Here is a 144,179-nt window from a genome sequence, read left to right on the forward strand (position 1 = left end):
CTAGTCTCCATTTGGTTTTGTTTTTTTCTAATTTCTGAAAAATGACTTTGCAGCCAGTTTCTGAGAAGCGACTTTTTCATTTTACTTGGGTTGCTTTACTATCTTAATATTATTGTTGTTTGCAATCATCCCTTGAATACTGGAAATGAAATCTTTACAGAACCAAAAAAGCTTGCTTTCTCTGCCGTGTGGGACTACTGATTCTCCTCAGAAGAATGAAGTGGAACTGGGGAGAATTTGGCGTAGAGAGGGGAAAAAACAGCAAGTGGCCCTTGAAGCCGGAGCATTCAGGTTCTAGTCCCAGCAGAGCTAACACGGACTTAGGGCTCAGCTGTGTGACCTTGGGCAAGTCCCTTCACTTCCCTGGGTGTCAGTGTCTCCGTTCGTCAAAGAGAGGGTTGAATTAAGTCATCTCTAAGATGTCTTCTGATTCTAATATTCCACAACCGTGAGCTTATTGTGTGTGTGCAGGATCCATAAACGCACGATTTAAAAACTCAGGACTGCTGGTGAGATCAGGCTTGGGGTGCTGGGTCTGGGGCTTATCGGGGGTGGGGCTCTCCTTCATGATGGCAACCTTAGATGATCCGTGCTCCCCACAGCTCTGGCTCCTCTGCCATACCTTGCAAAGACCGTGCAGCACAACCGTTACGAGGTTTTTACATCTCAGCTTGGCCCCTTTGCTAAGCTGAGGCTCCCACGGGGCCTGCCTGTTGGGCTGGTCACTTGGCAGGGACAGGGTTCCGGTTTCCCCAGTGGGCTCCCGTTCCACGACCTCATTGTCTGCGATGGGAGTTCTGGAAGGCAGGTTTTCTTCAAGACAGAACAAAGTGTTTCCTCTTTATTATAAAAGTGATCCATACTTACAACTGAAACTCTGGAAAATAGGGAAAGAAGAAAAAAAAAATGAAATCTTCATGAGTCTAAAATTAAGAAGCCACGTGCAGAGACCGAAGCCCTAGGTCATATTTTCCTGCATCTTTTTTGTCTATACAAAATGTGTTTGGATATAATTGGGATCCTAGAATACAAATACTCGTGTATCCTGATTTCTCCCATAACAAGCACTTAAGATACTGTCACAAACTCTTTAAGATCTTATTTATTTATTTAGAAAGTACGTGAGCAGTGGGAGAGATGGGGGGAGGGGGAGCAGGGGGAGAGAGAATCTCAAGCAGATTCTGCACTAAGCACAGATCCCAATGCGGGATTCGGCGTGGGGCTCAACGACCCTGAGCTCATGACCTGAGTTGAAATCAAGAGTCGGACGTTTAACCGACTGAGCCACCCAGGCGCCCCATCACAACCTCTTCTTAAGGTACCTGGTGAAGGGTATCGAATACTCCATCAAGACTGGTGACTCATAATTTAACTATTTTCTTTTCGTTCATCTGAAAGAGGGTTGTCGAGGGCCCAGGCTGGGCCAGGCACTATATGACCTGTTAGACACTTAGGTTGTGTCCATTTCTGAAACAGTTTACATAGACCTGGGATGAACATTTTTATACATAATAGTTTTTTTTTCCAAGTTTGAGATTATCTTCTTAGGCTAGTTTCCCAGAAATTAGAGACAGCTGCTTATGTTAGTGGGAAAATCACAGGCCCTTGAGTCAGAGAGCCGTGGCCCGTATCCTAGCTCTGTCTGTCCGCAGCGGGATGACCCTGGACAAGTCACAGACCATCTCAGAGCTTCGGTTTCTCATCTCTAAGCTATGGATAGAAAGCCTCCCTGTCAAGAGAATGTAAGGATCCCGTGGTAAGTGCTGAAATGAGGCCTGGTGCATAGGATTGAGCCACCACCACAATATATTTTCCATTATTGAGTTGGAGTCTATGAACATTTCAGACATTCTCTAGCTTTTCATCAATAATAGGTCAAGGCCTCCTCCTGATTATTCTTCCCAGCTGTCACCTCTTTTCAGCTCACTCTGGGCCTGGGAATGTCTTTTTTTTTTTTTTTTAAAGGTTTTATTTATTTATTTGACAGAGAGAGATCACAAGCAGGCAGAGAGGCAGGCAGAGAGAGAGAGAGAGGAGGAAGCAGGCTCCTTGCTGAGCAGAGAGCCCGATGCGGGGCTTGATCCCAGGACCCTGAGATCATGACCTGTTCCAAAGGCAGAGGCTCAACCCACTGAGCCACCCAGTCGCCCCCTGGGAATGTCTTAATTAGCCTCTTTACTCTCTTCATTTACCCAGGCACACCTCTCTATGAGGCCACAGGGCAGGAAGTGGGTCTGGGGGTACAGTCTAAAGAGAACCAGCTTATCTGTTCCCCTGAACTTCTCCCTGACTGGCCTCTCTTGGTGCCCAGTATCTTCTCCATTGATTCCTCCTGCCTAGAGAAGGGCTCTGGCTGGAGAACTGGGGGCCAGGGCTCTGGACATACGATCGGGAAGTGCGGTTTGGAATTCTGTTTCTGGAGATCCTGGAAGGGAGTCTCTCTGAATCAAGTCTCTCCGTGGAGGAGCCAAGGTGGCCTTTCTTTCAAAGTTGTGAGAATCCAAAGCGGCATGTGAAGGCCCCCGTGCAGACAGTGTGTGCCTGTCTGACTCTCACATATGTCCCTGAGTTACTGGAGCGGGGGCCGCCCGGCCCTACTCATTCACTTTCCTGGAGCCCAGCACGGGGCCAGGGGCGAAGAGGTGCAGGACAGACAGACATCCGGAAGGAATCCAGTGAGTGAGGATGAACTAGAGCAGGAACACGGTATGTTATGACGCAGAACTTGCAAACTTAAGGACCAGGCTCGTAAAAACAACATCAAAACTCCTTGAGGCGGCCTGCCCTGGAGACCGTAGGTACCAGAACAATCAGGTTTTCAGGTGTCATCAGCACAATCAGGTTTGTGCCCTTTTATGTGTGTTAAGCAAACTGCTCAACGAAACCGCCCCCCACCCCGACACCCCCGGGAGGCTACTCTGCCATCCTTGCAGACCCCTAAGTGGAAATGGATTATACACTGTGCTCTGTAAAATATCTAAACAGCACCAGGATATAAATGACATCAATTGTTAGGGTAGCCAGGATGCTGATGAAGTTCTCTGCACTAGAAATCTATCGCAGTTAATGGATCATTTGTTTAGCTGGAAATGATTTTTGAGAGTGGAAAATACAGAAAGGTACCAAAAAATACTATAACAAACATCTGTGTACCCACCACCCTGCATTACTACTGTTAACATTTGATCTTATTTACTTTAAATATTTTTATATGAGTGAAATTTTAAAAATTACAGATCAAATTGAGGTTCTCTTTTCCCTTCTTTCTCAGTCCACTTCTCCTGCCTCCTCCTCCTCCTCCCCACCTTTCCTGCCCCACGCATTTACAGGTGCTAGTATCGTGTGGGTTAGTGGGTTTCCTCCGCATCTTCCTTTCATAGGTGGCAATTTTTTTTTTTTTAAGATTTTATTTGTTGATTTGAGAGAGAGTGAGGGAGAGGGAGAGGGAGAAAGAATCTGAAGCAGACTCCGAACTGAGCACAGAGCCCAACGTGGGGCTCGATCCCACAACCTCAAGGAGGTCATGACCTGAGCTGAAAACCAAGAGTCAGGACGCTTAACCGACTGAGCCACCCAGGTGCCCCAATGTTGTTTTGAACAATAAAAATGAGAAAACGAATTTACCTTTCTATACCCAATCCCTGTTCTATTAGATACTAGGATGAGAGACTTAAAATCTCAGTTTTGAGGACTAGAATATTCTAGTAACCGCCAGTAGGAAGAGCATGGTCTTTAGACCTGGGAGGTATCATACAGGGGACTGTTGCATGCTCAATGGGATTATACACCTCGGGAACCTCTAGAGAAATAGTGAAATATTCAGAGTTTACAACATGGTGAGTACTTTAAATATGTAACCTCATTTAATCGTTCCAGAAGCCTGTGAAGGAAGTACTTCATCCCCATTTTAGAGATGAGGACACCAAGGCTTCGGGCAGTGAAGAGCTCTCCCGGGCTACTCAGCTAACAGCAAGCACAGCTGGATTTGAACCCAGGTCTGTCTGACTTCCACGCTCCTGCCGATGAGAGAAAGCTGACTGACACACGCTGCGAATGGACTCAGCCCTGCTTAGCAAGGCTCTCGCTCTCAGGAAACAGGGCTTCTATTTGGTGCTGTTTTCTTTTACTCAGAATTTTTCTGAAAAGCTCTCTCCTTAGGGCAACATTTTCCATCACAAAAGGTGATTTGCTTTGGAAAAGTTTGAGTACAAACAGCTCTATATTTCTTGCTTTCCAGAGAATGGAAAAACACATGCTACTCAGTTGTGTTTTTAATAGCTACTTGAAGAAACAACACACAGAAACTCACATAAATTATTTTCTTCTTTCTTAATCACCCCAAATGCCATCCACAGTGTTTCCAAAGAACAGCTGGGAACATGAGTTATGACACTGAGTAATTTCTTAACATATTTATTTTCCTTACGAAATCTGTATCCTCTACGTCAGGAAAATAAATGTGTTTGCTATTCTTCACCTTGGAGTTATTTAACATTTTCCGAGGGCCGGCTGGCTTCCAAGTGCTTCGGGGGAGCCTTCAAGTAGATAGGGCTCCTATCTCAAATCTAGTCTAATAAGGCAGGCAACGATATATAGAAAGATCTATGAAGGGATAATGGCTAGGATGTGTACAGTCCTTTGTCATCTACGAGTGAATTCATGTATGGTATTTCATCCATAATCCTGGAGGGGAGGAGGGGAGGACACATTGTGATTCCCATTTTGCAAAACAGGCAGGCAGGAGGCTCAGTGGCTGGGCAACCAGACTGGGTCTGGTAGCTGGTGAGTGGCAGCACCACCCCTCCACCCCCAGGGCTTCTGACCCCTGGATCCATGTTCATTCGTCAGGGAGACAGACTGATGGAGGGATGTTTACCAGACGTGCACCCTTGACAAGACACTGGAGTTTTCTACATCTCATGTCATCTGCAGAGGGAAGAACCAGGATGCCCATAACCAGAGGGAAGGGAGAGGAATCAGCGAGCTGAGGGAAGATGGGAAGGAAAGGACGTCTTAGATTGGGCTCAGCAAGTCACTTGAGCACAAAGGAGACTCAGTGGGAGGATCCTCGCGGGTCTCATAAAAAGCAAATATGTGCTCCCTCTCTCCTCCTTCTTTCCTTCTTCCCAATTGTCACTCCCCTGGCAATGGCTTCTCATCTCTGCTTCTCACTCTGCCTCTCTGTTTTCTTCTTGCCCTCCTCCCACAGGCTTTCTATGATTCTTGGGACACAGGATACAGAATGACCCCCTCCGCTCTTACCTGCCATCTTGGTTCAGGCCCTGATAGAGAAGAACCAGAATTTCTTGTTCCTGTTATACATTCGAGATGGATGAAACCCATTTGGCCCAACGTGGGTCAGGATTCTGGGAGAGGGGCCATGGGGATATGTGCCAAGGGGCCAACAAGCATTTAATAGGCCTTTAAGTCCAAGGCAGTGTGCTTATCGCCAAGACCTGATCGAATTTTTTAAATTAGTTAGTCCAGTGTTTCTGTAAGTGAGGCACTATGCCTTGATCCCTGATTTCATTTCGTCCTTACAGAAACCCTTTGAAGGAGGCATTCCTACCCCCATTTTGTTTAATTAAAGATTTTTATTTATTTATTTGACAGAGAGAGACACAGCTAAGTAGGGGACAGAAGTAGGGGGAGTGAGAGAGGGAGAAACAGGCTTCCCATGGAGCAGGGAGCCTGATGTGAGGCTCGATCCCAGGACCCTAGGATCATGAACTGAACTGAAGGCAGACGCTTAATGACTGAGCCACACAGGCACCCCCATTTTTTTTTTAACATATGAAGAAACTGAGACTCCAAAGATTATACCATTCACCCAAGACACATAGGTAATAAGAGCCAGAGCCAGTGTCCAAACTGAGGTCTCTTTGAATGCAAAGAGGGGACAGCGTTACCACCAGGGAGCATTGCTGTGAGGCATTTGTGGCCCCTGGGGATGTTATGGAATGAGTGACTCAATCACCATTATCTGAAAGAAGCATGAGAACAGAGAAAGGTCATGTTTCTTTCCCCAGCTTCCGTGGAGGCTTGTGTGTTCTGATCACACATAAGTCCTCCCCGGATCCTGGTTAAAGTATGTTTTGAGCCTGTCATGGTACTTTGTTGGCTCCCCTACCCCCTCCTACTTCAATGACAGTGACAGCCAGACCCCCCACCAAAGCTACCCTCACCACCAGCCTGCACTGAATTTCCAGCTGGTTCCTTTGCTCCCCTCAACACAAGGTAAGGACTTTATCCAAACAGAGCTGTGCCTTTGTCAGACCCTTATAGGATGGGAAGTCGTAGAGTTGAGAAGAGATGTGTGTTTACTGACCACAGCATAATACAAACTGGCCATGATGTTCACGATTTCGGCCGCTGAACCATTTCCAGATCCCTTTAAAGAGCTTTGCTCGAGGCAGTGGAGGTTACCTGGGTGAAGCAGTAGTAAAACCCTGGAGAAAAGGGAGAGCTGGTATAGGAATTCCATGTAGGGAGAGAACTACTGTGAAAGCATTGATGAAACTGACTGGGGTGGACCCCTTGGGATGCACACCAATAGTATTAAGAACTCACCAAAATCCAGGCTGTTTTCCTTATCTAGGCTGGGCACAACTTTGGAATCATTTAAAATAAGAAAAAAGCAGAAGCTTCTGGACACTGGGAGATGTAGCAACCACTCAAAGATTGCTCTCCTACCCTTTCATATCAACTTGGACCTACATTTGGCTATCGTCATGCCACTGTTGGTCCTCTGCTTGAGACATGAGTTCCTTTTTGATCTGACTGATAAGAGAACTCATAGCTGTGGACAGACCACAAATGGATACCTGCTTTGAAGGGGGAGGTGACATTTTTACAAAGTGCCCTGGGCAAACTTATTAGAGAGATGATATTAGATCATAACTCCAAAATGTCAATTGAGGTGGCTTTAATGGGTCCCTCTTAGCAATTTAAAATTAAAATTAAACGACAAGAACAGCCCAGTTATTGAATGACTATTATTTGTAGTAATATTCCAAGTACTATATGTTCCAGTTGTTAATAACCCCAAAAATATATTTCTGACAAACGTGCACACAGTTCTTAGTGTGACTTACTGGAAGCATAGGGAAACAGTCTAATATAATTTTCATCTTTTTCACAAAAACCAGAGGAAAAAAAAATCTTGACATGTATGTTGAGTTTGAAGACACTGCATCAGGAAATAAAAACATGCTAGGTGTTTCTAACATAGGGTATTTAATTCAGGGTATTGTTATAAAGATGTCAGAAGGGCTGGAAAAACAAAAATGAGGAGGAGGTGGGGGGCTGGAAGAACAAAAGGGAAGATGTTTTGGCACCAGAGCTTAGCCCCCTGACAGGAGCTGCTGCCCTGTTGGGGGTGTTGTTGCTGTGAGGTCTGTGTCAGTTGAAGAGAGACCTCCTCAGCCCCAGCTGCTGAAATGAGTCTGCTTCTGTCAGGGTGGCTGACATCAAGCATCACCCAACTGCTGTTGTCACTCGTGAGTCCCCATGGTCACAACCCCTCCCCCACAACCCCTCAGAGGGCCAGTAGGGTCAGGTGGAGGAAACTTCTCAATTCCTTCTACCTGCCCCCCCATCTCCCACTAGCACCTCCCATTGATGGAACTAACCAGGAACCCCTGGCAAGGGAGCCTGGGAAATGTAGTTTGCAGACACCTACCCCCAGGGACAGAACAGAAAGGAGCACAGAAAGGTAGCTGCAGGGCTGAGCATCAGTAAGTAAATTATGGGCCGGGACTATCAATGGGGGATTTGAACAAGGGGTTCCTGGATCACCAGGGCTTCAAAGAAAGTGGTGGAACTTGAAAGAGAGTTGGGTGAGGAGGGTATGGGGGAAAGACACAGGGAGCTGGGAGGTCAGAGTCAGGAAGTTGTCATGCGGGAGAGCTGTGACCCTTCCTCACTACTTCTGCCAGCTAAACATTTTACTTACTTATTTAGGAAACAGGAGAAGGGTTTAAATCCAGTGTGATGCCAAAATGGGCCAAGATAGCTGTGAAAGCCCAGAACTTCAAAGGCAGAGATGGAAGTCATGGGTGAATGAGTCCCTGGGAATGTGCCCACAGATGGGACAGGATTTATGTCCTTAACTGTGTCTGTGCCTCCTGACAGCAGTCCTCTATAGAGCTCAAGGATGGGGGCCTCCAATTCATATATATTTTTTTAAAGGATTTTATTTATTTATTCAACAGACAGAGATCACAAGTAGGCAGAGAGGCAGGCAGAGAGAGGGAGAAGCAGGCTCCCTGCTGAACAGAGAGCCTGATGCGGGGTTCGATCCCAGGACCCTGAGATCATGACCCGAGCTGAAGGCAGAGGCTTAACCCTCTGAGCCACCCAGGCGCCCCTCCGATTCATATCTTGATTACAAATAGAACCTCTGTTTGGAATTAGAAGACCTCATTTGTGCCTTTGCTCTGCCTCTTAGTAGTCCTGTGCCCCTTAACAAGAAACCTGTCAAGGTAACTGAATCTCTACTTAGCTCAAATTCCTCCTCTGTGAGATGGAGATAAGAATGACTAATTTGCAGGGTTGTTCTGAAGACGAAATGAGATCATGGATGTATAGCTCCTTGTCTACTGTCCACCGAACATGCTTTGGGAATGTCTTCTCTGTCCCACCAGGACTAACTCCTGGGTCACCTCCGCCTGGAAGCCTCTCCCACTCTCAGGCAGAATGAGACTGAATTTCTTTTCTGCTCTCACTATCCCTTATGCTTTCTTGGTTGGAGAGCTCCTGGCAAGATACTAAGTGAAGTGTTTGTTTTTATGTCTACCTTCTCTCCTCCCCCCTCTGCCCCCCGCCCCGCCCCCCACCGCCCCGTTTGCTTGAGCTCCCTGAAGGGATTCACTTCATTTTATTCATGGTCTCATTCCTCTTTAGTAATAGAATTTTTACTTGGTCACATGGATGTGCAGGAAAAAGACTCCACTTCCCAGCCTCCCTGGCAGCAAATGTGGCCTTGTGATTAGGTTGTGTGACCAGAGGGATGTGGCTGGAGGTGAGGAAGGCAGTCTGTCTGCCTTCCCACTTTTCTTTCTCCTTTATTCTGGCTGGAATGCAGACATGGAGGTGAGCCCTTTTGGACCATGTGGTTGAAAGCCACATCTCCGTGTTAGTTTCCCGGGGGCTGCTATAACAAAATAGCATAGACTTAGTGGCCTGAATAACAGAATTTATCATCTCACAGTTCTGGAGGCCAGAAACCCAAGATCAAGGTGTTGGTGGAGGTCAGAAACCCAAGATCAAGGTGTTGGTGGAATTAGTTCCTTCCAGGGCTGTGAGACGGAAGCGGTTCTGTGCCTCCTCCCTAGCGGTGGGTGGTTTGCTGGCAATCTTTGTCATACCTTGGCTTGTGGAAGCATCACCCCAATCTTTGTTCTGCATGCAGTTCTCCCTGCATGCACTTCCATGTCTAAATTCCCCCTTTGGTAATGTGATACCAGTCATATTGGATTAGGGGCCCACCCTATTCCACTATTACCTCATCTAAACTTAACTAATTACATCTGTAATGACCCTATTTCCAAATAAGTTTACTTTCTGAGGTATTGGGGGTTAGGACTTCAACATATGGGTTTTCTTGGTGGGGGCACAACTTAACACATAACAACCTCATAGTGGGGGGGTGTTGTGCTACTCAGATCACTTTCAGGACCAAAGGGCTTATTCTCACAGATGCCCGCCTTTGGCCATCAGCTCATGTTGAGAATTGCTCTCAGCTGAAGAGAGCCTTCTGGCCCAAGGTCACAGCTCTTCCCCAGGGTCAGCCAGTATCCAATGGCTAGTCTCTGTGTGTATAAAGGCCTGGCTCCCTCCCTAAATTTGGACAACCTTGAAGGGACATCACAGTTTCAGGGATCCCCAAGAGGTTGGCTGAGGCTTGGCTATGACTATGTCACAGCCCAACTCCTCCCTCCGCTCAGTCCTGCCCTTTTCCATAGGTGTGGATCCTGCCCGATAACCTCCAGCGTGGAGTCTGCTTCCCAGGGACCCCAAACCACAATATGCCCTAAAAATTCAAGCAGAGGAGTCCTGTGTCTAGAACCGTAAGGAGCAGCCCTATCAGCCCTGGAGCATTATGGGAGGAAGAAGCAGCTCCTTCATTTGAGCCTTGATTACAGTTGGTCTCTGTCACTGTGTCAGAACCTACGTCCTCAGCAGTTGTGGACACTGCAGAGGAAGGATCTGCCCTAAGCAGGTGGTTGCACTCCGTGAGCTCGGCTGGTCCTTCTAGCCTGCAGTTTCCAGGATGCCCAGATTCTGTGCACGTGGCATAATGGGCAGTGGTCTGCGCCTCACTAGGGAAACTGAAGAATACAGATTTGGGGTAACATTCAAGACCTCTAACATCATCACTTGCCATTTGCAAGTGGCATTGGGCATGCCCTGGTGTGGGGAAACACATTGAACTTCGCTTAGGGGACTGCGTTCCTACCCTGGATGTCTTTCTTTTCACCTCTGTTACTTTCTGAGCTCCATTTTCCGCATTTCTTTATTTTTTTAAAAAGATTTTATTTATTTATTTGACAGAGATCACAAGTAGGCAGAGAGGCAGGCAGAGAGAGGGGGTTGGGGGAAACAGGCTCCCCACTGAGCAGAGAGCCCAATGCAGGGCTCGATTCCAGGATCCTAGGATCATGACCTGAGCTGAAGGCAGAGGCTTTAACCCACTGAGCCACCCAGATGCCCCCGTTCCCCTCATTTCTAGCAGAGGACTAAGTTATTTGAAAGTCCCTTGCTTTGCCTACTTCGGAGAGTTTGCATGAGGCCAAATTGAGCCCAGATGAAGGGCTTTGAAGGGTCAGTACCACTGTCTAAATACACAAGATGCGATGATTGTGATTGGTATTGACGCTGAAAGGCTGTTGTGGTCACAGGTTGAGCAAGTGATGCTTGACAGATGGTGTTCCCAGAATGCTCCCGGGGGCCTTGTTACTGGGGTATTTTCCACTGAATGTGGTTCTCTTTCGAGTTTTGTTTTGAAATCGGAGAGTCAGTGAGGAGACTTGGTTAATCCTGGGCGCGGGCTTCGCAGCTCAACTAGCTGGTGTGGGGCAGGTCTTTTATCTGGGCCAGGACCTTTGGTTGACCTGGGGAGAGAAGCTCTTTCAGTCCCTAAGACAGCTGGCCACGGTTGACCTAATGTGGGCTGCCGGCTTATGGCAGTTCCCAGAAGCCTGTGGACTAAACTAACCCAAACTCTGCCTTTGTCTTGGTATGTGTTCTTTGGAACTGGTGTGTGTGCGTGTGTGTGTGTGTGTGTGTGTGTGTGTGTGTGTGAGGGAGCAGGAGGGGGAGGAAGAGGGAAGGGCAGGGGACATCATAGCACATTGGAGCTGGAGGAGACCCTAGAGCCCCCTAATCCAATCTCTTCATATTGCTAGCCATGACACAAGGCTCAGAGAGGTTTAGTATTTTGCCTAAGCTCACATGGCAGGTTGGGAGCTGGCTAGGGGCAGAATCCGGGATGTTTAAACATCTGGGCTTGGGTCTGTTGACCACCCTCAGAGGCTGTTAACTACAGCTCCCTCAGAGGGTCCACAGGGCCGGGGAGTAGGGCAGAAGGGTTTGACACACTTGAATCCAGTTTCCCGTCTCAATAACCCGTTCCTCCCTCCGGGGCTGCTAGATCCTTGTTAGATCAGCTTCTCCTCTGAGGCAACCGTGGGCAGTGACCTGGGGGACCCGGGTTGAGCCTACTTTGAAATGCAGAGGAAAGTTGGTTCTGATCTGGTGCAAGGCCAGGGTGGCCCCCCCCGGTTCTCAGCCAGCTGCCCCAACCACTGCCTGAAATCCCTCCATGAAAGGCCTTCTTGAGCTTGTCTTTCTAGAATTCCCCTATTTTTTTTTTTTTAAGATTGTATTTATTTATTTGACAGACAGAGATCACAAGTAGGCAGAGAGGCAGGCAGAGAGAGAGGAGAAAGCAGGCTCTCCACGGAGCGGAGAGCCCGATGCGGGGCTCGATCCCAGGACCCCGGGATCATGACCTGAGCTGAAGGCAGAGGCTTTAACCCACTGAGCCTCCCAGGCACCCCTAGAATTCCCCTATTTAAAATGTTCGTAACACCGCTGCCCTCCTGGGAGCGGCAGCTCGTGTCCATCTGAGCTGCTCTTGTTGCCTGAGCGTGTCTTGGATCTCGGACAGGACCTGAGAGAGGACTGAAAGAAACTCCCGTGGGGATGGCGGTGGGGTGATGGGGAGAATAGGGGAATTGAGGACCTGGTCCCTGGGACACACATTTTTCTCACTGCACGACTCCCGTGAGGGCTTGTGGGTGCTGAGGGCTTGGCCTCTGCCTATGGAAGGGGTATTTGCCCTTCCTGTCCTGACTTGTGACTTCGTCTGTCTGGGATGTCCAGGGTCTCCTCCCACAGATGGAAAGCAGGGGGCTGGGAAGGCTCCTGGGGGACAGGGGTCCGGGCAGAGGGCTAACTGACACTTCCGGTCATTTTGGAGACATGGAAGGGCTCTTAAGGGCCTTTCCGAAGCCCAAGGCCTCGGGGCAGGCAGGAGACCCTTTCCCCCAGAACCCGCTCCTGGGTTTGTGCCATTCAGAGGAAGGGCCCAACCCCCGCCAGATTCCAGGGCTGTTTCTTCAGAGGTGGGCTCAGAGCTCCATGATGGCCGTAAGAGGGTTGGGGTGGGGGGTCTTTGCAGAGGCAGTGGAGGCCTCCCTCCCTGGTATGATTTCAGGGAAACAAGTACTCTGCCCCCTATTATATTCACAACTACCTGCCCCACCTTTGGTTCTGCCTTCCCACCCATGGACCAGCATTTCTTTGAAAACAGAAAGAATGCTAAAAAAATCTTGAAATCGTGAATATCACAGAATATCTAGAAAAGCATTACTAAAATAATTCCCTATAATCCTGTTGCCCAGAGAAAACCAGTATGAACATTTTGGCTGTGTTCTCCCAGTGTTTGAGGGTGTGTGTGCATGTGCATGCATGTACATATGTACGTACATGTGTTTATGTGTGTGTGTAGACATGCACCTGTGTGCACACATGTACATATGTGTATATGTGTGTGTGTGCGTATGTGTGTCATGTATATATCTGTGCCCATGTTTGGAGGGGCCAACAGATACAGCAGAGGGATCCGATTTGGAAAAGCTAGAGCCTTGGAGGGGGCTATAGAGCAGGATCCATGGGCATAGAAGGATGTAGAAACTGCCAGCAATAGGGGCTCCTCTGGCCCTTGCTGGTCCTTCCATTGCTTATGTCCTCAGAGAGCCAGAGGTCAAGGGCACCCTGGGTGGTATAGCCTGCAGGGGTCAGCCCTGGGGCTCCCTTTCCTGGAGAAAGAGCACAATGGATTGGTGATGGTGAGGGATGCAAACAAACAGACAATGGAAACTTCCTTTCCAGGGGAGAGGCTGATGAGGAGCTGGAGGAAGCTGATTTTGAAGGTATAGCTACTCTATGATTAAATGAGAGTCAGGAATGGAGGAAAAGCCTCTCCCCTGCCCTGTCCAATTCCCTGTCCATCCATCTAGCCATCTGTCCATCCATCCATCCATCCATCCATCCATTCATGTATCCATCATGTACATCTGTCTCTAAGTTCTTGTAAGAGAGTACAGTAGGCGAGGTGACGTAGCAGCTAAGTGCAGGCTTAGGATGCAGAGCATGTGAGCTGGAACGCTGGCTGGCCCACCGCCCGGTGCCGAGAGTCTGAGCTGGTTATTCCACCTCTCTGAGGCTCAGTTTCCCCATCTCTCAATGGGTCCAGTGGTGGTTGGGAGGCTTAGATGAATATGAATCTGTGTAAGGTGTTTGGAACAGTGCCAGGCACATAGTAGGTGCTTAGTTTGTAGCTCTGCTATCAACTCATTGTATAATGAACTAGGAGCAGTTGGATCATATCTTCTTGTGGGAAAAGAAACCAGCCACAGGGTTATGGGGTGGGGGGGCTGGAGTCAGCTGGCCCTCCTTCTCTGGTTGGCTCACCCCAGGTTAGATTCTACTTTCCTAATCAGGTCCCCAGGGGTGAGTCTCCAGAGGGTCTGTCCGGGCTCTTTTCTTCTAACTTTATGCCTTTGAACATGAAAATCCTCCTGGGAAGGAAGCTATTCTCACCGAGGTGCTAAGAATTTATCAGATCTTGGCTGGCAGGCAGGAGACATTTAGTGGCTCCAAATCAGAGAAGAGAGACAGGAGAGAGGAAGGAAGTGAGAGGAGGAGGGAAGTGTGACAAAGAGGCACAGGGACTGTGTGAGAGGCAAAGACCAGCGCTCCCAGGGCCAGGTGGGCACCGCTCCCCTCCCCCCACCTTCCCACAGAAATGCAGAAATGCAGCTGTAGCTCAGTGAGGTCAACCAGGCCTCCCCTGGCTTTGCTCTCTGGCACTTTGTAGACGGTAGGTCTTAAAGGGAACCTGTTTCCTCTCCCAGAAAATGGGAATAATATTTCCAAATTTGCTTGTGTGAGGTTAAATGCAATACAATAAGACACCTGTGGAGCTTTCTAGAATGCCTGGCACAAAACATATGGTCATGGAAGTAGCCTACAGTCACGAAAAATAAAGCCAAGGGTCTTGAGCAGACATTTCTCCAAAGAAGATCCACGAACGGCCAGTAAGCACACGAGAAGACGTTCAACAGCACTCGTCGTTGGGAAAATGCAGCCCGAGACCACGGTGAGCTACCACCTCACGCCCAGTTATTAAAACAAACAAGCAAACCAAAAAATCAGTGTTGTTGAGGATGTGGGGAAAAGGGAACCCTCGTGCTGTGCTGTGGGAATGTACCATGATGCACTTGGTGTGGTTCTTCGAAAAATTCAACATAGAGGGACGCCTGGGTGAATCAGTCATTATGCATCAGATGCCTTAGGCTCAGGTCGTGATCCCTGGGTCCTGGGATGAAGCCCTGATTCGGCTCCATGCTCAGCAGGGAGACTGCTTGGGATTCTCCCTCTCTCTCTCTGCCCTTCACCCTGCTTGTGTGTACTCTCTCTCTCAAATAAATAAGTAAATCTTTAAAAAATAGTAAATTTTATATTATATATATTTTGTTACCCAAAAGTGATAAAACCAAACCAAGGAAGTTATAATAATTGTTAACAGCAATCACTCTTAGTTTTATGTCCTCAACACTCTTGTCTTCCTTAGCCAGCACAATGCTGGGCCCTCCGTACATGAAAGCCTCAGACGAAACAAACCAAAAATCGCTGGTCGTTGTAAGATCTTCTCTCTCTGTCTGTCTTCCTTCTGCATCTCCTTCTTTTTCTGGAAGGCAGGTCCTCCGTCTTTTCACTGGTTTATTGCCCCCCCACCCCGCCTGCCGTGCTAGCATGCAAGGATTTTTTTTTTTTTTCAATGAACAAATGACAAGTTATTCCTAGGAAAGGCTTGTCTCTGTCCTACTACTTACGCTCCTAGAAATGCACCTTCAGGTGACTGGCGGGTTACATGAATTCAGCAGAGCGATGATGGAGCTAATAAAAAAGACAGCTCCTCTTTGCCTGCGTGGTCAGAGCTATCTGAGTTTTTCGAGATAGGACCCAGCAGGTGAAAAATCAAAAGCGTTGGGGCAGAGGAGCCAGGACTTAAGAGAGAACTGCAAAGATCTCATCCCTTTTTACAGACGCTGAGTCCTTTGTCGCTAACCAGAAAAACAGAGAAGTGTCCTCTCCAAGATCCAAGCCCTTCCAGAGGGACTGGCTTCACTCCCTTTGAATTACATAAGAGGCGTTCCTGGCACTTTGGTTTATTCATTGAACATTCCTTTGAGATGCTCTAATTCTGGGAGACACAATAATCGCTTCTTGGTAGATTTGGATTTATCGTAGGGTTTGAGAGCTAGTACGTTAAAATCCTGGGAGCCTGGAGTGAAAGACCTGTTTTGTTGCTGGACATCTTTTCACAGAGCATTTGGAACCCTTGTGGTCCTTTCTTACCTTGAAGACCTTGTGACTATCTTTGGATTGAGAAAAAGGAAGGAAGAGGCGGAACTGGGGTCTTGGACCAACCGACAATGGGTCATTGCCCCATTTTGTCCTTAACCAGGGTCTGTGTGCAGTTACTGCACCTTTCACTACCCATCCTGTGCACACCAGGGTTGCCCACTGTCTTAGTGTATCGTGACTTTAGAACTGAGCGGCTAAGAACAACGGCCATTTATTTAGCCCACGAGACTACATGTGACTGGTGGTTTTACTTCTCTGGGCAGGTGGGACTTAGGGCTGTTGGCTCATGCATCTGTGGTTAGCTGCAAGATGGTCTGGGGGTTGACTGGTCTAAAATGGCATCAGTTGGATTGGCTTGTGTCTGTTCCATGCGGCATCCCATCCTCCAACAGGCTGGCCCAGTCCAGGCTTGTTCCCGTGGCAATGGCCCAAGGCCTTGAGAGAATTAAAGTGGACAAGGTCCCTTGAGGTCCAAGCTTGGAACTAGCTGCCATCAGTTCCATTGCATTTTATTGGCCAAAGCAAGTCTTGAGGCCAGCCCAGATTCAATGAAGGGAATGACCGAGGCTTTTTTTCCCCCTAAATAACTACCATTCTAAGTGTACAAGTTTGCTATTATCTGGGCTATCATGTGAGTGGGAGAAATAATGAAATAGCACTCAGCACAGTGTTTGCCATTGGCCATGCTCAGGATATACTGAATAAATACATAGAAGCATCTTATTAAGCAGAGAATATAGTAGCAAGAATAAGATACTGTTCTTGCCCTGGAGAATCTCAGAGCCAAGAGGGAAGACAGGTTCATAAATGGCTCATTCTAATGCCATGTGGTCAGTGTGGTGATAACAGTTTGTGGAGGGTGTTGCAAACACCAATAAGACAAGGGCTCCCCTCATCCAGCTGGGGAGCAGGGTGTGGTATAATGGAACTGAAGGCATTAAAGTGGAATGGTCAAGGTCATGGTTTCCAGCCATTTCGCCCAAGTTGAAATCCAGTGCTGATCTAGCTGTGTGACCTTGGGTAAGTCACTTGACCTCTCTGTGCCTCAGTTTCTTCATCTCTAACATGTGGATGTTAAAAGTAGTACCTACCTCATAGTGTTTGCATGGCTTTTAAATGAACTGATGTTTAAAAAGCACTTATAACAGGGACTAGCACATAATAGACATTATATGAGTGTGAGCTATGATTATTAATTATTTCTCATAATTAGTAGCTGTTAGTCAGATGGGGGCCTGGGAGAAGTCAGAGCATTGTCAGTGTTGGGGGCTTGGTGAGATCCTACCCAGTTCTCCCCTTCATATCATGTGCCAACTGAGAAATGAACACAGCAGTCAGAGAGAGGTGAGATCAGTTTCATATCACGAAAGTCATGTTGGAAATCTCAGCTTGGGCTTGTGGCTGGTGTGACGGTCCTGCCCCTCTGCTCCCCTAATAGACTGGCTTCCTCCCCCTTTTGCTGGGGCTGAGTCCTCCTCTGGTGAGTTTATCACAGGGCGGGAGGAGAGGAGAAAATCATCTTGGGTAGTGTGCGGGTAGACAGGTTTCCTGGGCGGGACCCCACATGGGACAGTCCCTATCTTCCTACCTCCCCACTCAGGCAGCTAGGGAGTGCGGAGGGAAGACGTGATTTTTTCAATGCCCTTCTTTCCCAAAGGATGAGGGAAAGCCCCCTTGATTGCATGCAGACATGATAAGTGGTACGGACTGTATCTTCATCAATCAGATTTTCACTGTCCCCCTACTTCTCCATGGGAGGAGGGCACACTCTTGCCTCATGGATGTTTGCTCCCCGGTGTGACTTGCACCGGCCAGCGGAAGGGAGCGGAGTGATGTATATCACATCTGGTCTGAGGCTTGAAATGCGCTTCTGTTTGGCTTGGCCCCCTGAGCGTCTGTCTCCGCCTTGAGATCAACATACCCCCTTGTACTTCTCTTTCAGCCTGGGGCCTGCGATGAGGAGACGCGTGGGACAGACTTGCACCTGGCCCGCGGCCTGGGGCTGAGCCCAGCTGGGCTCAGCAGAGCCACAGAAGACAGGGAAGCCCAGACACAAGAAATAAACATGTCTTGTCGTAAGTCCTTGAGATTTTGGGGGGTGGTTTGTGACTGCAGGAAAAGCTGACTAGTCAAAGTATGTAATTGGCCAACGTCCCTCAATCTCGAAATGGGAGGAAGAGCGTGAGCAAGGATGAAAAGCCACAAACAGCTCAGGGATGCTGGAGCTCCACGACGGGATTCATGGCTGGAAAGCAGGCAGGGGACAGTCTAAGGAGGATAGGCCTCAGCGGTCAAGGTCTTTGGGGTTAAACTGTGGGAAGTGGGAGTTATGGATGGGTTATTTAGGACAGTGATGTGAGTAAAATTTGAACTTTAATTCATCTGTCTATAGAATTAGAAAAGTTCCTAAAATGCATTGGAGCTTCTGAAGCTCCTCCTTTAAGTAGTGGGGGAACTTAGAGGGACTGTGATCAGACTGGAATTTTGGTCCTGAACCCTGTCTTACCTGGATGTGTCCATCGGAAAGGAAAAGGGAGAAGTGAGAGCAGGTTTTCAAGTCAAACTATGAAATAGGTTTGCTGAAGGAAGACCACTGGACACAGAATTAGAGAAGGGGAGTCTGTTCTGTCACTTGCTTAATGTTACTGGTCTCATGGCATTCTTTTTTTTTTTTCTTTAAGATTTATTTGAGAGAGAGAGTGCTGGAGGAGGGGCAGAGGGAGAGGGAGAGAGAGAAACCTCAAGCAGACTCCCCGCTGAGCATAGAGCCTGGCCGGGGGCTTGATCCCAGGGCCCTGAGATAATGACTTGAGCAAAAATCAAGAGTTGGATGCTTGACTGCACCCCCCAGGCACCCCAGGTCTCGTGGCATTCTTTTGAATACTGTTGGCAAGTAGCAAAAACCCATTTGAACTATGGAAGCAAAAAGAAGAATTATTGTAAGGATCTGGAGATGCTCTACAGAACTTGAGAAAGATCTCTAGCTGGGCCTTAGGAAGAGACTAAACTAGGAGTGTGGAATTCACCTGGGACCATACAGCTTGTCTCCGCTCATCTCCTTCATTCTTTTTCTACCGACTGACTTTCTGTGCTTTGGTCCTTCTAACTTGTGGAAGATGGATACCCCACAGCTCTTGAGTTTACATCTTCTCTGTTCAAGTAAACAGCCCAGACTGATCTAAAATCACTTAACTCTCATTTCAGATAACTAGAAGAGAGATTTGATTGGCCCTCTTGGGTTTGTTGTCCACTCCCATGGCCATGAAGTCAGGGTCATTGAGCATAAACACTATGTTCTTATTTTTTATTTTTAAGTTTTTATTTTAATTCCACTCAGTTAGCATACAGTGTTATATTAACTTCAGGTATATAATATAGTGATTCATTACTTCCATATATCACCCTGTAAGAGCCCGTGTGTGGGATGGGCTAGGGGGTGATGGGTATTAAGGAGGGCACTTGTGATATGCACTGGGTGTTGTATGTCACTGATGAACCCCTGAATTCTACTCCCAAAACTAATGTTGCACTGTATGTTAACTAACTAGAATTTAAATAAAAATTTGAAAAAAAAAAAAAAGAAAGAAAGAAAAGGAGACCCAGATCCTGCCTTCGAAGAACTCACAGTCTAGGGAGAAGAACAAATAGATAAACAGGTGATTTCACAAAATGGGAAGGGCAGTGATGGTATCGAATTACAAAGGAGGGGAATGAGCCACATGGTTGGGGTGGGGGAGAGGGGAGGAAATCAAACCGGGAAAGAGTATACTTACTGGACCCCTACTACGGGGTGTGTAGAGTATATGAGTATATATGCTTTTAATTGGGAGTCCCAATTCTGGGTCCAACACCGGCACATGGGGGCTGCTCCCTCTCAGCAAGGACCAGCATCTTTTCAGCATCAGCAAATTAATGCAGCCTAATTTATACAAGACAGAGAGATGGGTAAGGAAAGAAGAGTCAGCATGAGCACTGTTAATCAAGGTAACTAGGATCAACATATTAGAGTTTGCTTATTTGCATATAGCCAATTAGAGTGAACAGCAATACCCCAGGGAAACCAATCACAGAAAAGGAGCCCCTCACTACCAGGAACTGAGCTTTCATAGTTCAATGGTGTTTGGTGGCCCTGCAGGGGCTCTGCTGGGCATGTCTGCACCCCTTCCCCACTGTCCTAAATAACTCTGAAGGTCTGTGGCTAGGGGCTCTGGGCTCGTGCCCTGACGAGAACTCTTGTCTCAGATCCAACCCACAGCGATGGCTGAGACAGCTGCTGAGGTGGGAGAGAGGACATCCATTCCTACAAGTGAGCAGTTCTGACAGGTACCGTCCTGGACGTTAAGGCACTGATTAGGTCCTTTATTCCAAAGGAACAAATGTATGCACCTTAATAGGAAGGTTTAGTCTAGGCAGTTTAGATAAGTTTATATTGGAAGATCTTTTTTTTTTTTTTTTTAAAGATTTTATTTATTTGACAGAGATCACAAGTAGGTAGAGAGGTAGGCAGAGAGAGAGAGGGTGAAGCAGTCTCCCTGCGGAGCAGAAAGCCCAATGAGGGGCTCAATCCCAGAACCCTGGGATCATGACCTGAGCCGAAGAAAGAGGCTTAACCCACTGAGCCACCTAGGCGCCCCGGAAGATCTTTTAAGGTTAAATAATCTGAATTGTGTGTGTGTGTGTGTGTGTGTGTGTGTGTGTGTGTGTGTGTATAATCTGAAAAGCAGCCTCTGATAGATTTCTACTTATGCCAAGGCCAGTGGAGTGAATAAAACACAATTCACGGTAGCCTTAGACCCCTGTGGCTCTGACAAATGCTTGTAAATGGAGACTATGCCACATGCTTCTGTTAGAGGAAGGAGTGTGGATCTCGTGGAGACCACTGTCTCTGCAATTCTGTCATCTGGAGGTTTTGCTCAAGAGACCACTGTCGGGGCGCCTGGGTGGCTCAGTGGGTTAAAACCTCTGCCTTCGGCTCAGGTCATGATCTCAGGGTCCTGGGATTGAGGCCCGCATTGGGCTTTCTGCTCAGCAGGGAGCCTGCTTCCCTTCCTTTCTCTCTCTGCCTGCCTCTCTACCTGCTTGTGATCTCTGTCAAATAAATAAAATCTTTAAAAAAAAAAAAAAAAAGAGAGAGACCACTGTCAACGTTGGACTCTACGAATCCAGGAAAACACCCTCAGAGGACAAGGTCATCCTTGTCCTGGCCATCATTGCCACAGGCCTCTTATTGGCACAAGTAATGGGCAGCTCTCCTTTACCTGTGCGGATACTTCTCAAGCTTCTCTGATTCTATAATTAGAGTTTTACCCTTCTGGCTAAATTGTGTTTTATTAAAGTACATTCCTTGGAGAGTGAACCTTTACACTTAATAACCACAAAAAGGAAGTTTTCCCATTGCCTCCTGTCTTTGGATGCCCTTGACAATCCGGTAAGATAGGCTCGACAATGACACCTGTTTAACTGATGAGGAAACAGAGGCCCTAACAGAAGCCAAAATTTAAAACCGTGGCTTGGATTACAAATTTCTATGGAATATGTAAGCCCTTGGGCCCCACATTGTTCATCAGTAATTTGGACACAATCATGCAATAGCACAACTCTCCTGGATGTTATCAAGAAGACAGAATGAAGCATCCGACTTTTTCCTTGTCAGTTCCTTCATTCATATTTAGCAAGTGGGTCCCTGTATCCTGATCTGAGGGACAAAGGGCTACCAAGATGTCTGAGGGGAAATTGGGGCCAAATAAAAATGACAATGACAGTAAAAATGACAATGCTCCCCTTCATTGGATCCGTTATTGTGTGCCAGACATACTTTAATATGATCCTCTTTAAATTATATTTGTTAGGTATTATTCCAATTTTGTAGATACAGAGGAGACTGAGGCTCAGAGAAGTTAAGCAGTTTGCCCAAGGCCACACAGCTAGCAATGGAGGGGCCTGAGACATGACCCATGTCTGACTGAGGGGCTTTCGTTCTCCATATACGTATCTGCTCCTGCAGATACAGGACTTTCTCTGTAGTTTATTCCCTTCAGCTTTGTCTGGGCCTGTTTTAAAGAGATGCTGCTGGGTGCTAGGGAGCCACACAGTCCAGTGGAGAGCTGAGCCAGCAGGTGGGCCCATGCCCCAAGCAACTTGGTGAGAGCTGCTGGGACATTTTAGGTAAAGGTCTTGGGGCCCAAACTCTGGGCAATTGCTGTATTCTTGCCTGGGCCAGGTGTGGACGGAGTGGGCTGGTCACCATCTCCTCCCTCAGCAGCAAGTCCTTGCTTCCCTTCCCCAGCTACCCAGGTGGCGGCCGAGGCCTGCTCTGTCCGTGTTGGGATCTGGTCCCTTGGGCCGGAGTCCACACATTAGCTGGGGTATGCCTGCCCTGAGAGGCTGGTCCCACAGCTGAGGAGAAAGCCTGCTGGTAGCCTGAGAAGGCCAAGGGTTAGAAGCAGAATGTAAGGCTGGAGACGACTGCGACTGCGGGGTGGAAATACCCCAAGGCCGCATTCTTTCCCCTAAACGCCCTCCCGGCACAACAAAGGTGCTGAGAATCCAATCAGCTCCCCTTTCCAAAGCACGCGGAGGTGGCTGCTCTTGTGGAAAGGGCACGAGGCCGAGCTGAAGCCAGGCTGGATTTTCTTGTCTTGTCCTTTTCTCGGTTCCTCCTTTTGGCTTCCAGTACTCTCATCTGGATGCTGAAAACTCACGGCATTATGTTTCATTCTAAACAGGAGATGGAGATGCGGCCAACCATATACAAAGTATTTTATGAGTAGCTTTCACAAACATTCTCTTTAAAAAAAAATTTTGACTCTGTCTATACGACAAAAGGTATCATTTAGCCCATTTAATAGAAGGGGAAACCAAGGCCCCGGGAGGCTATGTGACGTAGTGGAAAGTATAGAGGACCAGGAGTTGGAAGATTGGGGCCCTAAACCGACTCTAATCTCATAAACAACAGTGGACACACACGTGGAGCCTTTGGCACTGTGGGAAGTTTTTGCATCTAGTCTTTTAGCTCATGCACACAACAAACCAAACAAATATTATTATTGTTGTTGTTGTTGCTGCTTGAGAATAAGTAATACATAATTTTATTTAATGCTTTTCTTTTGCAGGAACAGATTAATTAGAGACATTGAGAAGCACACCATCTTAGGGGAAAGGAATTACAGGGAGTTTTATTATTAACTCCCATTTTGCAGATCATACAGTGACAGACCTGGTCCTCTAGCTTCATATTTCATTTTTTCCCTATCATATTACTTTTTTTTTTAAAAGATTTTATTTATTTATTTGAGAGAGGGGGGACAGCAAGAGAAAGAGAGAGAGCACGGAGAGAGCATGAGCAGGGGGAGAGGCAGGCAGAGGGAGAAACAGGCTCCCTGCCGACCAAGGACCCCGATGCAGAACTCGATCCCAGGATCCTGGGATCATGACCTGAGCCAAAGGGAGACACTTAACTGAATGAGCCATTCACGCACCTCTCCTTGGGTTCCTCAAGTTCTTTGAGTCTTTATCCCAGGAGCTGGTCATTTTTTATAAAATGCCGGGTAGTAAATATTTTAGCTTTTGAATCATACAGTCTCTGCCAAGACACTCACTTCTGTTCTTATAGCTTGAAAGCAGCCATAGATAGACATAGATACATGGGAGGGGCTGTGTTCCAATAACCCTTTATTCATGGCACTGAAATCTGAATTTCACATAATTTTCAGATATCATAAAATATTGTTCTTATTTGATTTTTTTTTCCTGTTCTATCTTTATCCATGAAACTGGGAGCAGTAATTCCTCTCTCTTAGACTTGCAGGGATGAAATAAGACTGTAACGAGTTTTGCACAGAGTATAACATCGCCCTTATGTCACCCTGTAAGAGCACGAACTTCCCTGGGCCTTAGTTTCCCCATCTATAAAAAGGGAAGGGTTGGCCACTTGCAGCCATAATTTCTGAATTTCTGCCCGGTTGCTTCTTGATGAAGGGGTTTGGCTGCTTGCCTTCTTCCTGTCATGAGGGCATCCTTGTCTCCTGGATTTCCACTGAATTTTTCCACCCCACTTCGGTTTTGCCAATTTCTTTTTCTCGCTTCTGGTTCTTAGATATTTTGTGCCTTGGCTCACTGGAGCGAGCCGCTGTTGGATGGAGTTTTTAATGGGCAGAGACTCAGCCACTTGGTGGTGCTGTGGGGAGTTTTTTTGTTTTGTTTTGTTTTTTGTTTTTTTTTTTTTTTTTCCCCTCGTAAAGGCACCTGGATGTTTCTCCCAGAAGACTCCAGGAATAAAGGTTAGGGGTGCCAGAGATGGTGCTGGGAGGGGGGAAGCAGGTGTGGTTTATATCTACGCATGGGTTTCCAGCATTTGTCCATACCATGTTAATTTGGGCAGTCGGGGTTCTTTGGTCAGAGGTTTTAGGAATCCTGAGCCGTGGACTTGTCTTGGAGGAGCAAAGGACAGACAAATCTGGGGAGACTCCTGATCCATCCAAATTCCTGGTGTCCCCTTCTGTCGTGCTGGGGGGAGGGAGCCTGTCTCCTTCAGCCCCATGTATAACATGGAATTCCTCTTTGGAGCTATTAAATATATAATTAATTGGCCTTTGTCTTTTAGTGAGCTGTTTGTGACTTTTTTCTTTCTTAAGATTTATTTGACAGAGAGAAAGAGAGCATGAGCAGGGGCGAGCAGCAGAGGGAGGGGGATAGGAAGAGGCGGATTCTCCACTGAGCAGGGAGTCTGATGTGGGGCTCGATCCCAGGACCCAGGGATCATGACCAGGGCTAGAGGCAGACGCTGAACCGACTGGGCAGCCCAGGCGCCCCTTTCTGTGACTTTTCTAGAACTGCTGTTTGTGAGCTGCGATGCCACTTGGCTACTCCCTATGGTGTAAGCGGAAGACCTGAGTGTGAGTCCTGGCTCCTCGTTCGTGGATTGTGAGACCTTAGGGAAGGCCCTCTACCTCTTAGTACATCCAGTGAAATGTGTGTATTGTGGTGGTGGTGGGCAGATAAAATTATCTAATCCCAAGCAAAATACCATTATGAGATTTAGGAGAGACTGCGCGCGTGTGAGTGTTTTGTAAACTGTAAAGCACCACATCAGTGGCCGGTGTTAGATGCATCCCGAGGGCAGAGGACCATCCACTATTACCCTTTATCCCCAGCCCAGACGCAGTGACGGCATCGTCAGGGACGCTCCAATACCACGTGCCGGCTGAATGAATGAACAGGTAGACGCCGAGAGTCATGAAGGGTGGGCAGATTGGAGATGTGCCTGTTAAATTCAGGATTTCAGAGGATGAGGCTGGAAAGGGAGCAGGAGAAGCAGACTCTTGAGAGGAATCTGGGGCTTGTGGCTCCTCTGCCGGGAAGGTGGCTAATGGATCCCTCACCAGCTGGCCGCCTGGGCCCAGCTGCCAGGTCCCGGGCCATCTAAGGCCTGGATGACTGCCCCCGAGCTGGTGGAACAAGAGTGCCTGTCGTCACAGGCCGGCTGGTGACTCGCGTGGAATGCCTGGACTCTCGTGCCTGCTTGTCGAGCCTAAGTCCCTGGTGACAGCAAACAGAGCGCCTACGGACCTGACACGGAGCGGCCCCGGGTCTTGGCAGGGCAGGGCCGAGGGACCGGTATCCCAGCATTAGAAATACAAATACAAACAGGACAGGTAAATATGGCAATTGTGCCGGAAATCTAGATCCCAAGACTATTTTTTCCTGACCTAGTTTTTTTGTTTGGGACAGAATTACCTGGGGCATTGAAATTGCTTTACCTGGTTGGCACAGGCCTGAGAGAATGAATCTAATGTTTTTATTTAAACAGAAGAAGAGCAGCTACGTTCTGTCAGGGCCAATGTAGGTACTATGCTAAATGCTTCAGAGACATTGTCTTCGTCCTAGAAGATAAAGCATTAATCCTGTAGAATCATATCAGACGGCTCTGTAAGGTGAATATTACTATATGTCTCTTTTATAGACGAGGGAACTGAGGTTTGATTATGTAATTACTTACCGGGATCATAGAGCTAGCAGATGAAACAGCTGGAACTCAAAAATTATTCATGTATCCATTTATTCATTCCATGCATAATTATTGAGCACCTGTTATGTGCCAGGTACTGGGGATTTATGAGAGAATCATGTAGATAAAAATCCCTGCTTTGTCCAGGCAAACACAACAAAGAACCGGATTGTGTAACGTATTACGTGCTGGCAAATATGACGGTGAAGAGGAAGACAGGTAAAGGTGGATAAGGAGGCCGAGTGTCGCGATGGAGGAAGAAAGGATAGGCTGCAGTTTTAAACAGGATGGTCAGTAAAGACCCCATTTTGCTTTGATACCTAAGCAAAAGGTTGAATGAGCTGCATGGATCAGAGAGCAAAGGCACTTTGATGCCTTGGAACTTTGTCCCCTGGGACAACTGAAAAAAATTGGAGACCAAGGAAGATTTTGATGGATTCAACTTTCCCTGGGTTCATTTCCAGAGTAAGAAATAGGAAAGTAAACTAGGGAGGGTGTATAGTTAGTAAAATCCATCCCTCTGTCCGTCTGTCCATCCATCCATCCATCCATCCATCCATTTATCTGTCCTTTCAGTGTTGATATGTTACAAGCCACATCTATACTTCTATGAGAATAAGGAATAAGATCTAGATCTATACTGTTGGAAACAGTAGCCACTAGTCACACATGGCTATTGGGCACCAGGAATGAGGCTCTGTAACTGGGGAACTAAAAATTTTATGCAGTTAACTGAAATTTAAGTTAAAAAACCCTGGAGCCGTGTAACATTTTTCTGCGAAATGTAATTTCACTGTTTCGCTAGGGTATATTTCAGTTTCACCATTGAAAATTCAGCTCTGAGTTGAGGTTTCCTATAAATGTAAAATATGGCAATGGATTTCAAAGATTTTGTGCAGAAGGAAGAATGTAAACTATCTTGTCAATGGGTTTTTCTATTGATGACATATTGAAATGATCATATTTGGGGCATATTTGGTTAAATAAAATACATGAACAAGATTAATTTCTCTCTCCTTTTTTAAAACTTGTTTTGAATGTGGCTGCTAGAAAAGTTAAAAATGCCATACGGGGTTCACATTATATTTCTGTCGGACAGTGCTGTTCTCACGCTGACCATCCTGGAGTTCCGGGGCAGCTGGGCAGAGCCGGACATATAACTGAGTCATTGTAATACCATGAGGTATGTGCTGTAAGACACCCAGGGGACTGAGTGTCCTGGGGACAGAGAACTGAGCCTTTAGTTCTTTCTAGCACCGCATTAGAGGGGAGGTGACGTCTTAAGCTAGGTCTCTGAGACGAGTGGCAGTTTGTTCTCCGGAGGGCAGGAAAGGGGGCATCCCAGGTATCGGGCACAGTGTGGGCAAAGGTGGAACAGTGTGAAATGGAGGTGTCCCCAGAACACACATTGCTTGGCGGGAGGAGGTGGCACAGATACGGATCAGGAGGGTACCCTTAGGGTCAGACCACTTGGGGAGAGGACAATGAGCAGGAATCAGCAGGACCAAGACACCATTGCTGGCACCAGCCCTTCTGCCAGATGCTCTCTCCTACATGAGCCCATTCGCTGACTCCATTGACATTTCTTGAGTGCCTGCCGGGTGCTAGGCATTGTTCTGGGTGTTGCATATACAGCAAGGAACAAGACAGACAGAGTCCCAGCCCTCGTGGAGCTGACAGGCAGGTCGGGAGGAAAGACAAAGAGGACAGAACAAGGAGGAAAGAGAACAAACAAGTCAGAGATCTCCAGCGACTTGGGCACCTCACACAGTTGGTGAGCGCTCGGGCCAGGATTCTAATCCGGGTCTTTTTGATGCCAAGGACAATGCTCTGCATACCCTGTGATGCTTTCCCCAGTGAATCTCAGGCTGAGAGTTTGGACTTTGCCTTCAAGGGCACAGGTGATCAGCAGAATCTTAGGAAGGGGAGACACAAAGTCAGAAAGATTCGTGTTTTAGGAACGAGCCACGGTGAGCACGAGGGGAGGCACTGAGGAGGCTGTGGTGTCCTTGTAGGCACCTCTCCTTAGCCTTTTTCAGAACCCCGGCCCCGTCACTTCCCTCCCTCTCCAAGTCTATTTTTAATACAATGGCTGGAGGGAGACTTTTCAAATCCAAGTCTGAGGATGTCACTGTTCTAATCAGAATCGACCGATGGCTTCCTGCCTGCCTCAGTATAAAACCCAGAGTTCTGCCATCATTCCACAGAGCCTACAGGTTCTGGTCTTCAGGTAACTCTCTGGCCTCAGTGCCTACTATTCTCCCCTGTTTCACTAACATGCCAAGGATATTCCTGCCTCAGGACCTTTGCGCTTGCTTATGAGACTCTATGTTGGGGAGGCTCTTCCCTGAGATGTGCATATTAGCCCTCAGATACCCAGACTGTACACATGCTCGCTTCCTTAGGGCCTCTGCTCACATGTCACCTTGTCAGAAAGTCTTCTCCTTACCACCTTCAACATGTTCTGCCCTTTTAACTTGATTTGTTCTCACCAGCCCTTACCATCACCCGACAGGCAATACATTTATTTGTCCATGGCTCACTGTTTATCTGTAAACCTGATGAAGGTGGGGACTTCATTTTTGTTCACTTCTGTATCCCCAGGACCTAAAATTGTGATGGGCCCACGTTAAGTACTTAGCTAATACAGTCAAGTGCATTCGCCCCTCCAGGGAGCAACATATAGAAATGAGCCCTTTATATCCCCCCACCCCTGCCTTGAAATCCCCACCCCCATTTAACCTCAATGAAATCCAAAGTCTCTTCCACTGTAGCCAATTAGAGTTATTCTCTGCAATGACCCCAGTGCGTCCCTGCATGGGACATGTTTATTCTCGATTTCCTGGCAGTCACCCTTTCCAGGGATGGGAAGGTGGTGTTTCCTGCTCTGGAGTCTTACTGGGGCTTCTGCTGTGGATGGGGAATTTATCACATTTTGGCTTCTTTTCTCCATAAGAGAACCTTCCGATGTCTCCCCACTGTTTTATTCCCCCAGGGAAAAGATCATTTTTCAGTATGATGTTTAAGACAGAGAACGTGAAGCAAATGAAACTGCTAGAAGTCGTCTGCTTGCCCACATGGGCAATGCAGGGAGAAAAGGGCATGTGCAAGGAGTGTGAAACTGCCGTGTCCGAAGGGAATCAAGAATTGTCAGTCCGGAGGGTCATCAGAGGGCACCTCGCCTGGTGATGTCATTCCACAGAGACGAAGATATCTGCCCAAGTTGGCATCCCCTGGGGGACAGCTGGGGCTAGAAACCCTGTCCTGACCTGTTGGTTGTCCCCATACTGTGGTGGATGCCCAGACTGATGCTCTTCCTTCCCAACGGGGTCTTCTGCCCTTGCAGTCACCAAGTAGATGAGACAGGGTGCAAGGGAACTCTCAGTCTGGATTATTTTGGTGGAACCCTTGTCATAGCAACTGATTCTATTCATGATTCTGTGCCTGGCCTTCCCTTGTATCCTTGCACGCACAAAGTACAATATAATATAGAATAGGGAAGGTGGCAAATCATATTAACAGCTAACATTTATGGGGTGCCACCCCTACCTCCTGCTGACCTTAGTGCTTTTTATTGCATTAACTCAATCAATCCTCAACAAAACCCCTTTGAGTGGGGGTATTACTAATGTCCCTATCTGAAAGGTGAGACAGTGGAGAAATAAAGACCAAGTTGCCCAAGATCGCACACCTGGAACGTGATAGAACCAGGATTCGGACAGAGCTGGTTTTGATTCTGGAAATTAGGCTCTTAACTACCCTGCTAACTGTTTCTCTAGCTACTCAGCAGGGGAAGAAACATAGCTTTCTGTTTGGATCTCCGATACATGTAATCCAGGAAAAACTAAACGAAAAATTCTGGCCCCAAATAATCTGCTTTCTCCTGAAGTCAGCGAGTAGACAGAACACACACACGCGGCATCTTTGGTTCCAACTCTTCAGATAGTTGTGATCGTCTTCCATTTTGCTTTTCCTGCATAAATACAGACTTCGTGTAAGCTGTATGTATTAGGGCGGTATTAGCTGTTGTAACAAATCAACCCTCTAATTTCAGGGACATAATAGAAGGTTATTTCTCACTCTCGGACTGGTCCAATGTCCTGCCGTGAGGGTGGCTTTATTCCTCAAGGTGATTCAGGGACACAAGCTTCTTCTTCTTCTTTTTCAATATTTTATTTATTTATTTGACAGAGATCACAAGTAGGCAGAGAGGCAGGCAGAGAGAGAAGGGAAGCAGGTTCCCCAGTGAGCAGGGAGCCCGATGTGGGGCTCGACCCCAGGACCCTGAGATCATGACGTGAGCTGAAGGCAGGGGCTTTAACCCACTGAACCACCCAGGCGCCCCAACAGGCTTCTTTTATCTAGTGACTCCACCACCCTCTGGTGTCTTGGAGTCCTTGGCTTCTGTCTAGGCACTTTTTAAACACCCCGGCCTAGAAAGACATGAACATCACTTGGCTCGTATTCCATTGGACAGAACTAGTCACATGGCCAGGCTTGGAGGCAAGGGAGGCTGGGAGATGTATCCCCAGCTGAGCAGCTGTCTGTCAGCACCCTGTGGAAGGACAAGCGTGACTATTTGGTGGTTAGTTAGCAGTCTTCTGCCACAGGGAAGAATATGTAGCTTCTTGGGTTGTACCTTAGTGTAAGATGTCTAGCAGACAATATACTTACATTAGAAATGACACGATCTGGGGCATCTAGGTGGCTCAGTCTGTTCAGCTTCTGACTCTTAGTTTCGGCTCAAGTCATGATCTCAGGGTCGTGGGATCGAGCCCCACACTGGGCTCTGCACTGGACACAGAGCCTGCTTAAGAGTCTCTCCTCTGCTCCCTCTGCCTCTCCCCCACCACTCACATGCATGCATGCACATGCCCTCTCTCTTAAAAAAAAATAGTCACAATCTTAGGTAGCCTTTTAGAACCTCATCTAGACAAATGGAAGATGAGTGTCAGCCAAAGTACAGCCATTCACTGATATGAACTAGGATGTAGGGGAGCTTGGAATAGGAGTCAGAGCAAAACCTGAGTCAGAGACTTGGGTTCCAATTCTGACCCAGGCAGTTACCACCAGGTCATAGGCACCTTAACCTCTTGAGGCTCCCTATTCTTAACAGCCAAATGGGGCTCACAATGTCCACCTTCCAGTTTTATGATGGTGATTATAAACAATACATATAAAGGTCCTGGCAGACAGTAGATGGCAGGATAACTGGTATTGCGATGTTTTCTGAACAAATATTCTTCAAGAAAGCAAACATACTTTCTCTTAAATTAGTTTGAAAATATAAAAGTATAATAAAGAACAAGTAATGAGCCTTAAGTAAATATGAGTTGAAGAGCAGGGCAGATGTCATGCTTCCAACTTTGTATGTTATTACCTCTGTCCCATAATGAGAAGGAAGCCAGGAATCAGAGTCTAATCAAGTAAGTAATATGATTAAATGGCTTTTAATTGCCTCAATGCCAGTAGCAGTCATGCAAGATGAAGAATAAGTATAACAAAAACAAGTATGATATCAATAGCCATGATTTATTGAGTATATATATTATATCCCTTAATCCTCACACAAGCCCTCACGCATACTATTGTTAGCACCCTTAATACCACCTGCCGTTTTGAAGAAGAGAGAAGGGAGGCATAGAGAGCGAAAAGAATTGTCCAAGATGGTCAATTACTAGTGGCAGAACAGGGATTTGAACTCGGGCAGTCTGACTCTAGATCTCAAGCTCTTAATCAAGCAGTCTGGGATCTTGTCAAAGGAAATGCGTTATCTCTGTGAAAACACTTGAGCACAATGCACGATAACATTGTGCTGAAGTGTGGCTCAGATTATAAATGCTATAGGAATTCAGTCTGGAGAGGAACTCCCAGTGCCTGGTTAGGACTGTGTGCCAGGCATTGTACTGGGTGTTTCCATCCTTCCCATTTAAGGAGACATGGCATGGCATGTGTAAAAAGAAGAAGAGCGTGAGCTTTGGAAATGCACAGGTAGGATTTAAATCCTGGCCTTGTGATTCCAGGCAAATTACTTAATTGAAAATAGGGACTATCACAGCCACCTTGCAGTGGAGGGTTTACTATTATCAAATAGTATCAAATACTATGATAAAACAGTATCAGAATAATATCTTAATCGTATAATATCGTAATTGTATCAGAATGCTATTCATTCAACAAATACCAATGAAGTCCCAAGCATTTGGGAGCAATGCTGTTAGCCAGAATAAGCTACGTTATGCTGTTGTAACAAACAAACCCCAAATCTCACTGGTTGAACACAACCCAAGTTTAAAATCTGCTCACACTACTTTTCTAATGCAGGCTAGCTAGGCCTGCTCGGCCATCTTTGCAGAGCCCCACACTGGCCGGGGAAGGCTCTGTCATTGCGCTTCCATGGCTGAGTAAGGGTGCCAAGATTGAATTTTTGGGATTGCCCACTGGCCCTTAACAGTTTCTACCTGAAAGCAATGCATAGCACTTCTGCTCTCATTCTACTGGCCTAAGTGAGTCATATAGGGTAGTGGATTCCTACCACATCTCTCAGGAGGGAAAGAACCAGGAAATATTTGGTGAAGAGTTTCAATTCCCACTATAGACACAGTCTGTTTACCTGTAAAACAGTTCTGCTAATCCATATATTAAGGATAAGAAACAGAGGCTCTGAGAGGTTGAGTCCTTTGACCAAGGTCACACAGCTTACCCACGGGGAAGCCAGCATCATGCACACTTTGCTCACCCGGACTCTTTAATTTACACACACAATGTCGAACAATGCCCACACAATGTGGACACACAATGTCCATAGACTTTATAGAAGAAACAATACGCTTTCAGAATGGGGTCAGAGAGGCCCTGCAATTGTGGAGAACAGCGTAGTAAGGAACAGACATGGCCTTTGTCTTTGTATCATGCAATAACCAGTGTGCTCTTGGGGAAGGCAGGAAGGGGCCGAGAGGGGTTAATGTCAGCATCCCTAGGAGAGAAGCTTGGACAGATAAGGACAGATAAGGACTGGACTGGGGCAGAGGCACAGGTATGGGGGATACGATGACGGAGCATTTTAGGCCGCTTCTCTTGCAGCAGGGAGGGGGCCCAAGGGCAGGACGGGCTGTTGCAGGAGTCCAGAGTAAGGTGATAAGCGAGAGACAGGTGTGAAAACAGAAGGAATGCAGAAGGGATGGACCAGAGAGTTGCAGAGGAAGGTCGAGAGGGGCACCCTGGTGAAAAAGTAAAGACCAACCAGGCAGACAGTCTTCCTACCTCACTCTCCCTATCCCAGTCTACTGCACCATTATAAAAAAATTCCCTAAAGCCTCTTTTTCTCTGGCCTTGCAGCTTCTGAGGAGAAGGTGCCTGTGTGTTGGCGGGGGAGGGGGTGGTTCATGGATGTCTGAAGTCCTTCCGGCCTGAGCCTCAACTTGTGGGGTACAAGCGCCGTTACCAACTTCAGGATCTGGTCCTTTCGGTTCAAGGAAAACTCCCAAGGCCCAAGGGGGCCAAGAGGCCTGCAAGTCGCCTCTCGCTCAGAAGGCTCCCGGCCCTGCTCCCTCTGAGGTCCCCGCTTCGCCCATCGCCCACCTCCCACCTCCCACCTCCGAAGGCAGCAGTCGAGGACAGGGTGGGCGCCCGGCTCAGTCCCGGCGCCCCTAGCGCCCCACGTCTTCCACGCCCCCAACTCTGTCCTCTCCTCCAAGGCGACCGGAGTCCTGGCTGATTGTCGGCGGCCCGCGGGCCGGCGGCGGGCCCCAGGTTCAGCCTCCGGGCCTCCCTTCTTCCCCGCCTCTGCCTTTCCTCCGCGAGGGAGCGGGGCCGAGGTCGAGGCGCCCCTCTTGGAGTCCTCCGCGGAGCACAGCCGGTCCGGCCGGAGGAGGGGGCCTCGGAGGCGGGGTGCCAGCCCCGGCTAGGCGGGAGGGGTGCGCACTGCGGCGGAGGGGCCGTGACTCACCGCCTGTAACCCAACACCCGCCCTGCTCCCCTCCCCCAGCCTCTCCTCCGTCTCCGGCCTGGCGGCCGCGGCGACACCTAAAACAAAATGAAGGGGCGCCCGGGCCCCTGGCGACCCCGGCCGGATCGCGAGCGAGCCCCGGCGGCCTCTGGCTCGGAGCGCTCCCGCTTCTCCCGCCCCGGGGCTCGGCCAGCCGCCGCCGCCGCCACCGCCGCCGCCGCCCGGGCGCCAGCAGGCGGGGAGGCCGAGCGGCCCGAGCAGGAGACGGCGGCGGCGGGCCCGCGGTAGCTGCGGCGGGCGAGCCCGGGGAGGGGGCGCCCGGGCTTGGAAGCCTCCAGTCCAGGTCCCAGCCGAGCGAGGACAAAGCCCCCTGGCCGCCGCTGCGGCCTACCCCGCGCGGCACAAAGGGCGAGTCGCGACACGCACCCATCCCCCTCCCAGCTCGGGTGGCCCCGGGCCCCGGGTGGCGGCGGGGAGGTGGGGAAGCCCCGGCCACACCGCCCCTAGCTCCCCTCCCCCGGGGGCCGGCCGAGCGCGCGCCGCCCCCGCCCCCGCCCCGTCTGCGCGTCCTCCCGGGGAGGGGTCGGGGGGCGCGGCGCCCCACATAACACTCCCCCGCTTGCGCTCGGAGCCACCCCTCTCCCCTCCCTCCTGCAAACACCGCCGCCTCCCCTGCCACCGCCGCCACCTCGCCCGACGCTCCGCAGCTCGCCGCGGCCGGGGGGCGGTGCGCGGACCGTGCGCGCAGGGGGCGCCAGATGTGCAGTCCGCGCCGCCGCCAGTGACCGAGCCGCAGCCCGAGCGGGATCGGGCCGCCTCTCCGATGCTGCGGGGGCGACCTTGAGTGCACCCCGGGTTCCTCGGCGGGGACCCCGACACCGCGAACGCTGTGCCCGGTCCAGCCCTCTCCAACCCGGCTCGCCCTGCTTTCCGACATGGAGGGGGCCGCTGCTCCCGCGGCCGCGGACGGCCCCGACTTGCGGCCGGGGGCTCCGGGCTCTCCCCCGGAGGTGGTGGCGGGGGCGACTGCAGCCCCCGCGGCGGCGGCGGCGGCCCCGGAGCCCAGGAAACCGCACGGGGTGAAGCGGCATCACCACAAGCACAACTTGAAGCACCGCTACGAGCTGCAGGAGACCCTGGGCAAAGGCACCTACGGCAAAGTCAAGAGGGCCACCGAGAGGTTTTCGGGCCGAGTGGTGAGTGGGGAACCCCCACCCCCTCCCCGGAGCGAGGGCCAGACGCGGCTGCGGACCGAGGGCGCCCGGGCCGGGGGATGGGGGGGGGCTGGAGCACTGAGACTCTTGTCCGAGAGGGGCTTCCCAGGAACCCCCAGACAAACTCCTCACTCTCTCCCCAGCTCCCCGTGACTCAGGCGTGTTTCTCTCTTGAAACACTTGTTACATCCTGTCTGCGCATATTTTGGGGGTTTTTCTCCCAGCAGCAAAGTGGTGTTTATGATTTGCAAACACTTTGCAGCGTTGGGACCATGGAGGTCTCCCTCCCGGGCACGCATACAGACCAAGCCCTGGAATGCCTTATTGCTCTAACTCTGAACAGACCCGCATTCTCATCGGGGAGCAGGTCCCCGGAGTCCCGTGTCCTGTACGTGAGGGCGACCCCCCACTCTCCCACTCCTACTCTCCATCACCCGGGTGCTGCTGTGAGCTGCAAGGGAGGGTGGACTCCTGCCTGTTTTTTAAGAGAGGGTTAGGGAGCAAAAGTGAAGGCTGCTGCACGCCTGAGGGTGGTGACAGTTCGAAATGCCCAGGGCATGGGTAGCCGCACAGATGCTGGATTGCAGCAGACCCCACTGCATTTCAGGTCCTGGTTGGAGGGCTGCTGAATTGCTTTAGGGGACTGGGCCAGCCTCCCTACTCTTTGTGACAGCTGAATCCCTGCCAGGGTCCCAGCCCCATTTGGAAGCCATTGGAGTACCTTGGGGTCTCTGCCTCGTTCCTAACTTGGCGCGCTGTCCTTTTCCTTTCTGTGGAACAGGCCCTTGAACTGCACACTGCCTGTGGCCAGAGGGTTGGGTTCAAAGTGACTGACTGTTGCAGAAAGATTTTTGTGTGGTGTGTGGCAGAAAATTAACATGGTTCTTGGATTTGAAGCATATCAGATGTATTTTAATCGATTTAGGGCCCAAGTCAGGAACTAATTATGGTACGCCTCGTGTGCACTTTTGGGGGGGGTGTTTTGGGGCCCAGGGTTGCTTATAAACTTAACGAATGACCCCGGGGTAAAAGCAAAATGAACTGTTGAATGAAGTGGTGGGTGGGTTGATGTTGATATTTTTCTTTTCAGTCTGTACAGGGACCGTTCTGTGGAGAAAATGGGGCCCCATTCAGAAGGTTTAGCCCCCGAATTCTCAAACACTTGGGTCCCTGGATAACTCCCTCATCTAAGCTCCATTGTTTGGGTTGATCCAGATGTATTCTATAGCTTTAAAAAAAATGTCTGCGATAGGTTAATTGGAAACTTGAGACATTGTACATTGTAGTTTTAAAGCTGTCTCCAATAAACAAATCCGATAGCCAGCAAGTAGTTAAAAATTCACTCTGGGCAGGTGCCGTTTTTCCCCCAGAGGTTGAACACGTTAAAGAGGGAGATGATTGTAGAGATGTCCTCTGAGGAACACACTTTCAGGTCTGCGGAAGAACAGACCGAGAAACGTGCACTTCATTCATGCTTTCCTTCTGAGGTGATATTCCCCAGGCTGGATGTTGAATAAGCAAGGACTAAGCCTGGCTCCTTGCTCGGGTTGTCTTAATAGCTGTTGAAGAATCGCGCTGGGAAGTTGGAAAGCGGAATAATGAAAAACAGACCCGGTCGGAGCTGCAGGTTGAGGGTGTGAGCTCGCGAGGGGCTGAGTGGTAAGGGTGTGTCTGGGATCTGCCAGGGGACCCGGAAGCCTGAATGCTGGGGACCTGCTGTCAACTGTTTGAAAGAGTGAAATCTTGTCTTAGGGCCGACTCCTTTGTGAGCTTCACTGAGGCTTCCTGTCGGGCCTTCGGCTCGCCGTCTGATCCACAGACGAGGTTAGAGTGGAAGGGATTGCATCAGTAGCCGGGCGCCTGCCTTTCCCTTTTGGTGGGTGTCTTTCCCTTTATTTGCAGAAACTCTGAACATTCCGGCGGGATTTAGTCGAATGGCCACTAGGAGGCGCCCTGAGAACGGGAGAGGCTCGTTTCTCCGTCTGGAGACTGGAGTCCTGCTCCGTTATTGTCCAGCCCTGGTCGGTTCCCATTGTGCTATTAATTTCAGCTAAATCTCTTGTTTTGCTCAAACATTTTGTAAAGATTTTGAATCTGGTAGCAGATCCAGGCTCAGAAACTTGCAGTCCTCAAACTGCTTTCTATTCGATAGATAAACTGAGAACGTTAGCAGAATCATCCGGTGAAAGGCTTGCATTAACCAGATGGGAAAACTGAGGTTTGGGGATGGGAAGTCCTCCTTGGCCTTGAGTCCTCCCCCTGCGGAGCACAGTGCTCACAGATGGCGTAAGAACTTAAGTGAGAAACAAGAATTGTCAGGTGGAAAATTCCCTGTGCCTGGCTGAATGGAAAATAAAACAAACACACAAAAAAATTGGTTAGTGAGTCCTTGTCGCCTGCACAGTGCTTGGTGACTCAGATTCTGTCAAGAGCAGCAAGACATTCTCATTTGAAGTATGAACTTGGAGTTTGCTTCTGGTTCTAGGGATGGACTGAATAGCTACAACTTGCTTTTGGGGTACGGTGGAAGAGATTCGAGACAGGGCTGTCTCAGGTCTGCCTTTTCGGGCTTCGCGTAGAATTCCGAAGTGATGTTTTCATGTCATTCGTACCCCTGTCTTTTATGGCACTTCTCAAGAGGACAGTGGCTTTAAGCCGCGTTGCCAGCGCGGGTGGCTGGCGTCCCAGGCATGAGACGCCGTGGGATCAGCACTCCTACTGAAAGCAGCTCAGAGACAGAGAAGTGTTTAAAAATGAAAATGTTGTGGCTTTTAATTGCACATCTGGAAGGGCCTTCTGAATCAAACAGAGCACCACGCAGCATCATCGTCTGTGTTCTGGGAAAGCCACTTCTGAAAAGGGCTGCAGGACCGGGAGCTTGGAGTGGCCCTCGGCCTGGCCTCGTCCAGGCACGCTCCCTTCTGAACTCCCAGATGTGGTTTGTGGCCACGGCCGGAGGGTGTCCATGACACAAGGACTCCAAGTGGCTTGTTCTAGAGATTAACACACCCCACAAGGATGCACTCTTGCAGAAGGGCTAAGAGCCCTGGTGGACATTCGGATCCCGGTTTTCCGGTAGCTTCGTGAGCTTGTGCGAGCTCTGTAACTTTTTGAAACCTCAGCTTCCTCATCTGTAAAATGGGCTACCAATAGTACCACATTCGTGGACTTGTGTAATAATTGAGTCAAATAATCTATGGAAAGCCTCAAAAGGTGAAATTAGCCAGTTTAGTTCCTTCCGTGGACTTTTCCTTAGATTTTAAGAACACCAGAGAGACCTGGTAGATCAGACGAATCACTCAGAGAGTGGCAGGGGAAAGAATCCACTTTTCAGATTAATTAGGGAAGGTGAGATTCACAGAAAAGTGCGCCCATAAGAAGCCAAGACCATCAGCCAGCTTCTGATAGGATCTGAATGCATTTCTAAAGCCTTGAATTTGGGCTTTGTTTCTTGCACAACTTTTGTTTTGCTACAGTTCTGGGCAGGGCTGTTGAGTGGAGCCCCTGTGGCATAACACGGCATGCATTTTCTTTGAGCCAAACTGCCTGGACCTTCAGGCTGCGCAAACTATTGCCAAAACACCCAAACCCAAAAACAAACACCATTTTGAGGAGAGGTGTCATGTGATCACCTCCCCACCAAGGGCCAAGTTCAGCTTTCCCTCTGCACCAGGTTGTCTCTCGTGAGCAGTACGCTGTGTGGGGTGGGCAGGAGGCGAGGTCTCTGGGAGGGGTCTGGCATGGGAGCGGCAGGCCCAGTGGGCAGAGTGTGCCCCCGTTTGCCGTTGGTGTCCCTGTCCTAGAACTCTAGTGTGGTTGATGGGGGGTCCTCACTCAGCAAAGGAACTGAGTTGACCAAAAATCGGTGTTTGAAGCACTGGCCCAAAGTTACTGCTTGTCGGTGCTAGAAAACTGCAGATGAGGGCTGCTGTCATATGGTAAGCTGGCCTGCTGGGCCAGATGGCTGTCATCTGTGGTGGCTCAGGTGCCATGTAGCAACGAAGGACCAAACCCAGTTTCAGTGAGTAAGGCTCGTTGGCCAACACCTGGGCCAAATTCCTCATCCTGGAGATGGGAAAAATAAAGCATGGAAGCATTAAGGGACTTCTCTGGGGTTGCACAGCTGGTAAGTGACCGAGCTGGATCCAAGCAACCTGATTCTCAGTTTGGTATTTTTTGCATCACTCTTTTAATAAATCTTTACTAGATGGGGACGTGATGCTCACTCTTAAGGGGCTCGTAGTCTAGTAGCCAAGATAAAACATACTTACAGATATTGAACTAGTTCTGTGTAGTTGCGAGATTTATTATTGTCTCCCGAATGCTGCTTTCCATGTTAAAATGCTGGGACCCAGGTGTGACCAAAGCCCACAAAACTACCCATCTGGTGGAAGAGGTTCTCAGCAGTTACCAGGTCTGAGTGCCTCTGCTTTACGGGACTGGGTTGTGTCAGGTGATTTTCCAGTTGGAATGCAGCTCACTGAAGCTTAGTTTGTTCAATCGAGTTCCATTCTGGACAGGAACACCCCCTCCCCATATAGCCACGGGTGCTGTGATTATTACCAGCTGACATTTTTGAAAGCTTGGTGTGTGTCACGCTGGGCTAACCACTTTCCAGACATCTTCTCTCATTTAACACTCAAAACAACCCTGAGAGATGTGCGGTAAAGTTAGACCCATTTAACAGATGGGCAAAAGGATGCATAGGGAAGTTAAGTAACTTGCCCGGGGTCATACAGCTGGGGGGGTGAGGTGGTCTGTTTCAAAACTCACTGCTGCTAGAGAAATGGAGAACCTTCCTTATGTTGCACAACGGGTGACCTCTGATTTGGGCGTGGTGCCCTGCTCATGGTGTCGGAAGACTAGCCGTGGGGTGATTCTTCTCCTGGGGGTGGGGGGGTTCCGTGCAGTATTCAGGAAAGGGATAGAGAGAAGGGACTCTGACATTCTGCAGGATTAGGGAAGACAGTTGTTGTTGAAGATGATCCTTGATTTGGGTTTCAGAAGATTGAGATACGGGGCATTTCAGGCAAAGGGGGAGTCTAGAGTGAGCAGGTCAGATTACTTAGAATGGAGGGTTTGTGCTGGGATGCAGTGGGAGACAAGATTGACAAGGTAGGATGGGGTCGTAATAATAATATTTAGTAATAGTAATAGCAGCTAATGAGTGCTTATAACGTGGGCCAGGTGCATCACCAGGTACCTGTTAACTGATTTAATTCTCATAATACGCCTGTTATTATCCCATTTTCCAGATGAAGAAACTGAGTCACAGACCACAAAGGTCACGTGCAGCAGCAGGGGCCGGGAGTTGGACCCGGGCAGTGTGAATGCAGAGACCTGGACCATATCTCTTCCTCTAGGGGGGCTGAGCTGGGTTCTGGTCTCCACAGGGCTCCGAGCCCAGGAGTCTGGTGTGCTGTCTTGGAGCAGGGAGGGGAGCCTAGAGGTTTTCGCAAGAGTTGAGGTATGAGAAGATAAGGATCAGAACCGCAGTAATATGTCTGCTTCTGGAGAGCTGTCTGCTTCTTGGGCCATGAGTCTGTTTTAATGAATCAAATCAGGGAGCTCTCCACTTGGACACACACTGAGTTCTTTGTTCCTTGAGTAGCCTCAAATTCTGGAATCCCTAGCAGGCCTGGAGAGGTCAGCTGGTTCACTTCCCTGCCTGCAGATATAAATGCACCCACAGCTTGCAGGACATCTCACTTCCTCCTGGGAAGCAGCAGCAGGTGAGGCTTGAGGCCAGTGTCTTGTCGGGTGGTAACCCCTGTCTTGCTGTCTCAAACCTCCTGTCCCCGCCTAGCAGCCTGCCTAGCACATAGTAGGTCCTCAACAAAGGCTTGTGGGAAGGACACTGATGTGAATACACTGAACAAGGGACTATCTTGGGTCATCGTCTCTGACCCCAAAGAGCTCTGTTTGGCTGGGATTGGAAAACGAGGGCTGGGGATGAATGGCGGCTTACACGGCAAAGTCTGCAAAGTCAGGCGGACCGTTCCGAGCACGGATTCCCCATCTGTTACATGCACTCATGCACTCGTGAGGGAGAGCGATGTCCATCCAGGGCCTGTCGGCTTCCTGGCCATGGCTTCCTGTCCTCAGTGGCTCCGGAGTCAGATGGCCTAAGTCTCATTTGTGTTTCCCACATGAAAGTCCCGGAGCATCTGTAAGTTATGATTTGTGAAGTATCTGTTTTAAAGCAGAACGCATTTATCATCGCGCTGGCCCAGATGACACTGTACAGTGCAGGAATGAGAGGATCCCAGGCCCCAGAAGAGGAGGGGCTCGGCCAGATGACCCACCCGTGAGTGGAGTCTGGCCGTATTGATAAAATTCTCTGGAAACAGCCCAGGAGCAGGCAGATGTTGACTTCACGGCGGGGCTCTTCGGTAAACTTGTAACTGCCTTTAAAGATGGGGATGGGCGGTTCCCCTCCCAGGCCTGCCCAGGAGAAATGCAAACACACATCCGCACCGAGACGGGAACACAGATGTTCCTAGTGGCGTTCCTCCTAAGAGCCCTCAGTAGGAGCAACCCCAATGTCCATCAGCTGATGAACGGATAAAGAAAATGTGGCATGCTCAGTTTATTTGTGGAACATGGCATATGATCCTTTCCATAATTTTATTTAGGGAATATTTAGGGATCATTGTTCCGCAGTCAAAAGGAAAAAGGTGCTACGGACACGCTACAACACGGATGAATCTCGAAAACATGCCACTAAGGGAATGAAGCCAGGTACAGGAGATCACATATCGTACACTCCCATTTCTGTGAAATGTCCACATTCGGCAAAGCTGGAGAGACAGAACGTAGATGAGTGGTTGCGTAGGGCTCGAGTGGGTTGGAAGGAAATGGGGAGTAGCTGCTAATGGGGGTGGGGTTTCTTTTGGAGAGATGGAAATGTTCTAAAATCGATTGTGGTGATGGTTGCACAGCTCTGTGAATATACCAAAAGTCCCCGAATTGTACATTTTGCATGGGTGGATTTTGTGATATGTAAATTAGATCACAATAAAGCTGTTATTAAAAAAAGACAAACAAAAAAACCAAGGCGGGGCTCAGGGGAGTGGGTAGGGAGTGGGGATGGGAATGGAAGCCCGTATCAGTCAGGCCTTCAAGATTCCAGTCCGTGGGTCCCCAGACTCTCATGTTCATTTTGTGTCGGGAATGGAAGGCAGTGTCCTGTGTGCCACGGTCAACCAGTGCTGCTAGTGGCCTTTATCATTCTAGTATTAGCCACCACTCATCCCTGCTCTATGGCTGAGTAGTAACGTTCAGACACAACATACTAAAAGCACACAATAAACACCCAACATATGTAGAGGGTTGGCGTCCCTTTTCCTTCTAATCCAGTGGTCAACCAGGTGTATGGAATGAGTGTTTCCTATGTGCTCAGGACTGTTGGCCGTTTCAGAGAACATGACGAGTCCTGTACTGAGATACGGAGACTTTAGTTGGGGCATGGGCGTCATACATCTGGAATAATCTGGGAACAATGCAAGGTAGTATCTAAACGAGGTGCAGGGGAAGAGATCATGGTTGTAGGACCAGACGGACTTGGGTTCAAATTCATCCCTGCTGCTCGGCAGCTAGGTGGTTCTGAGCAAGCTACACGTTTTCTCTGAACTTCTGTTTTCTCACCTAGAAAGTGCAACTCCCTCCCAGCATCCTACCAAGTGGAACCGCCCCAAGAAATAGGATTTGGGAGCTTCCGACACCGAGCCTGGTTGCCTAGCAGGCTTTTGAAAACCAGGGTTGGTGTTATTAGTTATTTTGGTGAGAAGTACCAGCAGCTCCTACCTGGTGGTCTTTTATCCTAGAACATGAGTTTCCCTGCTTGAAACCCCACCATGGGTTGTGTGGGGAATTTGCCACGTCCTTCAAGGCTCCTTCCAGTGTCCAAACTCCCACTTCTTCGTTCTTCTATTTTGGCTCTTTGTCCGTTTACTTCAGAACATGTGAACTATGCGGCTTTGATGATTGGTCTGTGGATCCCCTCCCCTTCCTCCCATGTTAGAAGGGCAGAAAGGGTGCTGTCTTATTCCTGACTGCTTTCTGACCTGTGGCCCGGTGCCCTGCCTATAGTAGGTGCTCAGTAAGTATGAATGAATGAATGAATGAATGAATGAATGGATGAATGAGAAGTGCAGGAGCAAGCGTGAGAAGGGGAGCTCTGTGACCATGGAGGCAGCAGGAAAGGAAGGTCCCTTGAGTCCACACCCTCTGCCCTTTCTGGCTAAACCCCCTCATCAGCACTGTGTGGACAGGTGTGGAGAGCCTAGCATTGTTCGTTTGTTTTAAAGATTTTATTTATTTATTTGAGAGAGAGAGAGCATGAGCAGGAGGAAGAAGGAGAGAGAGAATCCGAAGCAGACTCCGTGCTGAGCCCAGAGCCTGATGCAGGGCTCAATTCCACCATCTCGGGATCATGACCTGAGGCAAAACTGAGACGAGAGTTGGACGCTTAACCAACTGAGCCACCCAGGTGCCCTAAGAGCCCAGTGTTGGGAGTTGCAGCTCTGCACCCCTGCCAGAGAGGAGGAGGGAGCCTGTTTCCCACCCTGGGCGGCTGCTCCCACACTTTCATATCTTCCCGGGAGACCCTAGACCCCATCTGAGAAGCCCTGGTGATCGGCTCTGCAGGAGTAGGCAAGCTTTAGATGCAAAGTAGGTCTGCAAAGATTTTCAAAACATTTTCTCCCTGGGTTGTAAATCAAGCACTTTAAGAATTGTAAACCAGCTGGAGTTCAGAGTTAATGTATGTCTGGAAAAAACACCATCATGATTTGCCTTTTAAACTCAAGAAAAGAATTCCACGTCGCTTACTTTCGTGAGAGATCCTGAGACAGCAAGGGGTTTCTGGGTGGAGGTGCTGGGAGCAGCTGTGGTAGGGTCCCCCTTCCCTGGGAGGGGAGGGGAGTGGCAATCAAGCGGCTCAGGGCCTGAGGGCAATTTCCCAGGGAAGTAAAGGGGAGTTGCTTGTTTGTCTTTGTATGTCCTGAGGGCCTCATCCCCTCCCCGTTGTCCCCTTCCCAACCCCTCTGCTTGCCTCAAGCCTCCTATTGCTGCGGCTCCAAAGCCACAAAGGCAGAGGATTGCTGTGGGTTTGGGAGTCCTTGTTGGCTCTTGTCATTTCATCGGGAATTGGGCTCCGCTCGAGTATGGTTCGCAGGGATGCTCTCGTGTCTTCTACAGGACAGAGGTGGAAGGGAAGTGGGTGATCCCACCTGTGGATCTGAAAGGGAGTGTGAGGGTGGATGCTGAGCGTGGCCTCTGAGCCAGGCTGCCTGGGTTTGAGAGCCTGCCTGAGCCTTCTGGGTAACCTTAAGATGGTCCGCCTGACTCAGTTTCTTCATCTGTGAAATGGGAGTGGCTGTGAGGATACATGCCCTGGGTGTCAAGGTCTTAGAAACGTGTGTGGTCCACAGCGAATGCTCTTTAAGTGTTACTCTTAGAAGGAACCCTCCTGGGAAAAGCAGGACATCCGTCGGCTGACATCATGTGTCGTAGGTACCCCGGTGTTGAACCCCCTTTCCTCACCTGTAAATCGAGGGGCGGAGACAGACGGGTCTCTGGGCTCACAGGAAGAGAATCCTGGGATTCATGAATGAAACGGGTGAAATGTAGATTTCATTTCCTGTTGCCTGGTTTTTGGCAGAAGGATGCGTGTTGCGGGGGAGGGGAAGTATCTTTATTTCTCAAAACTCTTTTCAGGTTGTCTGGTGCAGGCTTTGACAAGTGTGAGGAGAGTCTCCCCATGTGGAGTGTCGGCCCGCCCGGGGGAGGCCGTCTTACTCTCCGGTTCCTGGTCCTGTCGGATGCCCTTCAGCTCAAGGCAGGCGGTGCTTTTTTAAGCACGTTTGTGAGGTGGGTTCTGTGCTAGATTCTGCGTGAGAGAAGACTCTCCCCTTCCAAGGACCTGTCCGTTTTCTCCTGTGTGAGATGGGATGGTGAGAGTAGTACATGCCCCCTAGGTGGTCCTGTGGATTCAGGGACGGTGCCGAGAGCAGTGTCTGACACGTAGCCAGTCCTTGACAAGTGCTAGCTGTGACCATTCGAGGTTTGGAGGTGGACTAGCTCATGTTTTGTGTGGTTGCTTGGAGGGAATCTTTGCTTATTCCTAAGATATCTGGCGTTTCTAGGGCTTTCCATGGGTCCCCGTGAGGCCAGAGCCCATGGCTGCCTCTGCTTTTGGTTGTGCTTTTGGCTCTCCCTGGAGACAACATTTTTTTTCCCCCCATGGCTCTAGCAGTGATGGGGGCCTTTGGCATCCTGGGGGGCAGGGGAGGGGGTGCGGCTCAGCTCCTTCATCCTGGAGGGAAGACTCCAGGGTTGAGGAAAAGACGAAGGAGGGTCTCTTCCCAGGGCAAGAGATGTTTTTTGGCAGCTTCATTTAAAAGGAAGACCGACTCATGGGTTTGCTACTTTTTTATCCTTAAAGAGGAAGACAATTGATCAATCGATCAAACCAGTCTTTAGGGAGCACTTCATTCTGGCCAGGCCTTGGGGTAAGTGCGTCACCTGCTCACCTCGCTGACGTCTTTGTCGTCCTTAGAGCCATTCTGTGGGAGAGATGCTACAGCTATTCCCACCAACCGTGGAGGGAACTGAGGCCCAGGGCCCCACGCTTCGTCACCTGGGGATGATGGTAGGAATTTAACTCATGTCTGTCTCAGCTCTCAGCTATGAGCCTAGACAGCTTCCCAAGAAGGAATGGAAACATCTGCTGTCATTTTTCCCTTGTGGCAGGTGTTCCTTCTGCCTCTCCCACATGGCATTTAAATATGTATTCAGATAGTTGATGAACGTGTGTGTCAGGCACTGTGCTGGGCACTGGGGAGAGGATAAGGAGCGAGACACAACCTCTGCCCCAAGGGGGCCCAACCACCTCTTGGCTCTAGAACTTGCAGCTCCCCCTGGTTATTTCAGATCCCGATTTTTGTGGCCTACAGTTACCCGTCTTAGCTGGTCTATTTAAGGAGACTGATTCCCTGGGGTGTGTGTGTGTGTGTGTGTGTGTGTGTGTGTGTGTGTGTTGCTTTAGTCTGTTGGAATTTCATCCCTTGGCCTCATGCACCCTTGACTTTCTCAGGTTCGATTAAAAAAAGTGCCAAAAAACTTAGAGAAACTCTCAGTGGTCCTAGACACCAAGGAATTACCTTGTAATAATGGTTCTTGGTAGAGCTGAAAGTGAACTTTTCCTTCAACTAGCAGAAGCGGCAGGAGGGAATGGGCTAGCCCTCCATTGATCGGATGAGCTCCAAGCCCAGCGTGTGAATGTGTCTGGACGGAAAGGCAGGGCAAGGATGTGCTCATTCTAGGGAGAACCCTACCTTGTGTCTTCCTCATGGTCAAATGGTATCTGTTTCCCAGGAAGAATCAAATGGGATGTTCAGGGAGGGAAGCGGTCGGTGTGCAATGGGTATGCAAGTAGCTGGGAACAGAAATCCTGGAGAGGAGAGGAATTAAGGGGAAATCTCCCCTGAGTCCTGTGCATCTCCTTGAGTGTGTCATCCAGAGCGGATGGAGGGTCCTTTCCCTAACAGTGTTAGTAGCAGGAAACCTTTATTGAGTGACCAGTGGATGCCAGCTGCTGTTCTGAGCACTTGACAGGCCTTCTCTCCTTCTCTCCTGTATCATTAGGATGTTCATTTTGAACACGAGGAAGAGGAGATTTAGAAAGCTCAGGTGACTTGCCCAAAGTCTCAGAGCTGGGATTTTGGGGCTGGGCTATCTGATGTCAGGGTCATGGTCATAACCACTGGGTTCCTTTAGCCTTTCATGGGTCTGGGACCTTGGAAGCTTAGGCAACCCTCCTTCTTGGCTTTTTACTTGCACGCTGGATGGTACGTACCCATTGAACCCAGACTTAAGGCTCAGAGAAGTTGTCTCCAAGCTTGTGAAAACAGTAATTAGAGGAACTCTGTCCCAAAGTCTCAATTATCCTGTGTCTTAGTCATTTACGTCCTCCCAGTGCCTGGTTCAGGGCCTGGCCCACAATAAGAACGCCGTCAATACTTGCTGAGTGGCTATGGGGCATCTTGAGTCTGGGGGTGGTGTCAGGAGACTTGGGGTCAGTCCCCTCATGGCCACAACTTGAGCTGCACGAGCTGGGGCAGGATCCATCCCTTCTATAGCGTCGCCTAACTCATCTGTGAGATGAGAGTTCTGGGACCGATTTTGGTGTCAGGCTTCATTATTCACTCAACAAATATTTGTTGAGGGCCAGCTGTGTGTCAGACGTTGCTCTGCTCTGGGTGAAAGGGGAGAGTGACAGTCAGACGACGGGGTTCCTGCTCTCCTGGAGCCCCCTTTCCCGCCTGTTCGAGAGTCTGTACTTGGCGAGTCTTCATGTCCTGTCCCCGCATGACTCCGATGCAGCAGTCACCGAATCCTCCCTTGCTTGTCTTCTGGCACTAGAATGCACGCTGCCCCCGGGCAGGGGTTTTTATTGCTTTCACTTGCCGATGTATCCCAAGTGCCTAGTCCAGTGTCTGGTGAATCCGTGTTGGCGACACATATGCACGCATGCCTGGGTGAATGCTTTGGAGATCCCTCTTGCTCACGAAATCTCTGGATGTGAACGTTTTGGGGCTAAAGCCCAAGAAGAGGAAGGAGCAAAAGTCCCCCCTTTTCCAGGAAAAACACCGTCTTTCAAAAGCCAGATGCAGCCAGGACTGGGAAGGAAGGTTTATTATCTCCGCTAGCTGCGGGATGAGGGAGTGCAGCAGGATTCCCCCCATTTGTCATCTGATGCTTTTTGCAAACCACAGAGAAAACAAAACAAAAACAAAAACTCTCCCCTTCCTCCCCCCGCGGCTCCCCCCCCCATGCTTGCTTTATTTCAAGCAGAAAGGGCACTTGCTTCTTAAAACAGCTCATGAAGGAAAAAATTATAACAAATATCTTCCATTTCTCTGGTGGCGGCACAGCCTGAATTCCTTTCAGCCCCACAATGAGTTCTAATTTTATGAAATGTTTGGATTAGCCACCAATTTTCCGGTGGAATTTAGGAGGCTTGTATTCGTACTTAGGCTTGAAGCGGAGAAATCTCATAAAATCCATGCCGTGTCTTGGGCTCAGTGGGACGTTCTAGCCAAGGACAGAATGACCGACCATCCGCAGAGCGGCGGAGCCGAAAGAGATCTCTCTGGCAGCTGTGGGCAGGCTTTGCGGGCGGCAGTGTGTTCCCGAACCACGGTCCCTGGGGCTTGGCCGGGCTGCATACCTCTTCCAACTGATCATGGGCTATAAAAATTCCAGCCCAAGTACAATGCCTTGTACCTGACCTTGTTCTTTCAATTCTTGGAGCCAGAGAACATTAGGGCATCTGGTAATTGGGTGAGAGGCATTTGATAACACATGGTGCTCTAAGCACACCGCTCCCCACCCCCCCCGCCACCCGTAGGACATAACGCCTGTGTTCTCATTTCCCATTTCCATGTGTTCTTCTGCCTCTAGACCTGCGCTAACAAGGACATGACTGGCTGTTAAAATTAATTACAATTAAAATGAAAACTTCAGTTCCTTGTTTACAGTAGCCACATTTTAAGTGCCTGATAACTCTTTGTGGCCAGTGTCTTCCTACCATCGGGCAGGGCTGAAGAGGTCTTTTCCATCTTCACAGAAATTCTGATTCGAGCTGCTCCAGGTGCTGAGTTTAATGAGAGGAGCCTGCTGCCCTCTACTTCGCTTTATTAGTTCCGTACGCAGCACTTGTCACTATCTGTGATTAGCAACCCCATCCATCATCTTTTCTGTATCTGGTGTCTAGAACACTGCCTGGCGTGTTGTAAGCACCCAGTAACGATGTTTAGAGTGAATGAATGAAGTCTGACTCAGCATTGCTTTGCACGGGCCTTACACAGAGTGGGGCTTCAAAACACTGATCGAACGCTTCGAGAGTCACCTAGTGTTTGTCGAGCACCTGCTGTGTGTCAGGCATGGTGCGAGGCTCTGGGGGATACAGACACGGATCCTCTAGCTTAGCCAATCCAATGGTTCTTAAATTTGAGGGGACTTGTGGGTCTCCTGGGTGTGCCAGTCAAAATGTACCATCTTTGGCATCTGCCTCAGAGAGTCTGAGCCCACAGGGCTGGGGTGGGATGTAGGGAGACCTGGGAATCTGCAGCATTTGAAGCAGGCAACTCCAGTGAACGTGATGGGGTTGGTCCAGGGTCTGCCCTTTGGGAAACACAGCTGTGGCTGTGGGCACCTGGGAGACGCAGTAGGGTAAGCTTCCGACCTTGGTTCTGGCTCAGGTCGGATCTCTAGAGCTCTTGTGAGATCGAGCCCTGCGTTGGGCTCTGTGTTCAGCAGGGAGGCTGCTTAAGATTCTGTCTCCTTCTCCCCCTGTCTTCCCTCCTCCCCCACTTCTTTCTCAAATAAATAAATGAATCTTAAAAAAACAAAAAACAAAAATCAAAAAACTCAGCTCTGGACAACGGGAAGCTCGTTGCTGTATTTTATCTGGGGATAGAGCACCCCACTTTCTTTAGTCCACACCTTCTTTCGTGATAACCAGAGGGCCCTCAGACCTTCTTGGAGTGGGCTGAAGTTCGTAGAGTGGTTCGTAGAGTGGGCCCGAAGCGTGAGGTGTCTTTGCCTGCTGTCTCTTCCATGGAGTGATCAGAATAGCAAACAATTGCATAGCAGTGATTGTACCTGGCTGTAGCTTATGGGTGTTAAATCACTGACCTAAACTCATCCTCACGGTAACCCTGAGATGTGCACACCATGACTATCCCCATTTTACAGTAAATACACTGAGGCATAGAAAATTAAATCACTTGCCCACACCTGCTGTGCTCATAGGCAGGATCCAAACCCTGAAATTGCACCCAGTTGCTGCTCACGGTCACTGGGCGTTGGGCAGCTGCCTCCTGTGAGTGTTGGATGGAACTTCATATCCTTTCCTGCCAGTTCCTTGGAATCAGAGTTCAGGTGTGTTTATGCAGTGCCTGTTCAGGGAATTAACACGGATGGACATTATGAGCTCTTGTTGATCTACACATGTCCATCCCTGGCCTTAAGGAGCAGAATTAACTCATTCATTTGGCAGATATTCCCTTGGGCCCACTACGTGCCAGCTCTGTACAGAGGGACTTGCCCTTGGCCTGATCTGCCCACAGGGTCAAGGCTGCACCTGCGTTGACTCCGGTCCGTCCGACCCCGCTGAGGGCAATTCCCACTACACTGCTGGTTCTCGGTACCGGCTGAGCATTAGAATAACCTTTTAAAAGCTCTCTGGGGATGGGGCCCGGGCACTCGCATTTTAAACCATCCCGTAGGTCACTGGCTGGCGCACGCTGAGTGTAGAGGTCCGAGGTCTGCACTCCTGAAGATGCCTCATTGATGCCTGGCCAAGTGGGGAACCTCACCCACGGGGAGGCAAGGCCCCCCCTCGCCAGCCCCCAGCCTTGCCCCCGGTATGCTTGCTTTCTCTGGGGAGGACTGGTGTGTCCAAAGCCTTCCGCCTGGGTCTGGGCCGGGACCTTTTGCTTCTGTTGCATCAGAGGCTGCCCGTAAATGCGGCAGCTGGCTTGTTTTCTTTTTAGGCCCCAGTTGTAGCGACCTTTGTGTGTCTGTTTATTTCAGTGAAATAATTCCATCCTCCAAAACCAATTCCCTGGGGGCTACAGAAGTACATATGGAGGGACTTCTTTTGGTGGGGTGACCTGAAATGTCCTCTCGAAAGCGGCCCCAGCTGCTCCCCTTCTCCCATCCCCTTCTCACGCTGCCCCTGACACTGTCCTCTCGACCTCTCAAGATTTGGAAGGTCTCACTGGAGTCGTTTTCTTACTTATGTATCTCTCTGCATAAGGGCTCTTTGTTAACTACAATCATAAAAGCATTTTGGAGCACGTAGCGTTGTCGGGACCGCTGTGGGGTATTTTCTGTGTTATCTTCTTGCATTTTACCTTTTCTTGGCAGTGAGAGATGAAAGAAAAGTCTGAAATCTGGGGCTTTTTATCCTTTGGATGAAGGGGCTTACAATCCTGTCATGATTTGCTAGCCTTGCTGGAGGTTGAGGAGTTCCGTGGGCCGTAGAGGCCGCCATATTGGGGCAGTTGACTTGGCTGGGATGACGGTGGGTGGACAGTCGGCTGACTGGACAAGAAGGCTGTAGGGAAAGCAGAGTAGCCGAGCAGCCCCTAGGGTTCAAACTGCCATGAGTCTCAGTCAAAGAAATGGATTTATTTTGGGACTCTTTTTCAAGTGTACGTACACTTTCTTTCCTTCTTAAAACAAAATACATGATCATTAGACTCTCCTTGATGTCTTTGGGGAACTTCTCCTAACTGGTCCTCAGAACTTTATTTTGGGGTTCTCATGTCTGCTCTAGTCTGTCTGTCTTCTCCCTCATCAACTTTCATTCCTTTCTGTGACCCTTTTCAAGGATAGAATCCTTCTTTCCCGATAGCAAAAATAATGACTGCCCAATACTGAAAACCCACAAGACAAGGAAGTTAAAGATGGAAGGTAAAAATCAGCTGTCCAGCCTTGGTTTTGTGAGTGAGGCCCCCCTCTGACGGCTTTCTTCTTCCATTTTTCCACTTCCCCAAAGATTTGCTGTGACCAAGCTTATTATAAATATTAGTAAGAAAAATTGTGGGTTGTTGTCTGTGGGGACTCGGGGCATGGATTCAATGACATTTCTTGGGTGGCTTTTCTAACAGTTTATTTCCTTTCCTCTTATAATCTTCACAGCTGAACGGGCCCTGACCGTGAGTCTCGTGAACTTCCGTTTTTCTCATGTGACAGGATGAGCCGTTGTGGGGGGAGTAGGGCTGGCCAGGGTCACTTGGGGAGTACATTTTCCATTTCCCCATCTCTTACCTGTGTTTTGGAGTGTGGCTTAGAGGGTAAGTGGCGTTGGAACACAGGGGACACCACTGCATCTGAATGATGAAAACCAGGAAAAACCTACCTTTACCTCAAGGTGGCTCAGATGACCGATTTTTTAAAAACTTCTTTCCTGTGGGAGTGAGAAGCAGAATGTGGCCTCCTGTTCAGCATGCCAGACCCACTCTCTGTTGGAACATCGGTCTTCGATTAATTTGGAGATGGACTCAGAAACACACTTGAAAGCAACTTGCATTATTAGCCATACATAGCTTACATTTTATGACCTGCTTAAAGATGCAGGGAGCATAAATCTTGGGGAAGACTGTCTTATTTACTTGTTCGTCTTTTCTGCAGATGGGATGCTTACATCAGAGCCGGGCTGGCCTCAGATGTCTGATCCAGGACATTTTAGCTGAACTGTATGAGTCCATTAAACAAATGTAAGGGTTTTTGGGAAAGAAGGGCTGCGTCTCAAACCAAATGTTTTACATAGAGAACATCTGGGGAATATTGGTATTTGTGTGTACAGTACATCAGAAAGCAGCTTGGTGGGGGCTCAGCTGGGATGTTTCTGGCCTGTGGTTGCTGGGTTTGACAGTTTTGTTGTAGGGGAATGGTTCTTATGAAGTGTTGCCATAAAGGCGGTGCTCGATCCAGGAAGGGGTGTCCTTGTTTAGCCGCACACCCAAATTGTTCTGATTAGCTCCCTGGCTGGGTCGTCCACGAAATTTGAACAGTCTGATATCTGAGCTAGTTTCCCCCCAGGCCTAACCTCCCGAGAAAGGAAGCATCCCAGTGCCGGGACGCAGGGTGTTCCTTCCTTATCCTGCCGTTCTGGGGATTTGATGGACTCGTGGGAACGGGTGTGGCCCCGCGGAGGCAGCATTGGCCACAAAATCCAAGTACCCCCTTGACCGTTGGGTGTGGCCTTTATGACCTGTGATGTGGGGAGTCCCTTTTTCTCGGTTTCTGTTTTCCTTTGCTGCAACACGAGGAGCCTGTCTTCGGCGCTGGTGGGGCGAGTACAGTGAAGTGGGACGGAATTGTATGTATAGTGCCTGGGGGTCATTTACCCATCCTGGTCTCGCATGCCTGGGTTTGCTGTCTTCCCCGCAAGGACAGAGGTGACGTGGACTAGAGTGGAATCCGGGGTGTCATCTGGGTAGGTCGTCTGACTTCAACAACTTGCAGGTGCTGGGCCAGGCTGGTGGCCTGAGTGGATGGGTGTTTTCATTCTTACAAAAGTTAAGACTTGGTTATTATTATTCACTTGGTTCCATTCAACTCAACAACTATTTATTGAATGTCTCCTGTGGTGCCAGACTCTTTTCTAGATATTGGGGACACAGGGATGAACAAGGCACTGTAGGCTCTGCTTGTTATGCTTGGTATTGACTGTGAACGACCCTCCCTTTGGTTGGATTATATATTGACTGTGATTTAGGTCAATTGGACAGGACTAGGGTATTAGTGTGCTCAAGCCGGATACCAGAATACCACACACCGAGTGGTTAAATAACAGAAATTAATTTCCTCACAGGTCTGGAGGCTAGAAGTTCAAGATCAGGGTGCTGGCAGGTTTGGTGTCTGGTGAGGGCTCTCTTCCCAGCCTGTAGACTGCCACCTTCTGGCTGTGTCCTCACATGTTCTGTCATGGGTATGTGAATGCTCCTGGTGTCTTTTCATCTTCTTCTTATAAGGTCACTGGGCCTGTTGGATCAGGGTCCCACCCTTATGACCTCATTTACCCTTAATTACCTCCTTAAAGGCTCTGCCTTCAAATATAGTCACATTGGGGGTTAAGGTCTCAACATATGAATTTGGGGGGACACAATTCAGCCTATAAGAACTGGTAAATATAGATATGAACATTATTTGGCAAAGAATATGGCTAGACTTTCTCTACTTTTCTGCAAGATAGGTAAAAAATAACCCTACCGAACCCCCAACCAGCCAGAAAAAAACCCCCCAAAACCAAAAAAACCCCACAAAAGGCAAAACTCCATAACAATTTACAATGGCTTTATTTTGGTGCAAGAGGAAATTATTGTAAAAATTACATCTGGATGGTCCCTGAAGATTGGCATTTTGACTTGTTCCAGTCAAGTGAGACACAGCCCATTTCGTGGAGGAGGTGACTGAGTGTAGGCGTGCAGTATGTGTGTGCAAAGGGGACAGTGCAGATATGTCCTTTTTAGGGATGGAAAAATGAATGAGCAAAGTGAGACTCAATTTAGGTCTTATTTAGGAGTGTGAGTGAAACACAGAGGTAGAAATGGTAGGGGGTGATGCACGGAAGGTCTTCTTAAGAGGCCCCAACTCTTCTAAGAAGGCCCTATCTCTGCATACCTAAAACAGTTCACAATCTACCAAAAAGACACTTTGCTGGAAAGGGTCTTACAGTCCTAGAAAAAGCATCATCTTGGTCAAACTCTAGGCTTATGTGTTTGCCTGTTGGCTTGAGGAGGGTGAGATGTCTTGATTGGTAGTCTCCTTGTCTGTGCCAAAGACTGTGTATCTTCTGGTCCAGTCCCATCCAATCCCACCTGCTCCCAGGAGCCTGCCCTGACTTCTCTAACCCCAAACATAGCAGGTGCTTCCCTGCTCAGTAGTCTTGTTCTGTCTTCCCACGCTGACCCATTGATGTCTCTCGGTAGAAGTTAGGGGTCTTTGTTGCTAGTGACAGAAATGGAATCTGTGACTCATGAAGGAGAAAGTGAACTTGGAATGTCTGGTGTATCCCAGAGGACGAGGCTGGGGAAAAGACAAAACCCAAGGAAGCCCCAGGGAACTAGTTCTTTTCAGAGATTTTTGTGGGATGAATGGCCCAGCCATTCTCAGACCACTCAAAACTCAATTCTGGGGAAACAGCCTCTTCTTAGCCCAATCCTAGGATCATGGGCCCACCTGTTGGCATTGGGAGAGTGCTTTAACTTGACTGACATTCTCTTTAAAAACTGCATGTGGTGGGATCTCCAGAGCAACGTCAGAGTGTTCCTATCAGTAGAAGGGTGAACGGGTGCAGGGCAGGGAGAAGCTTTGATGTCCACCGCCCTTTCCAGTAGGATCGTAATCCCCTTGAAGGGAATGTCTGGATCATGTCCTACAGGACCTAGATCAGTGCCTTGTCCAGAGCGGATTTGCCTGGATTGCTTGCTGGAGAATTGACTCATGATCGCATCATTTTTAAGGACACACCTCTCAGACCCCTCTCCAGCTCCGCCTTTTGTCCAGTTGCGTGGGCTGGCCTCACAGAGAAAAGCAAGGAACACCAATGGAGGTGCTTTTGAAGATGGAAGCAGTTTAAAAACTAGCTTAAAACAAGACTCCGGGCGGAGACAAGGTGTTATCTCCAGAGACTCGGATTCAGCCCCTTTTTATCAAATCCCCGCACTGTGCCACGTGCTGTGGTACCTGCTTTGTGGGTGTGGTCCAGAGTTTAAGAATACGGTTATTGGGTTTTGTGTGACCCCGCTTCCCTACTTGTGAGTCGTGTACCCTAGGGCAAGTTACATCACCTGCCTCAGACTCAGTTTGTATTCATTGAGAAGCAGAAATAATAATGTTTCTGCAAGAATTTAACGAGGGAAAGGTTGAGCAACAGAATGGTGCCCAGTGCCTGGCTCACAGTCAGGGCCTGATAGCCTGTAATTATTAGCATCACTGTTAGCTGTTGTTGTGAATTATCTCCCAGCCTTCCGCAGTGGGTGCTGTTCTTATGTCCGCTTTATTTTTTTAGGAGCTTATAAATAATGGAAATTTATTTTTTATAGTTTCGAAGCGTGGAAGTCCAAGATCAAGCACCCAGAGGTTCTGTGTCTGGAGATGGCCCCCTTCCCGGTTCATAGACGACAATCTTCTCACATGTCCTCACTTGGCAGATGGGACAAGGGAGCTCTCTGGGGTCTGTCTACGAAGGCCACTGATCCCGTTCATGAGCGCTCCACCCTCAGGACCTAATCCACCCCTGAAGGCCCCATTTCTAAACACCATCGTATTTTCTCCATTTTAGAGAGGAGCAAGTTCGGGCTCAGTGATTTCAGGGTAAGTAGGGATTTAACACTTGAGAGATGAGTGAGTAAAAAAAGACCCAGTGGCAGGTGGCTATGGAGTGATAAGATGTTCTCCTGTGGTTTTCCATTTTTTTAAGGGTCCTTCCTCCCTAGCCCCAGCTTTATTGAGATATTATTGACATAAGACGTATGTCAGTTTAAGGTGTATGATGCAATGATTTGATATGTTTCCATATATTTGCAATTTGATATTTTGCAAAATAATTACCACTATCAGGTTAGTTACCACTTCTATTCTTTCACCTAATCGTCATTGTGTGTGTGTGCGTGTGTGTGTGTGCGTGCACGCATATGCGTGGTGATAACATTTAAGATCTACTTTCTTAACTTTCAAGAAGCTAAGACAGTGTTGTTAACTGTAGTCACTGTGCTGCACCTGAGGTCCTCACAACTTAGCTTAGAGCTGGGGGGTGTAGTGCCCTTGGACCCACATCTCCTATTTCCCCCACCCCGCAGGCCCTGGCACCCACCGGTGCGCTCTCTACCTCTATGAGGTTGGCTGTCTTAGATTCCACAGGTACGTGAGATCACACAGGATTTGCCTTCCCCATCTGATTTATTTCACTTCGCAAAATGTTAAGGGTCCTTTGTAACACTTGGAGTCGATTTGAGCCACAGCTTTTCGGCGTCTACTACGTGCCAGGCACCTGTGAGGCGCTGGAGATGTGGAGACAGAAATGGTCCCTGTGTGAATGGTGACTGAGGTTAGGGAAGCAGACCTGTACGTGCGTCATGGGGGCTCCTGGCAGGGGACAGATACGGAGGAGCCGGCGGTCGGTTGAAGACAGTTGCAGATGATTGGGCGTGAAGGGGTCCCGGCAGAGAAAATGACAAGCACGAATGTCCGGGAGCGCCTCACTCTCCATTCAGGCTGTTCTTAGGGGTCCCCGTAAGAGCCACAGACCCCTGCCCTGAACTCCATGAGGCTAGGAACTGAGTGGTGGGTGTTGGATGAAGGTCACAGAGCTAACCTGCCTCATGGGGTGGCCGGAAATGCCCGCTGGGGGCTGCGCATGCTCCTTGGGGGGTCCGGCTGGCATCGCCTGGGGCTGTGCCTGCAAAGCTGGAGGAGCTGCTGTGACAAGCCTCCCAGGGCAGGTTTGCAGAGGGGCTCATTAGCCTGCTGATAAGCATCAGGGGTGGGGGGGTTGCGGGATTTTGCCCTAGGGCTCTGGAGCCGGGCCCAGCCTGTTAACTCTCTGGGCAATGGACAGTGAGAGCTTCGTTTGGAAGGAAAAGAAACTCTGGTTCGTGATGAGATGCTGAAGGAGGCCTCCAGGGGACAGATCACAGCCAGACAGTTGCTCCTTACCTGTCCTGTGTGTCTTCGCACACTCTCATTGCCACGAATCAGCTTTCCCAACAGGAGCTTCGTCGGGGTAAAAATAACATCTGAAGAATCTTCCCTTTCACTTATGTATAAAATCATCCACAGTTAAAATATGCAATATAATTTAAAGCCACACTTTTTTTTTTGGCATGTTCCTATATATTTTACCATCTTAAGAAATTAAAAAAAACTTTTTTTCTTTGTTTTGCTCACCTGGACCAGCTAAATTCAATGGACTAATTTTTTTCCCTCTTTGGAAAACTAATTTTGGTTCTTAGGTCTTCTGTGTCCCTTGTTCATTGTTCCCGAGGTCAGTGACTTAGTAGCAACCCGAAGTTAATATTTAAAAGCAGTGTTTTCGGTGAATTAAGAAATAAGGGGATAAAAACTCTGCAAGTATGCCTACTCACGTGTGATATCAAATAAGACTTCAGAAATTGGAACATGGTTTGGGCTGAATTGGAGTGAACACCATGTCTCTGGCATGTCTGTGGGAGGACGGCCCCTGGCATGACAGGGAGGTGCCGTGCCGTGAAACGAGTCATAATTTGCCAGCACGCCTAGGAGTATCTGTCATTCTCCATGTCGGCTTGTTCACAGTGCGGCAGTCCCGGCCCCTGGCTGTGCCGGGGCTGGGCCTCCCAGCTGCATGGTAAACCTTCTGGTGACAGTTTTGGTCCTGCTCTTAGATGTGGCTTGGGAGTTGGTGAGCACCCCTAGCCCGGAGTATTAGTCCCAGACTGGGGCTCCAGTACTGCTATTAACTCCGTGAACACGGGCCTGTGCTTTAACCTCCCTGGGACTCAGTTTCCCCACCTATAAAATGAGGGGTTTGGGATAGAACATCCCGAGGTCCTTGCAGCTCTAACATCTGCTGATTATCACATCTTGTGCCATAAGACTGTTTGCTTTCTCCGCCCTCCATGCTGCAAGCAATCTGTGATCCGCGCCTCCATCCACCTCGTGGGGCTGGCTCTGTTGGCATCCTCATTTGCAGAGGAGGGCACTGAGCCTTTGGTGTGCTGGCCTGGGTACCTCCGCGCAGGGGCACCTGGCCAAGTTGTTGTGAGCGAGGACAAGGCCAAGGTGCTGATGTGGTCTCTCAGCCGTTCTGGCCGGGGCTCAGCTGGGCTCGGGGGTTGATAAATAAAAATTGCACAATTCTCTGCTTATCCAGGCCGGGTTATGAACCGCGTCAGAGCAATCAGATGCTACCAGTCGAGGCTGTCCAGTGTTGGCCCTCGGGTCTGGCCCTTCCCCTCCCTCTCCAGGACAGTTGGAACCTGGAAGAAAAGCAGCTGCACTGTAGATTTCTGAGTTGGGGTTGCATTTGGCTTTCGGAAATGTGAAAGTCCAAAAATAAACAGCTGCTTGGCCGTTTGGGTTCCAGCTAAACAGCCTTATGGATTGAGTCCCTCTGTAGGCGCTGCTGTTGCCTGGGTCCCATCTCTTGTACTTCCAGAGGACTTGGCGTGCCACGGGCCTTGGGGTCATTTATTGGGGGGAGCCTGGAGAGACTTCTGGAGGATCCTGGTAAGAGGAAGCTCCTTGAGGTCCCAGCCAGATAGATCTTCTGTCACAAAGCTGGCTGGACAGGAGGCTCCAGGGCTCACTTGCTCTCTCTTCCTTTGGAGATATTGACATTTCTTCCTTTGGAGACATTGATGTGGGAGCCCCGGGTTGAGTGCAGAGCATGGGGAGGAGACCATTATCAGCCAGCTTCTGGGGCCTCACAGCAGCCACAGGTCCACACGAGCAAACTGTCCCCAGGGATCAAACCTCCCATTTGCCAGGGTTAAATTAAAAAAATAAAATAAAAATAAATAAATAAATAAAAATAATAAAATAAAATAATAAAAATAATTGAATTAAATTAATTAATTAATTTTCACAGAGTCCCCTCAGGGAATCAGCTTATTTTTAATTCCCCTCTATATGAATGGACAGTTCATCAATTTTCATTAATCATCTCATATTTAATATGACTGCGCAGTGTTTAAGTTATGGAATAAGAAGTGCCATCATGGCTGCGTTTTCTCCGACGGTTCACAAACATCAGAGTGCAGCAGAGTTCCCTGGGAAGCTTGTAAAAAATGCTGTTGCTGGAATTCATTAGATTATTGGGGGGGGTCGGAAGCCGCATTTTGACAATCAGCCTCCCAACCCACAGATCTGATGCGGGCGGTGTGCTCAGCGCTCTTTGAGGGAAGGACTGCTCTCCCAGAGAATCAGATCATGTGCTTTGAGCCGGCTCACTGCTTGCTTTTGGCATTGACACTGTTGTGAAGTTTTCATGGGCCTTTTTTTTTTTCCTGCCGCTCCTTTGATTCCTGCCTGGTCAGCCGTGGCCACTGTCTGGTGTTTACAAACCCCGGCTTCGTACAGGGAGTGTAAATGTGCCCACAGTTTTGGAGCCATGAATTCCACTTCCCTTGTGGCATCACCCCATGCAATAATGACGTGCTTAGCCCAGGCCTTGAAGAGGGACTGTGGGAATAAAGATAAAGACGTCCCGGCCTCTCTGAGGTCCTCCTGAGCAGTCCCGTCAGATAAAAATCTGATTTGCTACTCAGTTCTGGAAATAGAACACATTAAAAAAAAAAAGATTGATTTATTTATTTTCGAGAGAGAGAGAGTGAGCAGGCAGAGGAGAAGGGCAGGGGTGGGGGAGAGGGAGAGAGAGAATCTCAAGCAGACTCCCCGCTGAGCGTGGAGCCTGATGCAGGGCTCGATCTCCAGACCCTGAGAACATGACCTGAGCTGAAACCAAGAGTAGGACGCTTAACTGACTGAGCCACCCAGGCGCCCTGGAAATAGAACACATTTTTCACGGCGGGAGAAAAACCAGCCTCACCTGAGGCCACATCACCTCTGATGGGGAGTTTTGGGAAATCGAGGCTGGAGAACCACCTCCAACAGAGGACTCTATTTTCAGAACCTTTGATAAGGTTCAAGGGCTGCTGGTGGTGGACGGCGAATGCCGTTCTTCGAAGAAAAAGCTCTTTCTTCCACACGCCGCACTTCCTGGCGTCGGGGTGCATCTGCGCCTGTTGCTACAACTCTTGGCTCCCAGTCTGCTTCTGTCTGAAAAAACATCCATGTAATGACATGAATCAACAGGCCGGAGAGGAAGAGGCCCCTGGGCCCCATGGAGGAGTTGGCTTGGGTCCCTGTGGGGTCGGTTGCATCATGGCAACTTGCTCGAGTGTTGTCCCGAGTTGGCCAGGCTCCTCGCAAAGAGCCGGAGGTCATTTAATTAATTAGGGGCTTTGGCTGCAGGCTGGCCTCCTGGGTGGCATTGCCGCGGTCATGGCCGTGCACAGCCTTTCTTGTGTGACTGGTGTGGAGCTGTGTCCTGCCCTGAACTCTGACCGTCAACCAGACGCGAGCAGGGACCCCTCCACTGGCCTCCAACCTCATTTGGCAGCTCACCTCCGCTGCAAGTGGCCTCCGGGCCCCTCGGTGAGCAAAGATCCCCAAGCTGCCTCTGACTCTGTGCCCCGCAGCTCCCGTGGAACGTGGCCGGGGGTGAGATCACACCTTGTGAATGGCAGGGAAGCTGCCAGCTCCCGTTGCCGGGATTAGAATGCAGACTTGTTCCTACTAAGTGACGCTAATGCTGTGTTTCTGGCTGCATTTCTTCGCTGCTACTCAGACCCCAAATGCTGCTTCCTCGTACCTCACATCTGACCCTATAAAACTTCACCTGCTTGGAGGGGGTCCCATCACAGGGAGTTTTGGAGACTCTTTAAGATCCATGGAGAGATTCTGTCACTTACCCTGTTGCCGTCCATGCCAGCTTCACCCAGAGCCGCTAGAATCAGCAGCCTCTGTGGAAGTCTTAGCTCTTTCACAATCTGTATGAGTTTGGGCAATATTTGTCTTTTCTGTATCTCAGTTTCCTCCCCTGTAAAATGGGGTTGCAGTTAGGATTAAATGAGATAAGCTCACTGATGTGTAGTTGACGCTTAAGAAATGCTCGTTATGTTAAGAATCTTGCCACTGATTTTTTTTTTTAGGATTTTTTAAAAAATTTTTTTTATTTTAATAAACATATAATGTATTTTTATCCCCAGGGGTACAGGTCTGTGAATCGTCAGGTTTACACATTTCACAGCACTCATCATAGCCCATACCCTCCCCAATGTCCATTTCCCCACCACCCTCTCACATCCCCCCTCCCCCCCGCAACCCTCAGTCTGTTTCTTGAGATTGAGTCTTTTATGGTTTGTCTCCCTCCCAATCCCATCTGATTTTTAAAAGGTGGCTATGTCCCGGCCAGAGACAGAGCACTATGATCCCGCCCCTCAGACCGGCTTCACTGTTGTCACAGGAAACTTGCTAGGAATGCAGAATCCCAGGCCCCCTGTTAGACCTTTGGACTCAAAATCTGCATTTTAGGGGCACCTGGGTGGCTCAGTGGGTTAAAGCCTCTGCCTTCGGCTCAGGTCATGATCCCAGGGTTCTGGGATCGAGCCCCACATCAGGCTCTCTGCTCAGCAAGGAGCCTGCTTCCTCCTCTCTCTCTGCCTGCCTCACTGCCTACTTGCAATCTCTAGCTGTCAAATAAATGGATAAAATCTTAAAAAAAAAAAAATCTGCATTTTAACAAGGTGTCCATGACCCCTGTGTGAGAGTCACGGTTCTAGGAGGCTCCCCGAAGGCTGAGAGATGGCAGTGACTGAGCATCCGTGGGAGGGGCTCTGGAGGGAAGAGGACAGTGATGCTTTTGCTTAGAGGCTGTCAAACACACAGCCTGTCCAGAGCTACCCCCAGGCCCCAGAGCAGGTCAGGAGGACCGCTGGCTGCCCCATTCTCTGCGGGCAGGCAGGTAGGCAGAATTTTAACCTGCTCTGGCCTCAGTACAAATGTGGGGAAGGGGAGGATGTGTGTGGGGCATGGTGGGGGGGAGGCCTATAAGATGATTTGCTGGGGTCATCACTCCTGAAATGCGGTCCAGGACCCCATATCTTCCAGGCCTCATCTATCGTCACCACCATTCAGTAAACACCTACTGTGTGCTACTTTACTTACATCATTCCCACTCCTTATAACAGTCCCAAGAGGGGGTGGGGTGGAGGTGGGGGTTAGGAGAGGGTGGGGGGCGCTGCTTCCTAGCCCCCTTTTGCAGATGAGAACAGATCTGTGATGCTCCGGCTTCCCTGAGGTCAGCTAGCCACTGCCTCCCAGATCCCTGCCCAGCCACCAAGCCCTTAACATTCCTGGCAGCCACTGTGGCAAAGGACGCCCGGCAGGGTGCAGAACAGGTGATTCTTCTAAAAAGGAAAAAGTGCCCTGTAGGGAAGAGGAGGCAGGGCCTGCTCCCTTTCAGGAGGGCTGAGGGCTGGCTGGGCTGAGAGCACCGCTTAAAGAGGCAGTGCAGAATTCACAGGTCCCCCGCCAGACCTGCTGCTGCATACGGTTTAGACATTAAACTCTAGGGTGGCCTTATTTAAAGGCAGACCATTTTATAAGGCGCGCGGTGCTGTCTAGACTTGGGAACATTTATGAATGCGGCTGTACTGCACGTGAGTTCCCGTTGCTTTGCAGGCAGGGTGACATCTCTTTGGCTCCTGCGGCAACAAATTGGATTTTTTTTTTTTTTTTTTGGAAGGTGTATGATTTCAGACATTTGGTAATCTCTTCCTCCTGGGCCCTTCTTTCCTTACCTCTATCTTTCTTTGTCGACGTGGGTGAGGACTGAGGAAAACTGAAGAGGACATTTTCTCCAGAATGCCCACACCTCTCTGTGTCTGTTTGGTGGCCTTTGGCCATGAGGAAAATTACGTAATTATTTGTGCAATTTTTTGCCACCACCCCTCCTCCTCCTCCCAACCTTGAGGGCTGGGACGGAATCTAGTTGGTTCTCTTCTGGGTCGTGCCAGCGCTGTGCTCGGTACCTGGTTGGTGTTCCAAAGAAAGAAGTGAACAAGCAGCCCAAATCCAGAGATGCTGAAGGGGGTATCTTGAGACAGACTTTTGATTCGAGTGGGAATCTCTTATTCCCCTCTTCACTTAATCCTCACAGGAGTACCTCCTTGATGGATGAGGAAACTGGAGCACCGAAAGGTTAGGCAACCTGCCCGAGGTCACACAGCGGCTAGTGGGCTAGTGAGTGGTTTCAGCCAGGACTCAAAGCCGTGCCCCTGTGCCCCTGACTGTTAGGCAACCCTGCTTTCCTGCGTGCTGGCTCCGTTTTTCCCTCAAACTCATGAAGCAGGCGCTACCTTACGTTATAGTAGCTACATTTATAGATCTCTGTCTCCTTTTATAAAGGACTTTTTAAAAATATGACAACTGTTCTTAGCTTTCTGGGTCCTCCAGAAACAGGCCATAAGCTGGATTGGGTCGCAGGCTGAATATACAGCAAACAGAGAAGCCAGAGAATTTCATGTGGTATGACAGGCCCCCAAGAAGATAAAGTGGGGGACGGTGTGGCAAGAGGGGTCAGGGAGGTCCGCATAAGGCATCCTGGAGCTGGCGCCTGAGCGAGGATATGGAGATCTGGGGTGTGAAGGGCTGGGCTGCTGCTCTTACCGGTGGTGTTACAGTGTCCGAGGTTTGCCACTGACTGGCTCTGCAGCCTTGGGGGTGTCAGGTCCCTGCTCCTGGGAGTCGAGCTGAGGGTCTCGCCCTGGCCTTGACAGTTACATGGCTCTAAGTGATTTCTAGCATTTGTCTCCGACTGACTTCCTCCAACCCTTTGAAAGAGGGGGCAGAATGAGCCCTCTTTTACATTGTCAATAGAAGATTCATTGCAGGAAGAGGGAAGCTTTTGTGGCGGGGCAACGACCATGGTTATTAACATTTATGGAGCCCTTTTAGTTCCTCAGCGCCGAGTGGGGTTTTATTAGAATGTGAACACTTTCCTTTTCATACTGGGCTGGAAGCATCCCCCTGGCAAACGTGCCCCTGCTCCACTGTTGGGGGGAGCCCACTGACAAGTGGGCTTCTTTTCTTACCCACCCTGTCACCAGCCTCCCCTGACCCTGGAAGGGGAAAGAATTTATGCCTATTGTTATTTGACAATAGGGCCTCCTGGAGGCCAAGTTCAGCCTGCTGCATAATCCAAGGGGTGGTTTCTCCCCTAGCCCGGCTTTAGTTCCTGGAGGAATGCAGGAGTCGATCCAACAGCCACCCACATCCTCCAAGGCCTGTGTGTGTTCACTGTCTGCTTCCTTCGAGAGCAAGCTCCCAGGATCACAGTCCCAGCTCAGACAAAATAAAGCCCGCCAGTCATATCTTTACATTCCACTTCAGCACAGGGAGGCTTTTCTTGCTGCATACAGAATGGGGTTCCGGGAGGGGCTGGGGTGGCTTTGAGCCCGGCACCCTGGTGAAAAGGGCCTTGAAGCTGGAAGCTCATTCATCTCTGGGCAGCCTCCTTTTATGCAGCTTCGAGAGGCTGAGGGAGAACGGTGCTGGCCCCTGGGTTTACAGCCCAGAGTCCCGTGTTTCCGCTCTGCTTTGTCCATTCCTCGATTCCCCTTGCAGTAGGATGCCAGAGAAAAACTAAGCAGTTTCCCAGGGTGCCTGTCTCAGGGGTGGTGTCTGATTAGGGTGGTCCTTCCTTTTTTGCTCCGGTTCCACTATCACTTCGGCCATCTGGGCTCTCATAACCTAATGACAGACATCACCCCAGCTTCCCCCTCCCCTCCCTCCTCCCTCGTCCTCCCCTTTCTGTCTACCTAACACCTGCCCACCTGCTCACACTAAGGCTTTTCTCAGGCCTACCTTGTGCCAACCCAGAGTTACACACTGGAGATCAATGTGTGAATTAGATCCCCAATTAAATCCCTGTAGAGCCAAGTGACGATGTGAATACTGATTTCAGTACAGCTGGGGAGGGTTCTGCAGAGGAGACGTATGGGGACCTGCCCATCCATTCCCCCCATTTGTTGGGAGGTCAGCAAGCAGCAAAAACAATAATAATAATGATGATGATGATAATAGCTAGCCAGTTCTTACTGAATTTTAGATGGACCGACTGTATTTTAGAAATGTTTCCACATATTGTGCTTGGCAGTGACCTGGTCTAAGCCAGAAGATGCTAACGATCACAGATGGGAGTGCGTTCCCTGGGAGGCTGATAGGAACCTGTCTTAACCCAGGTGTGACGGTGGCCTGGTGGTAACAAGGAGCACTTCATGGCTTTGTGGTCTGGGGGATGGGCTAAGAGCCTTTCGTCTAGGAGAGGGTGGTCCAGGTGGGAGCTGACATCACAGGAGGACCACTTTGGAGGGGACTAAGCGGGCTTTTGGACCTGGGCACACACTGATTGGCAGGCTTCCTTGTTATCCATGGACACCTTCCCCCTCCAGAGTACTTTTTGCCTCCCTTAGAGCCCAGGGTGGATGAAATTACGAAGCAACTTGTTTATGAGCGAAGATGAATCCATTGGCAAACCCGTTCTTCCTTATTAGATTCTCATTGTCATTTAATGCTTTTTTGTGTATGTGTTTCTTTTGAGTAAATGCTCTGTGCATTGGCCCAGGCAGCTCTTTGCAGTTCAGCTTTGCAGACACTGGCATGGGAATCAGCTGGGGCTGGGCAGGGAGTCTGTGTCCCTCCTTTTGTTTTATCCTGGTTTTTCTACAGCAGAGACTTTTGGTCTCGTCATGTGTATCAAAGGTCCTTGGGCAAGAGGAAGGGTGAAGGAAGGATTTGGCCGCTGAGCAATTGCACAAACACAGTGTAGGCTGGAGTCTTAAAACTGAACGTTTGAGCAGAACTGGCCTCGAGAAGCCCCATGCAGGAAAGCTCTTGTTAGCCCGTGCTGTGGCAGCTGCCTGGTGGAGCAGAGTGACACTGATTTCACCCACCCATGTTTAATCATCGATACCCTGTAAACCGAGCTCTCCCTTTTCCTTTTTTTCAAAGGATCAGGATTCCTAGAGTAAATGGATCTGGCCACGTGAAGCAGCCTGTGCTTTATGGAAACAAAAACAAAAACATAAACCCCCCTCAAAAACCAAAAAAACCAACCCAGCATCCCAAACCCTTGGCTGTTGAAACCCGATGTTTTCTGTTGTTGGGAGAAGGGTGTTTTTGCTATAAAAGAAAGATGTGACGGGGGTATTTCGAAGCTTTGTTTTGGTTATTGTCGGTTCTGCCAACAAGTAACATCTGTATTTATTTTCCAAACTCCCCCAATGGCTGATTTGCATCTGTTTAGTTCTCTGGGTAACATTTCATTTCCTGACTTTATAGGTTGCTATAAAATCCATTCGTAAGGACAAAATTAAGGATGAACAAGACATGGTTCACATCAGACGAGAGATTGAGATCATGTCATCCCTCAACCATCCTCATATCATCAGTATTTATGAAGGTCAGTGATTTTTTTTTTTTTTCACCCGCGTATCAGTTACCATTTTTCATACCATGGGGCCTGCCAAGATTTTTAGGTAATTGCCCTTCTGGGCAGGAGCCAAGTATTTTTCCTCATGATGCGAAAATAGCTGGGTGTTATCTCTCATTTGGTTACCTTGCATGCAACCAGACATACGTAACACAGCTCACTTTGGTCATAAAATAGCTCTGGCTGGTGCCTTCTTCTGCGTTCTTGCCAGTTCTTGGCGGTTGCTAAGCAACCCGCCTTATTAAAAGCCGGTATTCGAGACAGCCACTGTTTCTGAAAAACGGCAGTTTGCTGTTGACCAGGGTCACGGTGGAGCCATTGTCAATGTCGTTCCCCAACGCAGATGCCCCAGCGGTGGAGTCATGAGTTACTCCAAGTGGAGGCTCTTTGAGTTGGGAATTATCTTTGAGCAGGTCCAGAAGTACCAAGAAAGAAGAGGGATCTCTTGGTGGGGCAGATGCTTCTCCGCTGGAATCCGAGTTGTAGTCAGTGTTTGTAGGAGAGGGGGGCCGGGAGGAAGTTACAAAAGCTCTCGTGCTTCAACTCGTTACTCCTTCCTGGGAAGAAATAACGAGTATAAACTTCCTCTAGCCTCTCTCTCTCTCTTTTTAAATATCTGTAAAAAAAATTACTCAAGCAATGTGTGTTTGTTGCAGAAATGATTGAGATACACAAGCGGAAACTTCAAAATAATTTCAGTTCTAACCTCTGCTGCGCCTTTTCCTATGTCAATAAATATTCCCTGTCAGGACATTTTAAAAGGTTTTAGAGTCTTCCACTTATGGACGTACCATAATTTATTGGATCTAATTCCTTTTCTTAAACATTTAAGTTGTTTCAAATTTCTGGTGATTATAAGGAGGGCTTTTGTGACCCTCCTTGTAATCATTTTTATATTCACTTCTGATAATTATTATTTTTGTCTTGCAAAAATTTTCTAGGCTTGGACTTACTGAGTCAGAGTGTTTCTCCAGAATATTTTTTAATATATGGTTGAGTCAGAAAATGAACCTATTTTTAACTTGGTCTCATCATAGTATTTTTAATTATGGTCTGATCATAATATGTTACACAGTAATGGCTAAGAGGAAACCAGATGGTAACCTACAAGTTTTTCTGTTATCTATCTCAAGTTTTCCTTCTGGTTCCCTGCCGTTTTTGGCCATTTTTCCCCCTGTTGCTTCTATTTTTGATCCTCATCTAGAAGTAAATGTTGGTGACAGTTTTTGTCTTGATTTCTCTAAAGCTCATTTTTGGAGCCCTTGGGGAGAGGGTGCATAAGGGAAATTTTCATTCACTCAATCATGTATTCATTCCACAAACATCTCTTGTGGGGATTCTCAAAGTGCAGTCTCTGAACTGGTAACATCCATATAAATTGAGATTGATAGAAATGCAGATTCCAGGGCCTCACTGAAGACCTGCTGAATCAGCATCTCCAGGGTAAGGCCTGGCCGTCTGTGTTTTAACAAGTGTGGGGACCACTGGTCTACCAAGTGACCGTGTCTGGTTAAGCATCGTGTTCAATGTGGTTAGAAACTGAAAGAGACAACAGGCTGTGGACCTGTGTGTCATATAAGGCATGACAGAAGACTGTTCTATAGATAGGCAAGCAATGTATTCTTGGACCATGGAGTCCTGGAGCTTAGGAGTTTTCGTGGCTGGGCCTTGAAGGAGTTATTTTGAGGAAGAATTGGAGAAAGCAGAATTCCTGGTTGAGAAAACAAATCCAAATATGCCTGCAAATGAGGGGAACGTCTAGAGGTTAGAAGTGAGTGGAGATACACAGTGCAGGAGGAGAGTGAGTTTTATAAATTTCCAAGTGGTTTTGCTCCCTGTGGCCTGGTTACTGTGGGCACCTGAAGGCACTTGTGAAGGATGACCTCTACAGTGTAGACCAGTGTGGGTCACATGTGCTGTGAGCAGTGCTGTGTTTGGGATTTCTTGGCATAGAGAAGGATTGTTGCTTAAAACTTTAAAGATAGGTACCACGTAATTTAAAGTTCTTAGGGTTACTGACTAGAAATAATGTCCATCGAGGCCTCAGGTAGGAGGTTAGGCCTCATTCATAAAACCCTATCAACAGGTTTTTGGGGAATCAGAAAAGAGCTTGAATTCTCACATCAGGCTCTTGGGTTTTAGTCCCAAATCCTTCATTGTGGCCTTGACATAAGACTTTGGGGAAGTTGGGGCTTCTCTTAGGGCCTCAATAACCACACCTGTAAGATGGGGATAACAGTTCTATCTCTTTCTTTGGGTTGTTCATAGGATTAAATTAGATGATACATGTTCTGGTAGTAAGCTCAGAAAAGATAGTTATTGTGAAGACAATTGGTTCACAATTGGTTCACAATAATTATTGTGAAGACAAGTGGTTCCTAACTTGGTCCTTTGGCAAGGGTCAGTGAGACTGCAGGGTGTTTGTAAGTCCTCTGGAATATCGTGTAATTGCCCTTCCAATATAGAAACCACTAGCGATAGATGGATATTTAGGTTAAAATTAATAAAATAAAATAATTAAAAATTCAGTTCTTCAGTCCCACTAGACACATTTCAAGGGCTCCATAGCCACATGTGGTTAGTGGCTATGGTATAGTATAGTATAGATACAAAATGTTTTCATCATTGCAGGATAGGACCATGTTGGTGTATAATGTTTTAGATGGTGAGCGTATGGGTTAATTTTTTCTGAGGAGAGGGTGCATAGCTTTCATCAGATTACCAGAGAGATCCTTGACCTCAGAGAGGTTAAAAAAAAAAAAAATCTCTTCTTCCATCAAGTATTTTGTGACCTGCAGAGTACCATACAAATAAAATGCATTTTTTTAAAGATTTTTTATTTCTTCATTTAACAGAGAGAGAGATCACAAGTAGGCAGAGAGGCAGGCAGAGAGAGAGGGGGAAGCAGACTCCCTGCTGTGCAGAGAGCCCGATGTGGGGCTTGATCCCAGGACCCTGAGATCATGACCCGAGCCGAAGGCAGAGGCTTAACCCACTGAGCCACCCAGGCGCCCTAAAATGCATTGTTTTTATGTAGAGAACTCCCAGGGATGTGGGTTTTTTTTCCTTTCAATTTCTTAGAAATCTCTGGTTTCTGTTCTCTTCTCTTTCCCTTCTCCCACGCAAGTTCTGTTTCTCCCACATCCACTAAATAACTGTGGAGGAGGGCAGCTCCCCTCCCTTCCCCAGAGGTTTGGAACAGCGGATCACCAAGGCGAGGTTCCAGTTCCTACACCACTAAATGTGACCCCACAGTATCCAGGCGCTTCTGACTTTATCTGCTTTGCTGTCCAGGACCCCGGGACCTGGCCCTGAGAGTAAAATTAGACCTCCTGAGTTCATCCGTGGATTTCTGTATAGTTTACAAAGCTCCCCCACCTCGAGCCTCATTTGATCCCTATGACACACCTGTGGGAGGGGAGGGCCAGGTGTCCCATTTTGCAGTTCTGGAGATCGAGGCTCTGTAATGTTAAGACCCACCGGGTGTATTAGTTTGCCAGGGCTGCCACAACAGAACGCCACGTATTGGGTAGGTTCACAACAGAAATGTGCTGTTTCTCAGTTCTGGAGACTAGAAGTCCGAGATCCAGGTGTCAGTGTAGCTTTCTTCCAAGCCTCTTGCCTTGGCTTATAGATTGCTGTCTTCTCCTCACGACTTCATATGCTGTCCCCTCTGTGCCTGTGTCCAAATCTCCCCTTTTTAGAAGGACACCCGTCACACTGGATTACGTACGGCCCACACTGATATCCTCATTTAACCTTTATCTTTTTTTTTTTTTAAGATTTTTATTTATTTATTTATTTGTCAGAGAGAGTGAGAGAGAGTGAGAGCAAGCACAGGCAGACAGAGTGGCAGGCAGAGACACAGAGAGAAGCAGGCTCCCCGCCGAGCAAGGAGCCCAAGGTGGGACTTGATCCCAGGACGCTGGGATCATGACCTGAGCCGAAGGCAGCCGCCTAACCAACTGAGCCACCCAGGTGTCCCTAACCTTTATCTTTTTAAAGGCCGTGTCTCCGACTAGGGTCTCATTCTGAGGTACCAGGCTTTGGAACTCCCACCTATGAATCTGGACGACCCCATTCAGTTCATGACACCGGGTACCATGGCTAGCTGGTGGCCCAGGCACATAGGCTTCCTGACCTCATTTATTTTTTCCTCCACGGGACTTCAGCCCTATGTTTCTGATCCTGTGGCGTTCTTGTTCTGCTGGCTGGGCAGCCCACCTGTGCGCCCCAGGCATCCCCCTCAGGCTGGCCTTTTCTCTCCTTCTTCACCCAGAGGTGTGGGAGGGGCAGTGTGGTGGCAGCGATGGTGAGGACCAGACCGAGTCTGTGGTCTCTGGACCAATCGCAGTGGGAAAAGGAACCTTCTCCCTGGAAGCTGATTGGTTGTGTGACCGGCCAATCAGGAGCCTTCGCTGGATGTGGCAAGGCACAGATTTTGCTGAATGAAAAATCAGTGCCCAGGCGTCTAACTGGCTGTTTGTATATCAGCCAAGTGAATGGAACTGTGGAAGAACCTTACGAGTTCTTCAGCCGGCACGTCTGTGATTTAAAATACACGCATGCACAGCAGTAACAGCAGCAAAAAGCAGCCCCATGGCAAAGCAAGGATGCGTCTGACCCCGTGTGTTTAGGAACTTTGGGTTTTCCTGGGCAGGAACGCACCATCTTGGACTGTACTATCCAGTGATACTGAAATACTAGTTCCAGAGAAAAGGCAATTCATTCATTAAAAAAAAAAAAATACAGATTGAGTGCTTATTACATGCAGGACCTTGTTCTAGGCACTGGTGCTAGGGTGAACGGACAAACTCTGGTCTCATGGGGCGGACATTCCATGAGTAGGCACGTAAACAGTGAAGTGGCTACTGAGCCGAGGCCTTAATGGAGCAGGCAGTGAGCCCCCCGAAACCCTGGGCATTCCAGGCAAGAGGATCGGCAAATGCAAACAATGCTCAGAGGAGGGAAGGAGCTTATGTGGGCAAAAGTGACAGAGTCTGTGAGGCTGAGGGAGAGAGTGAGTAGGAGGGTGGTGGAGAGAGGAGGTCAGGGAGGGCCAGGTTTTGACCAGATTGGCTAAGGAGAGCCATGGGTTTTGTACCAGAAATCGGGCAAAGCGACAGATTTTGAAGATGAAAATAGCTTTTATTTACACTTTAAAATAATACTAATAATAGCTAGAAGTTACAAGTTTTACCCTGTGCTAGGATGTGTGCTAGGATATATTATCTCAGTTAATCCTTATGTCCATGAAATGCAGACTGTTAACATCCCTATTCTATGGTAAGGAAATTTTGTCTGAGAAGCCAAGTACGTTTTCCAAAGTCACACCAACTAAGAAGTAGGAGATCTGAGTGCTGAACCTAGTCACTCTGAAGTTGGTGCCCCTAAGGCAAGCCAGATCATTTGGTGGTCTGCAGTGACCCCTAACTGGGGGCAAGCATTATTCTGGACCCTGTGATACAGGGAATTCTTGGCGTTCACGGAGGTTGTTGTCCAAAATACGTGACGACATTAAATGCCAGCTTCGTGGGTATTTTAGAAAATATTTCGCCTACATCTCAGGAAGAAGCTTGGGGCCCAAATCCAGTCGACTCAAAGATCAGGTGTTTTCTAAACTGCAGTCCATTTAAATGTAAGTTATTTGAACATTGTTCACAAATCCCACAGGCTCACGAAATCTGCAACTTTACCGAGTTAATGCTGCTATTCACCAAATCTTAAAAATAATTCCTTTCAAATGTTTCTTTCTCGAACGAGACCCTGGGGTTACTCTCCTATTGACCTGTGGGTGAAGGTGATTAACCCTCAAATTTGTCGACTCCGTGTAAACACAAACCATAACTGGTTTCTAATGCTAAGTAAATAAAAGAGGATAGAAGTACACCTTCCAGTGTGTGATACTGAGGGTAATAATGTAAAGGAGAGAGAAAAGGAAGAAAAAAATCTCTGGCACCATCTCTGAGATGGACCCCTGTTTCCAGTCAAAGGAATTCCATTCTCTCAGCAGGGTGGGAATTGACAATATGGAAAGAACAGCTGAAAAGGAAGTGCCCGCCAGAGCTTTCAACTTGGCTCTCTAGGATGGAAGAGATAAAAACGGTTTTTGCCTGAGGTTCTGATTTCAGGACCTGAGTGTAAACATCAAAGGCACGTTGTCCTGCCCTGGCTTCCCCTTTGAAAGCCTAGGAGACCCAGTCTGCAAAATCTCGAGAATGAACTGTCTTGCCACACAACACTTTGGGGAAACTTAGCACCCCATCTGGTAACAGTCCCGCTGGGGAGGGGGGAGGGGAATGAAAAGGCACGGGAATGAGTGGGGGAGATTCTGCTGGTGCCTTCCCTTGTATACCCTTGGTTTTTGTTCCTGGAAATCTCTCTTCCTGGCCCTGCGAGATTACATAGCTTCATGGACCCTTTGCATTACGATATGCTAGAATGGGCCAACCCTTTCATGCTTTCATTGCATCCCCTGTCTTAGGGAAGGCTGATCCTGGCTTTCTGGAACGAAATGGGAATCCTGTTGGACATTGCCTCAGCTGTGATCTCCCACCTTTGGAAGAGTTTCTGAAACTTAAAAAAGCCAAATGAAACAAACAAACATACCTCCCTTGATAAGCCTGTGTGTCTTTTGAGCTTCAAACCTGTTGTCTAGGAGAAGACGTAAAGGAGTTTATATTCTAGAAAATTCTCTGAATTCCTGCCATAAAGACACTTTGGATGAGGGGTGTGTGTGTGTGCATGTGTGTTTTATCAGTGAAAAGGTCCTTCTGTCTTCCTAGAAGTATACTTTACAAATGCCTTTTTAAGCTACCTGTGCCTCCTGAGAATTTGACAGATTTTTCTGGAAGGGCATATGGTTCTTGCCTGGTGGTGAAAATCACTGCTCTAACAATCCAGGCAAAGATGCAGAGGAGAAACCAAGAGACGGGGTCTGTGTGAGAGCCCAGAGGCTGTAGGGTGAGCCGTAGGCTTGGATGATGGGGCATTCCACCTCCTGCCTTCTCCTCCCCCTCAACTTCTGGCCAGGGGCAGTGGGGCTGCTACAAGACACGTCCACAGGATGTAGCAGAGGTCCCAGACTCACAAAGTGTGGCTGCCCCTGTAAAGGAACCCCTTGAGAATGGCCAGACCCTCATCAACGGCCCAGCAAGGCATGTGGGCCCCGGTCCTCAGAGGGACCCTGCACAGCATCCGTGTTGCTTGGGCCCACCCTAGCTCCACGTGTGTGTGACAACCAGCCCTCCAGGGGACTCTAATGTACTCTCAAGTTTGAGAACCACAGTGTTAGAGAAACAGCTGCTCCATGATGCAGAAACCGAGGCAGGGCTCATTTCTAGCATCAGTTATTTATGGAAATACCTATAGTCGAAGCAGTTCACGTTTTTCTTCTCAGGTTCAAGTGCCCTAAGCCAGCCTTCTCAGCCAGCAAGCAGATCCTGATCGAGGCCCTTTCAAGGGCAGGGGGTGGCTGAATTGATCTGACAAGGGCTGTTGGTTAATTCTACCCAGTGTTCTCATTCATTCACGTGACCACTCGTTGCTCTTACAAAAATGTACTGAGTACTTATGTCCCAGGTACTGTTCTAGTGGGACGAGTCTATGTTTTATTGTCCCAAGCAGGCTTTGGTTCGGGTGAGCCAACTGCTCTTCCGGTGGCAATTATGTGACCTTGGGCTAGTGACTTAACCTGTCTGAGGGTCAGTTCTCTTACCTATAAAATGGGGGCCAGTAGCTCACTACTTTCTAGATAAGGTTGTGAGGATTAAATCAGATAAGGGATAAAATCACTAAGTGCAGTGGCAGGTACAGATGCTCAATAAGTAATATTGTCCTGCTGTGATGTTTAGGGCTCTGAGAGGTCCTTAATGACTGGAGTATCACCTTCTTTGGGAGGTGTTAGAAGAGAAGGTCATGGCCAGATTGCATACACCAGTGATTCCAAGTGCTGGATACACATTAAAATCTCATGGGATGTCTGTAAAAAATGCTGAGACCCGAGCCTTACCCCTGGGGATTTAGATTTAATTGGCCAGACTGAGAAATATGGACTTAATCCTGCAACCAGGAGGAAATGAGCCCTGCTCTTGAAACTTGTCTTGGTCTGATCATTTGTCATCAGAGAATTCCAGAGAAGAACGTGTGTCTGGCAGTGATCACCAGTGAGCAGGGAGTGATACCTTTGGGCTTGGGTTTACTTACTTGGCCATTTGGTTGCTGCCCTCATCAGGGACTTAGAGCCCCATGAAACAGTTTGTTGAACTTGGCAAAGGGGTGTATTATGCTTGTGTTTACTCTTTTGAACCCATGGCGAATCGCTGAGCATTTTAACACACTCCCCTTGCTGCCAGACCCACAAGTTCCACATGAAGTCTCTGCAGGCTCCATCCAAGAGGAAGGACTCGCCCTGGTTCATAACACAGCACCAGAGCTCCCTTCACTTTCAGTCACATGCGCGAGCTCTTCAGCTGTGAATCTGTCCAGCCACGTTTCTAATGAGTTTCCTATTAAGTTAGCTGTTTGACCTTCAAGTGTATTATTTTCATTGTTTTCATTTGATTACACCCAAGTCATTTTTCTAGAGGCTGGAGATTAGAAATGAAACAACTGAAAACTCATGCTGCTCCCTGGCTGTCTCGCCTCGCCCTCTTGGGCTTCCTGGAATTCAACATTTTCTAGTGCCTCAAATAATACCACTTGTACTTGAACTTAATTTTTTTTTAAAAGATTTTATTTATTTTTTGACGGAGAGAGAAATCACAAGTAGGCAGAGAGACAGGCAGAGCGGTGGTGGGGGGTGGGGTGGGGATGGGGGGAAGCAGACTCCCTGCTGAGCAGAGCTCCCTGCTGAGCAGAGCACCCCATGTGGGGCTTGATCCCAGGAGCCGGGGATCATGACCTGAGGCAAAGGCAGAGGCTTAACCCACTGAGCCACCCAGGTGCCCCTTGAAGTTAATTTTTTAAGGAAAAAAAAAAATGGAACCGTGTTGTGTAATTTAGGATCGTTTTGAACTTGAGTGTGATGGCTCTGTTAATTTGCCTCAGTGGTCAACAGCATGCATGGAGGACGCTCCCCTGATGATTTCTGACAGCGGGTTCTTCTGGCAGGGATGGCTCTGAGGCTGGGATCCATGCTTTGGAACTCCACTGGGATCTAAAGAGTGGACCCTCATTAGGAGAGTTAAGCTTGCCTCCACCTCAGGCTTGGCTGCAAGTCCCTTGACATCCCCAAGACTTAGTCTGCCTTTTCTCTGTTCTCCCACTTCCCTGTCATCCTTCAAGGGCACACATGTGATCTCAGGTGCAGATTTTGCTAATACCTGTCCTTAATAATCCTGGATTTGATTCAGGCATGACTAAGGCTTACTGCCTACTAATAACAGGCTAACCCACAGATGCGTGCTGTGATAACCTTCACAATGACAATCGGTGGTCTTCACCTTAACAGATGAAGAAACTGAGGCTCAGAAAGTTTCGGTAACTTGCCAAGGTCACTCAGTTGGTATGTGGCAGAGCCTGGATTTGAACCCAGGTAACCTGGCTCCGGGAAGTCAGGCTCTTCACGCCAACACTGTGTTGCACGATGAGGTGGGCCTGAATTTAGAGTTCATAGGGGAGTCCTGAGCCATCCATAGTGGGGCAAGCAATGGTGAGAAGCAGAGGTGTGATAAGCACAGGGCTGACTTTCCCACCTTGGCTGCTGGTAAGGGTGGGATGAGCCCCTGGAGCAAAGCCTTGGGTGGGGAGGGCAACAGTAGGGCTGTCTTCACAGGTGATGGGTTTTTACCACATTCATTGGCTGAATTGGAGAAGCCTTTTTTTTCTCAGAGTTCACTGCGTCAAGTACAAGAGGGTTAGCGTCAGCCTGGGGTGGTTCTGAGGTGTTCTGACCAATTGTAGGGCTCTCAGATTCCCATGGTGTCAGTGTGTGTGTGAGACAAAAGGCCAGACAGAGCAAATGATTGGGGAGACCGTGGGGTATGGCTGGTGAGTGTGTGGTGATGGTCGATGGACCATCACCTCACAGTCCTGCTTGTTCCCATGGAAATATCCCCAGGATGGTTGTGGAAGGAGGGTGGAATCCAATGGCTCGACGAACATGGTGCCATTGATTCTCTCTCCCATGTAGCTCCTTCCTTTATCCTGGCCACATTCCCTGCCCTCCTAGGATTTGTTATTGGACCCCCGGATAGCACTGTTGGTCTTAGCAGGAATGAATGGTTCTTCTTGGCAAGACATCTGCATCCCCTCTTCTTATATACTTTCTTACTATTTTTTCTGCCTTCTGTGGAGTCCACTGCTGGTAGTGGGTGGCCTTGTTGGCTATGGTTCTCCTTGCACATGCCAACCAACATCCAGAGAGAGTTTTGGTTTAAGAAAAGACAATTAGTGAACCAAAGAGCCTTTCATTGTCCTGACCAGGAAACACATTGATTCAACTTGGACCAACTCATTGTCAGTGGGAGAGCTGCCAGCCCAGTATAATTTTGTCACTCTCACTGCCATGGGCTTTTAGACTTAGGGGATCAGAAGACCATTTTGTGAAGCCCTGAGCCTATGAGGTGCTTGAAATTTAGTTCTGGGGAGGAAATTCTTGAAGAATCGATCTTGCATTGACTAAAGGACCTAATTAGGTTGCAGACAGTTCTTGCAAAGGAAAGAACACTCATTTCTGAAATGAAAAATAAGCTACTTTCCATGAGGATCGTATGACCTCTAGAAAAGCGCACCCCGGAGGAGTGGAATGGTCCATCTGTCTGAGGTGTCAGGAAAGCAGTAAAAATGCTGTCATGTGGGGAGGCAACCCCATGGAAAGAATGAACTAACTTAAGATATGGGGTTGATTGAAAGCAAAGGCATGAGGAGAATCTTGACTGGTCCACTCTAGGCTGTTGGCCTTTTTGCTTAAAACCAACAAATGAATCTTCCTCTTCTGAGGTTACATGTAAAGCAAAGACAACCTCCTTTTTTTTTTGTAACCTGCTGTCCATGCAGCATTCTGTAAAGGGATTTCCATCCTCTCCCTTCCTAAAGCCCATTTTTGTCCAAATGGCCTTGCGTCTTTGGTTCTAGAATGGCTGACGGACAGTTAAAATCCCAAGATCTCCTCACTCGTCAGCATTTCTCCTGGGCCAGAGCATTGTTTTGTAATCCTCATTTGCTCAAGTCATACAAATTGTGTTATTCACCCCAGGGGCAACAGGAGGGAGTTGTTAGGAGTTGGGTAATTAGCATGGTTGGGAAAGCTAGACAATCAGAAGGCAGAGCCGGACCGTCAAACTGAACATCTGATGAAATTCAGAATTAATTTGGAGAAGTAGCTGTTGCTATAGGAACCAATCCCCACTCTCCCTTGAAATGGAAAATAAACAGAAAGCAAGAGAAATCATTCAACTTGGTGTCTGGGAAGAAGGCCTTTCTGTGGGACAGTGGAAGAGAGCAGACAGAACCTGGACATCGGTCTATGCGGAAACAATGGTAAAACCATCCTAGGCTAGCAAAACCCGAGGCATTTTGGGTGGTTCGCTTGCATGCTTGTTTCTCTAGGAACTTTCTCAGGCCATGTGCATTATCTCACTGATTTTTCTCTCTGATCATTTGGTCCTTAAAATCTGTATCATACAGGTTAGCACTTGGTTTATTTTATGAACACTACTGTGCTATCCAGCTGCACTGCAGCCCCTCCAGGGCAAAGACTTTGCCTCATGTTGCATTCTTATCCCCTTTAACAAATGCTTCAGATTGATTAAAAAAAAAAAAAAGCATTTTCAAAAAAAAAAAAACCAGTGATACTGGTGTCTTTAACGAAGGAGACTATTGAATATTATGCAAGGAAAGTAAATGGATGATGGAGGCAGGTGATGGGGAGTCGTGGGAAGAACAGAAGCTTTTGAGTCCCATACATTTGGGATCAAATCCTTCCTGGTTATCTGCCCAACAGAAATATGTACAGATGAGCTTCAAAAGAAAGTTTACAGCAGCACTCTTCATAATGACCCTCACCTGGAAACAACCCAAATATCCATCAACAGTAGAATGGATACAGCCTCGGTACATTCATAAAATGGATTACTCTATAGCAGAGTGAACAGTCGTCCATTACATGGAACAAACATGGATTATTCTTACACTGTTGAGCCAATGAAGCCAGACACAAAGGAATATATTCAGCATGATTCCATGTGTAGACAATTGGTAGAATTTATCTATGGAACTGACTTATAATCATCCTATTCATGGTATTGGCTTATAGATGTGCTTGGGAAGATGGTTAGTGACAGCAAAAGGACACAGGGAAGGTAGGCCTTGCTGGGTGCTGATACTGTTTCCCCGTCTAAGTGCCATTCCCTATTTACAAAGTAGGGATAATGTTAATACCTACCTCCTAGGATTGTTGGGATTAAATGTGACAATCCAAGGCATTGAGGAGTTGTTCAATACGTGTTACCTATTGTTCCCAGTAATAAGCCTTCTGAGGAAGGAGAGATCACTGTCCAGCATGGAAGTCTCTTGGGAAGAAGGGTGCTCTGGGCCGTTTCATAGCCCAGGATGCTGAGTGCTTGCCCTGTCCTTTATTCCATCTGTTTGTTGTTCTTGGGCCCATCTGACTCCCCCCCATAGAGCTCCTTGTGGGCGTTCAAGGCCTCAGTGGCTCATTCATAGCTTGCCTCTCCTTTCTTGTCCCTTAGTCCCCAGCCCCTGCCATCCCCTGGTGGTTCTGCTCCTGCTTCGACCCTTGTTCCTGCTGCTGCCTCTGCCGGGCCTGCCTTTCCCTCTCTTCCCCTAGTAAAGTCTTCTCTCAGTAGCCCCAGTGCCAGGCCCACAGCGAATTCTTTATACGAGTGTATTGTTAGAACTAAAGCCTGGATCTGCCACACATGGACATGGCCCCCGTGCTGTGGGCTCACTCACGCTGAGCTAAGTTTCTCTTCAGCGTTTTGATTTTCCTGGTAGGGCCTGGCATGTCAAGGGCCATAGTTTTCCTTACCGTTCTGGAGCCACCGGGCTTCTGGGTAAAACTGTCTGGCCAAGAGACACAGGCTTTCATTTTTCAGAAAGGAAACCCTTCCCAACTGGTGGAAAATAAGCTTTTGCTTAGTGACTAATAACATAAACACAGACAAGATTTCTGGGCTTATAAATAACCAGTTGTAAAAGTGCCCAAGGGAAGCGGCCCTTTTTGCCAGAAGAATGGCCAGGAGGGTTCCTATCACCTCCCTGATAGTGACCCTAACGTGGGCAAGGAGCCTTGGGCCAAGAGCGCGGAAGCTGGTCATTCTTCAGGACAAATTCCCAAGGCCTTGCTCTTATACATTAGAAATCCTGGGCTATTCTGGAAAAATAATAGTTGATCTCTAAAGCCCTTCCTGATCGAAAATTTTGTGATTCTGTGGCAGCCACACCACATTTTTGAAAAATTTATTTTTATTTTTTTAAATGTACAAGTGTTTCTCAGAAGTAGGCTTTTTTTTTTTTTTTTAGATTTATTTATTTATTTGAGAGAGAGTGTGTGCTCATGTCAGGCAGAGAGGAGGGGCAGAGGGAGAGAGAGAAACCCGAGCAGATTTCATGCTGAGCTCAGAGCTAGGCTCGATCCTACGACCCTGAGATCACCCCCCGAGCTGAAACCAAGAGTCAGACACTCCGCCGACTGAGCCACCCAGGTGTTCCAGCCACAACACGTTTTAAAGAGGGATGGCAGCCCCGAGAGAAAAGTCTTAGGGTTTTGTTTTGCAGGAGCTGGCTAAGAGGCAGATGGCTAGTTCTGAGGATAGCTTCCCATGATTGAGCATTGGCCGAGGTACCCTGCCAAAGGAGCGGGTCCTGGGAGCTTCCCAAGTGCCCTGCATCTGACTGATGAGGAGACCGAGGTTCTGGGGGGGTGGGTGTCAGGTATGTGTAAAATGGCGTAGTGGCTAGGAGCGTGGCACGTGTGGTCCGACTGCAGGCTTAGGTCTGCCTTTGCCTCAGACTCGCTCTCTGGCCATGGTAGTCACTAACCTGGCTGTACTTAGAATTTCTCATGGGCACAACAAGGATACTCACAGGACCGAAGCCGTAAGATGTAATTCAAGCAAAGTGCTTATTAGCTCAGTGCCTGTGCACAGTAGGCCTTCAGTAAGGGCCGCTGTTATCAGAAAGGACTCGAAGCTTCATACCTAACACCATGGGGTCTCCTTGATGGATCACTGGTGTACCACGTCTAGAACTGCTATTTGCCTTTAGTTAATCAAGGGTTTCAGTGAGGGTCTTGACCTTGAGGCTTGGCTGTGGGAGGGGTGGAGGTGGGGTCTCAGAGCCCCATGTGGCCACTGGGACAGCTCCCTCACCTGGCTGCCCCCGAGGCCTGCCTCTCGTCTCATTCACCCTTGTTTACCAGTCCAGCTTCCTGGTTGTTCCTTCTGATAGCAGGAGGGAGGTTGAAATGGTCAAATCAACTGGCAAAATTCAGCGTCAAAGAAGCCAGACCCTCCAAGGGCAATCAGTTATTAGCATTTTCCAAAAAAAAAAAAATTTGCTGATGCCTGATCACAGGACACTTTTTTCCTGCAGAATATCTTACGGGACCCGTGCTGTATGGCATGTGCATGTGGAGCTGTTCCCCAGCCCCTTCTAAATACAGAAAGTCAGCTGAGGGGCAGGAGAGAAAGGCAGGAAAGCAGCCAGGATGGAGATTCAGAGCAAGCGGAGTGCAGGGACAGGACGTCAGCCAGGAGAATCAGGCTGCGTTTTAGAGGTGGTGTAGCAGGACTCACTGATGGAGACTCCTCGCGGAGTCAAATATCTGATGTTGAGATGAATGCTGCTTGTCTCTGTGTGATACCACGCTGGCCAGTTGGAAAGGGAGGAATCCCATCACCGAAACAGTCCTTTTGTCTGCATGAGACCAGCGAGCCATTCTTTCTGATAGTCACTGAAGGGACCTGTGACTTTGGCCTCCTTTAGGGATGGATCAGACTTCTTAGGGGTATGAGCCTCTTCGCTTATTTCCCTGTCAAAGTACTCTCCTTCTTTCTTCCTCCCCCGCTTTTAAAAATTAGAAAGCCCGCTGCCCTCTCCCGGCCTATCATTCCATCATTTTCGGAGCCTGAGCCACGCGTCCGAGGCAGCTTTCCTAGGTTCCAAAGTTTATTGTTAATGAAAAGGGCACAACAGGCTGAAATCCCTGGCAGGAGCCAAGGCTTCAGGGTACACCGAGGCCAGCAGACGCAGGAGCAGCCAATTTTATCTGGCTGTTCTCTTTCCTCCTCCTCCCTGCTCTCCTCCTTTCCCCCTTCCTTTTATCAGAGAGGTTTGGCTGGACTTGAAGGAGCCAAGAAGGAACTGGAGGGCCTTGCGCTTCTAACAGCCAGTGACAAGGTGTGGGAGGACAGAGGACCCAGGCCTGGGGCATGTTCCAGTTCAATTCCATTCTCATTGAGTGTGTCTAGGAGTCTGGCTCAGTGCTACGGCCCTGGGGTCCAATAATATCAATAGTAACAATAATAGCTCATGTCACTGCGTGCATGCTGTAAGTGTAGGCCTTGTTCTAAGCATTTAACATACCCAATATCAATAAACACTCCCAACAGTTCTAAGAAGTACCGAGTAGTAGAAGTATAAGAAGCAGTATTATTTACATTTTATAGTTGCCGAAACTGAGGCACAGAGAGGGCAAGCCACTCCCCCAGAGTCACACAGCAAGTAAGAGGCAGATCCAGGAATCCCACTTAGGAGGGTCTGATTCTAAAAGTAAACTTTTTAGGGCGCCTGGGTGGCTCAGTGGGTTGAGCCTCTGCCTTCGGCTCAGGTCATGATCTCAGGATCCTGGGATCGAGTCCCGCATCGGGCTCTCTGCTCGGCAGGGAGCCTGCTTCCTCCTCTCTCTCTCTCTCTGCCTCTCTGCCTACTTCTGATCTCTCTCTGTCAAATAAATAAATAAAATCTTAAAAAAAAAAAAAAAAAAAAAAAAAAAAAATAAAAGTAAACTTTTTATACCTAAATTTCCAGACTCACAGTCCAGGCAGAAGAAAGGGATATGTAAACCAGCAAATAAATCCATGTAATTTGAAAGTGCTATCATACAAGTATGGGGTAGCACAGAGAGGGTGGCAAATAGAACCCATATTTGAGTTCAATCTTGACAGATGGGCTGGAGTTTCCCCCACAGGTAAGGCAGGTAGTAGAGGCAGAGGGAAGGAGGTGGGAAACAGCAGTGTGTATGCGTGTGTGTGTGCGCGTGCGCATTTACAAGCATTTGGGAAAACAATTTCCATGGTGGTGTGGGGGTTGGGTGGGAAGGGACTGAGGCAGGGAACCCAGCTTGGGGTGATTGCAATGTCCTGACATGCCACCAGGCTGTGGCATCGTGGGTCTCTGTCCATGCCGGAAGCCAGAGATGAGCCCTGTCCAGTCTGGCGGGCTCAGCCAAACTGCGTAAATCTCTTAATTTCTTCAGGTCTCAGTGTCCCCATTGTTTTTAGTGGTAAAATTAGTGGTATTTCCCTGAAAGTTTGTTGCAAGATCTAAATGAGTCAGTACATGTCAGGTACTCAAAACCCTGCAGGAGCTTGGCGCATAGTAAGGGCAAGGTAATTCTTTCCTGAATTGTTCAGAATGCACTTAGGGAGTTTTGAGTTCACTCATTTGATAATTGTGAATGGAACCCCTCTGTCAGCCTTCTGAGTGCTGGGGAGACATCTGTGAATGAAGCAGAGCAACACTCATGTACACTCTAGTGGGGAGACAGACTAAATAAATACACAGAACACAGAGAATAGGGCTGGGATGGATCCACGGGCTCAAACAGGACCTGCGGGGCCACGTTTGGAACTTTGGGTTCTATTCTGAGTGAGATGGAAAGTCTAGAAAGATTTGAGCAAAGAGGTGACAAGTCCAGCTACCCATTTTGGGTTCAGAGTAGCTTGTGAGGTCTGGGTTGCTGGTCCCTATCGAACGGTTCATAGAAGGTAGGTGTTATCCATTGTCCTGTCGACAGGGGGCTGTTCTTGGAGGCGGGGCGCAGGAGAATGGTCTTGGTGAAGGGTGTGGGGCCCTCAGGAATGAGAGGCAGGCACCTTCCCCTTAAGGTTGCCCAGGTGTGTCCGGTAACAAGAGCGGTGATGTCATTGTCCACCTGGCTGGAACACTCGCCCAGCTTCTCGTGACGTGGAATGGCCTGACTTGTGTCCTGACCGGTCACCCTTGGTCCCTGCTCAGTGACATCTCCGTTGTCCCCCCTTGCACCCTCTGGAGCCATAAGCGGGCTTGTTGGATAAACAGAGTTTTGTGTGTTGCTGTCCCCCCCACAGTGTTTGAGAACAAAGATAAGATTGTGATCATCATGGAGTACGCAAGCAAGGGGGAGCTGTACGATTACATCAGCGAGCGGAGACGCCTCAGTGAGAGGGAGACCAGACACTTCTTCCGGCAGATCGTCTCCGCTGTGCACTATTGTCACAAGGTATGGCCGAGCCCCGCCACAGCTTTGGTCACTGATGGTTTTGATGGTCATGTGATTGTTTTCACAGTATACAGGTGATACCCATTGTTGTCTGCATGGAGAATTTATGAAATAGAAGAAAATCACCATCACACGTAATTCTGGAACCCCGGCATAACCCATGATGGACATTTTTGTTCGTTTCTTTCCCATCTCCAACTCCTAACACGTTTTTTTATTTGAACTTCTTATTTTGAATAATTTCAGGTGTACAGTAAAGTTTTCAAGCTGGTTCAAGAGTGTTCCCGTATGCCCACTTGCTTTATCCTAATGGGAACAGCTTATTTTACTATAATACATTTGTTGAAACCGAGACACCAACATTCGGGTGGTGTTATTAACAAAACTCCAGATTTTTTTTAGATTTTCCCCAGTTTCTCTGCCAATGACCTTCCTCCATTTCAGGACCCAGAGTACCGCAGTGTGTATATTTTTACATTTGTGTCTTGCCTTGTCACTTAGTATTTTAATCTGAACACGTTCCTCTGTTACTAAAAATTCTCTGCAATTATTGTCATTGTTGGACATTTAAGGCTGGTTCCAATTTCTTTGTATATTAACCTTTTCCTCTCATTTGAGTGATTCACCTGAGGGAAATTCCAGAAGTGAAGTCACTGGCGGTGAACCTTCCTGTGCTCTTGGTATCTTTCCTTGCATAGGTCATTTCCACGTGGGTTACGTACCTACACACACATTTTATCTACACACACATAATAAAGCCAGGTTAGCTTACCATTTGTCTCTGGAGAGGCAAATGAAGTACGCAGCTAATTCCAAGACGTGTATCAGCCATCGTCATTGTTCATCATGTTAGTCATGATTCCCATCGTACTCGTACTTTCCACCAGAACAGTCACACCTGGAACAGTCTTTTACTTTGAGGACAATAATGACTTGAATCCAACATGGCATCCAAAATAGAGTCAGCTTCTTCGTTCAAATGCTTGCAACGCGGGGCCTTCCGGTTTGTTAAATATCCCGGTTAATCGAGAGCAGTTCCATACGTAATTAGAAGATACTACTCAAATCTAAAACCCTTAACCCATGTGAACCCTGTCGGGCTTCTCTTTGCCGACTCAAAAGGCACTGATGACTCAGATCATGCGGGGTTTTGTACATTATCCTCAGGCACGCATCAGCATAAAGCTCTACAGGTCAGATTTCCATTATCCAAGGTGGGTGAATACTTGGGATTTTGTATGAATGGGGCTTTATCAGGCTCATTCCCTCTTACTCTGAAAAGTAGGAACGCAATAATATAAACCCAAACTGCTCCCAGTCTTTAAAACTAGAAACAAATCGGGGACTTTAGATTCTGTAGCCTTTCCCCAGGAGCCTTGGTTTGTGCCTCTCTGAGGTCAAAACACATCCAGGAAGGTTTGTGTTGGAGAAAGGAGTAGAAATACAGCTTTCATCTCTTCAGCCGGTGCTTTTGGAGATAGTAGGGACTGTCAAATGGAAAGGAAAATAAACAAGAAAGCACCAGGTCTAATAAACAGGCCGATCGTGAACTAAAGGAATCTCAATTGAAAGGCAGAAGTGTTCTAGCCCGTTGGTTTGCTTGAAAGAGCAGCTTCAATCTCAAATGTCCTTTATGCCGAATGACATGGAGAACTGACTCCCTGCTATTGGTCCGCCCAGCCCGAAGTAGCTGGTTCTTTCCGTTCCATCTCTGCCCGTGCCCTCCCCTATCCCATTGAAAGATCACTAGGTTTTACGAAGATTTGTGCATATCCGTTGTTACTGTGGGGGTAGACCAGCAGGCTATGGGTTAATGAGTCCTTTTCAGCCTCAGCGGGGCTGCCTGCCTGTCAGTGCGGGTTCGTTTCCAGACTTGCCAGAGTTTGCTAGAACGGAGAGGTTGCATGGCAGGGCAATGCCATGCTTGGGTCAGCCCGGTGGCTAGGGTCTCCTCGGCCCCTCCGCCTTCACCCTCGAGTCTAGCCGAGCAGAGCAGGTCTTGCAGAACATCCCTCCCGACTGTTCAGGAAATGTCCAGTGCAGGCAGGCAGGCAGGCAGACAAGCGGGGCCCGTGAACCCCACATTCTGAGTCTCCAGCAGAGAAATCTGCTTCTTCGCTGAGAAGGGCAGCACAGACAGACATTGTTCGCCCCCGCCCGCGACTCTCTTGCTTTTACACAGTGGAATGACATTCCGACGAAGAATCCCCCTGCTGTTTTACAAGCTCTGGGGGAGAATGGATTCCAGTCATTTTTCCCTCACCACACAGCAAGTGACTAATGCTCTCCTGTCGCTGGTCGCTGGCTGGCGGGGAGCGTCATGACAGCGAGGGGAGCCCTGAAGGATGGAGGCAGAGACCACCAGGGCTGGCGTGTTTCTTTAATCTGTCAAACCTCTCCCTTTGCTCACCCTCCCGCCCCCTCTTTCTGTCTCTCGGGCCGGCCACCCCGTTCATGTCCGCGCCTGTCTTCTCGTTGCAGAACGGCGTGGTCCACCGGGACTTGAAGCTGGAAAACATCCTGCTGGATGACAGCTGCAACATTAAGGTAAGGCTCTTGCCTGTGGACTGATTCCCAGGGCGAGGACTCAAGGTGCCTCAGGCTGCAGCCTCGGAACCAGGCGGGTGCGGGGAGTCACCTCAGTTCAGTCCCAGCCCTCGGATTCGACCAGCATGTATCTATCTCCAGCAACATGCCAGACCTCGATCTTTGTGCTGGGATAAAAAAGATGATGAAAATACCATCCCTGTCCTCAGGAAGCAGTCATCACCGTAAAAACACCTACGACCACAACATATTGCATGTGTATTTCCTATCATGTTTGCTGGCTATCGCTTACCTTTAATCTTCACAACCCTATGAGGTGGGTGCCGTTATTGACATCATTTTGCAGATAGGGAGAACGAGGCACAGAGAGGTTAAGTAACCAACCCGAGGTAACACAGCGGTACCTAAGTGGAGTTGGGGTTTGAGCCCACATGTGTCTGACTCACGGGGGCTTGAGTTGTCAGCAGGGCCCCAGGTTATGTAAGAGTTGGAACTGTCTCCCTGCCAGCCTTCTGTCACTGCGGTGCCATGCCTCCTCCTTGTCTCTCCGGACCCTCCCACCCCTCAAACCAGCCCAGGAACTGGGAAGCTGACTGTGGTGGTGTGTGCTGCTGGGAAAGGAGCATACCGTCCGGTGACAGGGCTGGCTTCCACGGAGAGTGTTTATGCTGGCTGCCGCTGGAGTTGAAGCAAACTCTCCTGGCCCACAGGGTTCAAGCGCCTCCCGCGGGGCACTCTGAATGTCCTTTTGATCACGGCTGCAAAATAAGCAAATACAGTTTCAAAATAAACGCAGCTCGTCGCATGGGTTTCATTATGAAATGGCCTCAGTACTCCTGACACCAGGGGATCCTTGTAATTGGCCACTGGTGACGTTAGTGCCTCATCCCTGGTCCCTGGACAAGGCATGGGAACGACCTTCTGTTGTCCCCTTTCCCGGTTGCTCTTGCTCTCAGTGGAGGGGGTGCATCGCAGGGAGACTGTTTCCTTGCTCCGTGTTTGGATTCTGTTTGCGGATCATGGCGGCCGCCATTAGTCACCATTGTTTCCTTTGAGAGGCTCCTCGAAGTCACATCGGGGATGACCTCTTGTTTTTGCCAGAGGTTGACCTCTTTCTGTGTTAGTCCATAGAATACGGAGGAAACGGTTGGTCAAAGCAGTTCTTCCTAGGATCAGGAAGTGAGAGCGCAAGGTTTCTCCCTTTCTGGATTCTTCTCACAGGAGCCCTAGCTGTCCAGTCAGAAAATTCCCTCCTGTGTGGCTTCCTCGCTTTGTGCCATCAGGAGAGCCACTTCATTGTGTTCCTGCGACGTAACATGAGGGTAGCAGTCATGCTGACAGGCTTGTGTTCAGGACTAAACAAGATACCCTGTGTTTAGCTTTGTACACTGCTGAGCACTGTGTAGTGAGTCAAGATCAAGAGCGGTGACTGTGGAGCTGGGTAGCCTGCACTCGGATTTGAATCACGACTCTGTCCCTGACTAATGGCAGTGTTTTGGGTCAATGACTCCCCTAAGCCTCAGTTTTCTGGCGTATCCGGTAGGGATGCCAATCCTGCCTCTGGGGGTGGTTGTCTAGGGATTCATTTTCTCAGTGAGTAGTTTCCTGAGCAGTTATGTGTGCCATGTCCTGTGCCCGGGGCGCCTGGGGAGTCAGGGGCAAATGTGGGGATTTTCGTACGCAGAGCACATAGCACTCAACTCTTAGTATCCAAGGCCTCTGAGCCAACAGTTGGTCACCAGAGAGGACACTGAATGGGGAGTCAGCTGCTGTGAAGGTGCCTGGGTCCTCAGGAGTGGTGGCCAGGCCACGGCTAGAGAACTGGATTCTGGTCTGAGGGGCACATTTCTAAGGCTTTGTGTCATCTACCCTGGTAACTTTCTCTGCAGATTCTTCCTGCCACCTGCCCCCTGGAGCTCTCCAAACGAAATGGAGTCTTTACAAGGCCTGGAATGTGAGCCTCTGGCTTGGGGATTGGGTTCTGTGGGACAGTGTGACCTCTTGGTCCCATGATGTAGTCCCAGAAGTGATAAGGCACATAGCTTCCTATGGAGTCATAGAATTTCCCAATGGCGGAGAAGAATAGTTAAAATTCTGAAAGCAATTGTGCTGGGAACAATGGGGCAGGAGCCCTGGGGAAGGGAGCATTTGCATGAGCAATGGGGCAGTGGCGTTGAGCCTCCCAGCTCCCAGGACCACATCCTTCCATCTGCGCTCCCTCTCTGTCGTATAGATAAATAGCAGATATATAGAACATTATAAAAATTGAACTTTTGGTCATTTTTTTTCCTCCTTGTCTTTTCCTTAGGAATATCTCCTTCTGGCATTTCCCAAGGTAAAACTCTTGGGAGCGCGTGTGCGCACACACAGACACACATACACACACGTACACAGAAACCAAACCTTCCCTATTCCCCAACACGGATTCTTCCTTCTGCCTGTTCAAGGGATACCACTAGGACCTGAGAATCCTAGAGCTCCAAGAACATCGAGGGTCATTTTCCAGCCCCCTTGTTCGAGTGATGAAGGCCCTGTAGGTCTAGGTCACGTGCAGGGAATCAGAGCAGGCTAACTGTGTCTCTGTTTCCTTGGGGTGTGGCCCAGTGCTTGCCACACAGTAGGTACCCTTAAGTTGTTTGGGTTTGGCGTCAAGGAATGACAGCCAGGAGGAGAACTCCCATGTTTGACTTCTGGGCAAATTCTCTTTCATCATCTCACACGCACTTCCAAGATTTTTTTAAAAAATGCGTTTCAGCTGCTGTTGATTTGCCTTCCGGCTGTATCTGCGTGGCTCTTCCTGACTCAGCCTTTTGCTGGGAGCATATTTAGAAAGGGCACTGTGGTGGCAAAGACAGTGGACACATGGCCACACACCAGCCTCCGTGTTTAGGAGAACCCGTGGCATCAACATCTGGCCCCAGGCCGGGGAGGGGAGAGAAAGCCCACGGGAGATGGGCAGCCAGGTCCCTCTTGGAGCCCCCTCTGCCTCTCTAGCAGTGGTTCCGTCTTCTGTACTCTGGGGGTGGGAGGCCTGTAAAAATGTTACTGGTTTAAACTGGTCACATGTCCTGGTAGTTTGGTGTGAGCCATGTAGCTCATTTCTCCCCTCCTCTCGGCCTGATGTTGATTTGCAAAGAGCACATCTGGCATTGGAAAGTATTTATCTGGCCAGCGCGAGAGGGTGTGGCTTCTAAAAATATTCACATAGTCTGTTGGCAGAAGGAATGAGAGCAATGTGCTTCTTTGGGTTGCATTCCGCCCTCTGGAGAAGCCCGCTAAAGCCTCAGTGGAGTAAGCCTATGTCTACTAAAATAGACACCCAGCATAGCATTAATTTGCAATTAATAAAAATGGGCCAGATTCACATCCCACTCTCTGGGAGAATGGAATGCCGGCAATTCCCATAGAAGGGTCCTGTAAAAATGTCTTACAATAAGAAGAGGTCTAAGCACTGGGGTCAGCTCGCCTCCTCAAAGAGGGCTGGGAATTGGGTGAGCTCCCAGGGCTCAGAGGAGAGGGAGAGAGGGGAAATGGCCTGTTGCTCTAATGACAATGGAATCGCCACAGCTGCGCACAAAAAAGGAGCTTTGAATGGCCTGGGCTAAAAGGGGCTAGAAATCTCGGAGGCCACACTGGGCGGCTTGGGATATGGCCCCTGGGCTTTAATTATATGTGTGTGAGAAGTCTGCATTCAGGTACTAATTAACCCATTGGTTGGTTTGTTCATCCATCCATTTATGTATCTGTTTGTGTGCACGTGTGTGTCCACGCATGCCCACATTCACTCTTCTATTCCTGCACTTAACGCAGTCAGCAAACTGCCTATCTGCCGGGGGCAGGATATACTCGACAAGAGATATTCACTAAGTTCCTGCCGTGCATCTGGCCCCATGCTGGATGCTGGCATTGAACAGTGAGACAGACGGCCGGGTCCTTCTTGAGCTTGGAATCTCACAGTTGTCCAGCCAGCAGTAACATGCTGCCAGGAGAAGGATACGGAGGTGAATGAGAAAGAGAAGGCACTTGCCCTCCAATGGACTTAGAATTCCAGTTGGGGACACAAGCAGCAAACCAGTAAATATAGAACGTAATCGTCTGGTGGCGAAGAGAGTGCATGCAGAGAGCGGAGGCTGGCAGGTGCTGTTTTAGCTAAGGTGGTGGGAGAAAGCAGCTTGTGTAGGACTCACACTCCTCAAACCCAGTGAGCTCTCTCTGGCTTCCTGGCTTATGCACACCTGGATCCCTGCGCTTGGGATGCTCTTCCCACTGCTCTTTGCCTGCCCGCTCCTTTCAGTCTGAGCTTGAGTGCCTCTTCTTCCAGGAAGCCTTCCCTGATCCTCCTTTCTTGGCAGGGCCAGAGCGGCCCTGCTCTGTACCTCATAGTGCCCTGTGTCATGTGTTCTGGCAGTGTTGAATAGGAAGTGCTTCCTTTGTTAACTATAAATGCACCAAAAAGCCTCTGCTGAGGCAGTGGTGATTGAACTTGGTTTTGAAGACTGGGTAGGAGTTTGACAGAAAGAAATGTGCTGACAGCCTTCTACAGGGAAGCAGCAGCAAGCACAGGAATGGGGCATAGAGGCTGGAAAAGGAAAGTAACCTTTCCTGAGCCTCTGCTAGAAGCCAGAGTCCTGTGCCAAACCTTGCACGTGCCTTATCTCATTTGGATCTCAGAATGTCTCTAGCAGGGTGGGTCTGATGATGCCCCATTTTATGGATGGGGAGGTTCCTGCAGCAGATATTAACAATGGGGCTGACTGCAAACCTAAGGCCATTCGACTTTAAGGCCCGGGCACCTGATAAATTCTACCCTCTACTGCTACCACCCAGATTTGCCCCAAATCTAAGAGAGCATCACATGAGGGGACGTTTTCGATCCTTGCTTCAGTCTGCCTTACCTTGTCTGCAGGCAGCTTGCAGACAGCTGTTTCTGGGGAGGTCTCTCCGAGGGCTGATGGTGGCCCATGGCCAGGCTGCCTGAGTCGTGGTGGCCAGAGCACCCATGTAGGGATGTCTGAGTCGAATGTGTGATGAGTCGTGATGGGTTGCTCATTAGGGTCCTCTGAGACGCGGCTTCGTGGAGTGCTCTCAGTTAAGAGCTTCCCCAGATGGCTTGGGGTGGGTCATTTCCCAGCTGGTGCTGAAGCTGCAGGTCCACGGACCTCAGTGGAGCAGGGAAGGATCAATTAACTGCCTGAGTTCAGTGCTCATAAGAGGTAGGGCTGGGATTTGAACCCTCAAACCCTGCATCCTTTACTTCTCCCACCATGCAGTGCTGCCTCTCACTCTGGGCATGCCTATTCCAGAAAAGGGGGATGATAATTCCTCTGGGCTCTGGGGTGGGCACTGGCTTTTAGCAAACCATCGTTAAGCAGACCAAACCACCAGCAGTGTCGTAACTGCTGTTATCTAGAGCCAGCTGGCATGGGAACTGTTCCAAGGGCTCTTCATGCCTGTTTTTCAGTCCCCACACAGCTTTCTGAGGTGGGTTCTATGATTATTCCCACCTTGCAGATGAGGAGACCCAGTGGCGTGGCAGGGCCCGCCCATCACCCAGTAGGGCCAAGTCGGAGGCTAGCCCCAGGTTCTTCTGATCTGTCCAGGCCGCTGTACTTCCCCTCAGACCCTGCAAATGGCCATCAGTCTGTCACTTACTACCGACCTCATCAGTATTTTCCCCCAGCATTTACCCACCAGCAACCGGATACTTCCGTTTTCACCCGGTGAGCTCACAGCGATTATTTACAGAGATCCGATGTTAAACCCCCTTTAGGTACCGCGTAGACGTGGATATTTATCCTTCCGCGTCTGGTTCGCTTCACTTAGCTCTGCGTTTCCAAGGTGCTTCCGTGTTGTAGGGAGGCTCATTGTTTGGAAGTGTGAATAGGGACTTCCTACTTTATCTTTCTTACTCTGATGTTTATTCAGCAGCGCACACCTCTAGAACGGCTTGACAGTACCAAAAACTCCAAAAATTAAGGACCTGAGAGTTGGCTTCTCAGATTCCTTTCCAGAGCCCAGGCGGAATGGGATATCAGCCTAGTGTGGGGACATGATTTGGAGCCCATAATGGGCAGGGGGACAATCCCATCACCAGCAAAAATGTGGAGTTGTTAGCTTTCTCCAGAGGTTACCCATGTGTCAGCAATGTAAGACTTTCATTCAGTTGTTTTTCTCTTACTATGTTTAAAATCACTGTTTCCCAAATTTCAGCTTTTTTCAAATTTCCCAAATTTCTTTCACTGTCTTCTTGGCTTTTGCCTTTTCCCTCAAATCTTCTGTGCTCTTTTACTCAAATGTTTTTATTTCGTTCAGTTCGCTTCTCAAAAGTATATTTATTTGAGAAAGAAGCCTTAAAATAATTACCTGAAATGGAAAAACCAGTGTTGTTTTGAGTATTGTGAGGTTGATAAAGCTGCTATTATGGATTTAAGGGCGAGAAGCAAAGATTTCTCGAGCCCCAACTCTGTGCCAGTGACGGTTCTAAGCATTTTACATGCTTTTCATCATTTAATTTTCACTACGACACTCTGGAGGTCAGTGCTCTTCCTCCTCCCACTTTGCAGATGAGAAGCTGAGGCTTTGAGAAGTTTTATAAGCAGTGGCCATTGCTGCCCTCTGGTCGATGGAGGCTCCCTAGGGCGTGAAATCTTAGAGCTGCCGCCCGAGTTTAGGTGGTTCAAGGTTTGAGAACTGTGTGTGTGTTGATTAATACTCCTTTTCCGTTGAAGTGCCGAGAACACAGACTAATCTACATTTCTATTAATCTTCTGTCAGCGGCAATGACAGTTTTACTGGGAGAGGCTGATAAACATCAGTGTGTGGGGACGGGATTGGGCCCTAACATAAACACCCTTCTCAGGACGGCTGCAGAGAGCAAGGGCGCCCAGACTGGGAGCACTCCGGTGTGAGCGTGTGCGTGCAGGGATCCGCACGCTGCGGGGGTGGGCACCTCTCACAGATGCATGTATTTGGAAGCCTTGGACACTGGGGGTGGGAAGGGGAAGTCTCCCCCATCCCCCCACCCCGTACTCTGCTGGGGCCTGGCCTTGGCTGCGCTTACTGAGGACAAAGCCCTGGGATGTGCTCTTGGGCTGCTGCGGCCCTTCCATCCATTGCTTTTCTGACGGACAGGGCACACTTCATAAGCTTCCAACCAACTTCCTGCAAGCGAATCAGAGGCCTTGATAAGAAAGTGGAATTCAGGGCAATTAAATGCAATCTGAGCCCGGAGAACGCGTTTTCTGAAGGCAGTTATACACCAGCTGCTTTCAATGGCATTCCATTCATTCATTCAGGGGCGACTTTTAGAAAATAGGCTTATTCTGGGGCTGCATTCAGAACAGAGCCTCAGCGCCGCCGGGGCTGGGCTGCTCTCCGGGCATGTGAATTGCTCAGCCTATTTATAAGCCTCCAGTGGAAATCCACTCGGAGAATGGCAGAAGCCCGCAGCGGCTCATCTCGGAAGGCTGGAGTGAAGGTTTGCAGGTATGGCTTTGCGTTGCCGCCTGCTAGCCAGCTCTCCTGAGACGCTTTCCCACATCTCCCGAAACCCCACTTTCTTGATCTGCCTAAAAAATTGCAGCAAAATAGCCAGAGCTTGAAATTTGCCATCCGAACCATGTTTAGCTCTACCATTCAGTGGTGTGATGTATACTCGCATTGTCTGTAAATGGGCTTGGATTCGAGAGGGTGAGGTGCTCAGAGCAGTGCCTGGTAATTGGAAGTTGTTCAGTATGTGGGGACTGAGTTTCTTCTTCTTCTGCATATTCTATTAGTTGTCTTGTGCTTTTCAAAATATTTTGAGTGACAAGTATTTCTTGGGTTGGGGGCAGGTACTAAGCAGTGGATGAAACATGGATGAGAGAAAATGTGGAACGTGCCGCCTGCCTCAGGGAACTGAGAGTCGGACGGACAGAGAGAGTTTATTCTTTATATATATGTGTGTGTGTGTATATGTATGCATATGTATTTATATATGCTCCATATGTGTATATGTACATACATAACGTGACACGTGTCTATGTGACATGTATATATGTGATTCTATGTACTTACGCACCTATGTACACATGCACACGCTCACACGCTCACACAGGGAAGAGTGCTGCCATAAAAGATAATGAATAAAACACTTCAAGAATCCAGGAGAAAAGAGAATGATTGCACGGGTGTGCCCGTCAGAGAAACAGGGTTAGGCAGAGCATTCGTACGGAATTTGAAGACTTACAGATTTACATTCATGGTCTCATCTTGAGTGATTGATTTTTTTCCCCCCTCGCACTAACCCTGTGATCCAGAACAGGAAAGGATCCTGGGTTCCCATTTTCTGGTGGCTAAACTGAGGCTCAGAGTACCTAAGGGACCCATTCCATGTCACACAGATGGCTAGTGGCAGAGTTTGGGCTGATATCTGGTGACTCAAAACCTAGCACTCTGGGTCTGTTTCATCTAGGGTCACGAGGTTGGCAGAATGGAATTCTTGGTAGAGTGGGGGTGGATGAGAAGGGGGTCGAATTAGTGGCACTGGCCACAGTTTTCCAAAGTCACTGTGAGTACAATGTGATTTGAGGGGGACTATTTCCGGATTAATAGTTGTGTGCTGTCCTGTGCATCGGAAACGTCAAGCCTGTGATTCTGTGGGTGTTTCTCAGAGCAGGTCTCAACCGAAGTGAAGGTCAGGTCCGTGCAGGGAGCAGTTTGGAGTAACTAAGAGAAGGCGTAGGGTGCAGATCCAGCAGACTCTGTTATGATGCTAAGGACTGCAGCTGGGAGTCACTGGCCTGGTCCTGTGGGCTGGTTCTTTGATGGAAACTGAGGACTGGAGAAAAAATGGTGACCCAGCCGGCAGACCCACCCAGGTGCTCTAGTGCTCAGATGATTCAAGGTAGGTGCCCCCGGAACGCTAACCGGCCTCTCTGGGTCTTTCTTCTCTTTGTAGATTGCTGACTTCGGGCTTTCTAACCTGTACCAGAAGGACAAGTTCTTGCAAACCTTTTGCGGGAGCCCACTCTACGCTTCTCCTGAGATTGTCAATGGGAGGCCTTACCGGGGGCCTGAGGTGAGCAAGTTACTGGAGTGTATGGAGGTGTGGGCAGGGAAGGAAAGGTAGCGGGGACAGCAGGAACTGGATATAAGAAATACTTCAAACAAACAAAAAAACAAGCAAGCGAAGAAAGTTTTTCCTCATATGATTATAAAAGCCACAACATAGATACCTGGGAGAAAATTTGAAAAATCTAGAGAATTAAGTTACCTGCAATTTCCCCTACAAGAGATAACCACTTAATATTTTTGCGACTTTTCTTTTAGACTTTTTTCCAGTATTGATCTCTTACATTTCAAAAAATAATAGCAATCATTATATATACGTGTATACATATGTGCGTGTGGCCTTTTATTGACTTAAAATTATATTGTGACATATTTTGAATTTGTTATTATTAAAAACGTGGTTTTGGAAGATGGTATAATCTTTTATTGTATGAATATACCTTAATTTAATCACTTCCCAAGATTTAGACCGATCGTTTTTAGTTTTTCCCTATTAGAACAAACCAAAAAGCCAAGCAAAAAAACCCCAACCTCTGCAACGAATATCTTTTTGCACATATCTTTTGACAGCATGTATCTTCAATTCAGGAAATACAGGTTTTTTTTTTTTTTTAAGATTTATTCATTTATTTTAGAGAGAGCAAGCATGAGTGGGAGGGGCAAAGGGAGAGGGAGAGAAAGAATCCCAAGCTGACTTGGAGCTGAGCGCAGAGCCCAATGTGGGACGTGACCCCACGACCCATGAGATCATGATCTGAGCCAGAGCCAAGAGGCCCAGCTCAACCGACTGCGAGGTTCCGCTAAGGAAATACAGTTTTAATCACACCTTCTAATGCATGAGAAACACATTTCTTTATATGCCTAAAGCTCTCAGGCCACTGTAAGAGATGTGTATGTGAAAACGCTATTTTGAACATGGATGAGTTGCGAGTGATTGTTCTCTTTGAAAGGATGGTTCTCTTTACAGAGAGAGTCATCCACTCCTTATCCTTTAAATAGCAGCAGCTCAGTGGGTTGAAATGTCTCCCTCCAAATATTTATCTGTTGGACAGTGTTGGAAGGCAGGGCTGGAGGGTGAAGAGAAGGATGCCAAGGGGCTCTACCAGTTGTAGTGAAGAGAAAGTCTTTCTAAAATAAGAATGTATGGGAGGAATATCGGATTCAATTTATAAAACTCTAGAAACTTGACACTGTCCACTCATCATAGGTAATGAATGTTTCTTTGATCTTCGATGATCTCTTTCTGGGGTTCTAAGCTTGCGGCCTGTGATCTGGCTAGCAAGCATGCTTTATCTGGCCATGTTAGTCTTTATAAAAGAAAATGGACAAAACATTCAATAATTGGGAGATTTCACATAAAAGTCTGGTTTCTGACTTCCTGAAAGGATCCGGCAGTGCTGGGCCTACATTACTGTGTGGCAGCAGTTAGTTGAGGGGAGGCTGCCCCTGTCAGGGGGGTCCGTGCACTTCCACATTGTATCCCACATTCTCTCTTGCTTTGTTCATCCTGGTTGCAGGCCTGGCTCTTGTAAGCGTTTGAGTTGCAGCCCCTGATCCATTTGAAGAAGGTGCTGGATGGCCCTGGTGCCTGGATTTGGAGTGAATAGCCCCGTGTCCCAGTCTGGCACCCACCCTGGAGACACAGAGGGGCTCTGGAGAAATCATTTAGCTCTCATGTGCCTCAGATGGGTCTGTCAAATGGGGCCGAAAATCATCCAGGCCGTCCCTGTTTCACAACATCATCCTGAGGATTTAAGGAGATTATCTTTTTAAGAAAGCCCTTCTACAGATTGGGACTCCCGGTCTCTGAGATGAGAAGGTCAGGCTCTGCCGCAGCCCACAACTGCACCACAGATCAGTTGTCAGGCTTCGGAAGGGGGGAGCCCATCTGCCACATGCTAAATTCAGTTCCTGCGGTCGTTAGGGGTGGCTTCTCAGCTCCTGTATGTCCTGTCTCTCTGCTCCAGGTGGACAGCTGGGCCCTGGGTGTGTTGCTTTACACTCTCGTTTACGGAACAATGCCCTTCGATGGTTTCGATCACAAAAACCTCATTCGGCAGATCAGCAGCGGAGAGTACCGGGAGCCCACGCAGCCGTCAGGTGCGTGCCCTGAGAGGGTCAGTGGTTGAGCGGGAGTGGTTGGCTTACCCGCTGTAGCTCACACTTTTTTGCTTCTGTTTTAACTTTTGTAAGGAGTCTCCTGCTTTTCCTCTTCTTTTTCTCTCCAGATTTTTGCCTGCTGGCAAAGCTGGCTTGATAGGCTGCTTTGCCCAAACCTTCCCAAATGGAACTTCTAGAACAAATGCCTTCTACACCAGGCAAGCCAAGAGTCCTGTGTGCTTGCTGGGTGAACCTGGGCGAGTCTTTACCGTGTAGATTCAATTTCTCCACTGTAAATTCACATTTTGGGAGAGAGATCACATGAAGTCCTTTCTAGTCCACGTGGTCATATAAACCACCGTCATCAGGCCCAGCGCCATGAGGGGGGCAACTGCTTTCTTTCACCACTGTGCCCCCAGCTGGGGCATGGCCCACGGGTGCTGTTTTATTATTCATTATTTATTGCTCTAACAACTCGATCTCCTTCCTCCCCCACCGCCCTGAATCAGTTTGGTGGTTTAGACAAGAGCTAGGTACCCTAGCTCCCCGTTCCCTGGGTTGGCTAGAGCTCTTCTAGCCTTGCTTGGGTTGCTTCTACGGTGGTATTCAGATGGCAGCTGGGCTGGGTCCGACTGGGTGACAGTTGCTCAGTGCTCCTCCCCATGGGCTCCCTCTCCACGAGCTGCCTCTCCAGGCCCCTCTTTCCAGGAGGCATCCTCGACGTCTTTCATGGCAGCTCAGGGTTCTAAGATGGAGGAAGAAGAAGCTTCCAGGCCTTCTGTGCTGGGCAGGGAGATAATGTCACTTCTACCCCCGCTCTGTGGGTCCAAACAACCAAGATCACAAGCTCCAGCTCTTGCTAGGAGAGTGTGATGTGTGGCTGAAAAGTGCGTCCACCTGGCCGGCTTTGGAAAGTAAGCACAGACCTTCCTATATAGAGACACTGCCCATGTGCACGCGCATGCGTGCACACACACACACACACACACACACACACACACACACACAGTCGATTTCTCACTCTCTGCAGTAGTTACATTCCACAAAGTTGCTATGAGCACAGAGTGAGTGAATACCGAGGCTGCATGGCTCCTCGAGCAAATACAGGGCCCGTGCTCTGGTCACAGTATTGGTGTCAACTGATCAGTACATAGCCTTTTATGTTTTATGTATATTTCTGTCCAGAGACACCTCATTTAAAATATCCTGTTGATGCCTTAACGTCAGACTCACAGCCAACAGTGCGATGGCGCGTACCTGAACAAAACCCATCTAACACGCGTGTTTCCTCTGTAAGGCCCATCACAGCCTTCTTGAACTCGGGAACCAGAGCTAGCACTTTGGGCCATTTTACACAGTGAAATCGCCAACAAAAAGGACAAAAATGTGAAAAACATGGACTATACAGGCTGTGAAAATTACACCTGTTTACAGTGTGAGAGTGGAAACAACGCAAGGTGGTGTCGTCTCCTTCGACCTTGGCTGGGAGCATACGTGCATGCTGGGGGTGACTCAGATTTTTTGCCACTTTGCAAACGGACATAAATAACAGGGAGAGTGCCCACACATTGATTTTGGGGCTACAAATACATTTTAGTGAGCAGGAGAATTTATAATACAGAATCTGTGAATAATAAATACATACGCATATAGATACGTAAACAGATAGATGTGTGTGTGTATATATATATACACACACATACACACACACATCTATCTGTTTACCTATCTGTCTTTCTATCTATCTATATATATGTATGTATTTTTTTTTTTTTTTGAGACTTTTCAGGTGACCCACCTGGTACCAACACAGCTCCTGGCACATTGTAGGAATCTAGAAAATATTTACTGAATGACTGAAGGAACATCCTGTTAGTTTTCAGGGGCACAGCTCACCCCTGATCGCATTGCCTGACCCCTGCCAGCTACTCATTAGCCCACATAAGTGGCTGAGGGGGAGGCGGTGCCTTCCCAGGATATAATTCACCTCCCATAGGGGGAGCACGGTTTGATCTTAAAAGTCAATTTATAAGCTGTGAGAGTCGGTTGGTTCCTGTGGCCTCCTCAACATCCCTTCGGGGCTTTCCCCTAGTTCTCTGGCCGCAAAAACGTGCACATGGAATGTCTCAGCCAGGCTGTAAGCAGATAGCGGGTCTAGATGAGCTGCGTGAGCTGACGGCTCAGTAGGCTGTGGCTTATGTCAGAGAGGGAGAGGAGGTGAGCTCACTGGGCGTGGGTTTCAGGACCTGGCCAAGGCCCAGGGTCAGGCCAGCCTTGGGGATGGCCCTTCGCACTGCCCACACGTGCCATCCTTCTCGTTCTCCCTCTTTGACAAGGAGCTTCCCTCTCACCATCTCAGCCCTAGATGTCCTTTTCATGCCGACACACTTTCCCCATGACCTTGAGCACTGCGTGTTTATATGAGACCACCTCACAGGACTATAGAAAAGCCAAGGTCATCTCCCCCTGTTTTCCCTTTTGGTAAAATGATATCCACTGAAGAAACGGTGGGGCCCTGCTTGGGGTCGGGTCTGGAATCTGCTCCAGTCACCTGGCCTTCCCCGTTTAATGAAGATCTGAGTTGACGGAGAGCTCGGTAGTTCCAGGACATTCCTTTGCATGGAAAACATGCCAGCGTGTGACCATGCCCTAGCCTGTGGTTCCGTGTCCCGATGATGCTTTCCGGGGACCGTCTGGAAGACTTTGGCTCCTGCTCCCTGGGGTGGCAGGACCAGGTCTCCCGCCTGCATGAGCATGTCGCCCCACGCCAGCAGCATCAGCCCCATCAAGGCCAAAGGCTCAGGTGATGCATCATTCTCTTTCTCTCGTGCCGCAGATGCCCGAGGCCTCATTCGGTGGATGCTGATGGTGAACCCCGATCGCCGGGCCACCATCGAGGACATCGCCAACCACTGGTGGGTGAACTGGGGCTACAAGAGCAGCGTCTGTGACTGCGACGCGCTCCCCAACTCCGAGTCGCCGCTCTTGGCTCGCATCATCGACTGGCACCACCGTTCCACGGGGCTGCAGGCCGAGGCCGAGGCCAAGATCAAGGGCCTGGCCAAGCCCGGGGCCTCTGAGGTCATGCTGGAACGGCAGCGGTCCCTGAAAAAGTCCAAGAAAGAGAACGATTTTGCCCAGTCCGGCCAGGACTCGGTGCCCGAGAGCCCATCCAAGCTGAGTTCCAAGAGGCCCAAAGGGATCCTGAAGAAACGGAGCAACAGCGAACACCGCTCCCACAGCACCGGCTTCATCGAGGGCGTCGTGAGCCCTGCCTTACCCTCTGCTTTCAAGATGGAGCCCGACTTGGGCCGGACCGCCGTGCCCCTCCCAAGCTCCCCCGAGGCGGAGGTGCCGGGCAAGCTCAGCCCCAAGCAGTCGGCCACGATGCCCAAGAAGGGCATCTTGAAGAAGACCCAGCAGAGAGAGTCGGGTTACTACTCGTCACCGGAGCGCAGTGAGTCTTCGGAGCTGTTGGACGGGAACGACGGGCTGGGCAGTGGCCTGCCTTCTCCCAGCCCCCCGGACCCTGCCAGGGGGACGTCCCATGGCCTCTCCTGCCGCAGGAAGGGCATCTTGAAACACAGCAGCAAGTACTCAGCAGGGACCACGGACCCGGCCCTCGTCAGCCCTGAAATGCCCACACTGGAATCCTTGCTGGAGCCCGGCGTCCCCGCCGAGGGCCTCTCCCGGAGCTACAGCCGGCCCTCCAGCGTCATCAGTGACGACAGCGTCCTGTCCAGCGACTCCTTTGACTTGCTCGATTTGCAGGAGAATCGCCCTGCCCGCCAGCGTATCCGTAGCTGCGTCTCTGCTGAGAACTTCCTCCAGATCCAGGACTTTGAGGGGCTCCAGAACCGGCCCCGACCCCAGTACCTAAAGCGGTACCGGAACCGGCTGGGAGACAGCAGCTTCTCCCTCCTCATGGACATGGATGATGTGACTCAGGTCTACAAGAAAGCTCTGGAGATCTGCAGCAAGCTTAACTAGCTCCCCAGGGTGTGGGGCTGGGTGGTGGGTGGGTTTGGGGGAGCCGTGGGAGCGATGACTTGTGCTAGTGAGCTGGTTGCCTCTTTGCTGGCCGTGACAATAGACTGAGGAAGGATCGGTGCCGTCTTGGTTGGCCCAGTTTGCAGCCTTGAGCCAGCACCTGAAAGGGAGAAGTGGGCTGTCTGCCAGTCCTGCCCACTGCCAGTCAGATTTTAGGTCCTAATTGGCATTTACTTTGTGGCACTTCCTAGAGGACCAACTGTCCAGGCAAGGTGGTGTTGGCCAGCACTAAGGGGGAGGGGGGGAGGAAGCATATGGGAGAGGGAACATATACCTAAAAGTTGTCCAAATACTCCTGGAGGAAGGGCAAGAGAGACTGGAGCCATCTGCTTAGGGTGAGCTCAGACCTTGCTTCTTCCCTCCTCACATGAGCAGGCTTGGTCTGACTGCATGGGGTTGGCAAGTAGATTTCAGCCACCTGAACCTGAATCGGTGATCGATTGATAGTGGCTGCTGGGTGTGCTGGTGCCAGTACCCTAGGCACATGGGAAGGAGTGCTGTGATTGAATAGCAACGGCTGCCTTGGGAATGGGAAGGGGAGCAGTAACATCCGTGCCATGTACTTACCATCCCTGACATGGCTAAGCCCTGAAAGTGTTGGGTCGAGGCATCCTGTAGGATCTATGCTTGTCTTTCATGCCTCTAGTGGGTCCTTTGTTAATTTGTTCCTCTACCTGGAATGGTAGAGGCAGAGAGAGAATGCTCTGAACACCGCTAAGGACTTATGAGTCAGCCCATGGTGATTTTGGGGCTTCTTGCTGTCTCCCACTTCTTTCCCAATGTCTGCCTTGCTCTTTAGCACAACCTCCCAAGGGTGGACAGGGAGAAGGAGGATGATGTCAGAGATCAAAGCTCTGGTGTGTAACAGAACTTGGGACCCTCTGAGGTCTTTGGGCAGATGAATGGAAATTGGTCCACACCAGCAAGAGGGCAATTTGTCGATTTCTTTAACATCTCAACTGGAATGCTGCTTCTTGGGTTCTCACCTGCATGAATTGGATGTGATGCTGTCCACAGTCTCCAAAGGAGTAACTGGCTCAACCTTTTACCCTGTTTACTACTAGCAAATGTTTTCCCCACCCACCAAGTGTAGAATCTGCAGAGGTGGGCGAGTTTGCTTCTAGGGAGTTAGTGTGTAGGTGGGATATTTGGATGAGGAAAAGAAAGGTAGGCCATAAGGTGCTCCCCCTGTATCTAGGGATTCTGTCATGGGTTTGAAGTTCTAGACTTTGCGGGAAAAGAAAGTTCTACCCATTCAAATAAATAAGGTGTTGAAAGAGCAGAGTGGGTTGGGAGGAAGCATATAGAAGAGGGAACATTTCCCAAGGAGCCATCCAGATGGTTCTGGAGGAGGCAGAAAAGAGGTATAGCAAGAGTCTTATCATAAAAAGTAATATAACTAGGTATGTAACACCTAGACACCCAGATTACAGGTGATAAGATGTCAGTCCCACAATGGGACATCTTCAGATACTGGGTTTGGAAGTAATGTCTCATAGGGGAATTTGAGATGACTTCAGATCCTACTGGCTATGCAAATGGGAATCCTTGTTTCAAGATGGTCAGCCTGTACTAGCCACAAAGATATACAAGGAGGACTAGTCTTGGGGGGTATTTTTGGGAAAACCAACAGATAGTAGTTTATAGGGAGAATGCAAAAGAATTCACCGTAAGGCACTGAGAACATTCATTGGAGTAAAACTGCCCTAAGAAGATGGCTCCATTTCTCCCCTTGCCACCAGCTCTGGGGTTGTGGCTTGTGCATGCCTTCAGGTCCACCTGGGTGGTGTGTTATGGGAAGCTTCTCTGGTTTCTTTCATTCAATTATACCTCCTTCCTGAGCTCCAGTATAGGTTCAAAGGGAAAAAAAAAAAATCTGTAGATAGCCAATTGTGTGTGTGGGAAGTGTGGGTGCGTGGAGGGCATCCTGCAGCCTCCAAGCTTCCCATTCCTTGTCTCATTTTGTGTAATCTGTTCTGGACAGCCTGTATGGCCACACTGCTGGTCCCGCATGCATGGCAGCTGGCCTCGTTGGTTGCTGTCAATATGCCTAAGGTATAACACCTACCTACATGGTGAGACATCTTTTCCTTTTGCTAAGTGATTGTGTCCGTTTAGTATTTTCCATCCTTCTACAATGACACTATTAAGGAAAATCATTCTACTTCTCCCCTTCCCCCCGAAACTCCCCCCACATGCATGTTCTCTTTTGTCCATCAACCCAGACCGTGGATTGTGACAAAGATCGTCCTCCACTCAGAGGCAGAGGGTCTGAGTTGAGTCCTGGTGTGCTGCTAACTAGCTGGTGGCTTGAGACACCTGCAGTGTTTGGGTGGCTAAGTTTTCCCTTTAATGAGGACTGGAGGAGTGGGGTAGCCCGTCTCTCAGGCCCCCGCCTGCTTGTGACATTCTGCTAACATCTTCTGATTCTACATGCTGTTTCAAGGAAACATGTTTTTCAAGGAAAAACCTGGAATAGAAAAGCCCTGACATGCAGCTCCCTGCTTCCTGATTAAGTCCTATCATCCCTACCAGCCAATCCCCGAACAAGGAAGTCATGCGTGATTCATTTCCATGGAATTACAAGTGAGAGACACTTTTATGACCTGGTGGACCAAGCGGGAGATCCCATGTCAGCTCTCCTGGTCCTTTCCTGGCCTCTGTTGGCCTTTCCATGTCTTAGTTTACACATTTGCCAAAGGAGTAGCATTATACTTCTTTTTACAGGTAAATTTTAAGGCATGATCAGTTTTCAGGAAGTGCTTCAAGACCCTAGGCGAAATGAAAATGCTAAGTGCTCCCTGACTTTCCATCCCTGTTATAAGGTGCTGCTTCTTCAGATGATGGGGAGCACTTTTCAGGGGGAAATTCAGGGGAGTGTCGCTCTGGCCTGCTGTCTTGAGTACAAATGTGAATGATCAACTGACTGCTTTTTGCCAAACTGGAAATGTTCTGTAGGGATTTACTGGCATGGTATCATTCCTAGAAGAAAAAAAAAAAAAAAAAAGAGAGAGAGAGAGAGAAACTTGACTGCACATTTTTTTTTTTAATCCGTGTTGTGACTTTTATTTAATTTCTATTTTTTTTGTTTTGGTAATAAAAAGTTGACTTTTTTTATTTGAATTTGTCTTTTTTTATTTATTGGTCTGAAAGGCATTTCAAAGGTATTATAATAATATATTGGTGTAATTTAATTGGTGCAACATGCTTTATGGCTCCAGTCAAAATTGGTTTTTGTTCATTTGATTGGTTTGAGCCCAGAACAGCCTACAGGGGGAAAAAAGCTGGATAACAACCCAAAATGTTTGTATTTTCATTGGAAATTGACTTTTGTTTTGTTTTTCTTTTTTTTTTTTGTTTGTTTGTTTCCATTTTTATTTTTAAATTAAATAAATTGCAATGAACTGAACTGAAATGGGACCTTGCTTCTTTATTTGGTTGATTTCCTTTTACTTAATGAAGTAAGTGACAGAATATGTATATGTAGCAGAAACCCACCCAAGTTAGTTTATACACAAAGGGGGAATTTATTTGAAGTTTTTGGAAAAAGAAATGCAGCTAGCGGCGTAGCTGGAACCAGAACTGGAGAAGGCAGGGCCTAGAGAACTACAGGCCCTTTTTTCTGCTCCTCTTTGAACACTGGCTTTCTTCTCCTCCTCCTCTTGTAGCCTAGCTTTCTCCCTGATTTTATGACCCACCTTGGTTTACCCCACAGCTTCCAAATTTACATGTTCTCAGTTCTGGTTCCAAAAGAGACGATGGAATGGGTTTCTTCAAACTGGACTAGAGACAGCATGGAAGGTTAACACCCAGTCATGCTCTCTCTCCTCCTGGCTCAGCTCCCTGTGCCTGGCCTTTCTTCAACAACCCCCTCTGTTCTCAGGGCGGCCAGACTGCTAATCTGATTGCTCAGGGTCCAAGATCAATGGGCCGTATTTCCCAATGGGAAAAGCCACTGCTCTGCTTCTGATAAAATGACATCTTGAGTCCCATTTTACCATTATTCCTTGTACGAACAGACCCTCTAGGAAGCTCTTAGAGGAATGAATAATAGGATAAGACTGGATCCCAGTCACAATAGCAAATGACATCAAACTCTACTGTAGTATCAAACAGAGTCATGCTCTGTGCTGAATAGCAGTGTTTGGGGATCCGTGCAAGAAATCTGACTTTGCAAAGAAATTGCAACTTACACCCCTTATCTGGTCTACTGGGAGAACATCTGATACATCTTGTCACATTTAGCTGATAAAACCACAGGGCATCCAGTTAAGCAGTAGATGATTTTTTAGTATAAGTACATTCCGCGCAATATTTGGGTCATGCTTATACTAAAAAAAAAAAAAATTATTTATCTGAAATTCAGGTTTAACTGGGCTTCCTGTATTTTATCTGGCAACCCAATCTGATGGAGCTTATTTGGCTAAAATGGCCTCGTACCTGATAAGGTGGAGGGCTGGGGAATGGATATTTATGAGGCGGCCTGCCGAATTAGGACCTCTCTGTCCGTGCCTCTGCAGCTGAGCTGCCGTGGGAGGACTCTCAATTCCAACTTGGACTTGCTGATTGCTAATGAAGCAAACTGCTTTGTGTCTCTGTGCCTCTGTTTTCTCGTCTGTCTGATGGGTACATGGATTGCTACCTTTATCGTAAAGAAGGAATGAGAGAACTTCTATGAAGATGCCTTGAGTGTAAAACTCATTATGAATGGGAGTCCATAATCCTTTCGTTACAGAGCAACATCCACTGACATATAAAGATTAGGGAGGTAATAGGAGCAGCTGGATTGGCATGGCGCACCTGCTAACCGATAGGTTGGTGAGGTCAATGGAGGAAGACTGAGAGAACAGTATGTATGGAGCTGCTACAGGGTGCTAACTTTATCCTTACTCAGTAGCGAGTGGCAGACACCCAGCTCAGACCATGTTAAGTAACAAGACAAATTTACTGCTTCATGTAACTGTGAAGTCTAAAGGTCTGTCTCAGTCAGGCATGGCTAGATCCAGGCTTCAAGAGATGCCAAGGCCCTGTTTTGCACCCACTCTCCCTGGATCTGGGTTTCATTCTTAGGCAGGCTCTCTCCACATGGCAGCAAGACAGCTTATGGTAGTAGCAGTGTTACAAGGTCTTTTTAGCATGTGATCCTGGAGTCAGGGACGGATGCTCACTATTCCAGCATTTACATGCCAAAGAAGGAGTATGATTGGCTTTGCTGGGGGTCACGTGTCTTCTTCTAGCCTCGTCATAGGGGCCAGATGGAGAGATGCTCTGATTGGTTTTCCTGGATCATGTGTCCACCCTCCTGGCATACTCGAATGACAGTGCCTTCAGAATCGCAGGAAGTCAGCAGAGGTGGCTCATCCAAAAGAAGGGAGACAGAGCTAATGAAATAAAGTTACACCTTTTGGGTCTCATTTTCCTCACTTATAAAATAGCATTAAATAATCCCTGGCTTTCAGGGGAGCCTCGTGGCTCAGTGGGTTAAAGCCTCTGTGTTCAGCTCAGGTCATGATCTCAGGGTCCTGGGATTAAGCCCCACATCAGGCCCTCTGCTCAGCGGGGAGCCTGCTTCCTCCTCTCTCTCTTGCCTGCCTCTCTGCCTACTTGTGATCTCGGTCTGTCAAATAAATAAATAAAATCTTAAAAAAGAAATAATCCCTGGCTTTCAGAATTATTGTGAAAATTAAATAAAATAAAGTACCTAATACAGGGCTTGACACATAGAAATTTTTTTTTCTTTTCTTTCTTTCTTTCTTTTTTTAAGTAGGCCTCACACTCCACAGTGGAATCCAACATGGGGCTTGAACTCATGATCCTGAGGTTAAGGTCTGAGCTGAGATCAAGGGTCAGATGTTTGATGGACTGTGCCACCCAGGTGCTCTGACATTGGAGCATTTCTAATTTATACTGATAGTGTCAGGGAAGACAACAATATAAAACTATAGAAAGCAAATACATTCGTTAAGAAGATTTTAGTTGGCAAATCTGTTGTAATAATATGAGAAGATCCAGCTGAAACTGGTTTAAACACTAAAGGGTTTTTGTTAGCTCATACACCTTGAATTTTAGAAATAAAGTAGATTTCATGGTTACTTAGATAGTGAGAAAATGGACAATAAACAAACTAATAACCCCTTCCCAAAATTACAGATTACAGTAAGTGATATGAAGGAAATGGATAGGGTGCAGAGATAGAGAATTAAGGGAGAAGGTACCTCTTACAGCAAGAGTAGTCAGGGTAGCCATCTCTGGATAGGTGACATTTGGGCAGAGATTTAAAGAACTAGCTGTATGAAGAGTGAGTATTCCAGGCAAAGGGAACTGTATATGCAAAGGCCCTGGGGTCTTCAAAACAGAGCTTTATAGGGTTAATTTGTGGATCCATTGGCATAGGGCAACCACGGTTCAGGGAAGGTGGTATTTTGCTAAACATATGTGGCCAAGTTCTCATGTGGACTGGCTATGATCATTTAGGACTTCGTGTACCCTTAATTACAATGACCGCTTCCTTTGACAGGTGGTCCCCAGATGAGATACATGCCATGACGTGCAATTTTAAATAAGAATATGTTTCCACAGCAGAAATTCACTGACAATTTATTGAAATTTATGGAGAAGATGTTTTTAATCCACAGAATCGTGCGAAGCTTGGGGCATGAAAGTGGAGTAGCGGTGGTGCTCTAAGAAGACCAGAAAATGCAGACTAAGGTTTTCATGTCACAAAACCTGCCCCAAGCTGTCACAACTGTCTGGTTCCAGTGGGGACTTGTAGGGAAAATGAGCAATCAATTTTTAAAAAAATTTTTTATTTATTTTCAGCGTAACAGTATTCATTGTTTTTTCACCACACCCAGTGCTCCATGCAATCTGTGCCCTCCCTAATACCCACCACCTGGTTCCCCCAACCTCCCACCCCCCCGCCCCTTCAAAACCCTCAGGTTTTAAAACATTGTGCCAATTACTGTTCTAGAGATGAAAAATTTATGGTGTTCATCTCCATCTGACTGGGAAGATGCATTGTGTCTCGAATTGCTGGTTTCCCCATCCACTCCCTGTGCTAGTTTTCATGTGTGTATTAGTCTGGATAGGCTCCTTGTTAAAGTAACTAGCTTGCTAAAATAACAAGCCCTGAAATGGCAGTGGCTCAATGTGATAAATGATTATTTCTTACTATCACCAAGACTAGTGTGCATTGGGCAGCTCTCTTTGTCATGTCTTCTCCGCTCCGGCCCGCAGGGATATGAGCTTCCTCCATCCCGTGGGTCTGCCATCTTGGGGTCCTCTGTTTTTAGCTGTGCAAATGAGGGACAGAGAGAGCACAAGCGAGCACCTTTCAAGGGTGGGACTTGAATGTGGGTACATCACGTGTACCCTCCTCCCACTGGCCACAGCTCAATCCCCTGACACCAACCTGACTTCCTGGGAAGTCTTCGAGTCTGTAGGACTTAAAAAGTGGAAAATATAATGGAGTCAGATGGACACATCACAATGGCTCTGTCATAGCTTCTCTCTGCTTCCCACAGGGAAGGGCACCATAATATCAACAGATATTACCTGAGCGTTTACTGAGCTGCAGACAGTGGGCTTACCCTTTACATGCATCCTCTCTTCTAATGCTCCTTTCATGTTTTAATATTCCCTGATCTCCATTTTTACAGATGAGGAAACTGTTGGGAATGTGCTCTATCTTGCCGAAGTCACGCAACTATTAAATGTGGAGCTGGATTCAAATACAAGCCTGACAGACCAGCTTCCGAGCCTAAGCTCTTAACTGCTCCATTGTGCCCCTGGGATAATCCTTAAGTCAGACTCCTTGATCATAAACCCCATCTTGTCACCATCCTTGTCCATGGAAATGACATATTCCTGCAGGAGCTGTGGACTCCATCAGGGACGATGACATTTACTCAAGTCAATGCACTGTCCAAACAAATATGGTGTCAGGTTCTAGAAGATTTAGTCTCAGTAGATAAAATGCAAAGAGTTGGTTCAGGTTTCTTAACTCTTCTAGAGTGAAATGGGATGGAGGAGCGAGTCTTTCTCCATCCTGAGCACATGCTGTGGGGCAGTAGGGCTTCAGTGGCTGGGTTTCTCCTGTCCAAGCTGCGTACTTACACACACCTAACTGTGCTCTATACACTCTTTCCTGTGCTGATGGGCCTCAGGGGAGACCCACTTCTGGGTACTGAGAGTTCAAAGCATCGAGATCGTAGCCAGTCTACTGCTCTGGAGCCATATGGAAACACAGGATTGCAGGCTGGCTGTAGGGACCCGCCTGGCATCCGGCATTATAACAACTTCCACCACAAAAACAGAATATCGCCACGTCTTCAGAGCCAAGAGCAGGGGGAGGATACAGGCATGGCCTCAAATCCAGTTTCCAGGGGAGCACCTCACTGTCAGATGAAACCAAGGGTGGAGAAGAGCTCATTTTCGAGTCAGCTGGAGAAAAGGGGCTCCAAATATATAGCCACCCTGAGAAAGTCCTTCAAATAGGAATTCATGAATCACTGAAGCTGAGAAACATCTGATGTTTCTGGAATATTCCAGAAACTTCAGCCATCGGGCTTTGGCGCCCAGACAGAAGAATGTGTGCAGAGCAGAAGGCCAGATGCAGACCTCTGATCCAGGCCTGCTGGTCAGCAACTAAGAGCCCATGCTTGTGGGTTCTGTCCCTAGGAGGTACAGATGGTTCCTGGCAGTGGAAGCTGCTGAGATGGCTTCTCATAAACATGTAAATCTGGGCACCATGGTGATAAAGGAAAGTCATGGATGCTTGGGAAACATTGACTCCCCTTTTCAGAGAAGTAACTCATAAGCACATGCTCAGGTCCTTTTGGGATCCGGAATCGTGGGATGATGCTGCCCATGGGGCTAAGTTGGAGCTAATGAGAGAGCATCTGGAAATGTGCTTCTATGTCCAGTGCACCAGTGCAAAGGCAGTGTGGGGGAAATGCATCCTGGCTCTTCACATTTCCACTGGAAGTGATAACATGGTGTGGGGCTCAGGTCTCATGGGACTGCGTAAGTCACACAGACGTATCCCGTCTTTGAAGAGGGACAGGAAATGCAATCCTTTGAAGAGGGACAGGGCAATGCAGTCCAAATCTGGGACAGTGGAAATGCCAGGTGAACAGTACAATAGGCGACCCTCTCTTTCCTGAGAGATCATTTTGGATGGGAAAAAAAATTCACTTTCTATCCTGGTGTTTACTGTATTTTGCACGCCTTTTCCTTCTCTCTTCACCGCTACAACTTAAGAGGTCTGGGGCTATCATTCCATTATCCACATAATTATGAAAAAGGTGTCTTTTTAAAAATAAACCTCATTGAGGCACAATTTACATATAGTAAAATATACAAGAGTTTGTTTGTGGGGAATTTGTGCCTGTGACCACCACCACAGTGAAGATCTAGGACATTTTCACCAAACAAGAGTCTTTCTAGTGCTTCTTCCCAGTTTGTCCACCCTCCGCAGCTTTGGTCTCGTGTCAACTAGCAACCTGCCTTCTGACACCATTTCATACAAATAGAAGCATATGCATGTACTCCTTTGTGTCTAGCTTCTTTCATCCAGCACAGTACTTTTGAGATCCATCCAAGTGCTTGCAAGTAGCTGTTGTTCATTCTTTTTTATGGCTACGTGCTGTTCCATTGTATGAACACACCACAACTTGGTATTAAAATAAAACTTCTCTCAACATCTGTATAAAAATCCTTATGTGGACATATGTTAGCGTTTTCTTGAGTAAATACCTAGGAGTGGAACTGCTGGGTTGTATTCTACATGGATGTTAACTTTAAAAGAACCAGAGAGTTTCCCATAGTGTTTGTACCATTTGACATTGTCACCAAAAAACATAAAGGGGAGAGTTCCAGTTGTTTCCCATCCATTCCGACACTAGACGGTGTCAGCCTTTTAAATTTTAGTCATTTTAGTGAGTTTGTAGTATCTCTTTATAGTTTTAGTGTGAATTTCCCTGATGGCTGATGATAGTGAATATCTTTTCATGTATTTTTGGGCCGAACCTCCTCTTTTTGTGAAGTGTCTCCCCAATATTTTGTCCGCCACTTTAGAAATTGGTTTGATCATCTTCGTATTATTTTTTTAAAAGATTTTATTTATTTACTTGACAGACAGAGACCACAAGTAGGCAGAGAGGCAGGCAGAGAGAGAGGAGGAAGCAGGCTCCCTGCTGAGCAGAGAGCCCGATGCGGGGCTCGATCCCAGGACCCTGGGATCATGACCTGAGCTGAAGGCAGAAGCTTAACCCACTGAGCCATCCAGGTGCCCCGATCATCTTTGTATTATTCATATCATATTGATCATATTATTCATACGATTTTGGTTTTAAATGACCTTAAGATGGTCTTTTAAATAAATAAGAGAAAAATTGAATTATCTTAAAAGTTGAAAACCAGGGAGGCCTGGGTGGCTCAGTTGGTTAAGCATCCACCTTCTGCTTAGGTCATGATCTCTGGAATCAAACCCCAAATTGGGCTCCTTGCTCAGCAGGAAACCTTCTTCTCCCTCTGCCTGCCTCTCCCTCTACTTGTGCTCTTTCTTTCTCATAAATAAATAAATAAAATCTTTAAAAAAATTCACTTTTCTTTAAAAAAAATTGAAAACCAGATAATATTTTTCATATTTATGCATAACTATATGTTTGCTGTGTTTTCAGTCCTCTGTGCTCTAAGCTGCCCTTTGGTGTCTGTCATTCTTCCACTTCATAGAGAAATTTCATTAACACTTTCTTATAGTAAAGGTCAGCTGGTGACAACCTCTCTCAGCTTTTGTTTGTTTGAAATAAAAAGTTTTGTTTTGACTTCATTTTGGAAAGATATTTTCTCTGGTTATAACACCTTAGGTGATAACTTTTATCTCTCTTGTTCCTCGAAGTTACCACTCGACTATGTTCTGGTTTGGGTAGTTTCTGATTAGAAGTCCCTGATAATTTTCCTCTTTGTTCTCTGTGTGTAACATTTTTTTATACTAATACTTTCTATTTATCATTTTTTTCTTTGGAAATTTGATTATTTTTTCCCTTGATGTGTTTTTTTGTGCATTTATCCTTGTTTGGGTTCACTGATCTTACATTTTTAAGTTTATAGATTTCACCAAAATTTGGATTTTTAAAATTGCCATTGTGTATTCAAATACTTTTAATATTTATTCCTCTCCTTCCTCTCCTTCTGGAACTTCAGTTACATACATGTTAGACCACTTAATATTGTTGATAATTTTGACAATAAAGCTGTTGATTAATCAGTCTTTTTTTCTCTTTGTGCTTTTAGATTTTTTTTTCTTGGTCTGTCTTTAAATTCACTAATCTTTTCTTTGGTAGTGTTTAATATGCTCTTAATTCCATCCAATGAAATTGTATTTCATATATTGTGTTTTTCATCCCTAAAAGTTCCATTTGGTATACGTATGCATTCAGTAATGTCTTTGTACTCTAGCTGGTGGGAACTTGAATATTTCCAGCCATGGGTGAGCTCTGAGAATTATTCAGCTTGCAGCTCCACAGTGATTGATCTCTCTCTCTCTTTTTCTGATCTCTTTCTTTGCGCAGCTTCATGGGTTTTCTTCTTATACATGAGCAGATTAGTATTTAGCTAAAGGCTCAGAGTGTCCCTATGCAGATTTCTGGAGCTCTTTGATTGCATTGTGCCCTCCTATCCAGTGCTCTGTGCCTCCAAATCTGGCTGCCCTTGAGCTCCATGATCTGTTTGGGTTCCTCTCTCTGGTGAGAAGATTTTCACCGGAAACTGCCCCCAGGTTAAGCTGGTGCAATTGGAGGGTTTACTTTGTTTTCTCCTCTCTATTGAGGGTCGTAGTTCGATATTACTTGTTGCCTGAAACAACAATTGTTTCATATAATCTGTTCTGTCTTATATTTTGTATTTACAATGGGAGCAAGGGGCATTTCATAGGAGTTTCTCCTTCATGGATAGAAGTAAAAGTTGAAATTAAGCCATTTGCCCAATCACAGACCAGAAAGAAGTCAGGTAAAAACCCAATCAGTGAGGGGCGCCTGGGTGGCTCAGCGGGTTAAAGCCTCTGCCTTCGGCTCAGGTCATGGTCCCAGGGTCCTGGGATCGAGCCCCGCATCGGGCTCTCTGCTCAGCGGGGAGCCTGCTACCTCCTCTCTCTCTGCCTGTCTCTCTGCCTACTTGTGATCTCTCTCTCTCTCTCAAATAAATAAATAAAATCTTTAAAAAAAAACAAACCCAATCAGTGAAACGTAAATTGGGTATTCCACTTGCTGTTAATTTCAGTAAAAAGGATTAGCTGGGGAGTGTGCTCTTATAGTTGGGCTACTTCTCAGAGGTGCTCTGCCAAAGTGAGATTTCATTTCTTTTTTTTCCTTGGGGAGTGAGTGGAGAAAGTATGGGGCAACTCTTCCTTTATTTACTGACTCATTCACTAATTCTATCACTTATTTATCTATTCACTTTTTAAAAAAGATTTATTTATTTATTTATTTGACAGAGAGAGAGAGAGAGACATACAGTGAGAGAGGAAACACAAGGAGGGGGAATGGGAGAGGGAGAAGCAGGCTTCACCACTTAGCAGGAACGGGGCTCAATCCCAGGACCCTGGGGATCATGACCTGAACCGAAGGCAGACGCTTAACAGCTGAGCCACGCAGGCGCCCCCCCATTCACGCTTAGTTGTGAAACACTGACTACGTTCCAGGCACTAGGCTTCTCTTCATATTGGGAAAGAAGAAGAAACTCCTGCTATCTTTCCCCTCTCTTCGCTCACTCTCCCAAACCTTCAACGTGATCTTGTGGGAAGGGCCCAGGTGGTGACATTTTAGGGATGTCTCCCTGGACTCTGGGGGAGCTTCTGAGTGGTTAAGGAGAGAAGTTAGGGCCTCTCTCCCTATCAAAATAAATACCAGTACCCCTGGGATGAATCACACATGAAGCCATTGTCAGCTAAACCTTAGGCAGCCGTTAATGTTTCAGGAGATATTTATTAAGTGTGAACTGGGAGTAAGAAGGGAGAGCAGCACAGGCCCCTCGGGCAACAGGACAGGATGTGAAGGCAAGGGAATGCTCACGAGAAAAGAGACAGAGAGAGACAGAGATTTTGCCTCACGCTAAGCTGCCTCAGAATTTGACTCTCGCCTTCTTTGGTCTGGGGGTCGTAACAGCGACAAAGGTGAGGGATGTTTTGTAGGTTACAGCCCCCCTGCCCCTGCCTCAACCCACTCCTCTTGTCCTCGCAGCCACCTCTCAATCATCCCTGGAAGTAAACCTTAATACCACTGAGGAAATGGAAGCTTGGAGGGGGAAAGTCACGGGCTCAAGTCACGCAGCTGGTATGTGCGTGGCCCGAATCGGAACTCAGTCCATCCGACTCCGGGGCTTCCTATCCTCATTCCGCTGCGTCATCTTGGCATGCAAAGTTGCTTGCTTTGACCGGACCATCTCTGCCTTCGTTACCCCGGCCATCCGTGAAGCCATTTGCACGGGCAACCCCTCTACAAAGCACTGCATTTTGTGCCGACAGTCATCCGGGCTCTCGCATGTCCTCCAGATGTTTGTGGCCCATCTTGGGAACGAGTTCTTCTCCTGCGTGGCTGGTGGGTTGGGATGGAAGTGAAAAGCAGGGCTGGCCAATGACTGCCCGGGAGACCAAGAGATGACAAACAAAAGGACACAAAGATGTTCTCATCTTAAAGCTCTGTGCTCCATCTGCGCAACTAAATTGGGCAGAAAGGACTTTCGAGGAGAAGCAGGAACAAAGCGATAGCCGAGCCCCGGGGTTGCTGCCGCTGGAGAACAAAATACAGCGTATTTGCAGGGCGAGGTTGCAAGGCTGTTTCTAAGAGAGGCACCGACAGGCCTCAGATGGAGGCTACGTGGGCTAATGAAATAAACGCGCTTCCTGCTGCCCCGTGATTTATCTTTCTCAGCCTGCACTCCGTAGTAATTTAATAAAGCTGCAATGGCAGGAATGTCTGGCAGATTTTTCGAGAATATGATCCTTGGCTCATGGCGGGGATTCAAGTTCAGTTCGGACGGGGACAGAAAGGGACACCAGAAGTGAGCTTCGTTTTTCTCTCTCAGCCTCTCCTGGGGCAGCACAGCCCGCTTCTTCTCACTTTATTCATGTCAAAGTAGCAGGTTATGTCCCCAAGGCTTCCTGAAGATGATGGTCTATTGGAGAACCAGGAGGTTTTCTCTGCCCGCGAATCACGGTCCTTACAATTTGCAAGTTTATCCTTCAGTTCGTGATATTCCTTTTCATCTTGATGTAACCAGAGACTTTAGCTCTGTCCCCCGAGTAATACTGAGATCGCTCCTCACAGCCATTTCCCTGTTAGTGCTACAGGGGCTGTTTGAAACCTCGTCCTTGTCTGTGTGTGTGAGATGGGGATTGGGGGGTGGGCAGGCAGAGAGACTGACAGAGAGAGGGAGGGAAAGAGAGAGGGATGGAGACAGAGAGAGAATGAAGGAGAGGGAGAGACAGGAAGAAACAGAGAGAGGAGAGAGAGGTATTAATCTTAGAAGGAGAACACTTAACAGTTTCCATTCTAGTAGCTCTAATTGAATAACGCCATCACTTACAGTTCCATAGTAGAAACCTGCTCTCTTGGTTGGTTCTGCACCACTTCTTTTGGGGACCTGCCCTCCCAATGCAGGATGGCTCCAGTGGGATATCTCCTGGCCGTAACTACCTTCTACCTTGTAGGAATGAGCTCTTCACCTACCCTAACTAGTCAGATTTCTTTTTCTCCTGGTCCCAACGACTGGTCCCGGATTCACTCCAAAACCCGAACAGGGCCAACCAGTGCCCCTTGGGTGATTAGGTGTGGATGTCAGGGGCGAGGGGATTGTGTTCTTTTCCTTCTGTCTTTTCTTTCTGGAATTGCCCTGAGAATGCTCTAAACCTAGAGACACGAATGGCAGCTGGTTTCATCACCAGGTGAAAAGAAAGCTGGCCTGAGAAAGAAGCCAAGAGAGAACAAAACAGAACTAAGAAGGTAAATTAAAGGTGTGCTCTGGCTTCACTCGAACTTCTGGGTCCAGCTGTCCCCAAAGCAAACACTAACCCAAGACTTGGCAGTTGTGAGACTTAGCCCTTTGTTCTGTTTCGTTTCGCTCAATTAGTCTGGTTTGGGTTTCTGTCACTTGCAACCAAAGGATTCTTGACTGATACAGTTTCTCAGCATAACATGGAATAAAAAGCCAAAAGAAACTTGTCAGTCGTACAGTGGTGGTGAAGATAACTTGCCCTCTGCACCTATGTTGTTCATGGTCCCAGGCGCTGTCACTTCAGTGACTCTCTCAGTCCGAGTTTTCAGCATCAGACACTGTAGACACAGTTTTGGTTCTTTTTTGCAGAAATGGAAATGATCAAAGGCTCTCCAGTAGACAGAGAACCTTCAGGAGGGCCAGACTTTGAGACTACAGGGGCAGAGGCCGAATTCTGTTGTAGAACTTACCAGCTGGAGAGCCCCTCCTCGATCCCCAGTCAGCCCCAGTAGTCACAGACATTGTCCCCTGCACTCCTGACATGTGACAGGGTGATGCTGGGGACAGGCCACTAATAATAGTATTTGTCGCCGTGGCTGCCTCTGAAAATTGGAGGTCGTCCCCACCACCCTTCCTGGAATAGACGCCCTGTGGGGTTTCCCTCTGGGTCAAAGGTAAGCACAGATTTATCTAACTGGTGGGGTCTGGGTGGCATGCCTGCACTCTGGAGGCAAGGGAATTGATCATCTGGTTTCTATGGTAACCTCTACCTTGCATCACACCTCATAAGATGGGGACTTCTTTGGACGTAGGACATGCCTTAAAAATGTTAGGAACCAGCTCAGATGACAAATACCCACAGTGAAGGTTAAGTTTGAGCTCACACCATCTTCAGACCCAACTACAAATCCATCAAGTATGCTGCATAGAAGACCCAGGTTAGACAAGCTTTGCAAAGTGGGCCTATGTGGTCGATCTCCCCACGAAGAGCACATGGCAAACGCTGATTCTTTCTTGCTTGCAAATCACCTTTTAGTGGAATCATCCTAATAAACATGAGGCAAAATCAACTCCCCTTTAAGATTGATAAGGTAATGAGTCATCTTCACGTTTTCTGCTCTAGGCTCTGAGTCTAGTGAGAAACCAACCCAGGTGTTAGCTTTATTATTAGCTTTATTCCTGATAAAGCAAAATTAGAGACTATGGCTTGGACCCCAGGCCATATGGGGCTTCACTGCTCTTTCTCTTTTCAAGCAAAGCCACGAGAGGAGGGGAGGCTGGATGAATCGAGCCTCCGCCATGCAGTGTGAATCCCTGGGACCAATGGAAGGAGCTGGAATTCCTGTGGGTAGGTGGTGAGCCCAAGAGTCACGCAAAATGGAGTGAGCTTGCCCTATGCCCCTTTTCTGGTCTTACCGGCCAGATGATCACGGTGCACCATAGGAGAGAGGAATAAAGAGAAGGGCAGGATGTGCCCCTCTTAAAAATATTCCCTCCTGTGGACGAGGAAGGTCATTCCCTCTCCTTTGTCAAAACAGGAGCAGTAAGTGCTCTCCTGGCACCATCATTAATTGGGGTCTCCTTCCGCCTCAGACATGCTACTGAGCACTTTATAAAAGGGATCTCATTGAATTTTCATGAAAACCTGATGAAATAACACCATAAGAGCTAACACTTATTTAGTGTTTGTGCCAGCAAATGTTCTAAGCCCTTGGCATATATTCATTCATTCCTCACCAGCAGGGTTCTGGCATGAAATAGGAGAACTTGGGGAGATTTTAATAAAAGGACAATTTCCAAAGGGATGGGTAGGGAGTAGGCAGATGCCCGGGAGCCGTGGTATCCAGGGGTGGTGGGGAAGGTGCAAGGATGGGGCGGGTCCTGGGCTCCAAGGACACAGTGGTGTCAGGAAAGCCTCCTTGACGAGAGGTGTCACCAGGTGAAGCAGCCACCCAGAGGTGACCAGGGGCAAATGTTGTCTCCCATGCAGTTTTTCAAGCCCTGCTTGGCCATAGACAAACAGGCCTTCTCGGGCCGGAACACTTCCTTCTTGAGAGATAAGGACCTGATACAGCCTGTGCCAGGTTATCACCTTGTGTGGGAATATCTTCCCTGGTTTCAGGCGCGGCAGATACTCTTGTCCAAAACATGTGTGTCCTGTGGCACTTGGCCAATCCCACTGTTATTCTCTGTCCTTCACGGGGAGGGGACAGTTTTCTTCTGCTGGGGCACAGAGGGGTACATGGAGACCGGTTTCCTGGTATCAGCTGCTAGGAGAGACCTACTGGCCCCGAGGGACCCGCGCCCACTATGGAAGCTGACCTTTCCTGTCTCTTCTCTTCGTGTTCTGTTCTTCTTGCAACTCTGATACCAAGATGCAGTGGGCAGAAGTGTTTCGTTCGAGTCCTTGCTGGGATTGGAGCTGGTGCACGGTATTCTGCAGGGGGGAGGAGGAGGGAGGAGGAGGAGACTTGGAAATGATCACCTTGGCCCACTCATCTCCCTTCCTCTGAGCTGCTGGTGGGCCCCTCGGTTGAGCTGGAGCCAGAAGGCAGAGATATGCGTTGGCCTAGTTGACGCAGGTCACCTTGAGCAGGTGGGCCCAGAGCAGGTGGAACAAGGCAGAGAGTAGACCCGGAGGGGCAAACGGGAGGTACCCAGCAGAGGCATAGGCTCTTTTTGTCCCTATTTTCCAGATAAGGAGACCAAGGCTCAGAGATTTTGGATTGATAACAAGCCCAACATGATATCCGTAAGAAGTGGCATAGACAGATGGCAACTCATTCCCCTCACTATAAAGCTCAAAATTACCAGGCATTCTGGCCCTGGGGCCTCTGGCTGCAGCTTCTTGCCTCTTCCAAGAGACCTGCCGGCCTGCATGCTAGACTGGAGGGTGGGGACTGACATCGACTGGGTTTCTGCTTTGTGCCAGGGTGCGAGGCAGGTACTCGCCACAGGCCTGTTGAAACAGGTATTACCGATTCCATCCTGTGTGTGAAGAGGCTCAGTCTCAGAGAGGTTAAGTAACTTGCTTCAAGTCACATAGCTGGTTAGGTAAGGTACTAACCCGGGTCTGTCGGATTCCAGAGTCCGCGATCTTTGCGTTGTATCCTGGGGCAGGAGCATGTGGAGGGAGAGGAAGGAGGAAGGAGAGCCAGATGAAGAAGTGGCTGTCGTGCGGGACATTTGGAGAAGGTAGGCAGGAGTGGAGAAGAATTCAGGTGCTGACAACCCTCTCGGGCCTGGGAAGCATAAGGCGTGTGGGCAGGAATCCCGGAGTGCCATCTGGAGTGCCATTAAGTCCCAAAGCAGCATTTATTCCTACAAAATCAGGAGCGCAGGCCCGTGAAGGGATGCGGCGTCCCAGGGAAGCCGACGAGCCGAGGGCTCTGGGAAGAGGCCTGCATGCACGGCGCTGCCGCAGATGGGAGCCTCAAGTCCCACGTCGTTGGCACGGGGGCCACCGACAGCATCTGCCTCCGCAGCGTTGTCATATGTTTGAGCCGCTCCCCTCCTTCCTGCCTCGACTGCACTTTCTCCTGCTTCCTCCTCCCTCCCTGCTTTGCTTCCACTCTTTCTTGCTTCAGCTTTGGTGTTCTCAGGTTTCCCCAGCAGCCTCCCAGGGCTCGGGGAGGCATTTTTCACGTTGATATACTTCTGGTCTCTCCAGTTCCTTGCATTCAAATCAAAATCACTTCTTCCTGCTCAGCGAACCTGTTCCCCGTTCTTGTTGGGTTCCTATTTTGCTTAATGGCCCTGGTTGAGCACAGGATAGAAATCCAGGAAGAGCCAGTCCTGCTTCCTGCCTCTCCTCCCTCTCCCTCTCTCTGTCTCCACACTGCCACCACCTTCGTTTCCACCTTCATCTTCTTTCTTGGGAGCTGATTTCCCCAACCGCTGTGCCCCTTCTCCCCTCTCTCCTGCAACGCTGCCTCGGGAGGGAATTGTCTTTTGAAAACACAGATTGGACCTCACTTCCAAATATCTCCTAGTTGGCATCAACAGTCTTAGCAAGGAAGGGAATTTGACACCTTGCAAAGTGGGCTTTGGGAAAGAGGGTATGGTGGGCACACTGGGGGGCCCCCCACCATGAGATTCCGACGGGGACATGTGATTTAGGTGAGAATCAGTTGACCTTAAGACAGGGAGATGATCCTGGACCACCCAAGTGGGTCTGGGGTGATCACACGAACCCTTCCCAGCAGCCGAGGGAGGCTAAGGGAAAGCCACAGAGATGTGAAGTACGAGATGGATTCAGTGGCCGCCACAGTTGGCTTGAACATGGAGGGGGCCACAGGTCAAGGAAATGGGAATCCCGGGCCTACAGCTGCAAGGAACTGCGTTCTGTCAACACTGCGAATGAGCTCGGAAGTGGGTTCTTCCCTAGAGCTTCCAGAAAGGAATGCAGCTCTGTCAGCACCTTGCCTACTGCCTTGTGAGCCCCTGAACAGAGAGGTCAGCCACGTCAAGCCAGACGTCAGAACCACAGAGCTGTGAGGCCGCGAATGGGTGCTGTGTTAAGCCCCTCAGTTTGTGGTCCTTTGCTCTGGCAACCCTAGCAAAGTCATGCAAACGGGAGGCCAGTTCCCAGGGAAGGGAGCGCACCCAGCCCACCTGCTGGGGACCAGGCGCTGTGGCCGGTCCTTCTTACTGTTGGGCCAGAATGGGCCCTGAACGCCAAGCAGCAGAAAGGGGCTCCAGCTGATCTCCGCGGAAAAGGAATTTATGAAAGAATATGAGGCAACTCCCCAGAATCTCCAGAAAGTCTGGGAAATAAGACTTGGCAAGCTAAAGGCTCGGGGATATAAAGGAAGCAAGTAGCCAGACCTCAGCCAAAATTGGACCCCAGGTCCGGCCTCTGGCCATGGGGCACTGCTGCCCTAGGAAATGAGATGGCCCAGGTCAGAACAGACAAAGCGAACCCCTCCCTTACCCTGCTTCTGGGGATCCTTATTCTGAGATTTGAAATCCTGTGCAGATGTGTCTCGTTGCTCTGACCTGGGTCATAGACTTAGAAGTTTCAGGTGCTGGGAAGCCAAAAATGACCCACAAGGAATGATAAATCATCCAATGTTCTCTCATTGAATCCACCTAAGGACCCAGCAGGGGGCTCTTATTATCCCCATTCAGTAGGGGAGGAACTGAGTCTCCTTGGGGAGATAAAGCTGTTTGAATTCAGCTCACCTGAGTCTTGAGCTCATCACATGGGATGTCTCTGCTGACTTCAGCTGGGTGAAAGTCAAGGTTCAGATCCCCTTTGAAGAAAAGGGGAGCTAGGTGGACCCTGTTTAGTCCTTGGCTCAGAGGACTCTGGGGAGAAGGATGGAATGGGGTCCTGACCTGTTCGCTTGTGCAGCCCAGGCATGGCAGAACTTGATTTTCCCTCTTGGGTGAAATAGGCCTTCTAACGTCTACTCTGAATCGGTCCCCTTTTTGTTACTATTTGTTGTGTGACATGGGTCTGCCCTCTGTCAACCCCACACGTAGGCAAGGGATGTCTGAGCCCTTCTGGTGAGACCGCCATGGGGAGGTCTTACCATTCTCTCCGCCCCGCACACCACGCCAGATATCAGCTCTCTTCTCCTGCTCACTATCCTTCTCCACCTGGCCTTGCACAGGAGGTGAGATGGAGTCCCGAGAAGCCCACTCAGTCAGGATTGTGCCTGGGCACGCCAACACCAAATCCCAGCATTCATGGGTCATGGTGCGTCCAGTGCTCTGAGCATCATCTGACAACCTTCGTGCAGTTATCTCCTCTGCCCTATATCCCCTTAGCTTTGAGACAGGCTAACACCACAAACAAACCAACCAACCAACCAGAAAAGCCCTCATTTGGAGCCTATTTCTGGACTCAGGAGCTTTCTGGAGCACGTCCAGGCATAGGCCATTGATCAGAAGAGACTTGAGATGACTACACTGGTGCGAGGGCCAGCCTACGTGGAAACAAGCCATGCTCAACCCCGATAAAAGTCATCTGAGAGGGTGACCCGTAGTGCCAGGAAGAATTAGAAATGACTCAAGTTCATATCATTAGTGTGGACTTGACCCCCGGCTTTCAGACTCTGGAGGCTTCTTGCTTTACCACTAAGCCATTCACATCCCAATCAATGCTAACCTTTACTGCATCTTGAAGGTATAGGATTACCAGACCTTGCTAACCAAATAGCATGTCCAATGCAATTTGAATTTCAGATAAACAAGTTTTTAGTGTAAGTGTTCCCATGCAATATGGCCGTATGATGGGTGTACGAATTCTGTTAAACACCTAGCACATAGTTGGTACTCAAAAAAGTCTTGTTTTCTTCTCCAGAGGCAGAGACTACTGACTGCCTACCAACTCCCGTTAACTATCACTATCTTTCCTCAGTAAAAGACCCCAGTTTCCAGCTGGGCACATCATCCAGAATAAGGGACGATGTTTTCCAACTTCCCTAACTGGCTTCTTATATCTAGAGGTAACCAAGTGACTAAGTTATATCAAATGAAATGGAATGGAAAATATTGTTTAGTACTTCTGGGAAGTTTCCTTAAAAGGAAGTGGACAAACGGTTCTTTCTCTTTGGTCTTTCACATTTCCCCCTTCGTCTGGTCTGTACGGTAGATGAAATGGCTGGTACTCTGGCATTCATATTGGACCAAGGAGGGACCTTGAGACAAAAGCTATAGGGTGGGGCCAGTGGAGCAGAAAGATAAATTTCTGCGTCCCTCATGACCAGGGATCCACCCTCCTTGTCCCACCCGCACTGCCTCCCTCTAGACATCTTCTGTGTGGCAGTCAAGTGCACTTCATAACTGATGTACATCTACTCCGTGAACATGTAATAAGTAGCCGTGGTTCTGGAAACAAAAGAATGACATGATGTTGCTCACAGCCTTCTCAATTTTTCTTTATTTAAAATTTAGATGTGAGCAAGGAGAAATTACTCCCAGCCAATACTCAAGCCAACCCATCCATTTCACTTGATTTCATGCCCGTCCTACCTCTCCCTTCATGCTCAAAGACTCTTGTGAGTCATTCCTCTCGGCTCATAGCACATGTCACCAGTAGTCCGTGCAAAGACTCTCTTGATCATTTTCCCCCTTTTTCCTAACACCCGTGACTTCCTCTCTTCCTACGATGGCACTCCCTCTAACACATATACTGGTACTATTTTACAAGGACATACCCCCATTTGAAGTCCACCTTCAAATGGTACTATTTTACAAGGACATACCCCCATTTGAAGATGGACTTCAAATGGGGGTATGTCCTTGTAAAATAGTACCAGTATATGTGTTTCTAATTTTCACAAATGGCATTATGCTATAAATCTTCTTTCCTAATTTTCTCACCTAAACTATGTTATTTTTAAAAAACACAAATATTATTACTCACAATAAAGCTACTGATTAAAGTTTAAGAATTCTTTGCAAAGTTCTTGGGTTGTTGTTGTGGTTCTTAGAATAAAGCCCACTCAGGATGAAGAGTTAGGACATTGTGTTTAAAAGCTTGCTTTCCATTTTGAAGTGTGTCTCCCCCACCTTTTTGCTTTATTTCTTGACTATGTAAAACAAAAGACAAAAGCAACTTACAAATTCCACTAGAAAGTATCTTCCTTCTATCCCTCCCCCTCGATCCTATCTTCTGGCTCCCATTCCCATGAAGAGTAACCATTATTAATATTGGTTTTTCTTTGTGGTGATAGTTTTTGGCAAAAAGCAACACATCTACATTGTGTATATATACATTCATATTTCTCTTTCTTATTATATGAAATGTAGTGCTTATATAAACACTGTTTTATGCTTTATTTGTTTTTTTTTCCACTTCATATATCCTGGAGTTACTTCAAATTGGTAGATCGAGATCTTCATTCTTTCTACAGTTGCCTGGTGCTGCACTGGGACAAAGCATGATAGTTTCTTCCACCCATTTCCTGTTGTTGGAGTTGCTTCCGTTCTGTTTATTTGTATAGGGTTCTCCATGTGTTTCTGGCTGCTCACCTGTTTTGCCCATTAATACTGTGCTGACATTTCTCCACCTTGGTCTAGGGATGTCTAGTTCCCTGTTTCTTTTTGCACCACTGCTTCCTACAGACCATATTCATTACATTTAACTTTCTTTGCCCCCTGATGTCACCCATTACCATGAGCCAGAATTTCTCTGGGATATATGCATGCAGTGGGACATACACACATTCTATTTCACTTAGGGCTGGTGGGTTGCTTCCTGAAGTATCATTAATCCTTGACCTTTCCACCAAAATGCCATAGAGTTTTTACTTTACGAATTTACCCATTTTACTGATAAGGCAAGGAGGCCTCGATGGCATCACAGAATTTTCCAGTAAGAGTCGGGATTTGAAACCCTGGGCCTTTAAGTCCATATTAATCATTGTTGACTAATGCAATATACATTTCTATGCAAATGAGTTAATTCGGCCAACATTTATGGAGCATTTACTCTATGACAAGAAATGTGCTGGGCACTGGAGATACAAAGAGGAGGCTATGTATAGTCTTCTTACAGAGGGGAGATCAGTAAACAGGCAAAACAGTCAGGATTTATAGTTTCCATCTGTTAGATATGCGTGTATCACGTGGGTGGTCTGTGTGAACTGGATAAGCCAGCCTTTCTTCCTACTCTTGCCCCTGTCTGGGCAGGAGGCTGGTGACCCTGTTTGTTTGCCTTCTCCGGATCTACCTGCTGGTCCCATGATCATCTTATGAGGCTCTATGTGAGTGTTTCCATTTCGAGAGAGATTGGCCAACTGGGTGGCCATAGTAAAAAGTTCTTTAGAAAGTTCAATCCACATAGAACTAGAAAAAAGAAATACATTTATATGCACACTTCTTCCTCTGACAGTGTCCTCAGAACTACAAATTTAGGAAAGTTGTATTTTACCATTTATGGTTTTGTCCAAGTGGCTCACATAATTTCCCACCTTCATTAGGGGTAACAAGATTGGACTGGAGGAGGGTCTCACACTTTTTAGTGCCTGGGGCTTTCTTTCTTTTTTTTTTTTTTTTTAATCTGATTCCTTTCCTTCCCATGTTTTGAAAGATAGTGTCTTCTGGGCTATTTGCTAAATAGTAACCAATTTTCTTTCTATCTATTATTCAGATATAGAAATATTTCTGATTATATAATAAAATCACATTTTAGGAATTTTTATGAGGACTCTGATAGCCAGATGGGGCTTCTAATCAGCATCTGGTAAGCTGTCAGCATGTCCACACTCTGAGATGGGACTCACCGACCTTAGTGACATCTAGCACATTTTCTGGCTCTGTATTTCTGGTTCTATTTGTCTGTCTGTCTACCTATCTATCCATCCATCCATCCATCCATCCACCCATCTTATCTGGGCTTATGTCTCAGGAATTCCTTAGATGTTACCTATGATTATTATTATCAAATAAATTTAGAACTCAGTTGATGGAAGAAAAAAATCTAAGGATGGCATTGTGGTTAAAACTTTGGGCTGAAAAAAACAAAAACAAAAACAAAAAACTTTGGGCTGTGAAGTAAGACGTACTTTTGCCCTTGCTGGCTGTGTGATCTTGGCCAGGTTACTTGACTTCTCTACACTCTGTTTACCTATCTGTGATTTATGTCTAATATTTGCCCCTCTTATGAGGTGGTTGTGAGGATTATAAAAGATAATAAGTGGAAAGTGTTTGGTAACACCCAATACATGTTAGTTTGTGATGATAATGATGGTGACAGTGACAATCTTTATTTTTTAATTTTTTAATTTTTCTTGTCAACAGAAGCATAGCATATTCATTTGTTGATTATGGAAGTTACACAAGTTATTGATCAATAACATTGGTCTACATTAATAGATATTAATTAATGAAAAATAATTCCATTGAGGGAAACTATTACTTACTTCATTTTTAGCTTCTACACATTTCTCTTTTTGTGTCTGTTTCCTAATGAGTGTAGCATATTAGAAAGTAGTTCTTGGTATAGTTTAATTATACATAAACAAAAAAATATATATATACACACACACATATGTATATACACACACACACATTAGGGGTGGGTGCATGCACAAAATTTTGTTCCTGATGGGGTGTGCTGGGAAAATAGTTTGGGAACCACTTGCTTTCCAGATAAAGTCAGGCCCCTTATCACATTCCCAATCTCCTTAGTGTTCAAACTAACACATTATATCAAACATTCCTTTTTTAAAAATTAATTTAATTTTTAAAAAGGATTTTATTTATTTATTTGAGACAGTAAGAGGGAGTGAGAGAGAGAGAGCATACACAGAGAGAGGGAGAAGCAGACTCTCTGCTGAGCAGGGAGCCCAACGCAGGGCTCAATCCCAGGACCCTGGGATCATGACCTGATCCGAAGACAGAGGCTTAACTGACTGAGCCACATCAAGCATTCTTAATACATTATTTGCTTCCACATCTCTGTGCTGATACTTAAAATGTGTCTTCTTCCCTGTGATAGTCATTCCTTGCTATGTGTTTGTTGAGTTCCTACTTAGACAATGACGATGCTTTAGAAACTTGTATATTTTTTGCTCATATTGCTGTTCTCATCGCTATCATGTAATTTGCATTTCTAAGCTGTCCATTAAACCTCCAAACTTCACACTGCTTGTGTCTGGAAATTGTGGGATCTTTGGGTTGTACATTTCACCACCAAGGTTACTCTCAGTGGAATGAACATTCATAGCTTTGGTCTAGATCAGTGGTTTTTAACAGAGATGATTTCTGCCCCAGGGGACATTTGTCAAGGTCTGGAGACATTTTGGTTGTCCCAGTTCTAGGGGGGCTACTGATATCCAGGGGGTGGAGGCCAGAGATGTTCTGAACATCCAACAAGGAATAAGAAGGTCTCCATAATAAAGAATTACCTAGCCCCAAACGTTAATTGTGCCAAAGTTAAGAAACATTGACTTTGAGGTGACTGAGGAAGGAAGTCCCTGGCTCTGCTTTGGGGCATGAGAAGGGGTGAGACCTTTCCTTCAGTGACTCGAGGATGGGAGAACTTAGTGTGATAGTGTTCAGTCGGCTGCCAGGGGCTCCGAGATCAAAGATGCTTCACAGACTCCACGTAGGAGGCAAGGAACTGTAGAGACGGGCCAGTACTCCCTTTGCTTTCTATAACACAGACTTAACTTAAGCTTCCTTGGGACCTTCGGTTCAGGCTTTATCACTAAGGTGGACTCATAAGAGCTTGAGGATAATGGCTTGCAGATACTGAGTGGATTCTGTGTACCAGGCATGGCTTTAAGCACTTGGAATCCACTATTAAATTAAATGCTTTATTAGTTGAAAACTTCAGTAACAGGTGGCATCTTAAACTGGCTTCATCAAAATAAAGATGATTTATTTATTTGCATTGGAAAAGTTTTGTGCTTTAGGTATGGCTAGATCCAGGACTTTAGAAAATGTCATCAAGTCCCAGTCTTATTTTCTCCATCCCTTGGATCTGCTTCTCAATCAGGCTGCCTGCCCCAATCAGGCTGACAAATTTTCTTCCAGCAGCTCCAGTTTTATAATCCACCCACTTCAAAATCAGAAGACATTCCCTCTTCTTAAGAGTTTCAATAAAAGTCTCAGAATGAAACTACATTCATGTGTCTGTTTCTGAGCTGCTCAATTTGGCTTTGGGCATAATGTCATGCTCAAGTTCAGATCTCTGTTAAATGTCCACCTTGGACCTGAGGGTGAGATCAGCTTTAGACCATGGCCTGAGAGTGGGGGGTGGGTGGTTTTCAAGGATAATCAGGGGCCTCTTACTAGAAGAGGGGCATGGGGCAGAAGAACAGATGCCTCACCCATTTCACAGATGAAGAAACTGAGACTCAGACCGATACCTTAAATCACAGCTGGTAAGGGAAGCCACCAAACTGCTGACCTAGATCTTGAACCCCAATGTTCCACCCCTCTGCTATGTAGTACTGCCCCTCATCTCTCCTCCTCACACTCTCTGGCTACTTCTGGCTTGGAGATCCTTTTACTTCTAGGATGTCTGTATCTTTGTACTAATCATATTCTTCTCCCTCCACCCTAATTAATAGGGCTTCTTGGTTCATGGACCACCTTGTCATTTACTATCTTGTTTCAGCTCGTTCTCACAATCACTTAGGGAGGTAAGCAGAGCTAAGATTGTTAACTCAACTGTTACTGTTGTGCCACCTACTGCTCAGGGGACCTAAGCAGAGGCCCATGGATGACGATGGCCTGCAGTGGCTGCCTCATAATGGCATCACAGCCTTGAACATGAATTGTCTCCTATGCTATTTGTTCCTCAGGAAGCAGCATGAAGTGAGCTAGCTGTGGGTCAGATGGCCACCTCGTGTGTCCTGATACTAACCCTGCAACAGACAAATTTACCCACTTACCATAGGCAGCTAGGAGCACCTGCCTGGGGAGGTCAGAGCCTGCCATGATGTAGGGGAACAGAATGGATATTGTGCATGACCAACAGGGCCCTGTGGGGAAGGAAAGGGAAGGAGAAGAGAGAGGGTTGAGGAGGGAAGGGAAGGAAAGGAGCTTCTTTTCAGCCTCTCTAGGCATGTTATGTCACCCCTTCTTCTCTGGAGGGAGGGGAGTGAGGGGTCTGCAGAAGCTGAGAGAGTTCCCCTAGGGGAGCTCCTGCACTGAATGGTGAGAAATACCAGGATTGCATATTGATGCAGAGTCCTGGGCTCTGGGAGTCACGTAAGGTTCTAGGGAGGCTGTCTTGCCTGGACCCTCCCATTATTCACATACCACAGACGTCTGAGGGGAAGAGCAGGGGAAACGAGGAGGGGCAGGCATTTGAGGGCTGTGAAGAGGAGGGAGGAGGAGGAACCCACAGAGGCCCTGTCACCGTGAAAATCCTACCTTTTTACCAAGCATGAGGTAGTGGTTAACTGCTTGGGCATTGGAGTCTGACAAATGTGGATTTAAATTCCAGCTCTGCCATTTGTGGCAGGAGATAAAACACATCCTGTGAGCTCTTATGTCATATTGTTGTCATCTCTAACGTGGCGATCATTACCTCAAAACTGGGTGGTTAATGTGAGGATTTAAAGAGACAGTGTCTGTAAAAGGCCTGAAACACAATAGGTGTGCTCAATAAAGCTATGAGCAACATCCAATCTTCTGGTCATGGTCTACAAACCCCACGTAATCTGGCCCTGTGTCTGTCCCCTGCCCCGTCTCCTACCCTCTCCTAGCAGTTTATTGCACACTGTGCAAGCACAATCTTCTTTTGGCTCCTCAAACATGCCAAGCCTCTTCCTACCTCAGGGCCTTTGCACATGCTAGTCCATCTATGCTGAGAGCTCTCCTTCTGGGTTTTGGCCCCTTCTTATCACTAGGCTCTAACCTCCAAGGATATATCTCTCATCTTCTTATTGAAGTTTCTCCTTGCCCAAGCTCCTCTCTAACACATCACCTCGTCCTACCTCTTCTCAAACATTTATCATTTGTCTGGAATTTTCTGAAAACTTCTTATTGTCTCTCTTCCACGAGCATGGGAATTCCACAAGGGTAGAAAGCTCCTCCATCTTGCTCATGCAGTAGGGCTGAGCACAGTGTTGGTGCTCAATGAAATCCTCCAGGAGGGGATGACAATGATGAAGGTGGCAAGAACATTGGCTGTGACAAGGAAAACTCATTGATCTCCTTCCTTCCCAAGCTCAGATCTTTTTTTTTTTTTTTTTTCCTTTTCTTTTCTTTTTCTTTTCTGACCTACCTCAGCTTCAGAGCCCCTCCCTGGGTCTTGCAGGCATCTTGAGGATAACAGGCAGTGTGGGTTGCAAAGAACACAACCCACAGGGGGAGCTTTTTCGAAGGAGGCGGCTCAGCCTTTGGGAGGAAGGCTGATGAGATGATGACGTGAAGCAGTGGTGTTTTCTTGGCCTGAGGCCTGAGATTCTGGAGTTTATAGAATGCTATCCAGTTATTACATTTACATATTTCTCAACATTGGCTGGGCTTTTTAATGCCTTTTGTTGAATTTGCCAAGCTCTTTACAAATTTTTTTGTATTAGCTATTATTAACCTAGCAGGTTAATAATAACACCTGTGTCAGAAAATGGAACATTTGTGTTTTGTGGGAAGGAAATGTTTTTCATTCTCAGATGTCTGGGTTCCTCTCCTCCGCTGGTTGTGTAAATATCAAAGAACAAAATGCCAAGGGCAATGTTTGACCCTTTCCCTGGGCTAGCAGTGCAGGGGATTTGATATGGAGCATAACAACTGAAAATCAACCAAGCGGGCTCTGAAGGGGTCCTGGAGAAGTAAGTCTGGCCACAGCTTCTGTGGCTCAATTGCCCTTGCTAAGTATCTTTGTGTTCTTGCGTGGGTCATCACTTAAGCTCTCTGTGTATACTGTCACTGCTCATGGTGTAGGATCTGTCATCTGTCTTTGTCCTTGGGCTGTGAGCTTTTTGAGAGCGGGGACTACCTCTGAATCATCTTTTGGATCCTTAACACAGGACCTGGTGTGTAGTAGGTACTTCATTAATGTTTCTTGAATGCATCAATAGAACGAACCTAAGTTGAGTGAACACTTGGAGCCTTGCTGACTGAGACACACACCATATACAGACAAAGCCATCAGCAAAATCAGGTCACCTACTGGCAGAGGTTACCTTTTCCCTCTGTTCATGGACTGTGGTCTATGAGCCCTTTCCCTTTGTAACCGCAGCCCTCCTCCAGGGGCTAAACAGCGCCAGAACAGGAAGAAGAGCTAAGCTTGGTCAATGGCAAACTTGCAGGTCTCTCTTTCCCTGCCACCAAAAGCCCACGCTCAGGTCACCAGGATGAAGATGTTCTTTCGTTAACTGGCTGTCGATCAACTCCTTGTAGATCATTGTGTTGCAACATAATTTTAGGACTGTCAAAACACAGAACATTTCTAAAATAATAAAAACATTCCTTAAAACGTGTTATATAAATAACACATGCTTCATGTAGAATAGTTAATAAATACAAAGAAAAAGAATAGTTAATAAATACAAAGAAAAAGAAAATATAAAAAATATAAAAAAGAAAATATAAAAAAATATAAAAAAATAAAAAATATTATATTTTATAAAAAATATAAAAAAGAAAATATAAAAAATATAAAAAAATAAAAAATATAAAAAATATTATATTTTATAAAAAATATAAAAAAGAAAATATAAAAAACATAAAAAAGGAATCACCTATAACCAAACCATTCAGAATTATTAGTTGTTATTTATCTATATATCTTCCTGACACCCTCTATATAATTTATATAAGTGATTTTTTACTCCAAATATGGAATCAAACTGTACTACTAATTGTAATAGCTGATATTTATAGAGGACTGTCCATGTGCAGGTGTTTTTCTAATGTCTTTGTATGTTCTAGATTGCTTAATCCTCAAAAATAATACTATGAGGTAGGTATGAATATGACCATCCCCAATTTAGGGAGGAGGAAACTGAGTCATGGGGAGGTTAAATAAAAGGTCCCATAAGCAATGAAGCCAGTATTTGAATCTTGGCAGCTTGAACCCAAACTTTTTTCATTTAACGATAGACGGGAATATCTTGCCATCCTAATCTTTTGTTCATAGTCATGGCTGCGAAGTTTTCTATTGTACCACAAATTCATTTAACCCAAGGGGCAGACAGGTTTCAAATCATGTGCCAAATTAAACAAAATACAGGAAAAAGAAACTCATGATCTGTTTCATTCCAGAATTTGAAAATTGAGCTACAGTGTTCTGGTGTTAGGTTGCCAAGGGCTGCCGTAACAAGATACCGCACAGCGAAAGGCTTAGACACAACATTTGCTGTCTCATGGTCCTAGAGGCCGTAAGTCCAAAATCAAGGTGTCAGCAGGGTTGGTCCTTCTGAGGGCTGTGAGGAAAGGACCTGCCCCAGACTCTCTCCTGGGCTTGTAGATGGACACCTTCTCCCTGTGTCTCTTCCCATCCTGATCCCTCTCCTGTGTCTGCCTCTGGGTCTCCCTTTTTACAAGGACTCTAGTTATACTGAATTAGAGTCCACCCTAATGATCTCATGTTACCTTGATTGCCTCTGTAAAGATTCTATTTTAATCCATAAGAGTTCCCAATTATCACCATAAGGACATTGGTCCAGATCATTTCTTTGTTTTTTTGAAAGTTTATTAATTTGTTTGTTTCAGAGGTAGAATTTAGTGATTCATCAGTTGCATATAACACCCAGTGCTCATTCCATCACGTGTCCTTAATGCCCATCACCCAGTTACCGCATCTCTCTCCCTTCTCCCCTCAAGCAGCCCTCCATTTGTTTCCAGATTGTTTCTTTTTTATTTTTCTTGATGAAATTAGTGATGTTTTGCAATTGTAACCTGCTGTGCCAAAAAATTATGAAATATACTAAGGACATAGAACATCAGCTAATACTTCAGAAATTCATATACAGTGGGATTTCTAGGTCAAGGAATAAGAATATTTTAAAGACACTAGAAATTCATTGCAAAATTTCCCCTCAAAAGACTGGGGGCACCTGGGTGGCTAAGGGGGTTAAAGCCTCTGCCTTCGGCTCAGGTCATGATCCCAGGGTCCTGGGATTGAGCCCCTCATCGGGCTCTCTGCTCAGCTGGGAGTCTGCTTCCTCCTCTCTCTCTGCCTGCTTCTCTGCCTACTTGTGATCTCTGTCAAATAAATAAAATCTTAAAAAAAAAGGTTGACCCATATGCTCTCAGTTGGGGCAACATTATTACTCCAGGGTTGGGATTCTGTTTTATTACTTTTGTTTACTGGATCATGCCTGACATCTATTAGAAATATGAATACATATTTCAATATAAAACACAGTTATACAATTGTGCTTCATTTTTTAAAAGCATGGATATGTATATAGGGACACACTTAGGCTGAACAATCATTCATTCGTCTGAAACCAAAATTTAACCAAGTATGCTGTGTTTTTAGTTGCTAAATTTGGCAACCCCATTCCTTTGTACAGAGGAAATAACAGCAACCCCTCATCTCATGGTCATGATATGATCACTGTAATCACTCATGGAGGTCAGCAGCCCAGTGGCTGGCATGGAGCGGGACCTCTATAAAAGTTAATTAAAATAGCAATTCATTTCTCTTGACACCTGCCTTTGCAGACACCTACCACTTATTTGAGCTCCTACAAAGTCTCAGGCATCTTAGAGACATTACTTCTAATCTTCACAACAACCAAGGTCAGGATAATTATGATTTACAGCTAAGGGAACTAAGACTTTAGAGCCTTATGAATTTATCATTCCAGATCATGTAGAAATGAGACTTGATTCCTGGATGTTGGGTTGCTAAGCCCTGCTCCACGCTGCCTTGAAACAGCTGAAAGGACCACTGATAGAGATGCAATCCTGGTGATATTCCTCCTTTTGTTCAACATATATTTATTGAGCCCCTAGTCTGCAAGATAGAGAACAACACAAAGTTGATGTTTCCATTTTACTAGGGAAAAGACAATAAATAAGCAAATAAATCATATAGTTTCAGATAGTGCAAAGTGGAATAAAGAAAATAAAAGTCAGGTAAAGGGCTGGGAACTGATGGGGGAGGCTGGGGTCTCGTGGGATGAAGGACCTGATGTGATCTCCGAATGAAGAGGAGCATGCTGGGAAGAATCAGCCAGTGAAAGGTCAGATGAGCAACCAGTACAAAAGTTCTGAGGCAGAAATAAGCTTGGGAGGTTTGGGTTTTGGTGTTCAAGAAACAGAAAGAAGGCTGAGGCATGGCAGGTGAGGGGAGAATTGTGGGAGGTGAGGTTGGAGATGTAGACAGGGGCCAAATTGTGAGGAACTCTGTAAGCATGGAGGGCAGAACCCATTAGGTATTGTCTTCCTCACCCTCCTGGCCACAGAGCTAGACCACATTTCCCAGGCTTCCGTGCAGTCAGGTGTGGCCATGTGACAGTTCTAGCCAATGGCATCTTCAATGGTGCAGTGCTTGCCGGTCTTTCTCCAATATGGTGACCTTAAAAGCCACCTGTTTAAGGTGGTAGAGCCATAGAGGGCAGGAGCCTGAATCCTTGAATCACTGCTAGAAGGTCAGTTGCTCATTCATCAGAATCACTTGTCAGGACTTTTTGTATTATCTTAGTCTGCCTGGGCTGCTATAATGAATATTATACCCGGTAGTTTTTTTTTTTTTTAAGATTTTATTTATTTGAGAGAGAGAGAGAGAAGGCGCACACATAAGCAGGGGGCTGGGGCAGAGGGAGAGGGAGAAGCAGGCTCCTTGCTGAGCAAGGAGCCCAAGGTGGGGCTCGATCTCAGGACCCCGAGGTCATGACCTGAACCTAAGGCAGAGCCTTAACCAACTGAGCCACCCAGACACCCCCATACTGAGTAGCTTTAACAAAGACATTTATTTCTCAGCTGGGAAGTCCAAGATCAGGTGCTAGCCCTCTTGCAGACGGCTGCCTTCTTGATGTATCCTCTTGTGGCAGAAAGAGAGAGAGAGAGAGAGCATGAGTGAACAAGAGAGAGAGCGAGCTCTAGTCTCTACTTAGAAGTACACTAATCCCATAATGAGGGCTCCATCCTCATGACCTTCTCTGAACCTAATTACCTCCCAAAGACCCCTCTTCCTAATACCATCACACTGATGGTTATGGCTTCAACATATGACTTTTGGGGGCACACAGACATTCAGTCCAAAGCATATATGCAAGACGCAAACTTCTATTGGGTTTGGCTGCTGAGATTTGGGGATGCCCCTGTTTCAGGTGCTAGTCCTGCCTTAACACCTGGATCAGGAACATGAATTTTTTTTTCCCTTTAAATATAGTGGGAGCCCAGTAGTAGATTTTCAGCAGGAGAACAAGACCACCTGATTTCAATTGTGGCTGATTTACTATTTCGAAAACAGTAGTCTGTAGCTGACTTAGTGAGGGTGGGATTAATGAAGGGAGTGAGAATGTCATTTGTCAGTGCCTCTGTGAATCTCATTCTGTTTTTGCAGCCAGGAGGCTGTTAGGCCACTTCCAGAGAGATCTCTGGGCAGACAATATGCAACTTGCTCAAATCATGTCTTGTACTGGGCAAATGGTCCCAAGTGTCCAGCCTCCTGATGGACAGTCCTGCTGGCTCCTTTGGACAAAAAGTCTAGCTCTACCTCATACACTTTGTAAGCCCATTCCCCCCCTCTCCCACTTCTCCACCTCAGTGAATGGTTCCCCATCTACCCAGTTTTGGAGACCCCCAAACTTAGGAGTCGCTCAAATATCTTGCTATGGCTGGCTAAGCCCTGATGATCTGACCCCTTTCTACTCTGGCACTTTCCTACTTTGTCTCTGGGCCCCCGTCTTTGATCACTTAGTGCCAGTCACACTGCTCTCCTCTCTGTTCCTCAGACAAAAGTCAGCCTGCCCTGGCCTTGGGGACTCTGCACAACCTCTCCTTCTGCCTGGGTCACTCTTGCTCTAAGCCCTTTGCACAGCTGGCTCTTCTCATCCGTCAGGTTAAGGGAGAGCTCAAACCTTATTTCTCAAAGATGTCATGCCCACCCCATTAAAGTTCCCCTCCTGCGACCCTCAAGGCACACACATATCTCTGTGTTTCACCATCTTCCTGACACCCATTACTGTCTAAAGCAGAGCCCCAGGAGGAGGTGATGGTAACAAAGTAGGAGGCAATGTTAAGGGAACCATGCCAGCTGCTCTTGCCAGACCCTGGTGACTCAAGGCAGCCTGGGGTGGTAGCCTTTGCAGGAGGAGCTGGAACAAAGAGTGGTCAGGCTGTAAGTGGCCCAGCTTGCAACACCAACAGAGAAGTAGAAGAGACTGGAATTCACCCAGGCCATTGGAGGGACCGCAAGATGTCATTGCTGGAGCAGCAGAGAAAGAATGTCCCATGCTACCTGGTGGCTGGGAGGTGACATTGGTGAGTACACGTGAGTGCCTCCCCCACCCCAGGACTTTCAGAACTCCCTGGGGGAAGTCTAATGGTAGTTGGAGCTTCCCCAACTATGTGGGGGTAGAGCCAGAGAAATTGTATTACTGGTACTAGGTAAAGGGGAAAATTGTGGCTAAAATGACAAATCCTCTTCTTGAAGGGAGCTGGGGCATGGTTAACTGGACTAAGGCAGAGAGAGCTATAAAGAATGCTGATTTCACTCAGTCCTCCACAGTGGGGAAAGGTCAACCTCACAGGACATTTTTGTGGTCTTGTTATAAAGGGCAATCCTTGCCCATGAGGGACTTTCGGTCTTATCAGTCTTCTGGTTGCATCGGTCCAGAAACATTTGGGATCGGGAGATGATGGGTATGTGTTGTGGTGTGGGAGGAATTTTTACTCCAGCCAACTAGGAGCTTGATGCTGTGAGCTAGACAGCCCTTTAGGGGAAACTTCTTCTCCTATCCTCATGTTTCTATGAGGAAATTTTACCCCACTTTCTAGAAGGTGAAAAGTACTTGGCAATGATTCATTTCCCACTTTTTGTTCACTGAATCTTCCACCAAAGAATGAAGAAGGCCTAATCCGATTATCCAAACCAGGAGAAGGAATTGAGTATGTATGCTCACCTTTCCTCTCTCTCTCCTTTCATAATGGCCTGTCTGCAGGATAGAAGCTTTCTCCCAGAGCCCCATATACAGCTGCTCAGGTTGTACACTGCAAAACTCCATGGGGTATCATCTGCCTAAAAGGAGCAAATGGCACCTCCTAGGGTTGACCAGGATGCCCTGCGTTCTCTTCCAATTCCAGCCTCCAAAGTGGTAAACACCTCTGGGTCAGGCCCCAGAGACAGGCTTCAGAGGCAGATCTGGAAGTCCATTTCTCACTGTCCCAATATAGGGCTCTGTGGTAGGCAGAATAATGACCTCCCATTCCCAGAGATGTCCACATTCTAATTCCCAGAATCTTTAAATATATTACCTTACATGGCAAAAAGAACTTTGCAGATATGATTCAGTTAAAGATTTTGAGATGAGAAGCTTATCCTGGATTCTCTGGTTGGGCTCAGTGTAATCACAACATACTTATATGAGAGAAGGTGATGTAATAAGGAAAGAGAGAGATTAGAACCCATAGTGCTGCTAGCTGTGAAGATGGCAGAAGGGACCATGGGGCAGGGAATGAAGAAAAGATTCTCCCCTAGAGCTTCTAGAAAGGATGCAGTCCTGTGTGACACCATGGTTTTAGCCCCGTGAAATAAATACGTGTTGAGTGTCTGACAACCAGGACCATAAGTAATACATTTGTGTTGCTTTAAGTCACTATGTTTCGGTAATTTATTACAGCAGCAATAGGAAACAAATACAGACTCATTCCCCTTCTTGCTGCCATGCTCTCTGGCTCCTCTCCAGAGGGTGTGCTCCAAGGTCTAGAGCTGTGTTGTCCCAAACAGTAGCCGCTAGCCATGTGTACCACTTAGAATTGAAATTAAGTACAAAATTAAAATTTACTTCTTCAGTTGCGCTAGATACTCTTCAGCTGCTCAATAGCCACATGTGGCTTGTGGCTTCCCCTTGGACAGAACAGATATAGGACATTCTCTTTATCACAGAAAGTTCTGTCGGATGGCACTGGGCTCGACTTCTGGGAAAGGTGACGGAAACCAATTAGCTAGGGAGTATCAGTCTTGTTCTCCATTGAGGCAATCCCAGTAGTACAGCTGGCAGTTGATCCCCCGCCTGAATTTTCTGCATTTATAGTTCTAGATGTGTTTTGCCTTGGGGGTGGTGGGGCGGGGCAGGGCAGGGGTGAGATTAAGTCCCAGTGCAACCAAGCAAGGACAGTAGTGTAGTAGAACTGGGACAGAGAACCCCAACGGCCAAGGACCAGAGGATGCCATGGTCAGCACACATCCGGACTTCTTGACCCCTGAGCGGGATCTGGGGGAGAGGAAGTGGTAACATCCTTCAGAAACATAACCCAGATGACAGCTGGGTCTCTGGAATCCTCTGATCTAGATCAGATCAGTTTGAAAGCTCATTCCACTCCCTGGGAAGTCCAACTCTCTTCTTCAGACTTTTGCGTATCTTGATATCCTCAAGGTCAGTTTTGTGTTGATGTTAACCTCTCTCTCTACGTAAATCCAGACCTGACTTCCAGCTCCTTCCTTGATCTCAAGGCAAACAACTTCCCCACACAGGTATTTGCAAGGCAGTTTAAAGTGGTAATTAGGGGTGCAGATGCCGACTGTCTGGGCTTTGGGAACTTACCTGACTTCTCTGTGCCTTAGTTTCCTCATCTGGAAAAGTGGGATGAGTTGTCATGGGGGATTGAATGCGTTAATTTGTGGAAATTTCCAAAAGAGTTGCTGGCACATAGTAAACCTTTAAAAGGGCTTAGCTTATATTCGTAGGTATATTGGGCTTTGGTGCAAATTTCAGGTTCACAGAGAGAAATCAGATTGTGTACCCTGCTGTAAACAATTCAAACACCCAATTATCCATTCCTCATCTTTAATATCTGCTTAGTCTCTGCCACTGATGGTTCTAATTAGCCCTTACTGACCATGGTACCTGTCTCCTGGTCTTCTCTTCTTCCTTCCTTTTCTTTGGCCAGGATTCCTCAGAGTGGGGGTCCCAGCAGGCTGTACTGGGGTAGAGAGTTTTATAGTGCAAGTCCTTGGCTGCTATTTTACAAGGAGCTGGGTTTTTTTTTTTCCACTCCAGATTTATTACTGTTCATATAATTCATGAACAGGATCATTTGAGGTTACAATCACTGTTATCTATTTCAGAGGAAGTGGGAGATGGGTGCTTCCAGACATGGCCTGTGAGCAATCGGCTGCGGCTATGAGTCAGGAATTCCTGGTCCCCTTTCTGCAGGGTCCAGCCTGGGGGCTGTGTGGGAGCTGGCCCGAGGTTGATTCCTGGGTGTTGTCTAAGCCCAGTGCCAGCACCATTCTGAGAGAGAAAACAAAGGGACCATGAGTGAGGAACATGGGGGAAATTGGCTTGGTCTTAGAGTCAAAAGAACCAGGTCCCCACCCCCCCCGGTCCCCGCTCTGTGACCTCGGACAAGTTAGTTCACCTCTCTGGGCCTCTGTTTCCTTAAATGTGAATCACTAGCAATAGCTACTTATGAGGCTGCCACTGTGGATCACCATGGTAATGTATTTAGAGAAGGAATGATGTACTGTATGGTGGCTAACTAAACATAATAAAAAAAATGGAAAAACTAAATATTCCATAAAATAGATTAATAAAAACAGGTGATGAAAATGAAAACAAAATTCAAAATTTAAAATAAAATTTAAAAAAAGGCAGTGGTGCATCTAAAAAGCCTGGTATACAGTAGGTGCTCAGTAAACAGTAGTTATAATTTATCTTACTCAGTGCTCATAACATTATGATGAGGCAGGTGTTGTTGCCTGAGTTTGACGGAACCCATTGCAACAGGGACAAAGCTGAAGTACATGAGAGCCAGGAAGACAGCCTGATGATCTGATTCCAAATGTTATGATTTTCTTTGTCTCTATATATGACACAAAGGAAATGTATGAATTCATTCTCCTTGTAAAAATTCACCAATTCCGAAGCTTTATAAGCTAGGAAGTGAAATTCAGCCTTCACCCACAGACCCCATCCTTCTCCACAGAGATAAACCACCATGAACAGTTCATTACAGGGGAGTGTAGTCCATTTTCCATGAAGTTTTATAAGAAATTTCACATGCACTTTTAAAACATGAATGGGATTCCTCTGTCTATGGAGCCGGTTCCGGGACCTGTCCTGGACCCTTAGCTCCATATTGTGGAAATTTTACCAAAGCTGTATGTGCAGCTTTGCTTCTTTTTTGGTAACCACTACTTAAGATTCCATAAAATGTATCTATGATAAATGGGCGCACCTGGGTGGCTCAGTGGGTTAAAACCTCTGCCTTCGGGTCAGGTCATGATCCCAGGGTCCTCGGATAGTGCCCCGCATCGGGCTCTCTGCTCGGCAGGGAGCCTGCTTCCTCCTCTCTCTCTCTGTCTGCCTCTCTGCCTACTTGTGATCTCTGTCTGTCAAATAAATAAATAAAAATCTTTAAAAAAATATATCTATGATAAATGATGTAATCACATTGATTAATGATTTTTCTGTTAAAAATGGAATGTTTGTAGTGTTTCACATTTGAACTTTCACTTGTTTTTATTTCATAGAACTTTATTTTATTTTTTTAAAGATTTTATTTATTTATTTGAGAGAGAAATCACAGAGGGAGAGTAAGAGGGAGAAGCAGACTCCCCGCTGAGCAGAGAGACTGATGCGGGGCTCGATCCCAGGACCCTGAGATCATGACCTGAACTGAAGGCAGATGCCTAACCCACTGAGCCACCCAGATGCCCCTAATAGGACTTTAATTACTGATTTAGTCACATCTTTTAATCTTCCTTCTGCAGCTCTGAGTTTTGCATCTTGCTTAGGAAGAGCTTCTCCACATCTCAAGCTTGTAAGAATGTTCTCCCATGTTCTCTCCTAGTGTCCTAAAACCCCATCATAATGCTGGAAGTGGGGCCCAGTGTATTATCACTCAAAATGTGGGCTCAGTGTATTGGTGCTAAAAGAGAGAACTAATTGGCATGCCCTAGTTGTGTTATCTGAATTCATTTGCTATAGGGCATACTCTGCGGTTTCAGGTTTTTGGATTTTTTTTAAAGTTTTTATTTAAATTCCTGTTAGTTAACATACAGTGTAATCTTAGTTTTAGGCATACAATACCATGATTCAACACTTCCATACATAACCCGGTGCTCATCACAATGGCACTCCTGAATCTCTATCACCCAGTTCACCCACCCCCTTCCCAGCCATCTCCCCTCTGGTAACCATCAGTTTGTTCCTTATGGCTAAGAGTCTGTTTCTCGGTTTGGGTTTTTAAGTTGAAGCTTCATGCATCTGGGATCTATTGTTTAGAATGACGTTGAGCAGGATCTAATTTTATTTTTCCCCTTGCAAATGAAGGGTTGTATCAGTGCCACAGACTGGATGGTCTTTCCTTTCTTCTTTCTGATTTAATTGTCACCTTTACCATTGAAGTTACTCTCTCTATATGGGTCTCTGTCTAGAATCTCCTGTTCCATTTATATATTTATAGGATCAATCATGTTCATCCATCTATTTTGCTCTACTTCTCTGTAACTGAGCCAATAGTACATTGGCAAAGAATGTGTATTCAAATAACACAATAAAATTTTTTTAATGTTAATGGAATGAATTACAATAAAAGACAACTTCGTGATTCTTGTATTTCTCTTATTAGAGTGCTGAATCTGATCTGTTAACATTAATTCATTCATTTATGATCTCTTTTGGTGAATATGGACGATGGTTTTTTTTATTTGTGTGGTCTCCTTGTCTAGTTTTTAGCACAAGCGAGTCCCTCGTCTTTTCACGGGATCCTACCTCCTCTCTGTTGTGTTTCCACATATGTTAGTGACAGATTTTGTTCCGGCTGTCATGACAGAATGTATCTTTGGAGCATCAGTGAGAGGCTGTAAGTGGGAAAAAAAAACAACCCTCAGATTTTCATCCTGGATGAAGTCACTGGAATCTAGGGGGTATAGGGAGGGGATTTACAGGCTCAGTGACTCGGCTCAATGGAGGAATGCAGGCATCAGTTTTATGAACTTGACTTGAAAAATGTGCCAGTGTTACTAAACTCCGCTAGAGGTGAATGTGTGGGGGTGTCTTTCTGTTACATATTTGCATGGACGTTTGCATGTGTGCTTGCGGTGAGCCTCTATGCATGAACGTATAGTGCATAGGTACATGCGTGAGAACACGGGAGTGAGGGTACACCCATGTGTGTGTATATGTGTAAGAAGGTGTGTATGTTGAGGTGGTTGCTTGTGTGTGTGTTGAAGAAATGTCTGCTTCAGTGCAGGCTGGTCAGGCAGGATGCCACAGGATTGCTTAAGTCTTTCTTCATGGGTTTTGTGGGTGGGTGGACCATTAGACCAAGATGAGGTACAGCTGGGAGAGGCTAAGGAAGGGAAGGTGAGGCACGGGACTGAAAATATGGTTTTGAGAAAGCGATTTGATCTCACTTAACCTCAGTCTCTCCATGGAAAGACTCCTTCTTTCCCTGTCCCCTCCTTCTGTCCTCAACTTGGTGGGAGCCCACGCCTGTGAAAGTCCCTCATAGGTCACAAGGGAAGGAAATGCCATTAGGGTCTGGATTCTTGTTTCCTGGATGTGCTGTTTGTCTCCAACAAGCCTGGGCCGATGACGTGGCAGCCCAGGAGCAGGTCTGTTTTGTATGTCCTGGGCTGTCAAATAAACACGTGGGAATGTGCTTTCCCCCAGAAGCTGGTGCCCTGGTCACATGTCACAGCACTTAGATGATCTTCAAATGCAAGCTGACTTTACTTCGCTGTGTCCTGTGGATGGAGGTGCTGGCTCCCCCTCCCCTCTGCTCCCTGTGGCATACAGACAAGCCAAGGCAGACAAACTGCCTCTTTCTCCAGAGCAAGTTGTGGACACCTGGTGCCCACTTTAGAAGTCATTTGTCTAGGTAACAGAAAAACTTCAGTTGCTCCCTCTTGCTGACCCTGCTTGATTGGCAGACTAACTTTTCTTCAGAAAACTGGATTTGCAGATATAAAGGTGCCTGGAATAGGCTTTAGCAGAGAAGCTTCCACTCAGCCTTCCTTGTTGTGGTGTGGGCAGCAGGCCTTACATAGGTCTGTGGGTGTGATGCCTCCCATGCCACCTGGCAGTTGAGGACTGGGAAGCCAGAAGAGGAGGCTACAAGGGAGTCGAGCCACTGTTTAGTGTGAAGTAATGTGAGAAACTTGCCGCCCCACAGTGACCACCTGACCAAAATGTTCCAAAACTTTCCAGTCAGGTTGTGTATCGTGGGAAATGTATTAATAATCTTTTTGATAGAAGTGACAGAAACAACAACCAACCACAAACCAACCCAACCAAGTCAAATTAACTCAAGGAAAACATAAAACTTGTTGGCTTACATATCTGGAAAGTCCAAATATGTTTCAGGCATAGCTGGATCCAGGCCTCAGCCATCTTCAGAGAGTACTCTATTTCTTCATCTCTTTGCTCTTTTCCCTCCTTCTCTGCATTGTTCTCATTTTCTCCTCCTACAGACAGGTTAACTCTCTGTGGTGGAGGAAGATGACCACTAGAAGCCATGACTTCACATCCTCTTAAGAACCCTCATAACAAGAAGCCATCTTCCCAGACTGCTTTAGCTGAAAAGTCTCAGTGAAGACTGACTTGCTTGGCTCAGGTCATGTGTCCACCTCTCGTATAATCACTGTGGCTGGAGAGGGAAATAACGTGTTCTGATTGGTCATCCTGGAGCTGGAGTGGGTGATTGGCAGTCCCCAGAGAACACTTGGA

The 144,179-nt window shown here is 47.8% G+C and overlaps 1 protein-coding gene across 1 annotated transcript; it reads left to right on the forward strand.

Moving 5' to 3' along the window:
* Positions 1 to 34,828: 34,828 nt before the first annotated feature.
* NUAK1 (NUAK family kinase 1) lies at positions 34,829 to 105,325 on the forward strand (the record flags this gene model as incomplete). Its single annotated transcript, XM_080811020.1, has 7 exons — positions 34,829 to 35,089; positions 66,575 to 66,695; positions 84,020 to 84,171; positions 86,653 to 86,718; positions 95,657 to 95,776; positions 97,737 to 97,869; positions 100,706 to 105,325. 7 exons carry the CDS (start codon positions 34,829 to 34,831, stop codon positions 101,857 to 101,859), a joined length of 2,007 nt encoding a protein of 668 aa, XP_080667146.1. The 3' UTR covers positions 101,860 to 105,325.
* Between the last annotated feature and the right edge of the window lie 38,854 nt (positions 105,326 to 144,179).

Source organism: Martes martes, assembly GCF_963455335.1.
Source record: "Martes martes genome assembly, chromosome: 8".
Classification (NCBI taxonomy): Eukaryota; Metazoa; Chordata; class Mammalia; order Carnivora; family Mustelidae; genus Martes; species Martes martes.